This window comes from Diaphorina citri, unplaced genomic scaffold, assembly GCF_000475195.1.
Source record: "Diaphorina citri unplaced genomic scaffold, Diaci psyllid genome assembly version 1.1 scaffold464, whole genome shotgun sequence".
NCBI classification, from domain to species: Eukaryota; Metazoa; Arthropoda; class Insecta; order Hemiptera; family Psyllidae; genus Diaphorina; species Diaphorina citri.
The window spans coordinates 40,734-184,912 of record NW_007377899.1 but is presented as its reverse complement, the minus strand read 5'-3'; the positions used below and the strand labels follow the sequence as shown (position 1 = coordinate 184,912).

The 144,179-nt window shown below is 36.2% G+C and overlaps 8 protein-coding genes and 3 long non-coding RNA genes across 11 annotated transcripts; 7 read left to right on the top strand and 4 right to left on the bottom strand.

Annotated features, from left to right (window-relative positions):
- Positions 1 to 13,934: 13,934 nt before the first annotated feature.
- On the bottom strand, positions 13,935 to 14,887 carry LOC108252386 (centrosomal protein of 135 kDa). Its single transcript, XM_017444032.2, has 2 exons — positions 14,471 to 14,887; positions 13,935 to 14,322 (listed from the first exon to the last, which is right to left on the bottom strand). Exons 1-2 carry the CDS (start codon positions 14,645 to 14,647, stop codon positions 14,086 to 14,088), a joined length of 414 nt encoding a protein of 137 aa, XP_017299521.1. The 5' UTR covers positions 14,648 to 14,887; the 3' UTR covers positions 13,935 to 14,085.
- A 564-nt stretch (positions 14,888 to 15,451) lies between these two features.
- On the top strand, positions 15,452 to 26,078 carry LOC103509077 (spondin-1-like). Its single transcript, XM_008473666.2, has 8 exons — positions 15,452 to 15,576; positions 15,919 to 16,049; positions 16,388 to 16,475; positions 16,766 to 16,864; positions 22,387 to 22,490; positions 23,322 to 23,417; positions 23,919 to 23,988; positions 25,293 to 26,078. The coding sequence occupies exons 1-8, from the start codon at positions 15,507 to 15,509 to the stop codon at positions 25,463 to 25,465; spliced, it is 831 nt and encodes a 276-aa protein (XP_008471888.1). The 5' UTR covers positions 15,452 to 15,506; the 3' UTR covers positions 25,466 to 26,078.
- Positions 26,079 to 31,038: 4,960 nt separating this feature from the next.
- Positions 31,039 to 39,848, top strand: LOC103509084 (muscarinic acetylcholine receptor DM1). The gene is made up of 8 exons (XM_026823512.1): positions 31,039 to 31,137; positions 33,772 to 34,237; positions 35,068 to 35,327; positions 35,591 to 35,873; positions 36,406 to 36,496; positions 36,800 to 37,080; positions 38,746 to 39,128; positions 39,218 to 39,848. The coding sequence occupies exons 2-8, from the start codon at positions 33,819 to 33,821 to the stop codon at positions 39,394 to 39,396; spliced, it is 1,896 nt and encodes a 631-aa protein (XP_026679313.1). The 5' UTR covers positions 31,039 to 31,137; positions 33,772 to 33,818; the 3' UTR covers positions 39,397 to 39,848.
- Positions 39,849 to 39,931: 83 nt separating this feature from the next.
- Positions 39,932 to 57,331, bottom strand: LOC108252385 (sterol regulatory element-binding protein cleavage-activating protein-like). Its single transcript, XM_026823511.1, has 12 exons — positions 57,144 to 57,331; positions 54,167 to 54,311; positions 53,888 to 54,012; positions 53,501 to 53,681; positions 53,109 to 53,254; positions 52,182 to 52,386; positions 51,463 to 51,573; positions 50,852 to 50,990; positions 50,526 to 50,747; positions 43,207 to 43,299; positions 42,445 to 42,599; positions 39,932 to 42,145 (listed from the first exon to the last, which is right to left on the bottom strand). Exons 1-12 carry the CDS (start codon positions 57,287 to 57,289, stop codon positions 42,008 to 42,010), a joined length of 1,806 nt encoding a protein of 601 aa, XP_026679312.1. The 5' UTR covers positions 57,290 to 57,331; the 3' UTR covers positions 39,932 to 42,007.
- Positions 57,332 to 59,843: 2,512 nt separating this feature from the next.
- On the bottom strand, positions 59,844 to 76,775 carry LOC103509083 (sterol regulatory element-binding protein cleavage-activating protein). Its single transcript, XM_026823510.1, is given in 21 exon segments — positions 59,844 to 59,932; positions 60,163 to 60,259; positions 61,253 to 61,446; positions 62,319 to 62,415; positions 63,013 to 63,191; positions 63,726 to 63,903; positions 64,608 to 64,650; positions 65,337 to 65,575; positions 65,853 to 65,862; positions 66,314 to 66,474; positions 66,992 to 67,072; positions 67,272 to 67,430; positions 68,227 to 68,431; positions 68,434 to 68,774; positions 69,333 to 69,387; positions 70,634 to 70,661; positions 71,113 to 71,264; positions 71,939 to 72,109; positions 75,151 to 75,296; positions 75,543 to 75,694; positions 76,742 to 76,775. Coding segments are annotated over 21 exon segments (2,811 nt in total).
- LOC113467377 lies at positions 71,338 to 72,105 on the bottom strand. Its single transcript, XR_003391472.1, has 2 exons — positions 71,939 to 72,105; positions 71,338 to 71,392 (listed from the first exon to the last, which is right to left on the bottom strand). It is a non-coding gene; the product is annotated as an uncharacterized LOC113467377 (long non-coding RNA).
- Positions 74,194 to 79,823, top strand: LOC103509080 (GRB10-interacting GYF protein 1). Its single transcript, XM_026823509.1, has 8 exons — positions 74,194 to 74,314; positions 76,850 to 76,948; positions 77,268 to 77,511; positions 78,327 to 78,614; positions 78,889 to 78,985; positions 79,368 to 79,490; positions 79,532 to 79,648; positions 79,696 to 79,823. The coding sequence occupies exons 2-8, from the start codon at positions 76,917 to 76,919 to the stop codon at positions 79,821 to 79,823; spliced, it is 1,029 nt and encodes a 342-aa protein (XP_026679310.1). The 5' UTR covers positions 74,194 to 74,314; positions 76,850 to 76,916.
- A 1,716-nt stretch (positions 79,824 to 81,539) lies between these two features.
- On the top strand, positions 81,540 to 92,661 carry LOC103509081 (GRB10-interacting GYF protein 1-like). The gene is made up of 7 exons (XM_017444027.2): positions 81,540 to 81,546; positions 82,602 to 82,844; positions 90,017 to 90,087; positions 90,207 to 90,336; positions 90,891 to 91,057; positions 91,828 to 92,013; positions 92,464 to 92,661. The coding sequence occupies exons 1-7, from the start codon at positions 81,540 to 81,542 to the stop codon at positions 92,659 to 92,661; spliced, it is 1,002 nt and encodes a 333-aa protein (XP_017299516.2).
- A 10,221-nt stretch (positions 92,662 to 102,882) lies between these two features.
- LOC113467376 lies at positions 102,883 to 106,213 on the top strand. Its single transcript, XR_003391471.1, has 2 exons — positions 102,883 to 103,451; positions 104,596 to 106,213. It is a non-coding gene; the product is annotated as an uncharacterized LOC113467376 (long non-coding RNA).
- An 18,620-nt stretch (positions 106,214 to 124,833) lies between these two features.
- On the top strand, positions 124,834 to 129,898 carry LOC103509078 (toll-like receptor 7). Its single transcript, XM_026823513.1, has 3 exons — positions 124,834 to 128,496; positions 128,776 to 128,885; positions 129,053 to 129,898. Exons 1-3 carry the CDS (start codon positions 125,330 to 125,332, stop codon positions 129,793 to 129,795), a joined length of 4,020 nt encoding a protein of 1,339 aa, XP_026679314.1. The 5' UTR covers positions 124,834 to 125,329; the 3' UTR covers positions 129,796 to 129,898.
- An 8,673-nt stretch (positions 129,899 to 138,571) lies between these two features.
- LOC113467375 lies at positions 138,572 to 139,787 on the top strand. Its single transcript, XR_003391470.1, has 2 exons — positions 138,572 to 139,545; positions 139,607 to 139,787. It is a non-coding gene; the product is annotated as an uncharacterized LOC113467375 (long non-coding RNA).
- Positions 139,788 to 144,179: the final 4,392 nt, after the last annotated feature.

Below are 144,179 nucleotides of genomic sequence, written 5' to 3'. Positions count from 1 at the left end.
TTCGTGTAGCTCAATGACGATATAAGACAACATAGCTATTACCAGGTTTCCCACAGTTCCCTCCTGTCAAACCTCTTAAAAAAAAAAAAAAAAAAAAAAATCTCGTTAAACAATTTGAAGAATAGAAAAATGTCAAAGAGTTGACTTCCTGCAAAATAGAAAGTCGTCACGTTGTTGAGAGGGCTGTTTTAAATAGAGGGGTTTCCTGTGGCTTAACACCATAGAATAGTGCCTTGGCAACCAGGGGTTGCAGGTTCAAAATTCATTAACTCCCCCATGCGTAGAGGTCGATAAGTAAATACTTCAAGAGAGGACAGATTTTTGGACGCATTGGGCGCTGGCCCGTTTGGCTGCTGGTGCGGATAGCGGCATTGGGGGGAAAAACCTTGTGATTGATTTGTTAGGAAGGTCCGGGATTCAATTCCTGAGAAGTTGAATATTTCTGTCCAAAAAAAAAAAAAAAAAAAATCTCGATAAAAGAGAAAGGAGAAAAGAGAAAAGAGTGTATTTGTTTGTTGTTTGATATTTTCGCTTTATTTTCTCTAAACATACCCTTTGAAATTTCCGTAAATAAGCGAAATAAATAGAGAGAATAAAAGGTTAAATAATTATGACAAACAAAAAAAAAAAAAAAAAACCTTAATAAATATTATAGATTAATAATTTAATACAATAAATAAATAACATGATAGAAGTTTTCATCCACATGAAAGTCAAGGTTGTATTTTCCTTTGCGAAATTTTTTGGAAACGAAACCCGGTTCCCTTTGGGAATAGGAAATCCAAGATGGCGCCTGTACTAAACCATAGGAAATCCAAGATGGCGGGCCATCGGAATCGGTTCCGTTTCCAAAAGTTTCCCTGAAAGGAAAATACATCCTTGGGCTGTATTCCTGAAAGGAATTTGAAATTCATAAACAGGATTCGATTCCCGCCCTGGGTATATTTTATTCTAAACATAGGTATAAAGTTCGTTCTCGGAACGGCTGATTCTTATCCTATTCTTCTCTCTTCGATTTTGGGACCTTCGTTGTTACACTTTACTCTAGCCAGTTAGCTTGGTTGGTAGTGCGTCTGCATTGTAAGCGCTAGGCCGCGGGTTCGATTCCCGCCCGGAGCGGATTTTATCCTGAACGGATAAAATCTCGGAACGATAGGAGCTCAGTAGTTATAGTTTCCATTATTGAACCCCTTTATAAAAATGATAACACTCATCTGTTTTTTAAAATATTCGAGCCGTGTTTTTGGTCTTTCTATTTCATGATAGGTATTTCAGTTCTCTTCATCACTTTCATCATCACTATTATCAGCGTAGTTTTCATCATACATGCTTGTTGTGACGTTACTGTTGTTCTCAATCATGTACTTAAATTTGGACCGGCAGAAGTCTTCAAACCTGAAAAAAAAGGAACATTAGGTTAAAATTAACCTTTTGAACCTTTGTGTTTGCATATTATTTTTGGGTTATTTCCCTAGATTTAAGTTGTTGAAATGCTAATACATACTAAAGTCTCGAGCTTCTTGATATAGGGTTTCGTATTAGAGTGCCGGAATCCAGTCACTCGATTGGGCTTCCGGCACCCTTTTTTCTCATACGATAACGTAGGGTCTGTACCACCCTTAATCGTGGATATATTCCATACCTCGGCTGGGATTGAACCCACGCCCTCCTGTTTACCAGGCGAGCGCCTTGACCACTACACCACCGAGGATGATCAATCTTCACTTAAAACTTGAAAGTTCTTCATTAGACTCGTGTGGTCTGTGTCGTAGTATACTCATCCCATATTATGTCTCTCATCAGATGAGTTTGGTTCAACAAAGATCAATCAGCATGGAAAAAAAGTAAAACTTGGTTTTAGATATTTTTGAATAGACATAAAACGCCTGAGTGATTTTATATATGCAATGTCTTAAACATCAAAGTGTGTGCCATGAAATATACCTCAATTTTAAGCAAGGAGTTTTATGAGTAACCATATTCTCCTGTACCTCATATCATCAAAGTATGGAATATATTGAGGATAAAATTCCATACCTCGGCTGGGATTGAACCCACACCCTCCTGTTTACCAGGCGAACGCCTTGACCACTACACCACCACCTTTAGACCTGGGGATTTACAACATGAGACTGTAGACCCGGAGGTCTACAATATAGGGCGCAAAATTCCGCACAGTAATGGATCGGCGCCAATTTGACCTCGCGTGTGATTTTTTCAGGACTTCGTGTAAGAATATTTAAAGCTTTCGTTTAATATCCTTCACTCTGCTATCGACAGCAATAAACTCGCTGTGCTTTGTGTTTTGATGGCATTTTAATATTTTCGACTAGCTCTTATCGTAAAATGTTCTCACGAAACTGAGCTTTCAAAAAAACCTGCATGAGGAGTGGCACCAGCGCAGCGTTTCACCACGCTCACCGTATCTTAACTTGACGGGACAATCAAAGTCAGCACAATAATACCTCTACGAAAGATAAACATGTACAATGTGAGGCCTTAAAATGTTTTGTTTACCAGAAAGTTAATTAACATCCGTCCTGCAGGTATCGCATTGGTGACTTTTAAATAGGTAGCTATAAGAAAGAGTCAACCAGCAGCACATAGAATGAAAAGACGGTCATCCATCCAGATGCCAACAACTCACGTTGCTTAGCTTTTGTGTCCGATTATGAATCACGAGTGTGTCTGCTCCGCTAGTTGACAGGCATGTGCATGTCATGCATGCCAACCATGTAACGGTTATACATGCTCATTTACTCAGCCATGTATAACCGTTTGTGGCCGGCCTTAGGAAATGAAGTCCTATACGCAGTTATACAAAGTAGGTACCTAGATCTACAAAGTTGTCAGAAATAAAATGTTGTTAGGTTTACCTATAAACCTAATTAGCATTTAATAACTTAGTCACCTATTATACCATCCTGACGTTCATTGAGCTCTAGCCAGAACACCAATGTTAAGCTACGTCAAGAGTGACAGAAATTTAATCAAGAGTCAACAAATTTTTGACATGAAAAGGGGTCAACTTTCAACACCTTTTTGACTCTATCAATTAAATAGCAACGTGAAAGCTGGATTATAACTACCTAGCTAATTCTAAAGGTTTGTTGTAACTATACAAACTATAGGAATGTTTACATGTTTCCTATTTGTAACTTTGTTTATACAAATAAGTTCAACTGGTAAACACATTATACAGGGTTATCGACGATAGGTACTCCTGATTTTTCATTACAGGGTATCCTGGAAATTTTTTGACTTCAGAAGTTCAGAGATGTGACTAGGCGGAGGAGAAAGAGGAGGGAGGGTGAGGAGGAAGAAAAAGGGGAGGAAGAATTAGAAGAAGAAGAAGGAGAATAAGAAGAAGAAGAATAGGAGGAGGATCAGAAATAAAAAGGTAGTTGGTAAAATAATCACAACGTCGCCTCTAGGGAAAAATCCAAAATCAAAAATTGCACAAGCGTAAAATAATTTGACGCCATTTTGGACACAAACTTTATCTATTTATCAGGAAATGCAATTGAAGTGTAATGCAATGGAAGTTTGATAGTAAATGAATTGGAAGTTGAGTTTAATGAAAGTCGCAAATGAACTGCTAATTCAAGGAAATTACCAGTCATGCATGCAATGTTCGTTTTCAATTTCACATAATTATTGGTGCAGTCTGCTGAGATTTTTTTTTCAATTAAATTTGGATTCATCGTCGTCTAAGGGCGAGTTTTTTTTTTACTATCATTATCCTACGTATGTCCTTCAGGAAGGAGAGTAATGTAATCGGATGAAATTTTGGTAATTTTTTAATTCGCAAACACGTACAGCTTAAATCCAAAGTTTCAGCCACTGTTCTTTATTTAGACCTAGTAAGGATTTATAAAGAAAGTTCAGTTAGATAGATATTTCTAGTACCTAAATAGATTAGATACCTATAGGCACCCCGCAATGGTACGGATACGCACATTGAATCTTTGAGTTGGGGGGGGGGGGGGGAATGTGTTTTGAATCCAAATCAAAAGAATCCAAGGGATCCACTCGGGGACTGGATTCGATTGATTCACAGTGGTAGAATATAGGGGTACCAAAGGGAGAGTAAGCACATGGAAATTTTAAATAACAGACTGTATTTTAATTATTTTAACATTACCTAGTTTTAATTAATTTAATTAAAAATATGTAATTCAAAAAATCTTCACGTGTTTCTGCTTTCTGCACATTGCACAGCAAGGTACATCGCTATTTTTTGGGAGGATTGCCCTATTTTTTTTTTCTTTTTTTTTATCTACATGGGTATAGGTATCCTATATTATTATCTATTTTCTGTAATTTCTTTCTCATCTTTCTTTTTTAGCGCAAGAGCATACAATTTTATGAGAGGGAAATTCATGATGCATGCAGTTGCGGGAAAATTTAATGACATCTACTTCCGTTGACGTGAAGTTTGAAGATGAAAATCTCTTGAACTCAAATCAGAATGATTTAAAAGTAGATCATCACATTTTCAAAGGAAAAGATTCAGATCCAAATAATATTGTTTTATATTATACTAGCCGAAATCCTTAAAGGCATGGCCGTTCATGTCACTCACCCATTTAGTGGTCTTGCTCGGCATAGTTTAACAAAAACGAACCGGAAAATAGCCTATAACCTTCACGGGAGTGCAAGCAATAAGTTCACAAAGTTTCATAGCAATCGAATAAGCGGTTTGGCCAGGCATGAAGTTCGAACAAACACACAAACAAACAAATATTCATTTTTATATATTAGATTATTTTAACACTTGTATTTATTTAGGTGTATTCTGTATTATAATAGATAGATAAAAAAAGAGTTATTCATGCCGCGTCTAAATCAAGCATTGATGCAAAAAGGGCGTAAGTCGACTTCAGCTCCTTTTCCATCAATCCCCTCAATTTTCTAATCATTTGGAAAAGTTGACATCGATTGTCACTCAACTTTCACCTTCGCACACAAGGTTCTGTTGCTCTGTTTTGTTTGGTAATAGGTCAATAAAACCAGTTTGAAACTGTGTTACCAAGGTAAGATTGGAAAAATGTGGGAAGATCAGTCTGTCTCGGAAACTGAGGAAATGGGTGACAGGAACCTCTGTGGCCGATTACTACACCGGATATCACCGGTTCGATTTCTGGTGAAGTTGCTTTTTTTGGTTTGGTGTTTTCATTTGTGGAAACTCTCAGCCTCTGAGGATAAGCTGCTTGTGAGTGAGTAGCGACCAGGGGCGGCATTATTGACAGCCGATGACAAAATATTCAAGTAGTTGGAAGACTTGTAATGCCGTGATACCCACAAAAAACAACATCGAAAATTTTGTAAAAAAAATTGGGAAAAGGAGCTTTCTTCGCCAGTAAGAAACCATAGGCTCATAGTTATTTACATTTTTGGTCAAATTTTACAAATTATCTTCCTCTGACCCAATTTTTTATGTCGCTGCTGGAACTCGAACCGCAGTCCCCCTGTCGTGAATCCAATGCCTTAGGCACTGTGTTAGGACTGTATGGCATATTGACATAAGACTATAATTATTATATTAAAGACTCGTGGGAGGGTCGGTAACAAAATGCCAGGCGATTGATCATAAAGTGTCAAAAGACTGCCAAATGGGTTGGAAGTTGAATTCTAAAAAGAGATTCACAAAATGTCTCATATTCCTCACAGTGTTTGAATGATGCTCGTAGATTTTCACATATGGCTGGTTTCATCAATGGCCAAAGAGGAGATTTCAATAATGAGTACCTATGTAATTATTTTTTTATACCCCAATCTCCTGCGAATTGAAATTTCCAGGAATCCTGATGATTCTAATGACTAGTTTTTCGTGATTAAAAAGTACCCCATCAGTAAATTCTCCAAGTCATGGATGAAACCTGCCATTAGTATCCATAATGTTATGAATAAATTTACGCAATTACGTGTGTTCATCGTTCAAACTAACCTATTCTATTCTATTATAGCTTCGAAAGAGAATAGATACAGTTTGTTCAGGTACTTCAGTACTAGTACATTTTTAGATTCATTTAACACCTAATACATAGTTGACATATTCTAAATTGGTTTGTTACTTTCTACCTACTATCTATAACTTTTTTTTACTATCTTTACATTCTTTACAGTTCAAATGAATAGTTTGCCTGACTCTCTTTGTGTCTTTGTTTTAGAAACGCAAATCGGAATTAGCAAATACATTTAGGTATATGAATTGTACCTGCAATCTGGAATATCAGCATATGGATAGTAAGGATATTGAGAACGAATACAATAGACAGCAGATTATCTTGTCTCAAACTGGGATGGCTAAAAGCTTTGACATTTTGACAGTCTCTGTACCACGATCGCACACAAGGTTCTGTTGCTCTGTTTTGTTTGGTAATAGGTCAATAAAACCAGTTTGAAACTGTGTTACCAAGGTAAGATTGGAAAAATGTGGGAAGATCAGTCTGTCTCGGAAACTGAGGAAATGGGTGACAGGAACCTCTGTGGCCGATTACTACACCGGATATCACCGGTTCGATTTCTGGTGAAGTTGCTTTTTTTGGTTTGGTGTTTTCATTTGTGGAAACTCTCAGCCTCTGAGGATAAGCTGCTTGTGAGTGAGTAGCGACCAGGGGCGGCATTATTGACAGCCGATGACAAAATATTCAAGTAGTTGGAAGACTTGTAATGCCGTGATACCCACAAAAAACAACATCGAAAATTTTGTAAAAAAAATTGGGAAAAGGAGCTTTCTTCGCCAGTAAGAAACCATAGGCTCATAGTTATTTACATTTTTGGTCAAATTTTACAAATTATCTTCCTCTGACCCAATTTTTTATGTCGCTGCTGGAACTCGAACCGCAGTCCCCCTGTCGTGAATCCAATGCCTTAGGCACTGTGTTAGGACTGTATGGCATATTGACATAAGACTATAATTATTATATTAAAGACTCGTGGGAGGGTCGGTAACAAAATGCCAGGCGATTGATCATAAAGTGTCAAAAGACTGCCAAATGGGTTGGAAGTTGAATTCTAAAAAGAGATTCACAAAATGTCTCATATTCCTCACAGTGTTTGAATGATGCTCGTAGATTTTCACATATGGCTGGTTTCATCAATGGCCAAAGAGGAGATTTCAATAATGAGTACCTATGTAATTATTTTTTTATACCCCAATCTCCTGCGAATTGAAATTTCCAGGAATCCTGATGATTCTAATGACTAGTTTTTCGTGATTAAAAAGTACCCCATCAGTAAATTCTCCAAGTCATGGATGAAACCTGCCATTAGTATCCATAATGTTGTGAATAAATTTACGCAATTACGTGTGTTCATCGTTCAAACTAACCTATTCTATTCTATTCTATTCTAGCTTCGAAAGAGAATAGATACAGTTTGTTCAGGTACTTCAGTACTAGTACATTTTTGGATTCATTTAACACCTAATACATAGGTAGTTGACATATTCTAAATTGGTTTTTGTTACTTTCTACCTACTATCTATAACTTTTTTTTTACTATCTTTACATTCTTTACAATTCAGAACAAGATGTAGGTAAATGAATAGTTTGCCTGACTCTCTTTGTGTCTTTGTTTTAGAAACGCAAATCTGAATTAGCAAATACATTTAGGTATATGAATTGTATCTGCAATCAGGAATATCAGCATATGGATAGTAAGGATATTGAGAACGAATACAATAGACAGCAGATTATCTTGTCTCAAACTGGGATGGCTAGAAGCTTTGACATTTTGACAGTCTCTGTACCACGACTATCAATAGCTGAATATGATGTCAGTCCAACTACTCCCGTGACAGTAGAAAATATTCAAGACTTACGGAGACAAATCCGTGGATTGGTTCAAGAGATAATCAACAAGCAAATCTTGATTGATAAATTAGAGAAAAAATCTAAAGAAGATGATACATTGATAAAAAATATGATTCAAAGTATTCGTATGTTAGAAGATGAGAACAAAGTAAAAAATGTAACACTCAACGACCAACCAACTTTTGTAGATAACTCTAGTGGTAGAAAGAAAATCATAAAAATATTAGGTGACAGTCATGTTAGGAATTTGAATCATTTTATTAAAAAAGAGTTACCGCACAACTATGTTACTAAATTCTATTATAAACCTGGTGCGTGTTTTGATCAAGTGTCAAAACTTGATCCAGTTGAGGATAATTCTGATATTGTAGTTGTAATTGCAGGAACTAATGATGTATGTAATAGTTTATGGTATTCAGTAGAAAATGCAATTGTTGATCTCAGTAAGAGATATGTTGATAAACAAGTATTCATTGTGTTGACACCTTATCGTAGAGACAAAACAGTACTTAACAAATACATAAATATATTCAATAATAATGTTAAAAATCTTGTAAGAAATTTAGAAAATGTTAAGTATATTGATATTCAAAACATTTTTGCTATAAATGACTACTCTTTTGATGGAATTCATTTTAATAGAATGGGCAAAATAAAAATATGCAAGAAAATTAAAGATGCTTTAACAAGACCTCAAAAAAAGTACGAATATTCGGCTAATCATAGATCTAACTCTTACAACAATAGAAGAGATTTTAATCAAGGCATAAATATAGCTTTACAAAAGAAGCACAATCAAAATAAGAGTTTCAACACCAACTATCCAACTAATAAAACCAAATCAAACAACAGTAATTATGACATGTCGGTGCATAAAAATATTCACATTAACAGTATACACAGAAAACATAGTAGATATGAAAACTACCATAAACCGCAAAGATCATTCAACTATACACATCAAAATAAAAACATAAATTTCTACAAAACTCGATCATTTCATAACCATAAGTATCATGGATATGTTAATACCCACGCCACATATAATAGATATCAAAGACAAATTCATTCCTACAGTACTGAGAGAAAGTCGGATACTGACAACCTTCATAAAGGTAAAGTGGGCAAAGCAGCTGTGTCTGATCAAAATAATGAAATATTGAAAAATGACAGTAAACCTGACCGAAAAAAGAATTCAGATGGAAACAATAGAAACGATAAAAATTGTGAATCTATAATACTACCTTCTTTTCAACACGAACATGACAAATTAAAGAAGAAAAAATATAGTGATTTTTTCGCCAAAAATTGACGAGCACTCAGTGTGCTGAAAAACCAAAATATGACAATAACATTCCAGCATGTAGTACCTTATTAGAATCAAATGGTGAATTACAATATTTATATGAACTTCAATATGGAGCGGAATATGTTAGAAGGATTTGGGATTATATAGAGGAGGCCTGTAGTTTTGAGTATGCCCTGGAAATATATTCAAAACGCACTGATAATACGAATAAAGTAATGATTGGTAACAAACAGAATAATGATGATGATTGTGGTAATGGCAATGGTAGTGGTGATAAATTTGGTGGTAGTAATGAGGATAATGTTGACAATAGTGTTAATGGTGGTGATAGTGGCTGTAACAATAACAATGGTAAATATCTGAATAATATAAACAAGATAAATAACAAGTTAAATAACAACTATTCCATAAGTTACATTGATGAATCTAATCGAATCATTTCCGTAGACGTTTCGCTGAGTTGGGCGGTAGGGAATGAATATCATTAGTGCCTGCTTGAATAAAGATGTAATCCTTGGGACCAAAATCATTACATTGTGAGGCAATAGACTCGATGACTTGGGAGAACACAGCACCCGGCTTGACATCAGAAGTGACATGAGTGTTGGTAAGCTCAGCAGACATCAATTGAGCCACACCACGACACATGCTATCGGAAAAGATAGCCACTTTTGTAGGGAGCGATATACAAGGGGGGGAGCTAGCAGCTCTTTGGACAGCATTCCCATGTTCAAGCTGAGTTGTCAGTTCCTTGATTTTGTCAATGAGAGCGTTTCGCTCACACAGAAGTTGACTGATGGAGTATTTCTCGGATACATCTTGAGTAGAAGCAGAGGACTGGTTGTCAACGTCATGTGTCAGGTTTGATGAAGAAGTAGTTGGGGAGTCAGACACGAGACGAGAAACCGAGGGGACTGAAGAGACAGAGCTAGTTGACTTCCCCGACTTCAGAGTTCCAAAGTTAGGTGATGGTCTCGAGACAGGTAGACTAGGAGAGGCGGCAGATGTAGTCCTAGTAGCAGGTGAGGCGCGGAGAAGTGAACTGTAATTCTTCCTAGTAGGTACTGGTTGTGAAGAGCTCTGGCAGTGATTCATTCCTAGATTGTTCAACTTGGTGTTGGGTTGAGGTTTGGGAATAGAACTCAGACTTTTGTTAAGTAAACTAGGTCTTGGGTTACTGCGCATATTATATTTTGTTTTGGAAGTGTTGGAGACATTGTTAGATGTGGATTTATTCAGATTGGTCTTACTAGATTTAGCTTTAGATTTAGTTAGATTAGATTTACCACTAGGTTTCATTGTAGGAAAAGTTGGAGAAATAGTAAAAAGATTAGACGAGAGCCGCAATAAGTCATTCGTTATAAAAACACGTTAGGTAAACAGATATAGGGGTGTTAGTTACATATCACAGACAAAGGGATTGCAGAAAAAATGAGATTAGTCGCGAAATAGAGATCACTTGAAAAAATGGAAAGTATTAGCGTAAAGATCACACAAAAACACACAGATAGGTAACTTGAAACGAAAAATTCGATTAGAATTAGCACGGAAAAAGATCGAAAAACAATTAAGAAAAACACAGAGCGATGTGAATGGTATCACTTTTAGAAATAGAGAAACGAAAAATTCGATTAGAATTAGCACGGAAAAAGATCGAAAAACAATTAAGAAAAACACAGAGCGATGTGAATGGTATCACTTTTGACTAGATCCTCCCAGTATAATCTGTAATATCTTGGTTTTATTTAGTAGAAGAAATGAGAACAGAACAGATCAACTCCCTCCAGGTAAAGTCACCAGCATGGAAGTTGCATTTCCACGACAAATGGCGACGTGAATATTCTATTCATTTATTTCTTCGAAAAACCAAGTATTATATCAAATAATTTACTGCTAATTTAAATTTTATTTCAATGACAGACATTAGTTTGTCCTTATTTGGGTGAAACTTGATTGTATTCGTCTAATTAGTTATTTCTAAATAATATTTATTTCCATGTAAAGGTGTGTCCACTCATAGTCGACCGGCCGTCGATCGATGTCAAACGACGTAGATCGATGTCAAATGACGTAGATCGATGTCAAACGACGTCGACCCTCATAGATTCACAATAAAATACACATCGGTCGACGGTCGTCGACTATGTGTGGACACACCTTAATGATTTTTCTATGCATGGCGAAGTTTGATTGTGCCCATCTAATTAGTTACTTCTAGCTAAATATATTATCTATTTCAATGTAATGTTTGTCCCTAGCAGCGTGTGACGTAGGTGACTGGTCGGAATGGAGTAACTGCTCTGCTGTCTGTGGACAAGGGACAAGGACTCGACAACGGAAATACTTGAATCTCTCCTTGGCAGAAGCTCAGTCTTGCACTGTGGAACTGACGGCGCGGGACATTTGCTACGCGCCGAGATCTTGCGTTTCAGAGTTGGTTCCTCTTCAATATTTTGGGTTTTACTTTCATGGTTTTGCTCCAAAGGTTTTGTTGGTATTGGCATAAGTAGGGCCATCGCATCGGCTATAATAAACGCCCTATGTCACTGCGACCTGGGTAGAAAGATTGTGTTGCAAAGATGCAGTAATGATGGTCAGATCACTAAATTTAAGTGTATTACCACAAATCGAGGACAAGATTTGTTGTAATTAAATCCATCCAATGGCGTGACCGCGTGACATGAAAACAGAGGAAAAGCACAGTTTTCTATATCTGGTTTTTTAAAAGAGACCAAAAGAGAAACTCAAGTACCTTTGAGAATAGACTTGTGGACAATATGAAAGCATTTTGTTCATTGTTAGAAAATCCGTCGAAACTTACGTGGTATTTAAGTACTGAAGTCTCAAGATGGGAGTACGGGGGATAGACAGAAAGAAAAGTATTTGTTTAAGTTGAGCTTTTACGTCAACAAATGTTCAAGTTCAAGCTTTTACAAATGTTTAAGCTACAAATGTCAACCTCGAAGGGATTCTATTGGGATTCAAACCTTAGTTACAGTATAAAAGATTTACCAACAGGGGCTGGAAGGATTCAATGACTAACGAATGCACTTTTGGCTTTCCAGTCCGCTAAAAGTTCGCCATAACCCTCTGTGTGAGGTAACCAAATGGTCTTCCTGGACCAAATGCTCCAACAAATGTGGTCCAGGTGTGAGAATAAGAACTCGAAGATATAAACTTAGCGAACATGCAAAGTACTGTCGCGCTTACCACCCGATGATTCTTCAGGAAGAGGATGAGTGTATATTTCATGAGGAGTCCTGTATCGTAAGTGTCGCTAGCATTGGAACGTGACCGTGGGAGCATTATGAACGAAATCCCTCCGGGAATTTTTTAGCCCGTAGTTTATTCGATCGTGGTTAAGAATACCTATGTACCTACCTAATTTGTTTAATATTCAGTTTATAATTATTATTGATTTGATTTTTGATTTTACTTTCATGTAATTATTTAAAATCAAGACTAGAGCCCATTCTCCCTTTATTCCTTTTTATGTTTCCTAATAACTACCAATATAGTGTTGAAGTCACCCATCCATTTTTGACCTTGCTCGTCGTAGCTTAACTTATTCCTTTTTATGTTTCCTAATAACTACCAATATAGTGTTGAAGTCACCCATCCATTTTTGACCTTGCTCGTCGTAGCTTAACATATGTAAGTAGGTGACGCTAAAAATTTACACCACCATTTTCGTGTTCCTGATAAAAAGACCTTTAATTTGATATATAGGCCGACCAGGTTTGGATAAGATAAGTCCTTCTATGGGGACAGACGACACCGAAGCAAATACAATAGCCCATCCACTATACCTTTTTTTTATTACTATCGTAATAATAAAGGAAGGACGGGCTAAAAATCGCCGGTGGCATGTAGCTTAACATATGTAAGTAGGTGACGCTAAAAATTTACACCACCATTTTCGTGTTCCTGATAAAAAGACCTTTAATTTGATATATAGGCCGACCAGGTTTGGATAAGATAAGTCCTTCTATGGGGACAGACGACACCGAAGCAAATACAATAGCCCATCCACTATACCTTTTTTTTTTATTACTATCGTAATAATAAAGGAAGGACGGGCTAAAAATCGCCGGTGGCATTGGGGAAGCCTATTGATTTTTGCGTTGAATGAGACCAATTGGGTCCCTCCGCGGTCAAAAGTCCAGTAGCTACGATTTCCCGGTGGCATTGGGGAAGCCTATTGATTTTTGCGTTGAATGAGACCAATTGGGTCCCTCCGCGGTCAAAAGTCCAGTAGCTACGATTTTTTTCCCACGCAGTGACAAAAAATGTATGTAAATGATACCTTGTACTCATAATAATTTATTCATCTCCTGAATCGGTCAGCTGCTATAGCACATTAAATTTATCCATTTCCAATGGTTGGGGCCGTTGCTTAACTCCAGTGAACCATTGAAAATGGGTAAATTCAACATGCCATAGCAGCTGACTGATTCAGGAGATGAATAAATAATTATGACTACAAGGTATCATTTACCTACATATATTTGGTGGAATAAAAATCGTAGCTACCGGACTTTTGATCGTGGAGGGATTTTTTTTTTTTTTTTTTTTTTTTTTACCAATTTTTATGAAATGACCAGAACAGAAAGTTTAGTTAGGTTATAAATGTGGTTTTTTTTAAACTTTTTTGCTGATGATTTTCAGACGGGTTTTTGAACATAGCGGGAGTTTCGTTAGGTTTATATGAAACCCAAGGAAGCAGAAGCAGCAGCAGAAAATTATCAAAATTTGACGTTTTTCAAAGTTAAATATCTAAGGCTTAACCTGACCATTTTTTTTTTTTCTTTTAACTTGGTCTACTTTTGTGCCCCAGCACACACAGTTAATCCGTTTTCTTAAATCATTTGTAGTTTTTCCTGTACAACTACCTGAAAATGGCTACTTTCTCTGTGGCATATAATATCTCTCTCTACTAGCATGGTCAAACTTTCTTCACTTGGCGGGCGGAGTGCTACGGCGCTTCTTAATTCCCTGTATAGTTGAATCACTATCAAACAACAAAAAGCTCCAGGCATTCTCATTAATTGACATAGAACTCTTACCTTTCTGTACATCTGTATGCTGGTCTTTCTGAGCTATTAGTTTCTTGTTTAGGTGATTACATTCTTGTATAAGTCTAGCATTGTCTTGTTTGTATGGCTCAATACCAACTTCCAATTCACTGCATGTCTGTAGGGCAGAAACAGAAAATGATAGGTATAATTGTATAGCAATGAAATGGAAAAAGAAGTGAAATACCTATATTTTTTTTTTTTTTAATGTAGCTACTTACATATGTCATACATGCTGCCTTCTGCTTAGATATCCTTCAGCTTACCTCTAATGTTTTCTGAGAAAGTTCTTTGTAATGTTTCAAGCTCTGGGTTGTCTTAATCAAATCTCCTACCAAAGCTTTAACAAGGTAGAGCGAGTCAAATGAGAGGGCCTGATGATAGCCCAACTCATCTAGAGTGCTGCGAAGAGATTTGTAGATGCCTTCTGTTTCATACCCCATTCCGGGTGAAACACCAAACTTGAGGGACACTGACACTCCCCCCTAGGTCCCTAATATGACCTAGGTGACGATCCAGACACACGTAATACTCCTGACAATGAGTGCACCTTATTGTAATTGACAATTCTCAATTTCTCATGATTTTCATTTTATTTTCAAATATTTACTCATTTCTCAATATCTCAATGAGGCAGATGGGGCTCAACCACTTTTTTTTCTTCGCTGATAAAGGAAGTTCGAAACACGCTGATCTCAATAAAAATGCTTAAAATTTCATTTGAGGCTTCCTAAGAGATAAAGGAAGTTCGAAACACGCTGATCTCAATAAAAATGCTTAAAATTTCATTTGAGGCTTCCTAAGATGAGAAATCTTCGTTTGAAATTTTCGAATTTTGAAACGCACAAAATTTTCGCGGGCAGCCATTTTTTCGTGATGTAACGTCAGTTCATGCGAGGTCGGATGACGTCAGTTCAACGTTTAGATGATCGCTGATTGTAGACGGCGGGGGTGTGTTGAATTCAGAAGCAGGTCATTGTGAGTACGATTAATAGTTGATCAGGCAGCCAGGAGGCAGCCATTTTTTCGTGATGTGACGTCAGTTCATGCGAGGTCGGATGACGTCAGTTCAACGTTACAAGTCAGTGTATCTCTCCTTTTTTTTTTTTTTTTTTTTTTTTTTTTTTTTTTTTTTTTTAATGTTTTTATGAATCTTTTGAGTAGTGTTTCGAACTAATCTTAGAAGAGTTATTTCGAACTAATCTTTCTCAGATCCGCTTAGTTCCTGGTATTCTTTCTTTTCAGAGCGAAAAAATCCGCACCATAATCAAGGCTCGAGGAATAAGCTACCCGAACGTTACAATGGGAAAAACGTTCGCTGTGTTCCGAGTGGATCGGAAAAAGCATTTGATATCTCTAGTATCCATGATAGGTCTGTATATGAGCATTGTACCTATCTTATTAACATTGAATGGTATACAGAATGCCTGCGATTTCCGTTCCTTTTTCCCCTTGCAAGTCTTCCTTTCATGCACAATGATATTTCTAATCCCCGTGGGCGTATAATTACCTACTGCTTCATAACGTAGCTGTAATTATTATGAAATTACTTCTCTCTCTCTTTTTTTTTTTCATTTCAACAGATCGGCATTCATTTCGTTTACTTTCCTTTGTCCTACGGCTAGATGCTATAAACAGCACAATTTCCAACGAAGATAGAAAATGCATTTTTAATTTCGAAGAATTTATTATTATTATTTTTTTATCCCAACAGATCCCTCGCCGGATTGGATCGTAGGTGTGTCTGGACTAGAGTTGTGTCTTTCTAACTGCTCCTGGGTGACGTCGAAATCAGTTGACTTGTACCCATATGATGCAGGGACAGACAGCGGAAAAACCTACATTGTAAGTTCCATTCGATAGTTTCACAAATGCGATTTTATTTTTTACAAAATAAATTCATGCAAATCTGAAGTGTTCGAAACAATAAATCCTCGCAAAACTGAAGCGTGAATACGAAGAATACTCATAAAATCAAGCCATACCTACTAAACTAAAAGCTTATGAATTCGTTCACTCCAGCTTTCACAAATTTAATATCCACTTCAAATTGACGTTGTATGGTGTTATAGCAGTCGAACCTCAGCCCTTGAGAATACAAGTCAAACGCTTTACGCTTTACCTATGTGCTATCAGGGTTGTTCTGCAAGTTGTTGAAGTTTTAAAACTTTCCTTTGTTTTAGTCTCCAGATCAGCCAACCGTGCCTAGAGATGTCATTACCAGACTCAATAACACTTACCCTCCTGACTCACCCTTCTATGATCCCAATGGTAAGTAAGATTCTACGTCTCTACGATAATTGAGGAAAATTCAACTTTAACTCATTTTCCTTTGACGCTAAAACTTACCTACCTACCACTTGGAGGGGGAAATACATGCAAATTTTCGGGGTTGTTCGACCTCCTTTCCTAAAACAGAATTTTCTTTGATGTTTGCATTTTTCTTTTTAATAAATAAATAAATTGAGCAGAGTCACATACATTCTCACCCAATCAAGGTCGCTGAAGTGTTGGTAATATTTACTGAGTTTAAACCCAAGCAACCTTTCCCATTTCCTCAGGTCCTGAGATGAAACCTTTAGCAAGGCTGTATTTATCTCGTCAAAGGCTTTATGACAAAAGTTGCATGGAAGGCGACAACAAACATGACATGACCACAGGTATGTGTGAGACTTTGTGACCACAGGTATGTGTGATATTTGTTCACGAGGGAATTCGGAGAATAAACAGAAAGTTAGTTTCGAAATATCTAAATTACCCAGGATGTTTTCTCGACTACCTACACTTACAGAATTTCGTAAGAGAAATTTACTCGGAAATGTGGCCCTTTATAAACCTTGTACCGTTACTTTTTTTTTTTACGACGCGACGCTTGTACTGTTACAAACATTATTCCGATATTATGAACAATTCTGTAGAGGACATGTAGTTCCAATGCGAATTTCGTTTCGTTATGAACCTTATCCCGTTGTAAACCCTGCTCCAATCAGTTGCACCAACACCGGACTTTTTTCAACTAAAGTCCTGAACTAAAATCCTACGCCACGAGGAACTTACAGGAAGCTTTTAAATAAGTCTGAACTTTGTTTGAGGAAGTACCTACGTGCATTATTTTTGTGAAATGAGAAGTTCCTAGTATCCACTTTTAAATGGAAATTCATTTTCAAGTTCTTGTTGGCATTTTCTTTGCCAATTTCTTTTCTTACTATTTCCTACGATTTAAAATAAAGGAATACCTACGGGGGAAAACAGAATTATCTACCTACTGCACAAAAAGTTTCATCTTTCTACATGAATTACATTTTTTCATTCCTTTATAAACTTCTCACGTAGATCTTAATTCTTTCAGAGTTCTTCACTTTTTCTCCTTTGGTCTGTCTCTCCTTCTACATTCCATTTCTCCCCTTGCAAATTTATTTCTCATTTAGCTCTCATTCCTTTCCATGTCCATAGTTACATTCTTAGATATCTCTATAGAATTATGATATTTATGATTAACCATACTGAATATACCTTTTGAACTTTGGACTACCTAAAAGTAGGTAAGACTAAACACTAAACTTTATTTTAATCAATTTTGGGACGTTTTTCGGCCAATGTGCCAAATTTATAGGTAAGACTATACACCCGAAGGTAAGTAATGGATTTGACAGGGTAAAGTTTGATTGTTTCATAATACATTACTTTACTTTTTGTGTCTGGACTACCTACCAAACGCCATGTAGATGCTATTCTCCCAGTATAATCTGTAATTTTTTTTTTTTTTTTTTTTTTTTTTTTTTTTTTTTTTTTTTGCACGTCGCACCTGAGCTCATGGAAATGAAGTTTTGTGGTTTGATAATACATGCAGACACTTTTGATTGTGTAGGAAAAGATAACCGTTTTCCAAACAGCATCTTTACCAGACGAAGTGTTTACTCATATTTCTGTGAGTGGGTGTGAATTGAACAGACCGTGTTCTGAATGTGGAATAGCACTACACTCACACAAAAAAACTAAAAACTTCTTCGTGTGATGTTGATAGTCTATCGTCTTTTTCAATTTTTGGGTCTTGCATTTGATCACCAGTTGTTTGCTGTCAAATTGGAAACCTACATATTTTAATTCGAGTCACGAAGCGGAGTCCCCGTAAAGAATAATATGATATCATGGACCTAGTCTATAAATAGAGTCAGGATAGGGTATGTAGGTACGTACATAATAAGGCAATCAGTACTTTACAGGATTTTTTCCCATAATTATATTCATATTCAAGCAGAGAGTTCTTGTTTCATTCGCATTCGTAGTGGGCGAGCAAAATTAAATGATCCACTCCAAGTGCATTAGAAATATGAATTTAAAAATTGAAGTTCAAAAGGGAAGCTGCATAAAAAATTGTTCTGGGAATTAACCTGGAATGATCTGATTTAATTTTTTCCTTCTTTATTTTTTAGTCCGTCCTTCCTTTATTAAATTACAATAGTAATAATAAAAGGTATAGTGGACGGACTATTGTATTCACTTCGGTGTTGTCTGTCACTCTGTCTATCCCCATAGACATAGAAGGACTTATCCAAATCTGGTCGACCTATTATATTAAATTAAAGGTCTTTTTACCAGGAACACGAAATTGGTGGTGCAAATTTTGTCCAGAAAACCATAAAGCCAAAAAATCAAAAACAAAACTGGTTTTTGGGGGATTTTTTTCACATTTTTTAAATGGATGGGTGACTTAAAGTTAATTGAGTAATTGTGGGATTTTTTTTTTTCACATTTTCTCACACAAATGAGCTCTGATCTTGAAATTTGTCGCGACGACCTATGAACTCAAAGCGAGAAAGTTTTAGATAACACTTCAGTCGTTAATTTAAGACCGGTTTTAGCGTTACCTATGTTAAGCTACGCTGAGGAAGGCTAATAAATGGATGGGTGACTTAAACATTATATTGGGAATAAAGGGAGAACGGGCTGATTTTAAATCATTACATGAAAGTAAAATCAAAAAATCAAATCAAGAATGATAATAAACTGAATATTAAACAAATTATCATTACATGAAAGTAAAATCAAAAAATCAAATCAAGAATAATAATAAACTGAATATTAAACAAATTAGGTAGGTATACTTACATTAAAGTAAAATCAAAAAATCAAATCAAGAATGATAATAAACTGAATATTAAACAAATTAGGTAGGTACATAGGTACTGATTTTCTCCAATCACGATCGAATAAACTACGGACTAAAAAATTTCCGGAGGGACGGGCCCAGCTTGTTTAATACGCATTTTACCTATTTCTTGAAATATTGCGTACATATGTGTATTAAGTGCGCAATATTCATATATTATGTCTTTTTCATATCTTTTTTTAGGGGGCAGAATTGAATGCATGGGAAATAGGAAATGCATTCCCTTATCAGCAATGTGTTTTCATCGTGCATTTATTCGTATTAGAGAGTCAGAGATCTGAAACTTCGCATGATTTTTTTTTTTTTTTTTTTTTGGACGATGTTATTTTTCTCTTTTGAAGTTTGATATCAAAAGTATCTATTGAGAGAGATGGAAAAAGATTAGTGATTAATTACTTGATTAGGTGCCTGGAAAACATATATTATATCTGCATAATTACTATGAATTTTTCGATGTGTTTGATGGATTTCTTTTAGCATGGTCTCCAGTATTAATTAGAAGGATTGTTACTTTTGGTACCCACATTTTTGAGCGGCATTGGAATATTAATAAATTTATTAAGATGACAAAAAAAAATTGACTCTTGCATTCAAAACCTTGCATCGCAAATTGACATCGTATAGTGAGTGTACCTATAACAAACTCAATTGCTTTTGTTTTTAGTACAGAAAGACAGAAATCGTGCAAACTGTAACGCCGGACCCTAAAAAATGTAAATTTAGTGACTGGTCAAATTATTCACCCTGCTCACTGATCAATAATCAAAATTCTAGATACCGTCATCGATTATTATTACAAGGGAATTACGCAGATTGTGGTCCTAGTAAAATAGAAGAGTTCATACCGTGTGATACGTTAGACCCTGTTAGAACCACTTCGACAACTCCAAGAGGTAAACCTAGATCTATTTTGTTCAACTTCTGTGTGCATAATTATATTAATATAGCAAAAATCAAGAGTAATAATCCCTAGGAATTAGGTGCATTATAAATATTATTAAGAGACATACATAATGGTAATGTTTAATTTACAAGCAGGGAGAAAATATCATTTTGATAAAGAAGAAATTATAAAGTACATAGACTGTAAATTTATGTATTACTTCATCTTCCTTTGAAAATTCCAATTCATATATTTTAGCTTTCTTTTCATACCGAATGGCAGACACGCGTTAGGTATATTATTCTGGGTATTTGCATAACTTACACGTGTAGTGTTATGTTTTCCATGTGCGTTTTATTAGCTGAGATTTCTAAACAAACGAGGTATAATATGTACCACCCTTCAGACTGCCTTACCTGATCCTGCTGGGTACTCACACCATTTTTCTTACCAGAAAATCCGTACGTGTGGACGTAAAATTGTGTGAGATATCCGTACCGAGGAAAACTGTGCGATTTATCCTGTGATCTCATCGTGTAAAAATCCTTGACTTTCTGTAGTTGATACACAAATTTCCAGAGCATTTAACAGACTTAAACTACCTAGGATTAATCCCGATTTTACTCCACAGCAACACCAGACACTGCATCCTTTAGGTATACTTTATAGAAAGTCCTGGAGGAATAGCTTCGGCCCACCTACTACAAACACCTATGAAGTTTTCAACCCATTCGCTGAACTACAGTGTTTTCGTATTTTAGAATTAATCTCCCAATAATTTGCTTATATTTATTTTCTAATATTTTGTACTTTATCAAAATTAACTGACATTTCAGCCGTAGGTAAAGTGTAAACTGCAAAATAAATACCTCCCAGCGAGGGAGGGTTAGGTTTACTAATGGTAACTTGGGTACTAGTAAATTTACTATGTAAATAGAATTTAGGTACACATTATTTAGTAAACACTATTTACAAATTATTCACTATGTAAACATTCACTCTTAAGTAAACTTCTGAAGCTATAATTTCTTTTTCATGTCTGCTAAATATTCAAAGAATTACTAAGAAGGAAAAGAGGTAGGTAGAAGGAAATATTTCTATACCTACTTATAAGATGATGGAAGTTTCCCATTGAGATGATCTAGCTGAATTAAAGAAGCAATTTTTGAACAAGATTGAGTCGCTTACTTCAACTCTTCTTTGATATTGAATCTTTAGATTCAAAACAGAGTGGATAGAGCTTTTTGCTCTCAGTTCTATGAGGTTACAAATTTCCAGAGCATTTAACAGACTTAAACTACCTAGGATTAATCCCGATTTTACTCCACAGCAACACCAGACACTGCATCCTTTAGGTATACTTTATAGAAAGTCCTGGAGGAATAGCTTCGGCCCACCTACTACAAACACCTATGAAGTTTTCAACCCATTCGCTGAACTACAGTGTTTTCGTATTTTAGAATTAATCTCCCAATAATTTGCTTATATTTATTTTCTAATATTTTGTACTTTATCAAAATTAACTGACATTTCAGCCGTAGGTAAAGTGTAACCTGTAATGGTATGAAGGAGGTATGAATTTTCAACTTCAACACCCTGACTACCAAAGCATATTCGATGGTGTCTACCCACAAAAACCATCTCTCTCTCTTTATTTTCTTTTTCTTCTTCTTCTTCTTCTTCTTCTTCTTCTTCTTCTTCTTCTTCTCTCGGAAAAAGTAACTTTAAAAGGTCGAAAATTCAATTTTTAATTGCCGTTCTAATGAAAAAGTTCGAGGAGTTGTGATGTCAGATTTCACGTCAAAATGCGCAGAAACGCTTGGGTAAAGTGTAACCTGTAATGGTATGAAGGAGGTATGAATTTTCAACTTCAACACCCTGACTACCAAAGCATATTCGATGGTGTCTACCCACAAAAACCATCTCTCTCTCTTTATTTTCTTTTTCTTCTTCTTCTTCTTCTTCTTCTTCTTCTTCTTCTTCTTCTTCTTCTTCTTCTTCTTCTTCTCTTCTTCTCTCTCTCTCTCTCTCTCTCTCTCTCTATAATGTGGACGTTTCCCTTGGTGAGCTTAATTATTTTTAGTTTTTAGTTTTTTTCTGGTTGATAAACCTCTTAATGTTGGTTTCAGCAACTCCGACCACCGATGTGCCTGGTGAGACCACAACCATTGTGCCAACCAATGGAGATCCATCCAAGGTACTGACTTCTCAATCGTTGGTTAACGAGAGTGCCGTAAGTAACTTTTATTCTGAAGTTAATTAATTAATAGTTAATAAAGAAAAATGGACCAAGTGCGTCAGCCAGTTATCAGCGTGGATAAAGACCAAAGTTGAAATAGCAATAATACGGGCAGTGTCCCTGAGGCTGCGAGGGAGCCGTTACAAGACCAGAAGCTTAAACTTGGAAGATGGGGCAGGGGTTCCTTAATGTGTTGATGTTGTTTTCTGGTGATGTTTTTTTTATGCTTAGATGGTTTAAAAAAATAGTTAATAAATAAGAGAAAAATGATTTATATTATTTATTTATATTTTGGTGATAGTGATGGATATAATAATACCTAGTGATTATATTCGATAATGGGACTAAAGAGTGTCTCAAGTTACCCTGATAGTAGGCTGGTCCTTATTTATTAGATATTATTGTGTTCAAGTTCTCAACTAAAAAGTACTGATGACAAAATGCCATACCGTGGCTGGGATTGAACCCGCGCCCTCTTTTTGTTTCTTCGCATAAAAGAACTCAGCAAGTCCCACAAAGCCAAGATTTAAGTCGTCCTTAAGTCATTAGGAAAGCTCTTGAGGCCAGAAAAGCTGTCGTTCTATGCTTTCAGCGCCTTTCACCCTTTCTTCCTGTTCAGGTACTTTAATAATTTATGTTCTCCGCTCATTCTTCACTTAATTCTTTACTTTTTATCCAGACGTGCTTCATTTGAAGGTTGTTTCCGAGTCTTAATTTATGAAATTCCCGTGTTCACGTGTTGAGAGTAATATGAGTTGGTTGGCCTAGTTATCTAGTTAATACTAGAGAGGAAAATACAACTGATTTCTTCTCATTTATTTTCAGCCTATTGACTGCGTCGTGGGATCCTGGAGCAATTGGTCCCCCTGCCCTTCCACCTGTGTCCCCAATGCGAAGAAAATGAGAACTCGTCCTGTTCTGGTAAAAAAACAATAATTAATTAATAAGTACCTACCACTTGTATGTTTTTAGTTTCTCGAGAAAAAGGGAAACTTTAAAGCTCCGTTTGCCATTTGATCACAGATTGGAAAAACTTTCGACTAAGAATAAATGTATGGTGAAGATTTATTTTTAGTTCAAACATTGAAGCAATCATTTTCCAAGTATCTGCCCTGTAGAGATGTGAATATGAAAATGAATGTTCGTCGTGAAACGAACAGATATAAAATGAGAGGACTATGTATCTATAAAAAGAAAGCTGTGAATATTTATTTTTTTCTGATCAACCCTGGGGCCTGTGGGTGGTACTGGTACCTATCAGATTCAACCTTCCAAAAGTGGTAGGGTTAGGGCCGGGAATCGAAGCCTAAGGTAAGCTAAAATCAATTATACCAAAAGAAGATAAAAAGAAACTTTAGCATTAAACCAATTAAAACTTTTATTGTACTTCTACCTCATAAAACCTTTTTTTTTTTATTCCAGACGGAACCAAGGAATGGAGGAAAGCCCTGTCCTAGAATTCGCAAAGAAAAACCTTGCATGAAAAACTGCGGTAAGAATGAATAAATGTCGCGTAATTAGATAATTAGCTATCTTAATTAGGCGTTACACTCTTTTTTAATCCGATCATAAAATTGTCAAAGAAAAAGGGAAAAAATGTCGCATGAGATAGGCAGTAAAAATTCACAATAATTTTCTTCTTCCGTCCTTTTGTCTGTATGATTATTATTTTGCTTCGCTTTTATATTTCAAAAGAACTAATTATTTATTCAAAGGAACGTTCCATTCGAAAATATTTCAAACAAATTAAACTTTTTTTTTTACCTCATTTTTTTGCGAAATGGCAGATATACCTACCTTTACTAGTAAGATAAGTTTCAAAGTGATGACGTCACCGAATCTTTTGTGTAAATTTCCTATTCCGTAACTAGGGCCTTGTGTGGCGTGACGTCATTAAAATGAGTAGGTAGTGTAAACAAATACCACTGTTGTTAATAAATTTATAATGATAATAACAGAAAGTAAATAAAAATTCATTAATATTAGTAAGTAATAGGTGTCTATGTAAAAATAAAAGAATAAAAATAATTGAGATGAATAAATAGGTAAATAAATTGAAAAATGATACGACCGAAGTGAATTCTAAGTTTTAGCTCGACCATTGTTTCTTCAGTTTATCTTGGTAAAATAATTTAATAAAACCCAGCTAAAGTTACCTCTGAAGCCTGAGGGACATTGACAATCTACAAAATACAGTCACGTGAATTATCTCAAATTCAAAACAAAAGTCCTGCAAAATCTTTCGAGACTGTAAATTAAAACGTTTTATACCGAGGCTCACATTACAAAGCCCCCGGCACTCAATAATAATCACAGCGCTTGAAAGAAGCAAAATTTACAAAGCTCAAATTTAAAGGTCTTTGAATAAAATATTTTAAGGTTTCTTGAATAGAGGCGGGTTTTTGTTTTCATCGCTTTGACCTATGATTTCACTGCCCTCCTGTTGCAAAAGACGTTAGGCGAAAATTTTACTTTTTATTACTACTTTTTATTAACTTTTTATTATGTCTCTCCTCTATTCTCCTAATAATTTCAATAGTTGTCTGATTAGCCTCGTGGTAGCCAGCCGAGGTGAATGTCTGAATCTTGGAGCTTTATTTATAGTGTGGTCAAAATATAAAAAAAGGAAAATTTTGGTCAGAAAATTTCTGCCCCGGCCAGGATCCGAATCCAATATTTGCGGACTGAGAGTTAGTGCTCGTAATTCGTAACTACTCAGCCACAGAGGTTGGCCACAATGGGTTATTATTTCTGCCAATAAATTTAATTGATTAATATTTTCTTCTCCAATATCAGATTGCGTCTATTCAAAATGGTCTGCCTGGACTGCCTGTACTTCCAAATGTGGCCCGAACTCCATCAAGCAAAGGACGAGAACCGTTCTGAGAACGAATGGAAATGCATCTTGTAACGATAGGCTGGAAACTGCCCCTTGTTCTCTTCTCCCTTGTGAGGATGAAAATAAATGAAATTCTCCTCCCTACAAACCCTTCGTTAAACATTTCACCAAAATAATTATTAACAACACACAAAAAAGAGATTAAAAAGATACCTAATCCCCCAATGGGTCAGTTGTATAAAAATCTACATTTCTTTGAATGAATACAGAAGTATCGTTCCTTCCGTTTAGGAATTCAGAAGGATTCATACTCAGAAATAATACGATGTATGATGTATGAATAATATTAAAAAAAAAAAAAAAAATGGACCGATTGCAATACTTTCATTACTAGTATAGCTCCGCTATACTCTAGTAATAGAAAGTAATATGCTGAAATACCTCGATATTTGGGGACTGACATAGGACATAGCTAATTGGAATTCCAAGTTGCATGCGCCCATAGTTAGGAGAGAATCAGTTTTTACAGGGAACAAAATCGGTTTGTCTTGAATCGGGTTTCATATCCGGGAACCTTTTTGTCTAAAAATAGTCATGATCTCATTGATTTCTTTCCACGAATATTTTCATAATCATACCACCAACTTGCACTTGTATGGAAGTCATGCCATTTTCAATCCCAAATGGCTACAATTTTAGAAGAGTTTTGCTAGTTGTGTTAATTTACAAGATATTTAGACTGCGGTTATGAAACTACTCGCGTAAGCAATCAAGGCTATTAATGTCATTTCTTCTTTACTCGCGTATGTTAGCGCGCGTGTTGGTATAAGCCACCATTGCTACCGTGGGAAAATGACATGAGTTTTTAAGTTTTGAACGCATTCCACGAACGTTTTGATAAAAAATCTCAAGAGCACCAGTACAAGAAGAAGCAGAAAAAGTAGCGGATGTAGAAGCAGAAGAAGAAGAAGAAGAAGAAGAGGCAGGAACAGCAGCGGACGAACATTAACATTGGTTTTCCATTTAGAACAGGCACATGAATGAGTCATTGTCATCCTTCTTCTTCGTCGTCGTCCTTTTCCTCCTCTTTCGTCTTCTTCTTCCTCTTTTCCTCTTTCTTCTTCTTCCTCTCTTCTTTCTTCGTCCTCCTTCTCTCTCGTCTTCTTCTTCTTCTTCTTCTTCTCTCTCGTCTTCTTCTTCTTCTCCTCCTCCTTCTTCTTCTCCTCCTTCTCCTCCTCCTTCTCTTTCCCCCTTCTTTCCTCTTCTTCTTTGTAAGAAGAGACACTTGTATGTCAATTTAGGTTGACCTTTATGGCATGGTCAAATACATTTGGACGAACATGCCTACCTATATCAAGATTTAGAACCAAGAACAGGATCCTAATTATGGACCAACTACCTATATTCTTCTTCTTATGGTACCCCTGGGGTGTCTACTCGTTCCGAGTTAACTGCCGCTCTGAACAGCTCGCTGGTGGTTTTTCCAAGCCTCTAAGCCTTTTTTAAGCCACGGAATAAACTAGGCATAAACTATGTAGGCATTTCAGTATTTGTAAACATTAAATACCGAAAGCGGAAAAAAACAGATAAACAAATAGGTAGGCATAAATTTCTCTTTCCCATTGAGAACTTTTAAATGCCACTACGGAACTACCGTTCCTGGTGCAAATTTTTTTTATAGATAACAGAAACTGCATAAATTTGTTTCGGATACGATTACTAACGTCATTTGAAATGTATAAATTTGCTTTCCCGCAAATTCCTGCTTGACTTCTGTGAAGCTTTTTTTTTCCAACGGAAAAATTATAAAAGTAGTGGCGTCGAATGTGGCCTATAAAGGAATTTTAATTGTGTTAAGCATAAATGCTTGTCACAAATGTCGTTCCCCGCTTAATGCACTACGCAAATTTTTTTGACTTGACTTGGACTCGAACCACCAACCTCCAGATCCAAAGTCCACCACGCTAACCACTGCACCACTGAGGTTGGTAATGTGGCCTATAAAAAGGGAGGATTGGATAGAAAATGTAATCATAATTACGTAGCTACATAATAATTTTAGAAATTTTGGTGCTCTTGACACATCCACCATCCTAGTTTGTTTGTTTGTATTTGTATACTTGACCTGTACTTAACAGCTCTGTGTTGAAAAGCACCAAATAACTAAAAATTACAATTACAATTTAGTCTTTCTATCTCTCTCTCCTTCGGGTTCCTCCCTGTTTTCCTACATTGATTGATTGATTGATTGATCGATTGATTAACAAATCAACGGGTAAAACCCATGTATATATATGTAAATATATGTATATACATTGGAAAATTTGGTAATTTTGGCACATCCACTAGTAAATCCTTCTTTTTCATCTTCTATAGATAAATAATCCAGATACTATATAATACACTTGTCTTTTTGAACGCTTGAACTTATGGTAAAACTACCAATAAGAGCCCATCTTTGGGAAGATTCAACTGAGCATAGCGCATCGAGCAGGCAGAATGCCTGCTCGGTGCGGAGCGAGAATGCGAGCAGGTAGAATGCTATTGCCACTTGGCGAAAGCTAAAGCCGCTAAAACAACAACAACAACAACAACAACAACAACAACAACAACAACAACAGCAGGTAGAAGGAAGCGACGAATTCAGACCGCATAAACCTCAATCAAAAGTTTTGGTTCTAATTATTATTTTTACTTAGCATAACACCAAACTTGTTTTAGCTGCACCTACTTTCTAGCTCGATCTTCATTTGGTTCCGTTTAGAATTTTAATAACCGTTCATAATATTGTGAGAATAAAACACAGCTATTGCCATTAATAGAAAGAAGCGATTTCATAAATGATTGTTTTTAATTCCATTTATTTACTACCATTATTATTGTTTTAAATTTAAGTCTTTTTTCGCTGAGCGAATTTCAGAAACTACCTATTCAAGGTTGAAAATAAAGCTGAGTACCCTATTACCCTATTAATTTGTTATTATTTTGTGTTTTGGATTTCAATTTTTATAGTCCGTGGTTTCATGAGATAATAAATTGTTCTTTGTTCATCAGGCTCAAATTTAATTTAATGTACGTAGAGATTCTACTTATTTAAAAGCTGGTATGAAATCGCTTCTTTCTATTAATGGCAATAGCTGTGTTTTATTCTCACAATATTATGAACGGTTATTAAAATTCTAAACGGAACCACAAAATTACTTTACTACCTATCTACCTAAGTAAGTACTTCAAGTATTCATATTAACATAAATCAGAAATAGGACCAGATGAGAAATAATTGTTTGAAAAAACTGAATTTCAATCGGATAAGGGTACATTTACCCAGACATAAAGATGAATTAAACGGAACCACAAAATTACTTTACTACCTATCTACCTAAGTAAGTACTTCAAGTATTCATATTAACATAAATCAGAAATATTTTTTTCTATTACTTTTTTCTCTATTGTGTGATCACTACATAAACGATGTTTAAAATTAGTACTGCGAATACGGATATTTTTATACTAACGTGGAAAACTCGTATATCTTTTTCTCTTCTTTTTTTTTCGAAGAAATGAAAAACTGAAAATGTTATTTGTATTGTACCTACTACCTACTTAATAGTAGAAAATGTGTCACATTGTGTACCTACCCTCTGTACCGTACGCTCAAAAATGTGGAAGTTTTCTCTACATTTTCTCTTCTCTCTGAGGAAAAAGTTTACATTTTTGATGTTCAAATAGCTTTCTTGAACCAAGCGATGTAGAATATTTCAAAGCAAAATGAAATATGTCAGAAAAGTTTAGAAAGACCTGTGTCTGATGGCGTTTGATGTGTATAACTTTGGAAGCTTCACAAGATTAGATGCAGAATCTTTTAGTCGGGGAATATGTTGATGTCTCGAGTATTTATGTCGCCGCGGGACACCCTGTATAGAGTATACAGATATAACATACAGGGTGGGATAAAAATAGTATTTTTATTTTCTTCTCTTGAAGTGTGGTTGGACGGTGAATAAAAAAGGTGTTTTATGAAAGTTCATCTATATGCTTTCTTATAACTGCAATTCCAATTTTCCATCGAACAATAAAGATAAGCAAAGTCGAGTGAGGTTGTCGTCTGGAGAAAGTAACCAACTGTAAATCGAGGTGAATTTAGCTTCTTGAGGACGACTTTGTATGTTCATTTTGATCCCAAATAGAGAATCATGAATTTTTTTTTGTCATGTTGACGATTTACCGGTATTTTTTAAATCGATTTATCTCGGTATCTAGAAGTCGTAGAAGAAAAAGAAAAAATCCGTTGGTCCTCATTTTCCTGCTCTATGACTTTGAAACATCAGCCAAGTAAGCTCAACTGATCTATTCGTCGCTTCCCTCTATCGTCCGTCGCTTTCCTTTACGTGCTCTCAGCACTATCCACTATGCTCTCTACTCTACTCTGTTTTTAGCCTAAGATATGGACTTTTTAAAGGTAAATCTTCGAGAACTTAGAACTCTTTTTATTCGTTCAAGTACACCTCACACCCTAATAGTATGACTTCAATCGGAGACCAGTATCTAATTACGAATTTCATTTTACTATCCTCAGTTCATGGATATCGTATTCAAGTTCCTGATACTATATCAATGATTGTATGTTTCTCATCAATGAACGACTGAATGGAACACGACAAGAGAAAATCTGAACTTCAGGGAAATGCACTCGTAATAACGCTGTTATTCGCTGAATTTTATCATCCGCATTCCAACACACCCGAATGTTTATTGACACTTTGGAGTATTTTCTTAGTGGTCTTGTTACTATAATTTTTTACGCAATATACCTTGTTTATCCTGCCCGAATAGGACTGAAAAGTCCCTTTACCCCAGCAGTCTAAACAAGGTCTCGTATATTTGATGGGTCAGACTTTCAATTGGGTCTGACTGGTAGGGACAACAGATGGGACAGACTGGTAGAGGAATTCTGTCAGACTTTCAAAGCCTTTTTTTTTCAGCAAGGATATGAAATTTCCAATGGTTTTGGTAAGGAGATAACCAGAAAATTTTGAAATCTCAATCTTCTGCGACCATTTACCAAAATGTCCCAGGACTAATGAGTCTTCCTATAGATTCTCTTTAGTTTAATATTTTAACTTTTGTGCTTCGTAAACATGGTACTGGTTGACATAAAAGGGTCAAAATAAAAGCTAATCTTTATCTCCTATGCAAGATTTTATACGTCGAGATGAATATGCAAGAGAATTTCGTCAATGTTAAATTTGAAAGGGTTACATATTTCATATCAAAAAATACTTACTCTCTTTTTCATCATTGTATCATACTCCTATAGTCTGCTCTATTTCTTTCTTTCCTTTTTTTGTATTCTTTACTATCTCTCTTTTTTTTTATGCATATCGTAAACATAAAAGCATAACGAAGGCTCGTGCTCTTCACAGAACCTAATGTGTAAGCTTTTCATTTTCCCACGCCATTCTGTCTTCCTCAGAAAGTTCTCCTCTGCTCTCTAATTTTTTTTAGTGAAATAATGTGCTGAAAAATAAGAATAGTTAAATATTTTACACTTTGAATCTTGAAAAACAACAACATGACCCCTTCACCCAGTGAATTGCAAAAGATGTGAAAATCAATGGACCAGAGTGAGATGGAAAACTAGTTGCGCCAGCGCGGCACGCCCTGTGATACGAGTGTGAGAGAGATGGAGATATGAGAAGCATCTCTTGAATGGTAACGTTGTTCAAAAGCTTAAATTATCGCGGTAAGGTGAGACCTTTGCCCAAATGTTAATTGTGCATCGCGAAATCTGTTACCTCGCTGGTGAGTTATTTAATAATTTTATTTTAAAAATTTCCAATTTCAGCCTGCATGCTTGCATCAAAAAATAAAAAAAAGTAATAAAATTAAAATTTAGAAAAAATAAAGTTAGCAAAATCCGGAATTTAATATTCATCTGTTTGCAGCTTCCCTAATCTGGAGCTCTCAGTTTCATCTCAATATTCCAAGGTAGGACCCTGGTTCAGGGCCTAAATGTAACGTGCTATACATTTGCTTTAACCTGCTTCAATTTTGCATAGTTTATGGCTTTCAATTTCTATTAGTAAAATTAAGCATCTTCTTTCCTAAAATTCAGATTTTCTCGTATTAAACAATAAAATTAAGTGAAAATAATTATCTCGAAAGATTAAAATTCCCCTGGATGGAAATATTGATAACACGTACGCAAAGCGAGTATAGCTAACCTGGTAATTTTATTTTTAAAAACAAAAAACCCAATTTTAAAATGCGGGTAGATTTTGGTATATTTTTTGTGGAGTACATTTTTTTTTATTCATCTTTATGTCTGGGTAAATGTACCCTTATCCGATTGAAATTCAGTTTTTTCAAACAATTATTTCTCATCTGGTCCATTCATGATAGTGGAATATGGGAATATAACAGGGAACAAGGTTAAATTTCATTTCCCCTGATTAATATTATATCGTCTAATTGAAACTTACGAGTAATTATTTCGTACGGGGTGTGAAAGTTCATTCCATACAATTTTAGTCTCTAATGAAATTAGTTTCAAACTTTCGTGTGATGAAAATACGAAATTATTTTCGTATTGAACTTTATTGGAAATACATATTGGAATACGATCAAAGGGCGAGGTTAATGCCTAAGGGATTTTCCACCGTCTTTCATTGACAAGGGCTTTGCAATCATATTTCCTAGGCAATTTTTATAGGTAACTTTTATTTGCCTGCTTGTAGGTATACCACCTATGTATATTTTACATTTGGGATATGAAAATGGGCATCCTATTGTCAGACATTTACCGTATGATACCTACTTTTATCCTACTAATAATTACCTAATTCGATCAAAAGTTTTGGTTCTAATTATTATTTTTACTTAGCATAACACCAAACTTGTTTTAGCTGCACCTACTTTCTAGCTCGATCTTCATCCCCCTACCGCCTACCAATTCGTTTAAATATAAACTAGCTCCCTAATCGTCAGGCCAAGTGCCCGGGAATTAGCTGGTAACACTCAATGCACCTTTTCCTGCCCGGTCGATGTTCATTAACATTGGTTTTCCATTTAGAACAGGCACATGAATGAGTCATTGTCATCCTTCTTCTTCGTCGTCGTCCTTTTCCTCCTCTTTCTTCTTCTTCCTCTCTTCTTTCTTCGTCCTCCTTCTCTCTCGTCTTCTTCTTCTTCTCCTCCTCCTTCTCCTCCTCCTCCTTCTCTTTCTCCCTTCTTTCCTCTTCTTCTTGGTAAGAAGAGACACTTGTATGTCAATTTAGGTTGACCTTTATGGCATGGTCAAATACAAATACATTTGGACGAACATACCTACCTATATCAAGATTTAGAACCAAGAACAGGATCCTAATTATGGACCAACTACCAATATTCTTCTTCTTATGGTACCTGTGTACCTAAATTCTATTTACATAGTAAATTTACTAGTACCCAAGTTACCATTAGTAAACCTAACCCTCCCTCGCTGGGAGGTATTTACTATTTATTTTGCAGTTCAGCAAAACAAGTAGTAGGGGGAAAAAATATAAAATTCAGCGACTATTAAAAATCAAAGTTTAGTCACGTAGATTTCAATGGTTAAAATTAGCTACCGTTAATACCTTGAATGCCAACGATATTTCAGCGGTGAATATGAAGGCAACTGCTGAGTAAAAAGGTGAAAATACCGGATCAAAAAATCAAAATTTAGGACACAGGTCCAAATTAGCTGCCGTTAAAGTTTAGGGCAGACAGGAAGTTGAAAATTAACTGCCTAGTAATTATTAGTAAAAAGTTAAAGTTTATAGGCAACTTGGGACTGAGAGCATGAGAGCTTCGATCGAAATTCTAAAAAAACTGGTCCATATAACATCCAACCATTAATCATCCAATATTCTCTTAACTTCCAGCCAGGCTTTACCTAATTAACCAAATTCCAGGCAATCACACTGCGAAAAACGCTCAAAGTTCTAGAAAAATTTTCTATAATTAGGCATTACATTTTATCCCGGAATATTATAAACCGCATTTTGAACTTCCTTTCATAAACATTCACTGAAATGGCGGAGGCGTTTTCCCCGTAGGTGGTTAAATTTTCGCCAGACTTCAATGAACATACGAGTATTCCCTTTTATTAGGAACTCTTTTCGGTGAAATGTTAAAAATAGCAGCTAGGGTCTTTGTGAAGTTGAACATTTATGTTGAACAAGTCGGCGTGGTGTGTATCTAAACGGGTGACTATGTCAACAAGTCATATGCTTCTTGCTAAAATAAAATAACCTCTTTATGATAAATCTAGCTTGCTGGAGAAACGGTCTCATGTTTTCATTTTTCTTCACGATCTTGTTTGATTACTATTTTGAATATGATGTCAATATACCATAAATAGACATCGTTTTCTTTTCCTCCTCCACTATTTCACAAACACTTCTATTATTTCAGGCGACAGCAATGATCATTGAGACCAAAATCATTCCACATCCACCACAATGACGCAACTAGACAACAAGCCACTGGATAATGGAAACAAACTAAGGAGAGTAATACAAAAGTTTCTCAACACCTCAGCTATCAACAACCTTCCACCGACCACTACAGCAACCACCACAGTATTTACACACTTTGTAGCCAGCAGTGTTGACACTCAGACAACATGGGGAAGCAACTACACCACAGTGCTGTTCAATGTGACCACACCATCGCCGGAATTCTTCTCAAATCTGACTACTATGGTCACTCCTACCTCGCCTTACTTCCTCGACAAGGAGCCTCGGTTCACAACAACTCAAGTCATCATCATCGCCACATTCGCTGCTTTCCTCAGCATAGTCACAGTCCTTGGAAATATTCTCGTCATGGTCTCATTCAAGATTGACAAAACTCTCCAAACGATAAGCAATTACTTCCTGTTCAGTTTGGCAGTCGCCGACTTTGCAATCACACTAGAATCCTTTTTTGACACCCAAAAATTTGTTAGCGCACACAGTATCTAGTCTGATTTAGCAGTAGGTAAAAATAGATAAATATTAATTTATGAAAAGTGGATAAAATTTATTAAATAAAAATGAGTTTCACTTTTTTTTTATTGAGAGAAACTGAACAAAGTTTCAGAAGATATGTACGTAAAAGGTGCTCAAAACTACAAAATTTTACTTCTACTTTTGTTGTTTTTGTTTCAAAATTTAAGTCTAAGAGACGGGTTTTATAATGTTGTTTTACATTATTTTACAAATGTATACTAATGTTATGATTTGTTGGTAAAAGAAAAGTTAAGAGTACCTACCTAGGCGTGGGTACGAGCTAGTACGTATGTAGATCTATGATTAAATGATACAAGAAATCATTTGAAATTACCTACGAAGGAGCATTTCACCAAATTAATAAGAAAACAATTGACATTTTTTTTATATTTATGCAAGAAATATAAATCCTAAAAAGTAGGTATGGAGAAAAAACCCAAGTTAAATCCAGTATTACTAATGAGATTCCCAAATTCAATTTTTGCCCAATTTCGAGTAGGTATTTCTTTTTTGACACAACTTGATGATTACCTTATTTATTAGTTGACACTTCTTTGTTTCTAACTGCCCCTAAGTAGACGTAGCTATAGATGATTTCTATCACAATAGAACAACTCCTATGAAAAAAATATTTCTGATACCTCAGCATAGTCACAGTCCTTGGAAATATTCTCGTCATGGTCTCATTCAAGATTGACAAAACTCTCCAAACGATAAGCAATTACTTCTTGTTCAGTTTGGCAGTCGCCGACTTTGCAATAGGGGCAATATCCATGCCACTATTCACGGTGTACACAATCCTGGGATACTGGCCTCTGGGACCTATGGTTTGTGATACTTGGTTAGCGTTAGATTATTTAGCCTCCAATGCTTCCGTTCTCAATCTTCTCATCATCAGCTTTGATCGATACTTCTCGGTGACAAGACCTCTGACGTACCGAGCGAAGCGGACCACCAAGAGAGCAGCCTGTATGATAGGTAAGAAATTTAAGTCCATACTCTTGAAAGTTTTATTAAATAAGATCTGGTCAGTAAGCTGCTAGCTCAAATTTTCACATTTATTTTGCACATTGCATAACTAAAACAGTTACCAGGCGGCCATACAAAAATTAATACAAAATAAAGGACATTTATTTTATTATATTGCGGGCTTGAAGGGTCTCTGGAGGCCCTCTTTAGGGCTCTAAATTTGACTGGACCACTGGTATGTCAGTAATAAAACACTCCCGTTATTGTTTCAGTTACTGCCTGGGGTGTGTCAATGATTCTCTGGCCGCCTTGGATTTTCGCCTGGCCTTACATAGAAGGAGAGCGTCGGGTGCCATACTACGAGTGCTACATCCAGTTTATAGAAACCAATCACTACATCACGTTTCTGACGGCGATAGCAGCCTTCTACATCCCGGTCAGCGTTATGATCTTCCTGTATTTGAGGATTTACAAGGAGACTGAGAAGAGGAAGAAGGAGTTCTCCAACTTGCAGGCAGCCGGAAAGAAGGATAGCAGTAAAAGATCCACGTCCAGGTAAAAAAAAAAAATATTCAGAGACCACGACAGTCAAAAAGAAAGATCTTTCTATCTATCCTTTTTATTGTGTTTAACCTAACACTAAAGTACTGGTCACTGCTCATTTGTGACAGCTCCTTTGTGCAGCAATTTTCCATTGACGTGACTTCTGAACAAGTACTAAGTAATAATAATAAAAACGGCAGTGAAACACTCATCTTAAAAAAAAATATATGTATAATATAATAAAATAAAATAATTCCTGTGATACGATTTACTACTGCTGTAGGGTTAAAGTTTTTCATGTACGAGATTATTTTCAAAATGCCTGATTTTCTTTTGTACAATATTGTCAGAAAACATCAGCAAAATATCTCGATTTGAAAATGTTGAAAAAAAATCTTGTCTCTTTTAGGTAGAAACATTTTGTTATGCGGGTTCAGAAAAAATACAAGGCATTCCCAGGGGTAAGGGTGACTGTTTACTGGTGAGTATCCCTGTATCCCCCATCCTTTTTTGCTTCAAATTTTTCGTTCTATCTCATTTTCAGTGATGAACAAACTGCAGTGACCTTAGATCCAGATAGTTGGAGAAAAGGAGACGATGACTCAGAACTGGGAGGTCCAGATAACAGAAAACCCGTGAGTATGGTTGATGGTTGATATTATTCAACGGTAGAGTGTAATAATTATTCCTAGCTTATCCTGTTCAAAAAGGACAAAGGATAAAATAACAAAAATGATAAACAATAAAAGGAAAGAATCAGAGCGAAAACAATACTTTCCTAAATGTACTATAAAGTCTATAAATTGACAAGGAGTGGGAAAGTTGTCACATCCACTATTAAAATCTGGGAAAGTCGATACATCCACCAACTAATCTTATTCTGGCAGAATAAACAGGGTATATTCTATTCTATCCTAATTCCTTATTTGTATTTCCAGAAGCCAAGACCATTCAGTAGGAAGTTTATCCAGGAATGGTGCATAGCCTGGTGGCACTCTGGTCGGGAAGAGGATCCTGATTGCGACCTGGACGATACACCAAGTGATATAGGTGGCTACGCCACCCCAGTGTCCGTAGAGACCCCAGTCACTTCCTGCGTCTCCAGATGTACCTCACTAAACGTCATTAAGGACTCAACCAAACAGCAAACCCCACCAACACGGATACACCATGTACATTATGACTCTCAATATTCTCCGGACAGTTTGAGCCACATCAAGTTAGTCTGGCCGATAATGGTGTAACTATGATGAGCGATTAATAAAATCAAATTTGCGTACGGTAGATGGCTGTAGCGTACGGAAATTTGACAAAGGTATGAAAGAAAGACCATTTTTTCAATAGGAAATAGTTTAGTCTAGTTAACATAAAGGGACATCGTGGTTTAAGCTGACAGTCAAAATAAGGCACTACTTATAGGAAATGGCCTTTCTTTCATAGAACTCCTCAAATAATTATGGAGTGACCGAAGTTACATCGTTGCGTTGTAGCTGCTGGAGTAAAGGGACTTTTCAGTCCTATGCGAGCAGTATAAATAAGCACTATTATTATTAAACCTGAGAGCAAAAAGCTCTATGTTCTTTGTACTCTCAGCTCCACTCTATTTCTGGCATTCGAAAGATCATTCCCCCGTATTCGGGCAACTGGATTGATTTTATTCCTCGAATCCGAAAATACGTTTTCTTTTCTTTGAATACCTACGAAAGAAATATTGCGAGGATTTCAGCGTAAAAAATTACAGTAACAAAGACCACTAAGAAAATACTCCAAAGTGTCAATAAACATTCGGGTGTGTTGGAATGCGGATAATAAAATTCAGCGAATAACAGCGTTATTACGAGTGCATTTCCCTGAAGTTCAGATTTTCTCTTGTCAAAGTAACCCCAAAAAAAAAAAAAAAAAAAAAAAACCTAGGTATATAGGTACAATAATAGAATACCTACTTACCCCAGGTCTACACAATAGTACCCAAATTCTAATAAAAAACACTCAGATCTGACTAAATATGAAGGATGATTACCTAGTGAACCTAGTCAGTAAAAATCCACGGTCGTACTTGCTTAACCTCAGAGTCCTATAGGGAATTCAACAGACTATTCCAAGTTGGAAAACTCAAAGACTTGAATTTTAGGATATCAACACACCTGTTATAAGTGAACACAAAATAGCGATCGTTCAGAAATTAAGGCTTGAAGATTTCACTTGAATTTTAATAAAGGATTTAAAAACTAATGAAAATATAAGACTTGGGTACATGGACTTGAATTTTAGGATATCAACACACCTGTTTTAAGTGAACACAAAATAGCGATCGTTCAGAAATTAAGGCTTGAAGATTTCACTTGACTTTTAATAAAGGATTTAAAAACTAATGAAAATACAAGACTTGGGTACATGCTTACATGATAATAAAATGGGGAACGGGGAGGGAGGGGGGGAGGGGGAGGAGGAGGAGGAGGAGGAGGAGGTAATTAGTAACGTATTCTTTAAGAAAATAAAACAAAAGAATAAACGAGAACTAAGATGACAGAGTGAAGAGAGCAATGTTGCAACACTTAACGAGGAACGACGAGGATTTAATTAAAATGTTGACATTCAACGAGCAAGGAGTACTCTTGTGCATTGTTAAAACTTAATTCTTCAGTCTTCACCCAGTATGATGTGAGATAAAGAAGAACAAGAGAGTAGGCTCCGTTATTTACCCATTTGTGAGTTGTAGCCAAAATATGATACCAAGTTTACCTACATTTTACGAGATTTAACTTTTTTTCGGGGTCGAAAATGCAAAAATGTCGACCTGAGATATCTAAAATTAGTAAAAAACCAAACAAATCTAAATTATGGCTGTTTCTTGTTTTTGCACACTGAATATGACTTCAATGTTTCAGGTTTACACAATATTGATTCGACTGCCATTAGAAACAGATGGATCAGGCGACCAGCCAAGCATCAAAATGATACCTGACGAAAACCTGCCAAGATTGGGGAAGCACCCAGACTTTCCTGCTCAGAACGCTGCTGCCCTCAACCGAAGACCTAGCCATATATCTGATATCAGAATACCTCTCAATGCCAAAATGATGAACAAGAACGCCAAACTTCTAGGTAAGCAAGTAGCACTGGGGAAGAAAAAGAAGAAAAGTCAAGAGAAAAAGGCTGAAAGAAAAGCAGCAAAAACACTGTCAGCAATTTTGTTAACTTTTATAATAACGTGGCTTCCATACAGTATTTTAGTTCTTCTTAAGCCAATCACCAAGCAGCAAAAACACTGTCAGCAATTTTGTTAACTTTTATAATAACGTGGCTTCCATACAGTATTTTAGTTCTTCTTAAGCCAATCACTACTTGCTCTGAATGCATTCCGAATGGGCTGTGGGATTTCTTCTACTATCTGTGTTACATCAATAGTACCATCAACCCCGTCTGTTATGCTTTGTGTAATGATGCGTTCAGGGCCACTTACATTCGCATTTTGACTTGTAAGTGGAACAAGAATAATAGGGCATTAATGAATAGAGCGATGCACTTCAACTGAAAACGGTAGGCACTTGAATAGGTACTTTGGTCGAAAAGTAGATATTTACGTGATAAATATAAATTCGATTGCCGTTAATTTACTTATACTACTAGCTTTTTACAGATTGAAATTCGTTCCGTGTTGTTGAGTCCCAGAAATTTCGTAATTAATGTAAACATAATGTTAGGTGCATAATATGTTGGTAATACAAATTTACGAGTACCTAATTAGGTATATGAAAACAATCGAAATTTCATTTCAAAATATGGAGCTATATGGTCCAATGAATATGTAAGAGTATTCAGTATTCATATTCACCTATAAAATTTCTCGTCTATTATAGCCTAATTTTGCACTCATTTATATACCGCTTCGGTTTCCCCACAATCCACTGTAAATTTCCTCTCCTGTAAAATTCAAAAGACCTATTATTATTATTTTTGAATTTATATTTATTACGAATTACGGGTATAAACTATTTTCACTGAAGTTTTGAGCTCTCATGGTTCTCGATTTTCCCTAACAAGACAAGCCCGAGTAATAATTTTGACAATCTCAAACTCAATAAGTAATACTTCCTAACCATTGGGTCTTTCAATATTCACCGGACAGTTTGAGCCACATCAAGTTAGTCTGGCCGATAATGGTGTAACTATGATGAGCGATTAATAAAATCAAATTTGCGTACGGTAGATGGCTGTAGCGTACGGAAATTTGACAAAGGTATGAAAGAAAGGCCATTTTTTCAATAGGAAATAGTTTAGTCTAGTTAACATAAAGGGATATCTTGGTTTAAGCTGACAGTCAAAATAAGGCACTACTTATAGGAAATGGCCTTTCTTTCATAGAACTCCTCAAATAATTATGGAGTGACCGAAGTTACATCGTTGCGTTGTAGAAAACGAATTACTTGATATGTCCCAAACAGTCGGTTGCATTTCCTCGGATTTGTTGTACCAGCTCAATGTGAAACGCTGAAATGAGTTTGCCAAACGTTTTATTTTTATACATTTTGTTATTGGTCCTAAGTTTTTCTTTTTAGGAATAGCAGTCCGTAGGTAGCAGAAACTCAATATGACTGAACAAGAGGAAAATAATCCCACTCAACAGAGGCTCTGCTTCCTGTTGTTTGGAGTTTTTATTTATTATTTAATATGATTTATTATTCCTTTTAAAAAATGTTGTTTTAAAAATTAATCTTAAGTTTCGTATTAAAAAAAAACCGTGTACAGTTTTGCAAGAATTTTAGTAAACATTTTGAAATATTATTGTTATTACCTCTTTATTTCACGTATAGGTACATTTGTAAAGTATACTAGGTTCACAACTATGTAGAAAAAAAGACAGTTATTTCGGTAGGAACTATATGTTTAGGGTGCGTCTATGTTGTTGATTCGCAAGTCCACTGTTGAAGTGTGCGTAGCAAAAATTGTTTTGGGTTTGAAATTTGGGGAATTTGGACACAAGGTTTGTGATATCTCCCTAGCAATGTCTAATTCTTGACATTCACAATATTACTTTATTACAACATTACTGTCCACAGTGGAAATGAAGGTTAATGGGCATCTAGTCGCAGGACGACTTTCGCCGAAAGTGACGAAAATAAAGTCGCGCTCAACCTTCATTTCTACCACAAAGTAATGTTAGTGAAATAAATGTTCTATGTGAATTGACAGAAAAGACAAAAAAAGCAAATGGATTAACAAGAATAGTAATCATACAAATTATTTCTATATTTTAAAACAAAACGTTTGAAATATCTGATTATAATAATAAAATTAAATCTTTCTTATGATTATGATTTAACCTCCTCAGTCTCTAAAGAGAAAAAGTCTGACATTTTCAAATATGACTTTATCAACTATTCCATTGAACACGGAAAGACTTAAAAACTAAAGAAAATTAAATAAATATGATGGGAAAATTTTTGCGTTTGAAGATCATAAGAGCGATTGAAATTTTATCATGTACCTGAGCTAATAAAAGTAATTCTTAATTACGTTGTAAAAAGATAAAAGTATATACTTATTAAATATAACTGTAAAACATCATCCTTATTAAATTTATTATTTGATAATTCGTATATTTTTAAATATAGTAAAACCCACGTACATATTATAATATGTTCTATGACACAGGAATATTTATATTTATTATTTACCTGTAGGTATTCAAATTTTTTCACAGCACAAAAGACTGCTCTTGAACTGTTCAAGATTCGACTAATCTGTGTTATCCCCAGGGGCCCTAAATTGAGACTGAAATCAACTAAACCTCATTTCCGAAATTTGATCAACTCTGGGTTTACTTGTAGGTACCGAACTCTAAACCCAAGTATGAAAATCTTAAATTTAAAGAGATGCAAAGTTGCATAGTATTATTTTCTAAAATCATTGGTATGGTAAGTACCTATTACTCTCAACCGAGGGAAGTTATTAGCTAAATCCCCTTTGGGGATGATTTTTTCCCTTTCAAACAAGAGGTAAAAATGTTTCAGATTTAACAGATTTTTCATGAATTTTTACAGAGGTACAAGATTTTCATTCTGATATCAAAACCAGCATAGATAAATTATTTTTGTCTCTTAAGGAAGAATCAGGACTTACATATTCTGGACAGTTGTGGAAAGCTACTCAGCTGGTATTTCGTTTCCTTCACTCGGCATCTCTTCTTCCTGGCCTTCATTGGACATGAGAGGTTTCCTAGCTTTCGCTGCTTCTACCCGTTCTGCTTCTTGTTTCGCTGAGAGAATTCTTTGGTTCAAGATCTGGAAAGAAAGCAACAAATTTATTTATATTAGATTTTTTAGAATTGGAATTAGAGAACAAACAATCAAAGATATAGGTACATAGCAACAAAATGACAAATTACCTCCCTTTCAAGTATTGATGATCGGAGCAATGCTATACAAGACATCCGCCGATCAGGTCTACCTGATACCTGATGAGCACACCTAATATTAGGTAGACCTGACAGGCGGACCTGATCAGGTGTACCTGTCAGGTCTACCTGATAGTGAGTGGCTGGCCTTAGAAAATTTGCTGTCATTTATCCAGGTTTACTCACCTGCAATCTTCTAGCTTCGGCCTCTGCCAATTTCTCTACAATAGTCTGATGGGTTATAGGTGAAGTAGGTTGCTCCTCCAGCCTTTGCAATCTTTTGGGAGGGTGCTTCTTGACCAAACTATCTGCATCGTCCAGAGAAACTTCAAATGCAACAGCTGAAATAGAATAGTAATAAAATTAAGTCAGGTGGCTCAGGGTTCAAATCTTAGTCTAGGCATGAAGTTTTGTGCTCGCCTTTGCAATCTTTTGGGAGGGTGCTTCTTGACCAAACTATCTGCATCGTCCAGAGAAACTTCAAATGCAACAGCTGAAATAGAATAACATTGAGTCAGAAGACTCAGGGTTCAAATCTTAGCCTAGGCATGAAGTTTTGTGCTTAACTATTCGAGAGTTCGACCTCAATAACGATCACAAAGCTTCCTGCTGAGATAACTTACTAACTCGAAAGGTTACTCTCTTTGTTACTTTATTTTTAAAAGATTTAGCAATCTCTGTGGTGTATTGGTTAGCACGATGGACTTCAGCTCAGGAGGTTGGTGGTTTCAGAATAAAAAGTAACTATCGTGGTGTAATTATTAATCCTAGCGGGTTCGATTCCCGCCCCGGGCGGATTTTATCTTGAACGCATGGTGTTCGTTCTCGGAACGGCTGGCTTTCTCCTATCCTGTCTTTCTTCTCTCTTCGATTATGGGACGATAAGACCTTAGCAGATACAGTCCCCTTTATCAAACCTCTTAAAAAAGAAAAAAAAATCAAACTTACGTGACTGTGGAATCGGTGGCATTTTACCATTTGCTTTGAAATGATCTGGAGCGGGAGTCACCGCTGTTGATCCTCCACAGCCCATTCCGAGGTCTCTGGGAAAAAAAAATGGGGTTAGGTAGCATACAGAAAAGGATAATCACAGAAAAAAGAGCAACTTTTAAACATCCCTTTACTGAAAGTCCAAGGTCCAAATTAACGTAATGAAAATATATAATAGTAAGTAGAAATAACATCCTTTGGTACCGTACGCAAATTTGATTTTATTAATCGCTCATCATAGTTACACCATTATCGGCCAGACTAACTTGATGTGGCTCAAACTGTCCGGTGAATATTGAAAGACCCAATGGTTAGGAAGTATTATTGAGTTTGAGATTGTCAAAATTATTACTCGGGCTTGTCTTGTTAGGGAAAATCGAGAACCATGAGAGCTCAAAACTTCAGTGAAAAGAAATGAAGCTGGGAATTTCCCTTTACTTTGTAAAAAGTTGAAACAGTTTGAGATGTCGGATATCCCATTTTGTATTATGTTGTGGTTAGATGTACATTTTTTGTGTTCAGTACAGACACGGAAGTTAAGCACAGTCGGGCTTGACTGATATTTGGACATGTAGCCGTCTGGGCACGGGAATTTCTTTACACTTCTTTTTTCAACCGTTATTTCTCTAATCTTCTGAAACATAAATATATACTACCTACGTCAAAAGGTATCAATGACCCTAATTTCTTACAAATAGGTCTTGTACTTGAATGTTGATGGACTATCAGACTACTACAAAAACTTGCTTTGTAAAATACCTATTGTGAATTAAGAATATATTTACATCTGTTGGGATTGAGGGTAGTGCATGCGTAAAAAGCAACGTCTACGTTATTGCCGATTGGCGATCGACAACACCAGAAAAACGTCCACTATACTCATTCCACCAAAATCCTGTCAAATACCTACTTTATAATATGGATTCTAGGCAATGTCGATCGACGGTCGACTCTAGTGTAGACGCACTTAATATGTGAAAGTCACTACTCTTCTCAAGATTTTATCACAGTTATAAAATAGTAATGCTATCATCATTAGGCTCACAACCAAAATATTGGCTCGACACCCAACGATTGTATATTTACTTCTAGGAAGATAGGTAATTCAAAGGTTCTCTGGGAAGATATTTTCCCACGAGAGGTTCGCCACCTTTTGAAATTGCCAAGGGAAGAAAACGAAGTTGAAAGGGTGTAGGAAGTTATAGATTTTCTTACTATGCAATAGAATAATGAAACAGGATTTGATAAAAGAGAACATTAATTTCATGTACACAATAAAATATAATTAACTTAAGAGTGTAAATAATTGATAATGGAATCACTTGAAATCTTTTGGACGTAAGTTATGAGGTCGGACTGAAAAGTCCCTTTACTCCAGCAGTAGGCTACTACTATTATTGTGGTCAAATTCTCAAATTATATTGAGGATAAAATTCCATACCTCAGCTGGGATTGAACCCACGCCCTCCTGTTTACCAGGCGAGCGCCTTGACCACTACACCACCGAGGTAGACCTGACAGGTACACCTGATCAGGTCCGCCTGTCAGGTCTACCTCATAATAGGTGTGCTCATCAGGTATCAGGTAGACCTGATAGTCTTGTATAGTTATTGCTCCGATCATCAACACTTGAAAGGGAGGTAATTTGTCATTTTGTTGGTATGTACCTATATCTTTGATTGTTTGTTCTCTAATTCCAATTCTAAAAAATCTAATATAAATAAATTTGTTGCTTTCTTTCCAGATCTTGAACCAAAGAATTCTCTCAGCGAAACAAGAAGCAGAACGGGTAGAAGCAGCGAAAGCTAGGAAACCTCTCATGTCCAATGAAGGCCAGGAAGAAGAGATGCCGAGTGAAGGAAACGAAATACCAGCTGAGTAGCTTTCCACAACTGTCCAGAATATGTAAGTCCTGATTCTTCCTTAAGAGACAAAAATAATTTATCTATGCTGGTTTTGATATCAGAATGAAAATCTTGTACCTCTGTAAAAATTCATGAAAAATCTGTTAAATCTGAAACATTTTTACCTCTTGTTTGAAAGGGAAAAAATCATCCCCAAAGGGGATTTAGCTAATAACTTCCCTCGGTTGAGAGTAATAGGTACTTACCATACCAATGATTTTAGAAAATAATACTATGCAACTTTGCATCTCTTTAAATTTAAGATTTTCATACTTGGGTTTAGAGTTCGGTACCTACAAGTAAACCCAGAGTTGATCAAATTTCGGAAATGAGGTTTAGTTGATTTCAGTCTCAATTTAGGGCCCCTGGGGATAACACAGATTAGTCGAATCTTGAACAGTTCAAGAGCAGTCTTTTGTGCTGTGAAAAAATTTGAATACCTACAGGTAAATAATAAATATAAATATTCCTGTGTCATAGAACATATTATAATATGTACGTGGGTTTTACTATATTTAAAAATATACGAATTATCAAATAATAAATTTAATAAGGATGATGTTTTACAGTTATATTTAATAAGTATATACTTTTATCTTTTTACAACGTAATTAAGAATTACTTTTATTAGCTCAGGTACATGATAAAATTTCAATCGCTCTTATGATCTTCAAACGCAAAAATTTTCCCATCATATTTATTTAATTTTCTTTAGTTTTTAAGTCTTTCCGTGTTCAATGGAATAGTTGATAAAGTCATATTTGAAAATGTCAGACTTTTTCTCTTTAGAGACTGAGGAGGTTAAATCATAATCATAAGAAAGATTTAATTTTATTATTATAATCAGATATTTCAAACGTTTTGTTTTAAAATATATATTTTCAAATAGATTTGAGATCGAGAATTTGGGAATTTATCGTACAACTAAACACAATATGGGGTAAATAATATTAGGAAGGTACCTTCAAATTTAAATCTAACAGATTTTGAGATTTAGTTCACAAAATAAATATTAATAAGGTAGGTAACCATTATATTTTTTAAGCAAACGCAATAAACGAATCAATGGTATTCGAAGAAAAAGAACCTCTAAAAAATAGGAAGTTAAAAAAATAGGAAATGAATAAATTTTATTAATAGGAAGTACTTACGTGATCAGACAAAATGTCTAGCTACTTTTTTTCCGAATTGATAACTTTGAAAAGAAGTTTATCTGTAACGGACTTCAGAGGTGAGAAATTCCACGCATGTTATGTTAACGTCAGGGGTAGATGAACTGCACGTGCTAGCCCTACAAGATAGTCAACCTAATGGAGGTGGAAATAGTAATAGGGGATAATGGAGAAAAGTGAATCAATGATATTCGAAGAATAAGAACTGCTTGACAAAAGGTCCAACAGGAGAGTGCAGTTTTTTTTCTTTTTTTTTGTGGCCAATAACAGCCCAAAAATCACTCTTTAGTTTTTCTTTTCTATGAATAGGTACCTACCAAGTTTCCAAAATTTAAATATAGGTCAGTAGGACCGATTTAAAAATATTGTCAGTGACCTCTACCAGTATGTTTGAAACCGTAGGATTGAAGAGGTAACTCGCTAGATAGCCAGAGATACCCACTGGTTCTTTCTGCTATGACTTGTCTTGGATTTGAACCACCAACTTCCGGATCCGAAGTCCACCAAGCTAATCTACTGAAATTGGTTAGTATTATGAAAGTAAACATTTACGCACCTCGAAAAAGTACTATCGAATGGCATCATACCCTTACAAAAAATATCATTATCACAGGCTATTCATGGTTTTGTTATTTATTCCACATACAAATGCCTCGTCTATTCAATAACCTTCGGAAGGTAGGTGGGTACACAAAGTTATTAATTTCATGCCTTTCATTGAAAAGCCATTGTACCTGAAAACTACTGTCAAAATGCTTCACTGACAGATATCAAAGTTTGGAAAAAGAAAGCAAGAGGATTTCCCAATGTTGAATAAAGATTTTTATCGCGCCTACTTAACTTTGAACTTAAGACAACATCTCAATATTACATTGGGTTTGTTTGAATAAGACGCTATTATATCTGATCAAATGAAGTGTAAAAGAAATGAATAAAGGAAATAAAAAAAAGTTGATACCAACTCCTGTGAATGGTCAAGTGCCCCGAGTCAAATCCCACCCAAGCCGCATATTTTCTGAGCCAAAATTTTTGTTTCCAGATAAGCAAGGATGTAAAGGACTGTGCCCTGAATTAATACGAAAGTAGTTCTATAATTTGTTTTACTGTGACTTGGAATATGCCTGGGTAATTTAAAAACGATGAGGATTTTACTAGGGGATGGGCATGTTACGACACAGACCACACGAATCAATTGTTTGACTACGAAATAAAAAAGGCGATACAAATCAAGTTTCATGTTTTGTTTATTAGAGCAAGGTACCATGCCAGTCATTTGGATTCAATTAATGGAAAAAAATGTATTTAAAAAAATAATTCTATTTTTTTTTTTTATAATTACAATATTAAACCAAAATACATACGAAGCATTAAAATGGTTGAACAACGTAAACAAATAAATAACTAGATTAAAATTTAAATTCGAAAATAAATCAAACAATAATCTATTTCAGTTCTAAAATCACTGAATATAAAAATAGAGTAAAGTTGAGTTTTCTCAGCTGCAATATTATAATAATTTATGTTAATATAGGTAATAGGTGCCCAAAATATTGGGTAGTAAAAAGTCCGGAATTATACAATAGCGACTTTTTGCAAACAAAATCAGCGTTCTGTTAAAGAGTTAAGTTACGGGACGCTGATTTTGGTTGCAAAAACTAGCCTAGACTCCAGAAGAATGTAATCAGGAGGCAAGATATAAGTTCATATCCCAGTACAGGCAAAAAAATTATCCTAGCCCTTGGGTCTACAGGCTAATGTTGAAATGAATTTTCGCCCTTGTTCAGTCAGACTGAACAAGGGCGAAAATTCATCAACAATCATTTCTAAATGAGCTTGTAGAACCGAGAGAAAGTTAGTTAAGATTTGACCATAATTACATCGATCTAAAAAATTGTAGGAACATTCTAAATTGAAGCTCAGAAAACAATCCATTTAAATAATTTAATTTACCAGTCTATAATTTGAACAAATTGATACGAAAAATATACAGGGATTTACAGGGTACGGAATAAATTTTGTGTTTCCACTTGACTTTTGGTCAACCAGAAAAGAGTGTTAAGTAATTCATAATAGAACAGCGATAGCGGAGTTAATAGTTATCGCTTGATTACTCACACGTAAAGGTCGTAAAGTGACATCTACGAACTCCATAAAAAGTTTTAGTGCAGTTAGAAAGAATAAAAATATCTAGAGTAATCTAGAGCATTAGTTTAAGATTTGCAATGGCATTTACAAGTTCAAGACGCTTATTATGATGCAAAAATTACTGCAATGAAAAATATTGTTTTTGTAATGAAGCCATAATATGAAAAAATTGTGGGCAAGATGGGACTTTTATTTCATATTTGAGAATACCTCTATAAGGTAAAAAATAAGTTAAAATCAATAAATATTAATAATACCTGAAAAATATTAGTGAGAAAGGGCGTAAAATAATGATGGATTCCAAATAGTTATGAAAAATTATGTAATGTCCCTATTCCAAATAGGGATTATTCTAGTGTTCCTATTTCAAATCAGTAGTGCCTCCTCTATATTATTTAGCCTAGTAACATGTAACATACTTCCTAGCTTGGCTAAACTAGATCTGTTTTCTCTGATGTGGATTAAAGTTAAAGTTATCTAATGCTCAGTCCTGATGTTAGTAAAAACTAACGAATTAATGAAATGGGGAAATATTAACTACTCGCACTTCGTTTCCTAAAATCAACAGAAATGAGACACGTAAAACGTTCATTTGTTGATTTCGGCAAACAAAATCACAATAATAAAGGTGGCCCAGAAGTAAGGACCTTATGTGAATCCTGAATAACTTAGAAACGAAAAGATAGAAATTAATAAAATGAGTTTCAAATGAGAGTATATTTCTTGGAGATTTTGAAATAATTTTATTTGTTTTTAGGGTCATGTTCAAAAGTTACTTAGGATTTACACAGGGTCATTACTTTTGGGCAAGCCTGTATAATAAAGATACCCTATGTAATAAAATTATAGATACAAAAATCAAACATTTGACATTCCATAACAACGTCAAGGAAAACAAGGAACAAAACAGGGGGAGCAACAAACATGAAAAGTCTATGATAAACCATGATTTAAATAAAATTTATTCAAAAACAACAAAATAAACTAACAATTAAAACTAGAAAATCACACTGATTCACAGTTCCTTGCAAGGTACACAAAGTAGTCCTAAGATCATTCTGTCGTAAGATCAACCTCCCTTGGTGATGTAGTGGTCACAACGTGCACCTGGTAATCAGGAAGTCGTGGGTTCGATTCCGGCTAAGGTATGGAAATTTGTTTTCATTATTATTTGAGAATTTGACGCAATAATAACTGTAACCTACTGCTGGGATAAAGAGACTCTTTGGTCTTATTCAGGGAGTATAAAAAAGCACCATTGCATACAGTGTGTACCTAGCAAGGGACCATAAACCAGTGTATACTAAGCCTGGACGTAATGTTTGGCTCAGGTCACTCTATTTAAATAAGAGCTCAGTTACTACAGATGTTTTACAACAGTTTTAACGAATGAAACTCCCGACAACCCCTAGGTAGGGTGGAGGAGTGGTATGGTTCTAAAAAAAAAAAAAAAGCTATACAGGGTGTCCAAAAGATAACGTGTCAAACTGAAAATGTGTTAACAATCACCCTAACGTTGCAGTAGGAAGAGAAGATAGGAGAAAGCCAGCCGTTCCGAGAACGAACCTTAGGATAAAATCCGCCCCGGTTAGGAATTGAACCCAAGGCCTGGCACTTACAAAGACGCTCTACTCTCCAAGCTAAGATAGATTGTAATTTACTTATTTGCACCAAGTATACATTATAATATTGAAAGGGCCGAGGTTTTTTTCGGCTCTGTGCTTGGAGTTCGGGGTGCACTCAACCTCGTGAGGACAATTGAGTAGCTACTTTAATCGAGCAGCGACCAGTGGCGGCATTACAAGTCGAAGAGTCGAGCGATAATAAATATTATGATGATTGAGTAAATGAAAAACTTGTAATACTGTGATACCCACAAAGTTGTGAAAAAGCTCTCTGCTTTACCACAAAGATTCATGATTTGATTTTTTTTATTTTTATTTTTATTGTTATAAATTTTAAGTAGGTCAGTATTGGGGTTTTTAAATATTTTTAATATTTTCTTGGGGCACAGAATTGAGGGGCACAGATATTTAAAAACTTACTTTTAATTTACACGAAGATATCTCCCACAGTTCAATATGACCGCTGGAACATCCTAGAGCAATCACATTATTCCTACAGTCCAAGCACCATACGACACCTCGAGATTTACTAGTATCCGATCCGATATCGGAATCGGAATGGGGAGTGGAGGTGTTTGGATCTTCCGATGGACCATAGTCGTCCTCGTCATTGTCGGAAGTGTCGTCTACACTGGTAGTTTTGTATGTATCACCTGAGATGTGGGGGAAGAAGAAGACAAACTAAATCATTAAAGTAATGCGAAAGCGGTTCGAAGAGGAAAGATTTGGTACTTGTTCAGAACTCACGGAAAATTGCTCGTAATTGACCAGCCTTCCTTGCTGAGGCCTTGAGCGATCCGAATTTTAGAATCGAGATGAGAGGGGATGGAAATGATTGACTTGGTTAACACGAGGATGTTTTCTAAGCCTACGATTATGATGAAATATGGCAGCACCTAGAAACAATCAAGAAAGAAACATTTATTTATTAAAACAAATGCGGCCAGATAGACTACCAATAAGAAATCTAAAAACATCCGATTCAGCACAAACGCTCGTTAAAACAGTCTGCCAGTACGTACTCTTTTCACGGGACGAATCCTATTTACTAGAAAATAGAACAATAATGTTAGAGATCGTAAGGATTTTTTTCCTTTTATTAAACACATTTTACCAATAAAAATGGAGACCAATTGAAATTTTATAGTATACCTAATCAATAAGGTATAGCAGATACAATAGCATGTATAATGTATAGCTGTATAGCAGTGTATAGCAGATACAAAAAGACATCTTTTCTTTATTCTGCTATCGCCATTCGGCGAAAGCTAAAGCCGCTACAACAACAACAACAACAACAATAAGGACACACATAGCCTTGTTGCTTAGCGTATAAATAAACAAATAAAATAAGAAGGTGAACTTTACCTCTTTTCCTCTACCATTTCTATCAAGTTCCAATTGGAAGCAGTAACAAATACCCATCGTCATGAAGAAAGCTGTCATCACCACTACAACAGCACTCAATGCGATACTGACCTGAAATGAGAAAAATTATCCAAGTGAGTTTTCAGTTTTAATTCTAGGATTTTGCCTTTAGTGTGTTTGTTTACTCCACTTTGCTGCCTGGAAGAGACTGACAAGAAACGATGACCCTATTTAAATAGGAGAAGGCTAGGAAAAAGAAAAGTTTACTCCACAAAAACTTTCAAATGGTTTGTTCGATTTTGATCTTGAGCAAACATTTTGAACGTCTAAAATGATGTTGAGAAGTTTAGTGAAAAAAGGGCGATTTTCTTAAATATTTTCTTTTTAAAAAAAGTCCTTTTTCTTAGATCTCATTTACTGATAACTCTGGCAAATGATTCTAAACTTCCTGCGGGTGACCAATCAGAGGTATGGGAACTGCCTCCAGGACCACCTTAAACATTAAGGACAAAGGATAAGACAACTAAGCTAAAAAAAAGAAGTCTCAGAGGGAACTGTAACTACTAAGGTCTCATCGTCCCGAAAGCGAGGAGACAAAAGGAAGACAGGAGAAAGCCAGCTGTTCCGAGAACGAACTTTATCCGTTCAGGCTAAAATTCGTCCCGGACGGAAATCGAACCCGCGGTCTATAGTCTATATTTTTAATGATTCTAACTTACTTTGGACTTGATCAGTTCCATTTTACCAACGGAGAAGTAAATGTAGAAGAAGATACTCAAGTAGGTGAAAGCCAATGGAACGACAGCATGGTAGTTCAACTCCCCGGGATAGTAGATATGCAGTAGGGTGAGGTTCTTCTGCTCCTGAGGTTCTTGATGCAAGGGGTACAGTTTTGTGAGATGCTCTGTCAAGCCATCGATATAACTGAAAATAAGGGTAAATAATAGTAAAAGCCTTCCTGTAAATAAAAATAATAATAATAAAATCTTACACATTTTTGAGAGTTCATTGCAACGGTCGTTACAGTAATTAGACTTACTCTCTTCTGGGCTTTCAACTTAACCTCTTCTTGACTTTCAACATAGCAACGAGTGTCCATGATAAAGTAAGTGTAATTAATAACAATAATAGAACTGCGCGAATAGGACTAAAGAGTTCTTTATTCCAGCTCCGTGGCCGAGTGGATATCACACTAGGCTTGCACGCAGGAGGTCCGGGTTCGATTCCCGGCGGTGCCGAGGTTTTTTTCGGCTCTGTGCTTGGAGTTCGGGGTGCACTCAGCCTCGTGAGGACAATTGAGTAGCTACTTTAATCGAGTAGCGACCAGTGGCGGCATTACAAGTCGAAGAGACGAGCGATAATAAATATGATTGAGTAAATGAAAGACTTGTAATGCTGTGATACCCACATAGTTGTGAGAAAGCTCTCTGCATTACCACAAAGATACCATGATTTGATTTGATTGAGTTCTTTATTCCAGCTATAATGTGCCACTATGTACGGTAGTCAAATTCTCAAACAATGTTGAGGATAAAATTCTATACCTCTGCTAGGATTGAACCTACGCTCTGCTGATCACCAAGCAAACGTCAAGATCTACAATTTGTTAAAATTTGATTAGACATGATGTAGTTTTGGATTCTTACCCCTTGTCGTATTTAGTCATAAACAGTGTGACACTAAACTGGATTATTCTTTGCTTATTCCTCAAAGAGTACCTTCTGATACCCGTGTCCTTAATGTTGATACCGAATAATATTTCTGACAAAGTTACTTTGGCTTTATTTAAATCCTGCAAAAGAAAAAAACGTTTGAAATGAGTGATACAAATAGGAGGCTTTGGCGTACGAATACTGTAAAAAATGTAGTCAATGATTTTTGTATGTTAGTTAGACTTCTAAAAATAATGTCCTTTCAGTATGAATGAGGCTGCTGGGGCCTACAATCTGATGTAGTGTGTTTGTTGACCTCGGAAAATATTTAGAGAATGCACATGAACACTCTCTGAGTATCCTTAGAAGTTAAAAATCATACTCACATGATGATTGAAAATGGTTGAGATGAGTTGTGAGTCTTTTTGAAACATATTGATATCCTGCTGCCAAAGGTTAGCCGGTGAGAGAACTAGACAGCTGTACTCGGGCAGTACGCCTACCATCTTTTTTGTTCTCTTTTTCAATTGCTCCACATGTAGACAAAGGTCGTTTAGAACCAGGGAACTGAAAAAAAAGGAGAAATACATAATAGGTAGGTACATATAAATATACAACATTACAAAAACACTTAAAAAGAACTGATAATAATGGTAGAGATAACTCTTTGTTGTGGATTTTTACTTTCTATTTCATTAGGTTTTGTTATTTGCTGTGGCATGGTATGATATCATACTACAAAATTACGTGTATGAAGCCTAATAAGTACCTACCTGTTTTTATCTTGATAGTTGCTAATGAGTTCTACCAATTTAAATGACTCAGCCATTGGAGCCCGGATAGCATCAGTCAGTATCAAATCTTTGGTCCAAGGAGATACAGTCCCTCTGAGAATAATCTGATAGAAACAAAGAACGAAATAATTATATTGGTTAAGGAAGAAATAGAGACAACCAAAATAGTTACATTGGATGGCATTTTTTTTGCTAGTAGTTATAACTTGGAGGGTTCATGGGCCGATAGATTAGGAAATAAAGAATCAAACCACTCACCTGTTGAATATAACAGAATGTTGTGTCTGAGGTGAACCATCGGGGAGGTTCTTCATATTCACTACTGTTCAATGGAGTCAAATATGTAGCTTGCATGAAATACTGAGGAATGTTACTTTGGAATTGAACATGAAGGAGTGGGTAGCTGGAATAAAATAAAATGGAAAATTAGAAGGAATAATAATAATAAATATAGTGATAAATACCTACCTAGAGGTTCATGAATATTTAGCCTACAAATTTACTTCAGATTATGGTAATTATGCAGAAGTCACGTCCATGGAAAAGAAGGGTCCTTTTTGTAGTTTTTTTTTTTTTAGTAGGACGTCTAAAGTGACCATACCTGGAGTCCCGTGTTAATCATATTATTCTCCTCGTCGTTCGACGTCCAGCTACTCCGCCACTCTGCATAGTTCTTCGTACAGACACAGCGATAGATAACGTAAACTCCGTATGCCACCACGATCACGCTTATAATGCAGAGAAGAGAGGTGAGGAAGAGCTCCATGGGAGATGAGGGAATAAACGGAGTCGCTAGGCCAGGGGGAGATTCTGATTTCATGTTCAGTTCTGCAACACAGAAGAGAAAAGTATTATTGAGATTAGGGGTTATTTAGGAAAGCTCAAAAGGATCAAAAGTCTCCGCGGGCCGGGTCTCGAGAAATGTACGTATTGTACATTTATCCTTTGATCCTTAACATCTTCTTGCACCGAGGCATCATATAATGCCAGATATTTAGAGCGATGCTGTGTTATCAGGATTAACTGTTTGAGAAGTTATCCTATCATGCACACCGGCGCCATATGATGCCAGTAAAAAAATGTCATCCGAGGGGGTCGAAGTAGGTATTTTTGGAAAGCTCTCGTCAAGCTGATTCCAAAAATGTACAATACATCAAGAAAAAAAAATTGTCTATAAAAAAAATCGTGCAATAAGAGGTGAAGGAAAAAAGTCAACCAAAGTTGCTCAAACTTAAAGGCCCATTCCCACTTGTCTCACCTGAAAAATCCAGCGGATCCAAAGCCGTTGCCAGCGATTGCCACTTAAACTGGAACGCCTTTTCGTGCGGATTTCTCATCACGATTGCTCTCTCCGGGGAAACCACATGGGAGAGATAAATTGGAGGAAGCATTGTGACTGAGAATCTAGACAGGGATATGTTGTAGAGAGCCATCACTGCCAGCCAATGCTGAGGGTGCAGGTGCTTCCATGGCTGGTACGAGTTTAACTTGAGACGAGATAGATCGTCAACTGTTGAGTTGTCCTGTGGGAATATTGAGAAGGGTCGGGGTTTGTAGACTTTTCAATTTAGCTGGGAAAGTATATTCGCCACTGCACCAGATCCGCCTTGCACGCGGGAGACCCGGATTCGATTCCCGGCGGGGTCAAAAGATTTGTATCATGCAAATGCTTCATTCCGTGACTGGCTGTTGCTAGGCCCACTCAGCCTCGTGAGGAAAATGAGTAGCTATGTAATATAAATGCGCATAGCGACTGGTGCCAGCATGGTAGGTAAACATTGGGAGCTGGATTATTGAGATATTTGGAAAATTGGAAAATCCTACAATGCCAGAGCACCAAATTTGTGACACAAAGAAATGGCATTTATTTATTTAAATGAACTATTACTACAATTGCTCCACATGTAGACAAAGGTCGTTTAGAACCAGGGAACTGAAAAAAAAGGAGAAATACATAATAGGTAGGTACATATAAATACACAACATTACAAAAACACTTAAAACGAACTGATAATAATGGTAGAGATAACTCTTTGTTGTGGATTTTTACTTTCTATTTCATTAGGTTTTACGACCGCGATAGGCGCGAGAGAGGCTTGGATTGGATTTTCGAATGGAACGAGTTCTGGTATTGGAACAGTGTGCGTGGAGTGTCCGTGGAGAGGAGAGGATCGAAGGACTGGATGTCCAAGGACAGGACTGTCACGAAGAACACCATTTGAAGGAACAGGTCGCACACGATGGCGATCACGCCGAAGATACAGATTTCCTGGAATTGGGAAACGAAATTGAAATGAGTGTTTCTCCCGCTGTTTTTATATTGTTGCAATAAAACACCTTAAAAAAAAAGAAAAAAAAAGAGAGGCTATACATTGCCAAGCCAAAGCGTGGTATTACTTCAAGACATAATGAAACATCTGCAACATTAAACTCATGTGGTCTGTATGGTAGCATGCCCAATACCCATTCCACGATATGTCCCTCATAGGTTGGGCGACAAGGGACCGAAAACTTCCCATTTAAGTGCTGGTTCAACAGGAGAACATCAGAAAGCAACCCTTTGAAATATTTGCAATGGAACTACAAGCACATACATTTTTACTTTCTATTACTAACGTATAGCGGAGCTATGCTACGAGTATTAATCAGAAAGCATTGCAATCGGTTAATTTTTTTTTCTTTTTTGGATCGGGGATCGAACCCGGGTTTCTGAATGGCAATCAAAAACCACTGGTCTAAAAGTCCCCTCAAAAGACATTTACCCTATGACTTACCTGAATAACTGGGAAAAACGTCAAATACGGTACAGGATAATTTGTACGGTATTTCATACGATCTGTGCGGTATTTCGCATTCTTCGCAAATTTGAGAATAAATTCTTTTTTTTAAGAGGTTTGACAGAGGGAACTGTAACTGCTTAGGTCTTATTGTCCGGAAAGCGAAGTGAGAAGAAGGACATGTTCACTGCTCATTTGTGCCAGTTCCTTTGGTAGCAATATTCCATGGATGTGACTTCTGCACAAGTACCCAGATTATAACTGTTGACATTACATCAAAGTTTTCCTTCTTAATCAATTTTATGAAGGATTTTTGCTGTATGTGAACCCTGAAATGCTTTGTGGCATACCAGCCAGGCCCAAATTTATTGATCATAAAAGTGTAGGTTGAAAAACTATTACGATAAAAATGCATAAGTATTTGTTTTTATTAGAAGTACAAAGTACATGAAACCTACCAACAAAACAGAACAATGAAGAATACAATAGAAAATATACAATATGGGTGACTTGAGCAGAAGAGTCCATGTGCATAGTATATTTGAGCCACTCTGTCAGGAAGGTACTTGGGTACACTGGTCTCGGCCCAGCGAGGGTTTGCCATTGTTCAAATTATGTCCAACAACATTTTGACAGTGTTCAAAGTAACCTGAAAAATACAATATTGAAGAAGAAATATAAATAATCAATTTCTTGATATGCATATAAGAAATGGTTTTTAATATTCAAGTAAGTAAAGGTCTCTTGCTTGTGTAACCTTTGCATCAGAAAAGAGTGGAGGGGGAGTAATCACAACTTTTTGGTACACAATAAGATGGAATTCAACATGGTTATTTCACAGATAGTATGTAAGCTTCAAGATTTATCTAGTAATCAAGCAAAAGATCTCAAATAGATGATAAACATTTAAATCTAAATAAAATCAACAAAAAAACTTTAAAAAAAAAAAAAAAAAAAAAAATGAGAGGCTATACATTGCCAAGCCAAAGCGTGGCATTACTTCAAGACACAATGAAACATCTGCAACATTAAACTCATGTGGTCTGTATCGTAGCATGCCCAATGCCCATTCCACAATATGTCCCTCATAGGTTGGGCGATAAGGGACCGAAAACTTCCCATTGAAGTGCTGGTTCAACAGGAGAACATCAGAAAGCAACCCTTTGAAATATTTGCAATGGAACTACAAGCACACACATTTTTACTTTCTATTACTAACGTATAGCGGAGCTATGCTACGAGTAAGTATTAATCAGAAAGCATTGCAATCGGTTGATTTTTTTTTTCGATCGGGGATCGAACCCAGGTTTCTGAATGGCAATCAAGAACCACTGGGCTAAAAGTCCCCTCAAAAGACATTTACCCCTATGACTTACCTGAATAACTGGGAAAAACGTCAACAGTCCGGCAGTCAGGACGGTTAGCTCAAGAAAGAAATTCTTCGTAATTGACCAGCCTTCCTTGCTGAGGCCTTGAGCGATCCGAATTTTAGAATCGAGATGAGAGGGGATGGAAATGATTGACTTGGTTAAAACGAGGATGTTTTCTAAGCCTACGATTATGATGAAATATGGCAGCACCTAGAAAGAATCAAGAAAGAAACATTTATTTATTAAAACAATTAATTGACCAGCCTTCCTTGCTGAGGCCTTGAGCGATCCGAATTTTAGAATCGAGATGAGAGGGGATGGAAATGATTGACTTGGTTAACACGAGGATGTTTTCTAAGCCTACGATTATGATGAAATATGGCAGCACCTAGAAACAATCAAGAAAGAAACATTTATTTATTAAAACAAATGCGGCCAGATAGACTACCAATAAGAAATCTAAAAACATCCGATTCAGCACAAACGCTCGTTAAAACAGTCTGCCAGTACGTACTCTTTTCACGGGACGAATCCTATTTACTAGAAAATAGAACAATAATGTTAGAGATCGTAAGGATTTTTTTCCTTTTATTAAACACATTTTACCAATAAAAATGGAGACCAATTGAAATTTTATAGTATACCTAATCAATAAGGTATAGCAGATACAATAGCATGTATAATGTATAGCTGTATAGTCCGATGGACCATAGTCGTCCTCGTCATTGTCGGAAGTGTCGTCTACACTGGTAGTTTTGTATGTATCACCTGAGATGTGGGGGAAGAGAAGACAAACTAAATCATTAGAGCAATGTGAAAGCGGTTCGAAGAGGAAAGATTTGGTACTTGTTCAGAGGTCACGTCACTGGAAAACTGCGACAAAAGGAGCTGTCACAAATGAGCTATGACCAGTGTTATTATAGGGTTAGGTTAAACACAAGAAGGAGCTTTCTTTTTCATTGTGTGGCTTCTGAATAATTACCAAAGTATTTTTTTGTCAATGTTGTGCAGTAGGTTTTGTAACAGCTTCATACCTCATTCTGATGATTGGCCCCAAATCTTCAAAGTATTTTACAAGGGAATTGAAAGACAAGGAGGTTAAGGGTATAAAATCCTGATTGGGGAAAAGTTATTGTTGTTCTACAATATCTTTGCTAGCTTCCGTGATGGGAAAATTAGATAAGCAACTTCCCAATGAACATACATAATATTTAACTCCACACACAAAAAGCCCACTCTGAGGATTAAGTGTAGGGGCAACTGCCTCAAAAGATGGGTTAAGCTTATACGAATCTACGAATCCCATAATTTGACTTACAGTTATTTAGATCAAGAGGTTCCTCATGAATATTTGTCGTGTTCCCAGGAGCCTTCTCGTTACTTTGCTCTCGTTGGAAACTATGATAAATATTTTTCACCTTCTCCCCGAAATCAAAACCATCGTTCTTGTACAGCTTCGTTTCGGACCGAGGGTGGTTGGACTGACTGAATTTCGTACTAATTACGGACTGTAGATCGGGAAACAGCTTGGTCTTTGGGTGAACTTGTCGGTTTTTGGACAGCCATGCGAGTTTTTCTCGTTTACGTTCTCTGGTGCTGGACGCAGCTTTGCTCCAGATACAAAAAGACATCTTTTCTTTATTCTGCTATCGCCATTCGGCGAAAGCTAAAGCCGCTACAACAACAACAACAACAACAATAAGGACACACATAGCCTTGTTGCTTAGCGTATAAATAAACAAATAAAATAAGAAGGTGAACTTTACCTCTTTTCCTCTACCATTTCTATCAAGTTCCAATTGGAAGCAGTAACAAATACCCATCGTCATGAAGAAAGCTGTCATCACCACTACAACAGCACTCAATGCGATACTGACCTGAAATGAGAAAAATTATCCAAGTGAGTTTTCAGCTTTAAATTCAAAGGTTTTGCTAATAGTTTGTTTACTACGCAAGAACTCTTAATGGTTGGTTCCATTCTGATCTTGAGCAAAAGTTTTCAAGGTCTAAAATGATGTTGAGAAGTTTAGTGAAAAAAGGGCCATTTTCTGTACTATTTTCCTTAAAAAAAAGTCCTTTTTTATAAATCTCCTCATTTATTATTTACTAATAAGTTGATAAATCTGATGATCCATTAGTTTTCTGACCCCATTGGGCTTGCGGAACTGCGTAAGCATCGCCATTGTACTGCAGAAGTTTTGAACCTGAAACCACAAAACGTGTAGAATAGAATGGAGCAGTTGCAAATGGGTAAACATTATTAATAAATGGTCGATTCCTACGTAAAAACTAGTGAAAAAACCAAATCTGCGGTCAAATGGGTAAAAATTATAAATAAATGGTCGATTCCTATGTAAAAATTTGGGAAAAATCCAAATCTGAGGTCAAAACTCCATAACTGTAAAAGGTCGAAAATTCAATTTTCATTTTCCGTTCTAATGAAAGAGTTCAAAGATGTGTGACGTCAGACTTCAGGCAGTTGCCTCGCTAGGTAGCGCTAGTATGCAAGCACGCTTGCGGAGGAGCAGAAAGAAATGCGCACAAACACATTAATGTGTTGCCTGCGAGGGAGCTTTACCCGGGACATTTGATGTGACGTCATCGCCTACGCGAGCGTATGCCGTGATTGCCGTGACGTCAAAGTTCACGATTTACCGGTATTTTTTAAATCGATTTATCTCGGGATCTAGAAGTCGTAGGAGAAAAAGAAAAATTCCTTTGGTCTTCATGTTTCCTGCTCTATGACTTTGAAACATCACCCAAGTAAGCGCATATACCTTGAATATACCTTGTTTATCCTGCTGGGATAGGAATGAAGACGTGTTGATGTAGTGTTGAAATCTCTGAATGAGAAATTGTAAATCAACGGAGGACTTTGTTTCAAGAAGAGAAAATTGTTGGAACTGCCCTAGTGACGTAGTGGTCAAGAAGCCCGCCTGGTAAACAGGAGGGCGCGGATTCAATTCCAGGCGAAGTATGGAATTTTATCGTCTTTTTTTTTTTGAGAATTTGGGGATTTTATCATTATATTTAATCCAAACGTCTGGCATGGTACCTTAACCTTGCTATAATAAGCAAAACATTAAATTTATTTTTTATCACCGTTTTTATTTTCAAGAGTCTATTTTTTTTTTTATTTTTTTTTTATTATAATTCAAATACCTATGTATTTAATTTTGCGTCCAACATCAACTTACCAGCTGTATAGTGCTTAACAAATGTCCCTGGAACCGGTCCCACACACACAGTCTCTCATCTTGGCCCAAACTGATCACATAACTGTCCGAATAGGTTAACGCATGAATACAGCCATCATGCGCTTGTATACTGTACATACAGGCCCCTGTGACTGTATCCCATACACAGAGCAGACCATCTTGACTGCCAGACCCTGTGATTATAATGAATTTATGACATATCTGTACGAAAATCCTTTGGTTAACACAGGATGAAAAGGAACACAGTATTATTTTGGTGCAATAAAACTTTTCTTAGCTTTCATAGGAATATGTTTTGAGTTGGAAAAATACCTTTGTAGGTATATATCTGTTTTTCATCAAATAAATACATAGAAATAATGAATGAATTTAATTGAAATATCAAGCGGTATATTTAAAAAGATCCATTTTGGGGACTCTAAATCCACATTGACACTCTACGTTCAAAATTCAGCACTGTTTTCGTATCCGGATATAACTGTAAAACATCTGGCCGTAACCAGAAATGTATCATTTTCCGAAGCGTATCCATACACAGAGCAGACCATCTTGACTGCCAGACCCTGTGATTATAATGAATTTATGACATATCTGTACGAAAATCCTTTGGTTAACAGTTCTGGTGGTTAACACAGGATGAAAAGGAACACAGGATTATTTTGGTGCAGTAAAACTTTTCTTAGCTTTCATAGGAATATGTTTTGAGTTGGAAAAATACCTTTGTATGTATCTGTTTTTCATCAAATAAATACATAGAAATTAATGAATTTAATTGAAATATCAAGCAGTATATTTAAAAAGATCCATTTTGGGGACTCTAAATCCAAATTGACACTCTGCGTTCAAAATTCAGCACTGTTTTCGTATCCGGATACCTATAACTATAAAACATCTGGCCGTAACCAGAAATGTATCATTTTCCGAAGCGTAGAGTATTGTAGGTATTGTGATTTACTATGTATTATGTTTTACAATACATACTATGTATTGCATTCCATTTGTTAGTTGGTAACCCTGGACACGTTAAGTATTATGTTTTAGATACCTGACATCATACTGACTCCATCAATGAAGAGAGTAGTGATGGGACCACAATGTCCATGCAGTGTGAATAGAAGCTGCTGATCTTCCAATTTGTACACCTGATGAGAAACAATAAATACATGTTAATAAATTATTTATCTTTAACGAATTGAGAAATCAGCCCTAATTAGGGTGATTGCTTTGGACTGACATTTGGTTTTGGCTACAAATTTTACGGGAAATTCAGACGTATACTTCCTGTAAGTCTTAGCCGACAGTATAAATATAAAAAAAAGTCCCCCAGCCAGAAAAGAGAAAAAGCATATATATTTACCCTCCATTTTTTTTTCCTAGAAATTTACCACTGTCGTAAAGGGGGGACTTATTAGTTGAGTATAACTATTATTATTTCATAGGCCTCCAGAATCGAGATATAGTCTCTTCTCACCATCTGATGAGAGGCATACTACGTGATGGGCATGCTACGGCAAAGACCACACGAGTCTAATATAGCAGATGTTATTTTAAACTTACTTTGAGCGTATGGTCTTGACTGCCAGTAATAACTCTATTGCTGACACACTCCAGCACTGTGATTGGCTGATGAATTGAGATATAGTCTCTTCTCACCATCTGATGAGAGGCATACTACGTGATGGGCATGCTACGGCAAAGACCACACGAGTCTAATATAGAAGATGTTATTTTAAACTTACTTTGAGCGTATGGTCCTGACTGCCAGTAATAACTCTATTGCTGACACACTCCAGCACTGTGATTGGCTGATGGTGAGCTCTGGTAGATTCTACTTTACAGCACGTCAGAGTCATTTCTTCTTCTACTTGCATCTTTTTAAAATCTAATAGAGATCCAGCACTCCCCGTCCTGAGATGAACTGGAAACGGGAAGAATGAATGAGTGGTTATATCCCTCATTATGGTCCTGAAAATCACTTCCCAATTCCTCTCATCCGATGTATTCAGGGTTGAATGGTAGGGATTGTTTTGGGGCAATAATTTCACCCTGTGTTTCTAATATCTTGTACTTATTTGTGTACATAGCCGAGGAAAACGAAACTTGGGGAGAGATAAAGTCGATGGCACAAAATCGAATCCGGTGGCGTTCCTATGTTGAGACCCTACGTCCCCCTCGGGATTATAGGACATAAGTCAAATCAAAGTAAGTCAAGTCATTTGTGTACATTGAATAATAAACCAATAAATAATCTAAATAATAAACAAATTTATGAAAATGTTCTGCTTGTAAATGGTATGATAAATAAATTACAAAACACCTTATTTATACAGAATTGTGTAGAACTCATAGTCCTTTTCATAATGTAACAAATATGTAATTTCACCCATTAAAAAAAGTGAAGTAGTATTCGTTTTTAGTAGTACCTAAGCGAACTAGGCGGCTACAAACTTACTTCTATGAACAGATTTGTTCATTTTCAATTGACTAGTAGTTTCATTTTGATCTGAAGCGTTGTTGAGAAAGGTGAGTTTGATAAAGTCCAAAATACCACTCAGCCTAGCTGCCACTACAAATGTGTCTATGATCTTTAATGACGTCACACCAACTGCGTTCTTCTCTTTGTAAACATACTGAAACAAGAACCAAACACGTTATTCTTATGCTAGGGTTTACCAACTCGGGATTGAGATGAAGCGAGGATACCCCTATCCTTAATAGCCAGGTCAACCTCGGATTGAACTCAATCCTGAGACAATCCACGGTGTTAACACTCGACCTTAGGTAGAACAGTAGAAGGTATGTTTTCTGCAGTAGGAAGAGAAGATAGGAGAAAGCCAGCCGTTCCGAGAACGAACCTTAGGATAAAATCCGCCCCGGTTAGGAATTGAACCCAAGGCCTGGCACTTACAAAGACGCTCTACTCTCCAAGCTAAGATAGATTGTAATTTACTTATTTGCACCAAGTATACATTATAATATTGAAAGGGCCGAGGTTTTTTTCGGCTCTGTGCTTGGAGTTCGGGGTGCACTCAACCTCGTGAGGACAATTGAGTAGCTACTTTAATCGAGCAGCGACCAGTGGCGGCATTACAAGTCGAAGAGTCGAGCGATAATAAATATTATGATGATTGAGTAAATGAAAAACTTGTAATACTGTGATACCCACAAAGTTGTGAAAAAGCTCTCTGCTTTACCACAAAGATTCATGATTTGATTTTTTTTATTTTTATTTTTATTGTTATAAATTTTAAGTAGGTCAGTATTGGGGTTTTTAAATATTTTTAATATTTTCTTGGGGCACAGAATTGAGGGGCACAGATATTTAAAAACTTACTTTTAATTTACACGAAGATATCTCCCACAGTTCAATATGACCGCTGGAAAAATTTGAACTTTAGTTGATTTCATTGAAAAAAAAAAAAAAAAATTAAATTTTTTGAAAAAAAAAAAAAAAAAAAAAAAAAAAAAAATACAGTCTCAGTTGGAGTCAAATAATCAAGCCCTTTAAGTTCAATATGTACCAACTTCAGTGGTGTAGTGATTAACGCGTTGGCTTTGGATCTGGAGGATGGCGGTTTGAGTCCAAGTCATAAGATTTATCTAGGTGTATTAACTGAGGAACGATATTTGTGACAAGTATTTAACATGATCCGTCTATTTGTCAAGTGAAAACATGGTATCTATCACTTCACTATCTTATTTGTGTATATAACATTATAATTCAATGTTGGCACACTCTCATAAATATCAATAAAAAAAAAACTATCTTATTTTTTAACAATGGTCAACATAATTAAAATTCCTTTAAGTTCAGTACATGAATTTCATGACATGACTTGGACTCGAACCACCAACCTCCAGATCCAAAGTCCAACGCGTTAACAACTGCACCACTGAGGTTGGTTTATTTGTGTATATAACATTATAATTCAATGTTGGCACACTCTAATAAATATCAATTAAAAAAAAAAACTATCTTATTTTTTAACAATGGTCAACATAATTAAAATTCCTTTAAGTTCAGTACATTAACTTTGGACTCCTGTATAAACTTACAAGCTACTGAGTCTTATCTTTGACAATGGGGAACCGCACTATCCTCAGTTGATTGTTATAGTCACACACAATTCCGTCAGAGAGCGGTGTAATCTGATGAATAAACACACAGTTGTCCGCGTTGCCTAGCTTGATTACTCGCACCGTTTCGGCAGTCCTTACGTTGATGATGACCAGGGAACCTCGACGAGACGTGATGAGAAGATCATGCGTAAGCATCGCCATTGTACTGCAGAAGTTTTGAACCTGAAACCACAAAACGTGTAGAATAGAATGGAGCAGTTGCAAATGGGTAAAACATTATTAATAAATGGTCGATTCCTACGTTAAAAGTAGTGAAAAATCCAAATCTGAGGTCAAAACTTCGAAAAAATAACTGTAAAAGGTCAAGTCGATGGCACAAAATCGAATCCGGTGGCGTTCCTTTGTTGAGGCCCTACGTCCCCCTCGGGATTATAGGACATAAGTCAAGTCATTTGTGTACATTGAATAATAAACCAATAAATAAAGAGTCTAAATAAGCTTTGCTCTTCCTGAAAACAAATGGAGATCTCCTGTAATTTAAATACAATGTAGATCAAAAAAATCCTGGGGCCCTGTTTCCAGAAGGTACGATTCGTACGGATGTACAACTATTATAAAACTACAATGTTAAAAATAAAAAGCCATTGTTACAAATTACAAATTATAGAGAAAAAGCTCAAAAGGAACTAGCGCTTCTCACAACTTTACCTTCAGTCACAGGTCACTCAAATTTTGCAGAGAGCTTCGATATTTTACGACGATCAAAATTTGTACTTAGCTGATGAAATATGAAAAACTACATACTTGGTTCGATGAATAATATCAATCTGCTCCCCGACTAGCGCTTCTCACAACTTTACCTTCAGTCACAGGTCACTCAAATTTTGCAGAGAGCTTCGATATTTTACGACGATCAAAATTTGTAGGTACTTAGCTGATGAAATATGAAAAACTACATACTTGGTTCGATGAATAATATCAATCTGCTCCCCAGTGTACGCATCCCAGGATCTGATCTCTCCCGAGAGACAGGAGCTGATGACTATGTTCCCATCGGTGGCAATACATTCAACTTCCTGCGGGTGACCAATCAGAGGTATGGGAACTGCCTCCAGGACCACCTTAAACATTAAGGACAAAGGATAAGACAACTAAGCTTAAAAAAAGAGGTCTCAGAGGGAACTGTAACTACTAAGGTCTCATCGTCCCGAAAGCGAAGAGACAAAAGGAAGACAGGAGAAAGCCAGCCGTTCCGAGAACGAACTTTATCCGTTCAGGCTTTTCAATTTAGCTGGGAAAGTATATTCGCCACTGCACCAGATCCGCCTTGCACGCGGGAGACCCGGATTCGATTCCCGGCGGGGTCGAAAGATTTGTATCATGCAAATGCTTCATTCCGTGACTGGCTGTTGCCTCGTGAGGAAAATGAGTAGCTATGTAATATAAATGCGCATAGCGACCGGTGCCAGCATGGTAGGTAAACATTGGGAGCTGGATTATTGAGATATTTGGAAAATTGGAAAATCCTACAATGCTACAATGCCAGAGCACCAAATTTGTGACACAAAGAAATGGCATTTATTTATTCAACTGAACTATTACTGGTATTATGTTTTAGATACCTGACATCATACTGACTCCATCAATGAAGAGAGTAGTGATGGGACCACAATGTCCATGCAGTGTGAATAGGAGCTGCTGATCTTCCAATTTGTACACCTGATGAGAAACAATAAATACATGTTAATAAATTATTTATCTTTAACGGAATTGTGAAATCAGCCCTAACTAGGGTGATTGCTTTGGGCTGACATTTGGTTTTGGCTACAAATTTTACGAGAAATTCAGACGTATACTTCCTGTTTAAAGACTATTACTGAGATTTGTAAGAAGGTATATTCTATTTTATTCTACAAACCTGACGGGTGCCCGAATTTTTCTGCACCAGTTTTTCGGCCGCTTGGAGTCTCGCTTCCATTTCCAAGATGGCTGCTCTTCTCTCCCCATCCCAGGCCAAGGGGGCTTGAAACTTCTGCTTGGATTTGTTATTCTGAGTGTTTGGATTCACTTCTGAGCTCTGCAAACCGTGAAAGATTCGAGATAAGTACGATGAGTGGTAAAAATAACTTCAATAGGAGTATAACAGTGGCTGTGCTCCTTCTGATAAGGAATTTTTTAAACAAAATAACCAAGGTTGGTTTAAATACTTAAAGACATTTAAATAAATCTCCCTTTGTCTCTAACCTGATTCACTTCTGAGCTCTGCAAACCGTGAAAGATTCGAGATAAGTACGATGAGTGGTAAAAATAACTTCAATAGGAGTATAACAGTGGATGTGCTCCTTCTGATAAGGATTTTTTTTTTAACACAAAATATCCATGGTTGGTTTAGTTTAGACACTTAAAGACATTTAAATGAATCTCCCTTTGTCTCTAACCTTTTTCCACCTGAAACTTTTGCATCTATGGAAATTATTGTAAACGTTATTGATGTTTAAGAACAATAAAAGAAGTACCCGGCTTACAGTGAAGATGTCAATAAGAAAGGGCTTATTCATTTGTAAAAACAGCTAAAACTATTTGATTCAGCACCATGTAAAAATAAATTAGGATAAGTAAAGAAGCACAGTACCTGAGCAAAGTGCACCATGCCAATACTGTAACTCTAACCTTTTTTCCACCTGAAACTTTTGCATCTATGGAAATTATTGTAAACGTTATTGATGTTTAAGAACAATAAAAGAAGTACCCAGCTTACAGTGAAGATGTCAATAAGAAAGGGCTTATTCATTTGTTTCCGCTGTTTAACAGCTAAAACTATTTAATTCAGCACCATGTAAAAATAAATTAGGATAAGTAAAGAAGCACAGTACCTGAGCAAAGTGCACCATGCCAATACTATAGATAATACCGCCAATCCACATCACCATACAGAACATCAGCATTCTCTGCACAATCCTCGTTCTCGCCCACAAATGAATAACTTTCACTCTCTTCGGCATCGGATCTTGCTGACTGCCTTTCTGATTCGAAATCACGCTCGAGGCGACGATTTTCGACAGCGATTTCGACCGCGATTCACCATACAGAACATCAGCATTCTCTGCACAATCCTCGTTCTCGCCCACAAATGAATAACTTTCACTCTCTTCGGCATCGGATCTTGTTGACTGCCTTTCTGATTCGAAATCACGCTCGAGGCGACGATTTTCGACAGCGATTTCGACCGCGAAAGGCGCGAGAGAGGCTTGGATTGGATTTTCGAATGGAACGAGTTCTGGTATTGGAACAGTGTGCGTGGAGTGTCCGTGGAGAGGAGAGGATCGAAGGACTGGATGTCCAAGGACAGGACTGTCACGAAGAACACCATTTGAAGGAACAGGTCGCACACGATGGCGATCACGCCGAAGATACAGATTTCCTGGAATTGGGAAACGAAATTGAAATGAGTGTTTCTGACTGCAGCTGTTTCTTTCCGCTGTTACTTTATCTTTGTTACTAGCGAGCAGAAACCACGTTTAAAGCACACCACACAAAAAAAAAAAAAAAAAAATGAGAGGCCTATACATTGACACAGAAGCGTGCTTACTTCAAGAACACATGAAACATTCTGAACATTAACTCATGTCGGTCTGTATCGTAGCAGCCCAATGCCCATTCCGACAATATGTCCCTCATAGTTGGCGCGCATAAGTGGACCGAAAAACTTCCCATTGAAGGTGCGGTTCAACAGGAGAACATCAGAAAGCAACCCTTTGAAATATTTGCAATGGAACTACAAGCACACACAGTTTTTACTTTCTAATTACTAACGTATAGCGGAGCTATGCTACGAGTAAGTAATTGAAATCAGAAAGCATTGCAAAATCCGGTTGATTTTTTTTTCGATCGGGGATCGAACCCAGGCTTTCTGAATGGCAATCAAGAAGCCACTGGGCTAAAAGGTCCCCCTCAAAAACATTTACCGCCTAATGACTACCTGAATAACTGGGAAAAACGTCAACAGTCCGGCATTCAGGACGGTTGACCCAACGCTAAAGAGTAATTCTTCGTATACTTAGACACTCAGGCCTTACTTGCTGAGGACTTGAGCGATCCCAATTTTACGAATGGAGATGCACGACCAGGACAGATGGAACGTCCAATGATTGACAGTTGGTTTATTGTGAGAAAAAAAAAAAGGGGGGGGAAACCCTATTTTTAAAAAAAAAAAAAAAAAAAAAAAAAAAAAAATGAGGACAACATCCCAAATCAATCAAGGATTTAGTGGTTGCTTTGTGCGGCCAGATAGACTACCAATTAGAAATCTAAAAACATCCGATTCAGCACAAACGTTCGTTAAAACAGTCTGCCAGTACGTACTCTTTTCACGGGACGAATCCTATTTACTAGAAACTAGAACAATAATATTGTTAGAGATAGTAAGGATTTTTTTTTTCTTTTATTAAACACATTTTACCAATAAAAATGGAGACCAATTGAAATTTTACAGTATACCTAATCAATAAGGACACACATAGCCTTGTTGCTTAGCGTGTAAACAAATAAATAAAAAAAGAAGGAGAACCTTACCTCTTTTCCTCTACCATTTCTATCAAGTTCCAATTGGAAGCAGTAACAAATACCCATCGTCATGAAGAAAGCTGTAATGTGCCACTATGTACGGTAGTCAAATTCTCAAACAATGTTGAGGATAAAATTCTATACCTCTGCTAGGATTGAACCCACGCTCTGCCGATCACCAAGCAAACGTCAAGATCTACAATTTGTTAAAATTTGATGAGACATGATGTAGTTTTGGATTCTTACCCTTTGTCACTCAAGAAATGACATGAAATTGGCAACATTGTTCGTCTTAAGTTAAACTTAAGTTTATCTTTAGATTTCATACATACGGGGGTTAGTCATTCTGTTCTATGGAAGAGATCATAGTGTGGGAATCCTGTCATTCCTCCCATAAGAAAGTGACAAAAATAACTGACTATCAATGAGATGTATGATACATTGTTTTTAGTATTATTGAGCAGATAAAAATGTGACAGTGGGCCCTAACCATGTAATGGAATATTAGGGATTCACTATCAAACATAATGGAGTGAAAACTTGGCATTGTCCCATCTATCTACCTCACAACATACAAAATAAAATTAATTCACCATTCTGAACAAGGTGAAAAAAGTGTGTCTGCCTTGTGTCTAAGAGCTAGAGGGAACTCCAGTCTGTTTACCCCTACTTTTATATTATTTTGAACTTCTTGATTAGGAATGACCTATTACTTACCATGGTATTGATGCTCCAGTTTTAGTTCCTGCATTTGCAAAATTCCTCAAAAATTCAATTTAATTATTATAATTATTTAACTTTGTTCTTCTCTGGTTTTTGTTTCAGTGAACACAGTAATTCCAGTTGTAAAGAACTACAACTTTAACTTAATTTATAAAGAAACTTTTTCTTTCTAATATAAGTTCTGTGGGTCAACTTGATAAGGAGAACCAAAAAGGCAGATATATTTTGCAGAACTTCAAAGAATTATTACCTCTCCTCTCCTCTAGTCTCCTCTCCTCTAGTCTTCTGTGTTCAGTGTACCTCGTTTAGTGTTTCCTGTAGCCCTGATGATGGAGGGAGTGCCTCCGAAACATGTCGGCTTTTAATAAATAAACTGTAATAATTCTTTGAAGTTCTGCAAAATATATCTGCCTTTTTGGTTCTCCTTATCAAGGATTAAAAATTATTAGAAACTAGAAAGAAAGATGGCCTACCTCCGCTTTGTGAAGCATAATATCTATTCTCGTTCATTCCGGGGTCTTTGCTCTTCCTAGGATTGTCATTCTCGTCATCAGAGTACACTCCATGGTATGCTCCATTACTGTCAAACGTACCACCACGGGTTTCCGATAGGTTTTCCGTGGCCCTGAAAACAACGCTTAACATTAACATCGATTTTTTTCGACAAAGTCACAAGTTTGAGTCGAGGCTGTATGGTATGCTCCATTACTGTCAAACGTACCACCACGGGTTTCCGATAGGTTTTCCGTGGCCCTGAAAACAACGCTTAACATTAACATCAATTTTTTTTCGATAAAGTCACAACTTTGAGTCGAGGCTGTTTTTTTTATAGTTAGGAAAAAAAGTGCTTTCGGAAACGCTTCCGCATTACTTCAAGGAATTTCTTCTTCCAAGAATAATAATCGAGAACGGAAAAGGTTGAGTCAGTACTTTGTGGCTTAGTAAAAGGAAAGGCATTATTTTGTTAAAGCGAAACGTTTACTCATTTGTTTAAGTTAAACGTTTAAAATGTCCATCTCGAAAAGACACTACTAAATTTTCATGTCGCTCCCAGGACTCAAACTCTGAATCTTCTGAATCTTAATCCTGTAGCCTATTCCACAAAATTATTAAATTGTAAAACTTACAAGAGTAGGCCCAAGAATATAAACAACGGGACTAATCTATCTGTTCGTTTACATAGATAGCGCTCTACACTTGTAACTTTTACAATTCCGTACTTTCGTGGAACAGGTTACTGTTCCGCGTGGAACAGGTACGGTCATAAGGAGAAAGGTTCAAGACCAACTTGATTCTCACCACTCGGGCAGATTATCCTCATTGAAGGAATACCTTCGCAACCGGTTCACCCCATTGTTACTGTTACTATTCGTGTTGTTGCTGTTGGAAGAATACTGGTTCTGGTTTTTGCTATCGTCCCACTTGGAGCCTCCCCTCTCTTTCTCCCACTTGTCGTCATCTCTCTCTGAACTGAAATGACACCAAATATTCGATTCAAAATGGTAAGTGGTAAGTAGATAAATTGGTACAAAAAATATCACAAAAATCTCCTATGAACTGACAATATGGCGTGCGTGCATGACAGAGAGAGGGAGAGGGAGAGAAGAGAGAAGAAAGAATGCAACGTTGCCAAAATGTTAAAACCCCCAGAGTACGATATTTTGGAACGGCTGGCTTTCTCCTATCCTGTCTTCCTTCTCTCTTCGATTTCGGGACGATAAGACCATAGCAGTTACAGTACCTACCAAAGAAAACACTCGGTCAGCTACGGTCCCGAATTACCTATTCCCCCAGAGTACGATATTTTGAAAAAGATCAGGTAGGTACCTAGTTAATAATAGGTAGTTAGATACCTACCTACTTGAAAAATAATAATAATTAAAAAAGCTAATATTATGTGTCTACCTAAGTACCTAACTAATAAATTTAATAATTATTAATGATAAAACAACAAATGTCCCATTACAATCTGAAGAGGTGATGAGCGTTCCGAGCTTAACCTAAATAATCGTACGCTTCGTCAGCAAAGAGCATACTATTATAGAGTCCCCAGAGTACGATATTTTGAAAAAGATCAGGTAGGTACCTAGTTAATAATAGGTAGTTAGATACCTACCTACTTGAAAAATAATAATTAAAAAAGGTAATATTATTATGTATCTACCTAAGTACCTAACTAATAAATTTAATAATCTTACGCTTCGTACCTAGTGTAATGTAAAGACAGAGTGGAGAGGTCAGCAAAGAGCATAGAGCTTTTTCCACTCTCAGTCCTATGCGGTTTGAACTCGCCACTTATTTTCAAAGCGCTAGGCTGCGGGTTCGATTACCGCTTGGGGCGGATTTTATCCTGATGGGATAATGTTCGTTCTCGGAACGGCTGGCTTTCTCATATCCTGTCCTTCTTCTCTCTTCGCTTTCCGGACGATAAGACCTAAGAAGTTACAGTTCCCTCTGTCAAACCTCTTAAAAAAAAAAGAATTTATTCTCAAATTTGCGAAGAATGCGAAATACCGCACAGATCGTATGAAATACCGTACAAATTATCCTGTACCGTACAACAGGCAACATTGCATATTGTTCGTCGATTTGTGAACGGACCCTAAACTTTGCTCGTTGCTGAAAAAATATAAACACTTTGACGGAGGGAAAATTCAAATCTACTACCTTTAAATTTTGTACATGTTCAATGCAGGGCATCTGAAATATTTTAATATTTAATTAAAGAAGTAGAGTGTTTTTAAATCAATTACTGAGCTAGTTCAAATAGCACTTTTTAGTTAAATAGTTCATAGCTTTAACCATGAATACCATGTGATATGATAGTGCTTACTTTTTGCCATTGATAAGGAATTTCTTGAGGTACAAATGAACCATATCCATGCAATATTCTTGCTTATGAAGTGATGCTTGAGAAAAGCATATTTATCATAGTTACAATGCACACAACCCACAGGTATTTTTACTATTTAAATTCTATGTGGAAGCTATGGTATGAAACTCTTGTAGGTGTTTCTTATTCTTCGCAAATTTGAGAATAAATTCTTTTTTTTAAGAGGTTTGACAGAGGGAACTGTAACTGCTTAGGTCTTATTGTCCGGAAAGCGAAGTGAGAAGAAGGACATGTTATGAGAAAGCCAGCCGTTCCGAGAACGAACATTATCCCATCAGGATAAAATCCGCCCCAAGCGGTAATCGAACCCGCAGCCTAGCGCTTTGAAAATAAGTGGCGAGTTCAAACCGCATAGGACTGAGAGTGGAAAAAGCTCTATGCTCTTTGCTGACCTCTCCACTCTGTCTTTACATTACACTAGGTACGAAGCGTAAGATTATTAAATTTATTAGTTAGGTACTTAGGTAGATACATAATAATATTACCTTTTTTAATTATTATTTTTCAAGTAGGTAGGTATCTAACTACCTATTATTAACTAGGTACCTACCTGATCTTTTTCAAAATATCGTACTCTGGGGGTTTTAACATTTTGGCAACGTTGCATTCTTTCTTCTCTCTTCTCTCCCTCTCCCTCTCTCTGTCATGCACGCACGCCATATTGTCAGTTCATAGGAGATTTTTGTGATATTTTTTGTACCAATTTATCTACTTACCACTTACCATTTTGAATCGAATATTTGGTGTCATTTTTGCCACTTGACATATTAATTTAATATCTGGTAAGTAAAGGTGTTGAAAGAACTTACTATGAATTCAATGATAACAATCCTAATCCTCTCAAAAAATCATTTTTTCTCGTACGATCCTCTAAACGTGTCAATGAGATTTTCGAAATTTTTTATGTGCGAGCAGAAAAAATTGCCAATAGGGCTAACGTAACAATGTTTCTGAATCCCCTCATTATGTCTAAAAGATGTTGGAAAGAGGAAGAAATTTGATAACATTTTTCTTGCACTCAGCCTCATCATATTCAGTTGTACAAAATTCTTGAATTTGATATCTTATTGATAGGTGTAGAGATACTGATAAACAACTTTACCTGTAGGCAATAGATCTGTCAAAAATTGGTTTTGAAATATTTAGATATTCAGAGGAATATGCCAACTCTACTAGTTAATATGTCAAAGAATGTTTGAAGTGAACTTTACAAAGAACCTCTCAACAAAGTTGTGTGTTCTAATCTTTTCTCCTCGCATGTCTCTTCATTATTTTATTGAAATAAAGTTTTTGCCTGGTATGTTTGACTGTGCCAATACATCAAAGCCTAACTTCCCCTATTGTCTCATTCTGTGGCATGTGCTTTTTATATTTTAACTAACAAATTACTCTTTTCTTATTGTTCAGTATTTCTGGTGTCACCTTTGTCTTTTTGGATTTTTACTTTTTTTCTTTCTAATACATTTTGTTCGCCAATAATTCCTTTGTATAATATGTCTTTGCTGTACAATTTCCATTTTACGGCTTCCAACCACTCTTCTATTTTTCACTTTCTTCAGTTATTGGTTCCTTATTCTTAATGTCATTTAACCCCCGTATGTATGAAATCTAAAGATACCCCTTGTCGTATTTAGTCATAAACAGTGTGACACTAAACTGGATTATTCTTTGCTTATTCCTCAAAGAGTACCTTCTGATACCCGTGTCCTTAATGTTGATACCGAATAATATTTCTGACAAAGTTACTTTGGCTTTATTTAAATCCTGCAAAAGAAAAAAACGTTTGAAATGAGTGATACAAATAGGAGGCTTTGGCGTACGAATACTGTAAAAAATGTAGTCAATGATTTTTGTATGTTAGTTAGACTTCTAAAAATAATGTCCTTTCAGTATGAATGAGGCTGCTGGGGCCTACAATCTGATGTAGTGTGTTTGTTAACCTCGGAAAATATTTAGAGAATGCACATGAACACTCTCTGAGTATCCTTAGAAGTTAAAAATCATACTCACATGATGATTGAAAATGGTTGAGATGAGTTGTGAGTCTTTTTGAAACATATTGATATCCTGCTGCCAAAGGTTAGCCGGTGAGAGAACTAGACAGCTGTACTCGGGCAGTACGCCTACCATCTTTTTTGTTCTCTTTTTCAATTGCTCCCATTCTGTGGCATGTGCTTTTTATATTTTAACTAACAAATTACTCTTTTCTTATTGTTCAGTATTTCTGGTGTCACCTTTGTCTTTTTTGGTTTTTTTCTTTCTAATACATTTTGTTCGCCAATAATTCCTTTGTATAATATGTCTTTGCTGTACAATTTCCATTTTACTGCTTCCAACCACTCTTCTATTTTTCACTCTCTTCAGTTATTGGTTCCTTATTCTTAATGTCATTTAAGTCATTCTGTTCTATGGAAGAGATCATAGTGTGGGAATCCTGTCATTCCTCCCATAAGAAAGCGACAAAAAATAACTGACTATCAATGAGTTGTATGATACATTGTTTTTAGTATTATTGAGCAGATAAAAATGTGACAGTGGGCCCTAACCATGTAATGGAACGGGGTGCACTCAGCCTCGTGAGGACAATTGAGTAGCTACTTTAATCGAGTAGCGACCAGTGGCGGCATTACAAGTCCAAGAGACGAGCGATAATAAATATGATTGAGTAAATGAAAGACTTGTAATACTGTGATACCCATGTGATACCCACAACTTTAATCGAGTAGCGACCAGTGGCGGCATTACAAGTCGAAGAGACGAGCGATAATAAATATGATTGAGTAAATGAAAGACTTGTAATGCTGTGATACCCACATAGTTGTGAGAAAGCTCTCTGCATTACCACAAAGATACCATGATTTGATTTGATTGAGTTCTTTATTCCAGCTATTGTAATGGAATATTAGGGATTCACTATCAAACATAATGGAGTGAAAACTTGGCATTGTCCCATCTATCTACCTCACAACATACAAAATTAATTTTGTAATGGAATATTAGGGATTCACTATCAAACATAATGGAGTGAAAACTTGGCATTGTCCCATCTATCTACCTCACAACATACAAAATAAAATTAATTCACCATTCTGAACAAGGTGAAAAAAGTGTGTCTGCCTTGTGTCTAAGAGCTAGAGGGAACTCCAGTCTGTTTACCCCTACTTTTATATTATTTTGAACTTCTTGATTAGGAATGACCTATTACTTACCATGGTATTGATGCTCCAGTTTTAGTTCCTGCATTTGCAAAATTCCTCAAAAATTCAATTTAATTATTATAATTATTTAACTTTGTTCTTCTCTGGTTTTTGTTTCAGTGAACACAGTAATTCCAGTTGTAAAGAACTACAACTTTAACTTAATTTATAAAGAAACTTAAAAAAAATGGCAGATTCAATGAAGTTTGGTCCTGAATGGTATGTACAGTTCAACAGCATCTGCTATTTTTTGTTGGGTTTTCCATGCATGTTGTTTGTATCTCTTCTTTTGATATTGTTGTTGAAAATCAATTGTTTCAACTGTCACTTTTCAATTCCTACTTCTCTAAAAAATTTCAAAATTTTAATCCATAAATATTGAACTTAATAGCAGCTTAAGTACATTGCAATCTAAATCATCCCTTTCAGGGTTCCCCCCCCCAATTAATAATAATTAATAAGTCTTTTTTTGAAATCCAGCCTTGCTTGGATTCCAATTCTTATTTCATATGCTAAACCTAGTTTTTTAAATTTCCAGGCTGCGTAACATGTCCCAAGATGGGAATCCTTCAGGTGGACCTGCTCCACCCATAACATCCTCTGGCCCCAAGTATCAGCTAGCAGACTATCGATATGGGCGGGAAGAAATGTTAGCTCTGTACGATGAGCAAGCAGTGATTAGTTCACCAACTACACTAGCTTTAGCAAATTTAGACCCTGTGTTGTACTCTGAAGTAGTCCAGACCCCGGTGTCATTCATACCAATGACTGAGGAGGAGACGGTAAGATAATATTCCTGTGTGATGTAGCACACAGCCATTTGGTTTGGTTATTAATCTTTGTTGTGTGCATCCTGAAAAAAAAAAAAGAAAAAAAAATCATCAAATTAAACAGTAAAAACAATTTTCATTAGTTCTCTTTTCTCCATAAAGGGATTTATAATAGAAGCAATGAGGAGCCCTATATTTGTTCAGTTGATGATTGTTTTTCCAATTTGTGCAATAATATGTTTTCTCTTAGGCCTCATCAGTGAAATCTAATAAGTTCAGAACGAACAGAGAATTTATTAGTGGCTTCTAAGAACGTCTGAAATAATATGTCTTTTTTTTTTTCAGAGAATTTATTAGTGGCTTCCAGCGAAAACCTTCCATAATAAAATGTCTCTTTTTCTTTCTCTTCCAGAGGATTTACAACAGAGGCTTCCATAATAAAATGTCTCTTTTTCTTGTGTGCATCCTTTAAAAAAAAAAAAAAAAAATCAAATTAAACAGTAAAAACAATTTTCATTAGTTACTTCTCTTTTCTCCATAAAGGGATTTTTAATAAAAGCAATGGGGAGCCCCTATATTTGTTCAGTTGATTATTGTTTTTCCAATTTGTGCAATAATATGTTTTCTCTTAGGCCTCATCAGTGAAATTTAATAAGTTCAGAACGAAAATGTCTTTTTCTCTGTTCTTTCTTTTTCCACAGAATTTATTAGTGGCTTCTAAGCACATCTGAAATAATATGTCTTTTTTTTTCAGAGAATTTATTAGTGGCTTCCAGTGAAAACCGAGAACTTCCATAATAAAATGTCTCCTTTTTTTTCTCTTCCAGAGGATTTACAACAGAGGCTTCAACAGTCGCGGGTTTTCGAACCCGTCGCTGGGCAGCGATCCGTCCAGTGGCGGTGGGAAGCCATTCAGCAAAATGAACACGTCGCCACTCTTAGGCGCGACGCCCCAGGCGACCAACAATTCGTTTCGGTCGCGAAATCAGGCGGGGATCGAACGGGGTCGCGGTCGCGGGGTTCCAGGCAGTTCGTATCACACGCGCCCTGGAATCAAGGACGGATCCGACCTGTATAACAACACGATGAATCGGAACCGATTCGGCGTCAATTCGGTAGGTTACATGGAATAGAATCTTGTTTTTATAAAGGTTTCATTTACATATTTTAAACTTTACCTATGAAATATATAAGACCTTGTTTAGACTGCGGGAGTAAAGGGATTCTAATAGGCTGTTAGGATTCTAATAGGCTGTTACGAGCTGAAAAGAAGGTTGGTGACACCCATCCTTAGTTATTTAGCCCAAGAGATTCTTCATGGAGTCATGAAATATAGACATAACGAAAAATATCGTTTGTTTTAAGACCCACCATGTTTATTATTTTTAGGATTTGCAATCCAATAGAGGCTGGGGGGATCGGAACGGGATTTTAGACCCTGATTCCAAGAAAGAAGGCCAGGGTCTTCACAACAGGCAGCATAATGGTAAGTGAACATATCCATTAAGGTCGAGGCGAGTTCGTGAAAAAAAAAGCAATGAAAAATAGCTGTCAGATAAGTAAAAGTAGTGCTTTATTTTGACTGTCAGTTTAGAAGACTGTCTCATTATGCTGATGGTTTAATTAAGCAACTCTTTATTGATATAATTGGACAGCACTAAGAAAAAAAAAAATCCAAAAGGGAAATTGCCTCATGGATGGTTCTTTTCTACTTAATGCAGTCCAATTTTGTTTACCCATTAGGTTTAAGATGGGTTAAAACAACTCATTTATAGTTATGGTACTTGAGCAGGATTTAATTTCATTCTTCTTTCCCTTTCAGCCTTAGGTGGGTATTTAAATCTCTTCTGTTTTTCTTTTCCTTTCAGCCTCAGGTGGGTCTGTCTCGGATAGCAACTGGAGGCGGTTCCGAGAAGATGATGAACCTTGGAGGCCTAACTTCAATCGGACTAACTCCACCGGGAATAACACGGAGAAATGGGGAGGTAAGAGCTAGATCATTAAATCTCTTCTGTTTTTCTTTTCCTTTCAGCCTCAGGTGGGTCTGTCTCGGATAGCAACTGGAGGCGGTTCCGAGAAGATGATGAACCTTGGAGGCCTAACTTCAATCGGACTAACTCCACCGGGAATAACACGGAGAAATGGGGAGGTAAGAGCTAGATCATTAAATCTCTTCTGTTTTTCTTTTCCTTTCAGCCTCAGGTGGGTCTGTCTCGGATAGCAACTGGAGGCGGTTCCGAGAAGATGATGAACCTTGGAGGCCTAACTTCAATCGGACTAACTCCACCGGGAATAACACGGAGAAATGGGGAGGTAAGAGCTAGATCATTAAATCTCTTCTGTTTTTCTTTTCCTTTCAGCCTCAGGTGGGTCTGTCTCGGATAGCAACTGGAGGCGGTTCCGAGAAGATGATGAACCTTGGAGGCCTAACTTCAATCGGACTAACTCCACCGGGAATAACACGGAGAAATGGGGAGGTAAGAGCTAGATCATTAAATCTCTTCTGTTTTTCTTTTCCTTTCAGCCTCAGGTGGGTAAGAAGTCTATCATTAGAGGTAAGAAGTCTATCATTAGCTGATCTGTTCGTATTTTTCTTTCGGAATTTGAATCGATTCCCCCTTTTCCAAAGAAAATTTTGAAAACGAAAACTAGGGGGGATTTTCATTTTGTTGGACATAAATGCTTGTCACAAATGTCGTTCCCTGCTGAATATACTACGCTAAATTTTATGACATGACATGGACTCGAACCACCAACCTCCAGATTCAAAGTCCACCGTGCTAACCACTACACCACTGAGGTTGGTTCAAAACGAAACCTATGTTGGGTGTATCGCTAGAGATACACGAGGCAGAGTACAGTAAATTAATGGTGTATCGCTAGAGATACACGAGGCAGAGAACTGTAAAATCATGGTGTATCGCTAGAGATACACGAGGCAGAGAACTGTAAAATCATGGTGTATCGCTAGAGATACACGCGGCAGCCAACAGTGTTAGATAGTGTTTCGTCAGGGTGTATTCCTGCGTGTTAGGGAAGGTGTTAAAGGAAAATACTAAATCTAGTTTAACCAATTTTAAGTGACGTGCTAGCGCTTGTACTTAAACCATTGGAAATATATTTTATTAGTCGACTTATCTATGTTATTAGTCGTTTTTGCGTCTATTTTATTAGTCGTTTCTGCGTCAAACCCCTCAATGTTTCCCGTTTCTCCCCCCTCAGGGCGAGGTAGTTGGAGGCAACAGGCAGAACAGAACGCTCGCAGTTCAGAGAGAGATGACGACAAGTGGGAGAAAGAGAGGGGAGGCTCCAAGTGGGACGATAGCAAAAACCAGAACCAGTATTCTTCCAACAGCAACAACACGAATAGTAACAGTAACAATGGGGTGAACCGGTTGCGAAGGTATTCCTTCAATGAGGATAATCTGCCCGAGTGGTGAGAATCAAGTTGGTCTTGAACCTTTCTCCTTATGACCGTACCTGTTCCACGCGGAACAGTAACCTGTTCCACGAAAGTACGGAATTGTAAAAGTTGCAAGTGTAGAGCGCTATCTATGTAAACGAACAGATAGATTAGTCCCATTAGTTTATATTCTTGGGCCTACTCTTGTAAGTTTTACAATTTAATAATTTTTGTGGAATAGGCTACAGGATTAAGATTCAGAGTTTGAGTCCTGGGAGCGACAGGAAAATTTAGTAGTGTCTTTTCGAGATGGACATTTTAAACGTTTAACATAAACAAATGAGTAAACGTTTCGCTTTAACAAAACAATGCCTTTCCTTTTACTAAGCCACAAGAAACGAACATAATCCCATCAGGATAAAATCCGCCCCGGGCGGGAATTGAACCCGCGGCCTAGCGCTTACAAGGTAGACGCACTACCAACTAAGCTAACTAGGCTGGCTTCTCCATAAAGAAAATTCATAACAATCAAAGAAATATTCGTAAAATAGGTAGGCGACCATTTACCATCTGGACAATGGCGTGCCGCAGCCCCCCTCAGGCTGGGAAAGATTAATGTGAGTAAGCTTGTTGACGAATGGAAGGTAAAATACCCGCCACTAAAAACTGTAGCAGTTATTCAAACAAAAGAGGTACGTAAAAAATAGTAATAAAGTATGTCATGCTAAATCACAACCATAATTGTATGTTGCCAACCAAGCTAATGTCTTGTAAGCACTAGGCCGCGGGTTCCATTACCGCCCGGGGCGGATTTTATCTGATGGGATAATGTTCATTCTCGGAACTTTATGCCTGGCCAAACCGCTCGCTCATCCGATTGCTATGAAACTTTGTCAACTTATTGCTTGCACTCCCGTGAAGGGAGTAGGCTATTTACGGTTCGTTTTTGTTAAGCTACGCCGAGCTAGACCACTAAATGGATGAGTATGAACGGCCATGCCTTAGGGATTTACTAGCAGAAATCCGGAGCGAAGCGACGGGTTTCGGCTGGTGTGAAAGTTGAAAATGATTTGAAATATATTGGGCTGGCCATTCACTATCAGGTAGAACCTGATCGTGTACGGCCAACCTAAGAGGAAGAAAATGTAAATATAAAAACCAGGTCAAGTTAGTTAAAAATTATTCTCATACGTATTTTATTTAATTTCACTCAGACACAGATTATGGTAAAATTTGCATAGTATATTAGGTATATGCAAAATATATCTGCCTTTTTGGTTCTCCTTATCAAGTTGACCCACAGAACTTATATATAATGACTGCTGAAACCCTCCAAGAGAATTTTTAATCCCTCACTTTTAATCATTTTGGTGACTTTTTTCACATTTGCAGACTTACAACTACATTTAGAACACCCCTAAAGTGCATAACTAAAGCAAGTATTTGCCCTTATGGCGGTCACTCAAGCTCAGACCGTCTGCGTCTGTCAGACAGTCGGAAGTCTGTGGCGGAAAAAGCTTCCAACCTAGGTCTGTCGGACCGTCTGAAAGACGTCTGAACCTTTTCCACACACACGTTTTGAAGGTCTGTCAAACCGTCAATATAGATTTTTTTTTAGTTGAGAAGGAACTAATCTCCATATTTACAGGTGTCATTTCATCATTTCAAGTAGGTAATTTTGAATTTTGATTCCTTCCAGACAACACTCCAAATCCTTGCTACGAGGATTCCATTTCGCCACCCGGTCCCTATGGCACTGACTCGCCCAGCAAGCAGCATTTCGAAAACATTTCCCCCACTCGGCACCTGGATGGCACTAGCTCCCCGATGAAACCTCCAGCCATGAAACCCAACGAGGTGGGCGGATACAAGGACTCCCCCCAGGCGGATAAAGGCGAGATGCACCATCAGAAAACTTCCTCACCCTCTCACAAAAATTCAGGTGAGTTTTTTACCTTTTTTTTAGCTATTTTTTTTCTTGATTTTCTGAAATCAAAGTTGTTTTGGTTCATTTCCCTTGCCAAAGAAATAGCAAAGGTTGAGTGCGAAGGGCATCCACTCGGAAAATTTTTATAGCCAAAACCAAATGTCAGCCCAAAGCAACCGCCTTAGGGTGGATTGAGAGGCTGACAAAAAACGCTGACCCAGTCAGAACAAGGGGAAAGACCTTTGTTTTGGCCGGGGCTCAGATGTAGGGGTAACAGTCCCAAAAGATGGGTTATGCTTGTACGAATCTACAAACTTCATTCTTGAGTTTATTTATCGTATGGACGTTTTATTTTTTCAAAGGATATACATAGAATACAGAACAAAGGAACATTTAACAAAATCAAAAGAAATAATAACACTTCTATCTACTTATAGAGGTAAACTCTGTAGCCAGGCAACAGCTTCTGGACTTGAGTAGGATATTTCTTATGAAAACTAAGTACATACGAGTAGTAGAAAGCGTAAACTATGTTTGTTTTCCATTGTTCTTCCCATCACGGTATTTTGCTAACGCTATCTAGTGTACTAATGTAAACCCATGTTTGTGGTGTACTACTAACATTTTTCTGTATTCGTAACACCTTCCCGTGTCATTCGTTATCTTCCCTGTCCAGTAGAAGTTGCTATGGTCTCCCTTCAGGTCATATCAAGGTCATCTATCTCTTATCTCAAGATGGAAGTAATGGTATCCCTCTCTCTCAATAATATCGACTGATATTGATCCACTATTGTTGGGTCTCTCGACGCAATGTCATTATTAGTCGTATTCGATATGTATATGTGACTTTTATAGTCAAACACAGCTGAACCGATGAGATTGTGAGATTTTGCTTTGTGGAGCAAGTGTGGACGTCTAAAGCGGACTCTCAATGGTTCAGCCATGTTGACTATAAAAAGTCACATAATGGAATACGAGTTTGTTGGGTCTATTAAAAAAATATATCAATATCCAATAAACAAGACTTCATTAAAACTGCTGGCAAAAGGGACTCTTCAGTCCTACGTTGGCAGTCGAAAGGATTTGTAAATGTAAACTGTAGTATTAATTTTTCCTTTTTCCCTTTTTTTTCAATTAAGCAAGGAAGGTCTTCTACTGTTAACATTTTGGGTCATATGCAAAAGGGACTCTTCAGTCCTACGTTGGCAGTCGAAAGGATTTGTAAATGTAAACTGTAGTATTAATTTTTCCTTTTTCCCTTTTTTTCAATTAAGCAAGGAAGGTCTTCTACTGTTAACATTTTGGGTCATATGTTATGTTTATGTTATTAAACTCATAAAATACATGAGGCCTTGTTTAGACTGCTGGGGTAAAGGAGCTTCTTAGTCTCATTCGAGCAGGAAAAACAGGGTATATTCTTTTTATCACAACGACGAATACTGGACAAGAGAAGACGTGAGGCTTGTGATTCCCGTGTGTGTTGTGTTCGTAGGCCTGTCCGAGCCTCCACTCCCGCCTGGTCAGCTCTACTATAGACAGATCGGGGCCCCTCCCCCGCCTCCCCTAGATCTTAACGGCGACTTCCCCTTTCCCCCCTTCCCTTCGTTCCACCGCGAATTCCTTTCCCCTCTGCCGCCGAATCTGTTCGCGGAGTTGCCTCTCCCTCCCCTCTATATCCCTCCGGCGATGCGGGAAGTCGAGGCCGAGAATCTCGCTCATATTCGCCAGGAGGTGAGCAAGATAGTCAAGGTCATGTTCCCCGATTCGACCCCCGTGTCCGGCCCTGGTTAGTCCTCTGAACAATATGTTATGCTCTCTCCTCCAGCCCGGCCCTGCCCTCGTACCTTTTAGTTTTCAGTTCAGATGATTTAAGTTCATTTCGTTGTCGTTTTTAGTTCAGATATTTTGGTTGTTTTAGCCCTGCTCTGCCTTTTAGTTTTCAGTTTAGATGTTTTATGTTAGTTTATTTCGTTTCCTCCAGCCCGGCCCTGCCCTCGTACCTTTTAGTTTTCAGTTCAGATGATTTAAGTTCATTTCGTTGTCGTTTTTAGTTCAGATATTTAGGTTATTTTAGCCTTGCTCTGCGTTTTAGTTTTCAGTTTAGATGTTTTATGTTAGTTCATTTCGTTTTCCTTTTTTATTTTTAAATAGCCAAAACCAAATGTCAGCCCAAAGCAACCGCCTTAGGGTGGATTGAGAGGCTGACAAAAAACGCTGACCCAGTCAGAACAAGGGAAGACCTTTGTTTTGGTCGGGGCTTAGATGTAGGGTAACAGTCCAAAAAGATGGGTTATGCTTGTACGAATCTACAAACTTCATCCTTGAGTAGGATATTTCTTATGAAAACTAAGTACATGCGAGTAGTAGATGTTGTTGTTGTTGTTGTTGTTTTCAAATGTCGGGAACTTGGCCATTAGGTCATTCTCCCACGAGCATCCCAATATTTTTCCACGATGAACTCCAGCCACCTAAATTTCTGTCCTGCACTAAAGTCCAGCAACAACATCCATTACACGTATTTTTTTTTTCCATGATTATTGCAGGATTGCTATGTGATGAGAGCCATTTTCCGTACTTTTTCTATTGCAAATTGGCTCTTACGTAATTATTTTAATTCTCCAGGATGCGGACAGATTAGAAAGCCGACCCTAGTTAAGCATGAAAAGAAGAAGGTGAAAAAGAACCTAGTTTATTAGGTTTGGCAGACGCGCTACCAACCAAGCTATCTAGGCTGGCTGGACGATTTTTATTTATTCTTTTTAACCTATGAAAATAAATCGAGACTTGATACCGAGATTAATGCCCCTGCGTTGAATTGTTTCAGAGTCACGTGTGGGGTGCCCCTGGAGAGAAAGACTTTATGCGTTTAGATTCTAACAATTACTATCCTCAGCCTCCTATGGGAGGTCCTGAGCCTCCCAATGTACACGTAAGTAGTTTATTATTATCATTTTTTTATTCTTTGGTCATTTCATCACAAGCACAATGTATTTAGAGCTGAATCATCCTCGTCTAAAATTTGAGAAAAATAGCTGAATTGCAACAGCCCCCACACTCCCCCCATCAGAGTTTGCAAGGGGTAAGTTGTACCAAGAATATACCTTATTTTATACTGCTAGGATAAGACTAGAAAGTCAATCTATACCCATACTCTAAATAAGCTCTTATACGATACACTTGATAGGTAAAATAGAATTACCATGGGTTTGATAGAGGGAATCGTAACAACGAGGTCTTATCCTACCGACATCGAAGAGCAAAGAAGGACAGGATAGGAGAAAGCCAGGAGGGGGGGGGGGGGGGGGGGTAGCCAGCCGTTCCGAGAACGAACCTTATCTGTTGAGGACAAATATAACTATTGTACCCGCAAACTAGCGCTTGCAAGGAAACTGCTACTCTCTACTTTCCAAGCTAACTAGGCTGGCTGAGTAAAGTTAAGACCTACTAACGTGGATATTTTTACGTGGTATATGAAGTCTAGAGACCAGTGTTTTTTTTTTTGGCAGATATTAATAAAAAATCCTTTGGTACTTACTTCTATCTATCCATCCGGTTTTCCATTTCAGAACCAAACTCAGTTGGATCAGTTTCTCCGTATGGTGATGGGTAAGGACATGGAGAACAAGGACCCCTCACTAATTCGACCCCAGGAGGAGAAGAAACCTGAAGCCGCTCCGGTTAGCGGTCCGGAGCGGTCGAAACCGGACGAGGTAAAACAGACGGGAGAGGAAAAGAAGAGAAAGAAACAGCAGGAGGAGAAAGAGCAGATGGAGGCGGAGGCGAGAAAACAGCGAGAGAGAGAACCGTTTGGAGTTCGGAAAAATCCCAAAACACGTATTTCTTTATTTTCAGGGGGAACCTGTTTTAAGGGGATTTCAATTTTTCGACAATATCAGGGGCGGCCCCAGGGGGGGTCAACTTTAAAATTTTAAATGGGAACCCCCTACTTGTGATACATCGTATCAAACGTCTTAAAAAACGTAGTACTTTGGTACAAGTTTGATCTCGATCCGACAACCAGGGCCGGAGCTATGGCCTATTCAAATTTTCATTTTTCCATGTTCTCTGGACAATAGGGGGAGCACCAAAAATGGGAAATTCACATTGATTGGTGATTTGTGCTTCAAATAGGTCCCACTAATGGGTCATATTGAAATTCAGACCCAAAAATGAAATCTAGACTTTCGGCCCTGATTGGTTCCGGGGCTCAAAATGGATGTTTCGAAATTTTATTTTTTGGGACTGAATTTCAATATGAATCATTAGTGGCACCTATTTGAAGCATAAATCATTGATCAAAATTAATTTCCGATTTTTGGTGATTCCCCTATTGGCGAGAGGTTAAATGAAAATTTGAATAGGCCATAGCTCTGGCCCTGGTTGTCGGATCGAGATCAAACTTGTACCAAAGTACTACGTTTTTTAAGACCTTTGATACGATGTAAGTAGGGGGTTCCCATTTAAGATTTTAAAGTTGACCCCCCTGGGGCCGCCCCTGATATTGCCGAAAAATTGAAATCCCCTTAAAATAGGTTCCCCCTCAACCCCCCCTTTTTTTTTTTTTTTTTTTTTTTTTTTTTTTTTTTTTTTTTAACTGACATGTGTACCTACATTTTATTAAGACCGCGTTTTACGAAGTCGAAGTTGGCTTCAATTCTGGATTGAACTGGGAATGTATTTAAGTAAAGCTCAATCCTATGTATATCGGTCTCAATTCTGATTTGGTAAACCCCGCTCCAAGTCTGTCTTGGAGACTTTAAACAGGGAGGAGACCGGCTATGAGACTGCTACCAAGGAATTTCATTTTTCCATTTTACTCCTGTTTAATTTCAGCCCACACCACATGCGCCCAATGTCGGCTCTCACATGCCCATGTCGGGGGCAGCCCCTCCCCAACACCGCCCCACACAGGACCCCATCCCGACACCATCGCCCCATCACGAGTCCCCACACCTCAACCACAGTCCCCACCCTGAGCCCAACAAACCCCACGTCCAAATGGACCACTCCCAACCCGCGGGACCTCCTCATATCCCAATAGATCATTCGCAGTCCCAACAGAACAACTCGGTTCACATGTTCTTGCGACAGGTGTTGGCGGCCCAACAGTCGATGCCCAACCCACCCAGCATGTCGCAGATGTTGGGCCAACAGCCCCCACACTCCCCCCATCAGAGTTTGCAAGGGGTAAGTTGTACCAAGAATATACCTTATTTTATACTGCTAGGATAAGACTGGAAAGTCAATCTATACCCGTACTCTAAATTAAGCTCTTAGGTATACGATACACTTGATAGGTAAAATAGAATTACCATGGGTTTGATAGAGGGAACCGTAACAACGAGGTCTTATCCTACCGACATCGAAGAGAGATGATAATGGTTTATTTAATGTAACTTAAAAACATCTTTCTTTTGTTCCTAAGTACCCACCCATTGGTACTTTTCAGGAACGGTTTTCATTAAAATTCTTTTTGCTTCCGTATTGATTGTACTAATTATTGCCTTTGTCCCTTCTCCCTACTTTCCAGCTATTATTTCCAATCCATCCAGTGGTTTTTGGGACGAACCCGTCAAAATCCTCACCAATCCCGCCACGGCTAGTAAAAACTCGAAGAGTATCAGTAATAGTAAAAGTACCAATAGTTTAGGCAGCTCTTCCGCTCTGAGTAGCAGCAATAGCAAGGCGAAGAAGGAAGAAATCAAAATCAAAGAAATATTCACCACAAGTGCACTTAAGGAGACATCAAGCTCGGAATTCTACAACTGGTGTAAAAATTCGTTAGCTAGTATGAAAATCAACGAGTTAGATGGTAAGTATACAAATGAAATTGTCCAACAAGGTACTCAGAAAAGAAAATCTAAAATCAATATTGGATTAAAGTAAAATGGTAGCTTGTTTTTGTTTTCCATTGAAAGATAGTTATTTTACACACTTGTTATGTGCGTCACTAATTTTCCATATACATATTGTGCTGACTTTAGGGTTTAGGGACTTGTTGGTTATGATTTTCGTGTCCAGGCATTTTGACCTCGGATCATAATAAGAGAAACCGCGAAAATGGTGAAGAATAGCGACATAAAAACTGAACTTAACAAGATAGTTATTTTACACACTTGTTATGTGCGTCACTAATTTTCCATATACATATTGTGCTGACTTTAGGGTTTAGGGACTTGTTGGTAGTGATTTTCGTGTCCAGGCATTTTTTACCTCGGGTCATAATAAGAATAACCGCGAAAATGGTGTATAATAGCGGCATAAAAACTGAACTTAAATTCCCCAAGAATATAAGACAAATCACGTGAGAAACACTCTGCAGTGGCGAAATATGAGTACCTACTTTTGAGCCTAATGAAATACTGAAGCATGTAAAGTAATAAAAAGTAATGGGTAACCCCATATTCGTAATACGCATTTCAACTAATTATAGGGTTGCCTTTGTTCGTTATTAGAAACAATAACTTTACCTATGAAATAAAAGAGTGAAAATGTTTTTACTTTTACTCACTCCCCTTATTAGAAGTTTATGTTTTGTTTGACCGTGTAAAAAGTACGAACATGTAAATGTATCTTTTATAGTATAAAATTGTAAACCAAAAGATAAGTCAATGAAACCTCAAAACTGTAAACAGTAGGGGGTCCCGGGAAGAGACAATTTCGCAAAATCTCCTGCCTTATGATCTTGTAAAGCACCATTTTTTAAACTCTTCAAAAGATGCCTATGTCCTTGAAATGGATGGAAGTGTGTTCTCAACTTTATATTTGTCTAGTAATCAAACTTAACGGTGAGAACACATTTTTTTCTTTTTGTGATATCACTCTAAAAATGTGTTCTCACTCTGAAATGCATTTACCATCGAAATTCAGTAGGTGTTTCACCCATTACCTCTTTTGCATGATCCCTTTGAGATTTTCTGTAGATATTTTTCCATCACTTAATCTGTTGCTCTTTTTTGTTTTTGTTTTCATTATTATTTTGTTACCCTTAGAAACTGTCACTGTATGTACCAGCTCTTTTACCCTATGCCTACTTAAAATATTAGGTACCATTTAAAAAATAAATTTAAAAAAAAAAAAAATCATAGCAATCCTTTATTTTATTTCTCAAAAATTCCGACTGGGTCAATTTTTTCGGTACACAAAATACGTCCATTATCTCTACGGTCGATTTCTTCTTCCCTCAGCAATGGAGCCTAACAACCGACTGGACTCTAACGAGCTTATGAATCAACGACTGAGTAAGGTGGTGGACGACATTGATAGACTGATCACTGAGGAAGACTCCAAGGAGCCCCCCCAACATCAATGGAGCCTAACAACCGACTGGACTCTAACGAGCTTATGAATCAACGACTGAGTAAGGTGGTGGACGACATTGATAGACTGATCACCGAGGAAGACTCCAAGGAGCCCCCCCAACACATGGAGTCACCTACGTCGAACGGCATAGACGCCAATATCAAAGACAAGTGGCTGTACAAAGATCCTCAGGGCTCCGTGCAGGGTAAGTTGGAATAGTTACAGTCTAAAAAAACTTATACCGCCAGCCTAGTTAGCTTGGTTGGTCGCGCGTCTGCCTTGTAAGAATAGAATAGAATATACCTTGTTCATCCTGCTGGGATAGGACTGAAAAGTCCCTTTACCCCCGCAGTCTTACCAAGGTCTTATATATTTTGACATATTATCGGGAGTAAATTTTGTAAGCGCTTGGCCACGGGTTAGATTCCCGCCAGGTGCGGATTTTGTCCTGAACGGATAATATTCGTTCTCGGAACGGCTGGCTTTCTCCTATCCTGTCTTTTCCTCTCTTCGATTTCGGGACGATAAGACCTTAGCCGTTACGGTTCCTTCTATACCTCTTGCAGGAGATTTCGCGCGTCTATGTGTAGTCTGAGACAGGCCTTAGTCCAAAGTCCAGTATGACATGTCGCCAAACCTGTTTTTTCGGCAGATCGTTGCGTGTGAACGCGATATTTGCGCAAATTTCAAGTTGCGAGACAGGACGTTGTGTATACAGGGATTTCCTTATTGATTTTTTTTATTACAATTTGTTTGCAGGTCCATTCACGAGTGCTGAGATGGCAGAGTGGTACAGGTCCGGCTATTTCAGGTCCAATCTCCTGGTGAGACGATTGTGTGACGAGCAGTTCTCACCCCTGGGAGATTTGTTCCATTTCTACGGGAACATTCCCTTCCTGGCAGACAATTCTTTCCCTGCAATCAAGGTAAGTGTACTTTTATTTAGCGTGCCCTGTAAATGAAAATAGTGCTGATTTATACTGCTTGAATAGGACTGAAAAGTCCGTTTAGGCAGTTCTCACCCCTGGGAGATTTGTTCCATTTCTACGGGAACATTCCCTTCCTGGCAGACAATTCTTTCCCTGCAATCAAGGTAAGTTTTTTTCCTGCATATATTTGTCCCTGCAATTCCCTGCAAATATTTTTATATCAGTATTTTTTATATCAGTTAGCGTGCCCTGTAAATGAAAATAGTGCTGATTTATACTGCTTGAGTAGGACTGAAAAGTCCGTTTACTCCAGCACGAAGCTACTACTTTTATTGTGCTCAAATTCTCGAATAATGTTGAAGATCAAAGTCCATACCTCGGCTGGGATTTACACCAGTCCCTTCTGATTACCAGGTAGATTTTTTTTACAAATTTCCTTTTAGGTAATTTCCTTTAGTACCTATAATTATACATACTCGTAAGAAAAGCCAGTTTTGTTTACGATGTTTCCCAAGAGCACGGAAACTACACTTTTTAAACTTCAAGTTTTAAATAAATTAAATACAGCTAGTAGAGTCGATTCGTAGAAGCTTTGATCACTGAAAAAAAAAACACACACACACACACACACAGCCAGTAACTCCGCACACAGCTGTAAACACAACAAACACAGAATTAAAAACAGTTTTTGTTCTTCTAATTGCTAAAATAAAAATCGAACAATTAAAAAAACTAAATTTTCCGGACACTTTTCTTCTTGTCCCCAGGCTAGTGATCACATTGCTTCCCAAACGACAAACCCTCGGGACGAAGCTCTCCTTATTCAGCAATTCCGGGACGTCCAATACAAGCGTGCTGTTCTGTCCCAACAGCAACAACTCGTCAACACCGTCGTGAAGAACTTGCAACAGCATGACAACTGGAATAACCTGAGTATTCTCGAACAGCAAAGCGTAAGTGTACACGTATAGAATTAAAAAAAAAAAAAAAAAATATTTTATACATTAGCTTTGATTTCCGTATCCTTGAGATAGTAATGGCACCTGTGAGATAGTTATGGCACACCTGTCTCACGGTGTTGAAAAGAAATATTGGGCTTTGTTGCAACTCAGGAATCTGTTACACGTATTTTTTTACATGATTATTGCAGGAGTTCTACGTGATGAGAGCCATTTTCCGTACTTTTTTATTGCAAATTGGCTCTTACGTAATTATTTTAATTCCCCAGGATGCGGACAGATTAGAAAGCCGACCCTGGTTAAGCAGAAAAGGCTATGAAAAAGAAGGTACCTAGTTTATTGGGTTTAATAGCAAAAATTTCTGATGGCAATAATCCCGCCTTCTGGAAAGTGTAAATTTTAGCAAGAGTTTGTTGTTATAAAGCTGTTTATTTTCTTCTTCAGCTCATCTCTCAACACATGAACCGTATTCTTCATACGACCAACATCGGCGCCATTTTGTTTAATCAACCCACTCCCGCCCCCATCAACATTCCTCCTAATAATCCCATCATGCAGCTAGTAGCTGAGATGACTCGCCAGGAAGCAGCAGAAAGCTCAACAGCAACAAGGTGGGGAAAATCAGAAGAGCAAGAAGAGTGATAAGAAGAATGAAGCCAACATGAAGCTTGGATGGAATAGCGCCAAGCCTGTCCCGGTCAAGATTCAATCCTTGGCCGAGATACAGGCCGAGCAAACTGAACAACTGGCCAAGGTGAGATAGTTTTTTTTTTTTGTCTTTAAGGCAGGATTTTCATTTAGTGAGCTCCTCTTCCACCCACGGAAGAGAGAAAAACAAAGGAGCAAGAAAAAGGATTAGAAAAATAGAATACTATGGAGTCCCGAAACCCAATTTTTGTAGGTACTTTTACGTTTTACAATGGTCTAGACCCGTAAATATACGTTATCTTCTTATTTTTCTTTGTCTCTTCCCGTGTTCAGACGGGGTCGGCGCGGCGTTTTTCGTCAGCCTCTCAATCAGTCCTGGGGTGATTGCTTTGGGCCGACATTTGTTTTTGGCTACACAAATTTTACGAGTGGATGCCCTTCGAACTGAACATTTGCTGTTTCTTTAGCAAGGGAAATTTCAGGCCGGTATACTCCCTGTTTAAAGTCCTCCAGCAAGACTAGACCTTGTACTAATTTTTATTATGAACCTTGTAATGATTTTTTATTTTAAACCTTGTAATGATTTTTTTCTTTACAGCAACTAGAAAAGGAAAAACAGGAGAGGTTAGCCAACCCTAGAGCCCAAATTGAACTTGCTCGTAGTAAAACCCAAATCTGGGGTGGCAGCAGTTCTGTCCCGACAAACTATGCTCAAGCCTCAGCCAAGGCAGTCCCTAGTAAAATAAACCATGTGAAACAACCACAATCTAGCGGTAAGTTTCTTAGAACAGCATGTACTTACCTATAGTGTTAATATGTTTAATATCTACCATGAACTTAGCCCTAGTCAAACTAACCATACTGTATAGTGTATACTCCTTGTCAGTTTGACCACGTCTAAGTTTATTAGTTAACTAGCAGCGAACTGTAGACCTCCAAGTGTGCTTACAGGACAAACATTTTGACAGAAAACTGTAGACCGGGCCTTATTAATATGTCCCTTAGTTGACCGTTTCATTTCTATGTACATACATTGTATAATGTACATGTTAAGGTGTGTCCAAACATAGTCGACCGTTCGTCGATCGACGAGGAAAATCTATGTTGTCGAGGCAGTGTGGACGTGTCTGTCGACATCGATCGACGGCCGGTCGACTATGTGTGGACACACCTTTACACTAACGGTGGCCAATTAAAAAGGACTGTTGTTGTTTTTAACGTTTCCGACATCAGCATAACAATCCTGTTTCTAGATCTAGGAACTTTGCCACCGCCACGGAATCAGTCCAGAGGGAGGTTAGATTCAGGGTTGTGGGTTTGGATGGATAGCATCCAAGTGCCTAAAAATAAAATTGTGTTTGTTATATTTCATAATAATAATGATAATGGTTTATTTAATGTAACTTAAAAACATCTTTCTTTTGTTCCTAAGTACCCACCCATTGGTACTTTTCAGGAACGGTTTTCTTCTGTAAGATTTACGTAAGTATTTGCAATAGTTATATTTGTCGTAAGTATTTGCAATAGTTATATTTGTCGTAAGTATTTGCAATAGTTATATTTGTCGTAAGTATTTGCAATAGTTATATTTGTCGTAAGTATTTGCAATAGTTATATTTGTCGTAAGTATTTGCAATAGTTATATTTGTCGTAAGTATTTGCAATAGTTATATTTGTCGTAAGTATTTGCAATAGTTATATTTGTCGTAAGTATTTGCAATAGTTATATTTGTCGTAAGTATTTGCAATAGTTATATTTGTCGTAAGTATTTGCAATAGTTATATTTGTCGTAAGTATTTGCAATAGTTATATTTGTCGTAAGTATTTGCAATAGTTATATTTGTCGTAAGTATTTGCAATAGTTATATTTGTCGTAAGTATTTGCAATAGTTATATTTGTCGTAAGTATTTGCAATAGTTATATTTGTCGTAAGTATTTGCAATAGTTATATTTGTCGTAAGTATTTGCAATAGTTATATTTGTCGTAAGTATTTGCAATAGTTATATTTGTCGTGCAATAGTTATATTTGTCCTCAACAGAAAAGGTTGAACGTTTCATGTGCGAATGTGGTGTAGCCTCTCACAAACGACTGCTGTACTTCTCAAGGATGATCACAACACCTAAAGAAGTCAAAGAAATCAGTCCTAAAGGAACGCTTCGTAAGAAGTCTTGGGCTCTTCTAGAGAACTAAAGGGAAAGTCACAAAAGATCGAACCAGGTCGCAGTGACATAGGGCGTATATTAAACCCGATGGCCCTACTTATACCAATACTGATAGGTATTTGAACTCCACTCAGAGTTTTGATAGAGGGAACTGTAGCTGCTAAGGTCTTATCGTCCCGAAAGCGAAGAGAGAAGGAGACAGTATGGGAGAAAGCTAGACGTTCCGCGAACCTTATCTCTTCAGGATAAAATCCACTCCGGGCGGGAATCGAACCCACGACCTAGCACTTACAAGGCAGACGCGCTACCTTGTGCTAACTAGACTGGCAATCTTGTTCTTTTCCAGGCCCTTCAAAAACAACAGGAAGAAGAAAAACAAAAGAGGAAAGAAGAGGAGAAACGTAGAAAGGCAGAGGAGCAGAAGAAAAAGAAAGAAGAAAAGGAAAAGGAGAAGCTGAAAAAGCAAGAGGAAGAAAAACGGAAAAAAGCGGAAGAGGAAATGAGGATGTACGAGGAATTGAAGAAAAAGTAAGTACCTAAAGGAAATAGTTTTTTTTTCAAAAGGCTAGAGGCAAATCAAATTATATAGAATTTGTCCCAGGTGACTAAATAAAGTGGTGCAATATTAAACTGTTGAGATAAAGGGACTTGTACTGATTCGACAGTCTCTGCACTGGAAGCCTACACAACACCTTACATCTCTTCAATTGCCCCTCTAAGCCAACACAAATGACACCAGTAGATATGTGGCTCAAACCAACTTGCCTATTATTACCTTCATTTCATTTTATTATTACTTAAGTTTTATTTATAGTTATGATTATTGAAATACTTACGTTGATGTAGGTCGTCTACACCTAACACAGTGTTGAATCATCATCAAATCTTAAGTCGTTCCAAGAATGGGTCGACTGTGAACAAAGCCTCTCCACCATGTTCTATCTTTAAACTTATCTTTGTTCTATCTTTAACAGTGTTGAATGAAATGGATAAAAAGGGAATTACAGAGTTCTTTTTGGAATACCGCCCAGGTGTATGGTGTAAAGGTGTGTCCGTCGATCGATGTCGATTCACGTCGATCGATGTCGATTCACGTCGATCGACGGCCGTCGACAATGTGTGGACACACCTTAATATTTCTCCAAAGACAACTTATTCTTATTCTGTTTGACCTTTTTTTGTTTCAGTCCCTACATTTATTGGTTTTCTAAAAGACGTCGAGTCACCAAAAGAAGTAAAAGATTATGTCAAATTATACATCGGCGAAGGAAAGCAAGCGATGAACTTTGCCAATCAATATTTGGAAAAGCGACAAGCTTGCAACGATAATATCAATAATTTTACCAATAGTGCAATCAAAGCCAATAACCGAGAGCAATCTAAGTCAAAATCCATTAGTAACGTACTGAATGCTAGCAAGAAAACCGAGTTTGTTGAAGTTAAGGTGAGTTTTTTGTGTTCTTTTTACTTTCTACGAGCATGTAAAAAGATCATAGGTACTTATTTTTTAAATGTGCTTTTTTGCACTGCTCAAATGAATCGCTTAGAGGCAGAGTGGACTAACTCCAAAAAAAGCTTTTCGAGATAAATGGAGTCAAAGTTTAGGACTAGGTAGTCAAAGTTTAAATGGAGATAGCCATTTTGTTTTTGCTCTCATTTCAATACAACACTAAAGTGAAGTTCGCGACCAATATAAAAAGTAGATCTTTTCACGCTCTTTCCAATGATATAGATAACTCAAAGTCAATTTTTGGAGTTAGTCCACTCTGTCTCTAAACCATTCAAATATGACTAAAGAGTCGATTTACTAAAGATTGTGTGAAGACTGCTTTGAACTACAGTTTCTGTGTAATTCAGGTTCAGGACGAGCCAATTAAACATGGCTAAAGACCATCAACCCGGTGTATGGCAAGTGAAAAGAAAAAAGTTTTCCTTTCTTTATCCTGCCATCATCATTCGGCTACAGCTGAAGCCGCTACAACAACAAAAACACAGTTTCTAATTTTGTTTTATCTGGCCAAATTTCAGGGTAAAAACAAGAAGAACAAGAAAGGCAAGATGCGCGCGGTCGACACAACTCTGTTAGGATTCAGCGTGACTGCTGATCCCGACAGATTTAACGTGGGGGAACGCGAGTTGCCTGACGTCTGATAAGCACGAGAGTCATGTATGTAGTAACACAGTACAGCCCCCTTCTAACTCAGACCTATCCCGACTGACTGATGAACGTCGAAGGCACCTTACACGATTTATCGGTCGGATACTTGGAATTTTCTGCCTAGGTGGAAATTTTGGATGTTTTCCAGCTGTCCATTTTAAAGATCTGCGAGTTTTCCCCAGATGAATGTCACAGGCACCTTACAGGATATACAGGACGAAAATCGGTCGAATACTTGGAATTTTCTGCCTAGGTGTTTGGAAATTTTCCACCAGTCCATTTTAAAGATCTGCGAAATTTCCCTTCACCCCTGTTGAAATCTGGAAACTTTCTGACCATTGGAAGTTTCTCTCCAGACGAATACTTGGAATTTTCTGCCTAGGTGTTTGGAAATTTTCCACCAGTCCATTTTAAAGATCTGCGAAATTTCCCTTCACCCCTGTTGGAATCTGGAAACTTTCTGACCATTGGAAGTTTCTCTCCAGCGGAGTTTATAGTATTTGATAGTGATCATGTGAGGTGTCTATTGGGAATTTTATAAATTGAGAAACATTTTATCATTAATTTTATAGTTTATGATATATCGATTGTTTTTATCAATAGGATATTTTTTTTTACGAGAGAACCTTGGAACGGCTCTCGTCTTTTTTTTTTTCGTTTTTGGTAGCGAGTTAGGGCTTGCAATCCCACAGGAGCCCGGGAATTTATAAGACAGTTTTGCTCGGGCTGTGTTAGAATCCCGAAATTCCAACACTTTATTTCAGTATAATCATGGTAATTGAAAATATAAACTCACTGAAACGCGTTATTGATTCATTCGATTAGAAAGATCGAAAGAACTCCTCAGTCACATTGAAGATTGCGTTAGTATTTCAGAAGGTAAAAGAATAAATCTCGGGCTGTGTTAGAATCCCGAAATTCCAACACTTTATTTCAGTATAATCATGGTAATTGAAAATATAAACTCACTGAAACGCGTTACTGATTCGTTCGATTAGAAAGATCGAAAGAACTCCTCAGTCACATTGAAGATTGCGTTAGTATTTCAGAAGGTAAAAGAATAAACCAACTGAAGTGGCTGAACACCTGGGCCTACCAGTAACAGATGGGGATGGAAGTACCTGATGGGACTTTGGCTACTACAACAACAACATTCGACAGTCTAATTTAAGCACTAAAAGATACTAAGTGACCATGATCCTGTTTTGATTCTATGATCGGCTTTGCATGTCCATTGTCGTTCCACAAAAGATGCAAATAAGTTTGCTGTGGATTAAAATCAGAGTTAATGCTATCATTCACCTAGATTTTGATCAATTCACTCCTGGAATTTTTCTTGAAGATTGTCTCCTAGCGTAAAAACAAAATCTCTGAAATTCAGGTTTTTCCTTAAAATAATAGTAATAATAAATAGATGCATTCAAAGTGGACTTTTTGAGATCATGTGGGATTGCGACTCCTTGTCTTCACTTTACTAGCATATCTATATAACGTGTATCTAAAACATGGGCACTAATGGGTTAAAGGAGCATTCCCTATTCATCAATATACGGCCTATTATCGATGTTACGGGGTATTGAAACCAAAGTTCAAGTACACAAAAAAAAGTTCATATCATGAATATGTAACTTTTTGCTCGCTTACAGAGCTTCCTTGAGAAGGATTTCACGGCGTTCCTTTAGTAAGGAAAATAGTTTTGGTCCACCCCTGAGTGTTTTCCCAGATTCCAGCAATGAAAAATATCCAACATGAAAAACATGATTTTATTTTAGATGCACAAGTTAATGCTGAGTTGTTTTCAACACTTTGCATATTTCTTTTTACAGAGAAAAGGAAGAGAAACGAAAGTTAGAACAGCAAAGACAAGAAGAGGCGTTGAGAAAACTAGAAGAGCAACAGCAGAGGGAAAAATCGTCGAATAAAACATGGACCACCAGTACTGCCCAGGCAATTTCTCAACCTACCCTAGCTGATATTCAGAAAATCGAGAAAGAGCAGAAGCAGGTAAAACTAATATTTATTATTACTTTCTAATTTTTATTTAAATATGAGTCGTCGTAGCATGCCCATCCTGTAGTATGCCCTTCATCAGAAGGGCGATAAGAGATACAATACTTCCCGTTCAGTTGCTTAAACATAGAATATCAAAGAACATTGATGGAAAAACGGCACAAATAAAGTGATTGAACGAACTTTAAAAACCTTTGATAACATTGGTCGATTGGTCCATTTGGCTATTCATTAGAATTTTTGAAATTATCGTGGTATTCTGGAACTAGCATTATAATGATTCAAATATGCACTGTAAAATGTTGATTGGCGCACAAATAAAGTGATTGAACGAACTTTAAAAACCTTTGATAACATTGGTCCATTTGGCTATTCATTAGAATTTTTGAAATTATCGTGATATTCTGGAACTAGCATTATAATAATGATTCAAATATGCACTGTAAAATGTTGATTGGCGGTAACATACAGAGTGGTACACGTACAAACGTACATATCTAATTCATTATAATGCTAATACTGTCAGGAATTCAAGCCTTTCATCCATTTCCATGTGGGATAAAGTTGGTTCAACCAAACAATCAAAGACTTTTTAAAAACCAATGACACTATTATACGTAAAATAAACATGATAATAAACATAGAATATCAAAGAACATTGATGGAAAAACGGCACAAATAAAGTGATTGAACGAACTTTAAAAACCTTTGATAACATTGGTCGATTGGTCCATTTGGCTATTCATTAGAATTTTTGAAATTATCGTGGTATTCTGGAACTAGCATTATAATGATTCAAATATGCACTGTAAAATGTTGATTGGCGGTACTCTCAGGTGTTTTAAGTACCTATGGATGTATGTACATTATTTCCAGGTTCCAGGCCTAAACACGATAAGAGCCTCCGAACTGATAAAGAATCAACAAGGATGGCGTAGAGTGCTAAATATTTTATCATTCACCTAGATTTTGATCAATTCACTCCTGGAATTTTTCTTGAAGATTGTCTCCTAGCGTAAAAACAAAATCTCTGAAATTCAGAAGGGATGGAACTAGCGTGATTTTTCCTTAAAATAATAGTAATAATAAATAGATGCATTCAAAGTGGACTTTTTGAGATTAGTGGGATTGCGACTCCTTGTCTTCACTTTACTAGCATATCTAGATAACATGTATCTAAAACATGGGCACTAATGGGTTAAAGGAGCATTCCCTATTCATCAATATACGGCCTATAATCGATGTACGGGGTACTGAAACCAAAGTTCAAGTACACAAAAAAAAGTTCATATCATGAATATGTAACTTTTTGCTGGCTTACAGAGCTTCCTTGAGAAGGATTTCACGGCGTTCCTTTAGTAAGGAAAATAGTTTTGGTCCACCCCTGAGTGTTTTCCCAGATTCCAGCAATGAAAAATATCCAACATGAAAAACATGATTTTAGATGCACCATCAAGATACAATCTGGAATGGGGAGAAAAAGAGGGTCATCGACGAAAAAGACTAATAAATAAGCAAAGTACAAGAAATGAATGTTGGCAAGTCACACAGAGAGGATGATAAAATCCAGTTTTTTTTCCAAATTGTATCTTGATATTTTCTACATTTTTTCGTAAGGGACACTGACCCTGTATTGATTTCTAACTCGAAAAGCTTAACATTCTCGATAATGTGACAGAGATATTTTATTTCTTACCCTTAGAATACTCATTTTATTTTCGGAAAATAGTTTTGGTCCACCCCTGAGTGTTTTCCCAGATTCCAGCAATGAAAAATATCCAACATGAAAAACATGATTTTAGATGCACAATCGAGATACAATCTGGAATGGGGAGAAAAAGAGGGTCATCGACGAAAAAGACTAATAAATAAGCAAAGTACAAGAAATGAATGTTGGCAAGTCACACAGAGAGGATGATAAAATCCAGTTTTTTTCCAAATTGTATCTTGATATTTTCTACATTTTTCGTAAGGGACACTGACCCTTTATTGATTTCTAACTCGAAAAGCTTAACATTCTCGATAATGTGACAGAGATATTTCATTTCTTACCCTTAGAATACTCATTTTATTTTTATCAACCATTTTACCGTCATTCTGTAGCTGCGTTTTGCTCGGGACTGTAACGATGATCTTTCAACAAAAATCATTGATCGATAATGAATTATAACCAAGGTGCCTGAATGAGACTAAAAGGTCCCTTAACTCCCGATGTTAAAACAAAGTGTTACCTACGTATTTGGAACAAACAGTTTCCAAACATAGTCGACCGTTCGTCGATCGACGAGGAAAATCTATGTTGTCGAGGCAGTGTGGACGTGTCTGTCGACATCGATCGACGGGCCGGTCGACTATGTGACACACCTTTACACTAACGGTGGTCAACTAAAAAGGGCTGTTGTTGTTTTTAACGTTTCCGACATCAGCATAACAATCCTGTTTCTAGATCTAGGAACTTCGCCACCGCCACGGAATCAGTCCAGAGGGAGGTTAGATCCAGGGTTGTGGGTTTGGATGGATAGCATCCAAGTGCCTAAAACATTTCAGGACACGGATCAACCATTTTACCGTCATTCTGTAGCTGCGTTTTGCTCGGGACTGTAACGATGATCTTTCAACAAAAATCATTGATCGATAATGAATAATACGATAATGAATTATATACATGGTGCCTGAATGAGACTAAAAGGTCCCTTAACTCCCGATGCTAAAACAAAGTGGTACCTACGTATTTGGAACAAACAGTTTTATCAATTGCATTTTACAAATAACTTTGCTCAAGTTAAGTATAAAGTAGTGATAAAATGTGGAACAGGTAGTTGGGTTGGTAATAATTGTGCACTATGTATTTCCAATGCCAATACAGATGGTTAAGCATTATTGCTATGTATTTCCTCGAATCCTTTTTGCTTCAACGATTTTTGTTGAACGATTATCGTTGCAGTCGTCCCGAGCAGTATGTAGCTATTATACTTCAAACTGATTTCCTTCACTAAGAATGTAGAGATTAACTCTATTAGCTATTGAGATTTACCCTTCTAGCATCAATCGAAAAGAACGTATGCAAAATGTACAGTATGAAAATACAGAAAGCTACCGATATAATAAATTGATTATTATTCAAACCTCAGTCCAAAAGTAACTTGGCTGTCAAAGAGGCATTGAACCTTTAGGAGCTCCAAACATAAACCTGTTCCGGTAATATTGCTGCATATGAAATCACCTTTGAAAATTTAAATATTTTGTTATCTGTTGCACTTATTTGTGGATTTATGACTTTATTTTTCGTCATTAGGTGTTATTGTTTGATAAATATTTATTTTATTCAGGACTCTTATTTTATGTTTCATGATTCTTGTACACACATTATTCTAATCACAGTAAAGACAATCTCACCGTAATTTCTAATACTCTATCATGGTCCCATTTGTACGATATTCTTGTGTTTATAAAATGATAGTAATAAGTTCATGAGTAAATAACTGTTTGTTGTGTTCTATCTATTACTATGTTATCAACTCATTGCTTGTGTTTTCTTTCAGTTATCCAATCGAACATGTGATTCATGTTCCTAATCACACACAGGTAGGAAAAAAAATCAAAAGCACTAAATTTGTGGAAAATTATACAAAATTTTAAAATTAAATATAGGAAGGCTAACCAAGGTCAATTTACCAAAATGATAAAGTAAGCAGCTCTGCAATCACATGTACTGCAGTGCTTGATAGAACACGAGAGTTAAGCTACGTTGAGCGCGACATGTAAGTAAGTGGATAGATAACCTGTACATTGTTTAGCTATTTGCAAATATTCAATAGATGATAGACAATATCGTCTAACCAATTTAAGTAGAATTTCTATTCTGATTAATATTAAAGCGGCTCTGCAATCACATGTACTGCAGTGCTTGATAGAACACGAGAGTTAAGCTACGTTGAGCGCGACATGTAAGTAAGTGGATAGGTAACCTGTACATTGTTTAGCTATTTGCAAATATTCAATGGATGATAGACAATATCGTCTATTCAATTTAAGTAGAATTTCTATTCTGATTAATATTAGTTCTCGCTGGTAGTGCGGTTAATATTTTGTCCTCACTTACAGAAGTTCAAAGTTCGATGCCTGGTGATTGCGAAGTACTGACGTTGTTACAACTGTTGAAATGAACTCTAGCCGGGGCGGCAGCATACAGTAATATAAATAAGAATTATATTATAAACAAGAGCTGTGTTAATCCAAGTTATTACAATTGTGTTCGTACCAGTATCATGTAAATATGCCTGTAATTTAATTTTTGTTGTTTTTCTTGAATTAACCTTTTTTTTTAATTTTATTTTTTAGAAGTAAAAAATTGTGTACCAAACCTTTTGTTTCTATGTCTTTCCTCAGTAGCTCTATTTTTGTTCTGAGATGTGTTTTTAAATTGTTTCAATGCCAAACTACATCAACAGTAAGTTACTAGAACTAAAGGGAAAGTCACAAAAGATCGAACCAGGTCGCAGTGACATAGGGCGTTTATTAAAGCCGATGGCCCTACTTATACCAATATTGATAGGTATTTGCTGAACTCCACTCGGAGTTTTGATAGAAGGAACTATAGTGATCATAGGTACTTATTTTTTAAATGTGCTTTTTTGCACTGCTCAAATGAATCGCTTAGAGGCAGAGTGGACTAACTCCAAAAAAAGCGTTTCGAGATAAATAGAGTCAAAGTTTAGGACTAGTCAAAGTTTAAATGGAGATAGCCATTTTGTTTTTGCTCTCATTTCAATACAACACTAAAGTTAAGTTCGCGACCAATATAAAAAGTAGATCTTTTCAGGCCCTTTCCAATGATATAGATAACTCAAAGTCAATTTTTGGAGTTAGACCACTCTGCCTCTAAGCCATTCAAATATGACTAAAGAGTCGATTTACTAAAGATTGTGTGAAGACTGCTTTGAACTACAGTTTCTGTGTAATTCAGGTTCAGGACGAGCCAATTAAACATGGCTAAAGACCATCAACCCGGTGTATGGCAAGTGAAAAGAAAAAAGTTTTCCTTTCTTTATCCTGCCATCATCATTCGGCTACAGCTGAAGCCGCTACAACAACAAAAACACAGTTTCTAATTTTGTTTTATCTGGCCAAATTTCAGGGTAAAAACAAGAAGAACAAGAAAGGCAAGATGCGCGCGGTCGACACAACTCTGTTAGGATTCAGCGTGACTGCTGATCCCGACAGATTTAACGTGGGGGAACGCGAGTTGCCTGACGTCTGATAAGCACGAGAGTCATGTATGTAGTAACACAGTACAGCCCCCTTCTAACTCAGACCTATCCCGACTGACTGATGAACGTCGAAGGCACCTTACACGATTTATCGGTCGGATACTTGGCATTTTCTGCCTAGGTGGAAATTTTGGATGTTTTCCAGCTGTCCATTTTAAAGATCTGCGAGTTTTCCCCAGATGAATGTCACAGGCACCTTACAGGATATACAGGACGAAAATCGGTCGAATACTTGGTAAGTTACTATATGGCGGGAAAAGTCGGGAGGGTTACGAGAAAGAATCGTCTGCTTACAGAGCGTTTCAAATAAAAGTGTGCAAAAAGGTAAGTTACTATATGGCGGGAAAAGTCGGGAGGGTTACGAGAAAGAATCGTCTGCACACAGAGCGTTTCAAATAAAAGTGTGCAAAAACAGACGTTTTATGGACCATTTTAGTTCGGATTCGGAATGCCGAAAAATATATCGGGTGATTTGAGAATTCTCACGGACTGTTCCCTCAATGTAGCGAACTATAAATTTTAATGTAGGCATTGAAACAATTCAAAAACAGACCTCTATAACAGACGGTATTTTTTATTCTAACTTTTCTTCTAAGGAAATTTTTGAGCTCGTAATTTGAAAATTAAATTCAACCGAGCTCAACTTTTGATGTAATAGTTGTAATAGCTACCTACACATTGAAAGATCTGTTTTGAGGTCAGTCTTCTGTCACCCCTCGTATCTCCACTTGAAAGTCAAAGCTACCTCATCTTGGTAATTTAATTTGAAACTTTTTATCAATCTACTGGTTCTTTTATAAAGAATATTTGTGTTTATTTTTATACCTCCTAAGTCTGTACCAATTCTATTGAACATTACGCTTGTGTTAATAATGTTAGCCAGGAAGGGGGAACTACTAGTGAGTAGTGCATGTTTTTCTAGCAATTTTTCTCTTTTCGCAGTGAAATGTATTTATCACGTCAAACAAAAAGTCTCGTTTTACAAAATAGTTCCGACTTGATTAATCAAAATCCAATTTTTAGATTTCTCTTTCAAGGAATAATAATATTAAACTTGTTTGAGAAACGAGACCCTGCTATTTTCCTGACTTTCCTTTTGTACTGTATATTCATAGCGTATTAGAAACTGTCTTTACTTCGCAAAAGCTGTGACTGCTATGATTATTGTCAAGGAAAATAGAGCGCAGATGAAAGGGAGTCACTTTTCAAAATGAGATTAATTCGACAAAAAGCTATAGAAAAGCGAAATTCAATAAGACGCATTAGATTCTGACTTGTAACTACATTCTTATTAACTGGGATTGGTTCAATTTTTGCATGCATATTACTTTTCTATTACAGCAGATAATAAGAAAGGTAATATTTTTTTCACTTCATAATCATAATCATTTCGGCACAATCATTGTTGTTTTTGATCTGATGATCTACATCTGAACGTTTTCCCGAACATCTGAATCTATACTCAAAACAATTGCAAATCAGGATCTAAACTATTAAACTACAACCTGTGAAAAATAACTTGTAGGTACATTCTTGGCCTCTATTTCCGTCACTGTTGGCCAATTTTTAAGCTGACAAAAGTGACCGGCCTTTTTATAAGTATAAATTTGAAACTCTGAATATTTACCTTACAATTGTTTTCATAAAATAATTATATTATTCATTTTCGTGTCTCTGATATTAGCCCTAAATTGACTTTTTTTTAATCGGTGAAATTTTATCTTGAGTAGGAAGTCTTTAAATTAATATTTTTTTTAATTTAATGAAAGTTGAGTCATGATTATCGTTTTGGCGATTTTAATTTAATGTTTATATTTTTATTATTTTAACTTTATTTATGAAGATGTCTATTTCAGAAGAGAGAAGAAAGGAAAAAATCGAAAATTATTGAAATTTTTTTAAAATAAAAGTTTGCTACGTATAAGTAAGTTATTGAAATGTACTTAAATGTTGTTTTTATTCTTATAGTCCAGATAGTGTAATTTGACTTGAAAGGGGTCTTGTATTAAACGACTAATAATCAGACCTGATCTGCATTGTAGCCATTGCCAGTAGTTCAGTTAACTGTAGACCTCTCTCTGAAAATACGCCCCTTCTAGCCCTCTGAAGATTCAGGCCCTAAGCAACCACACCACCCTAAATTGAACTCGTATTTATCATGAGATTGTAGTCCCAAGCCTAAATTTCCTCTAACCGTTGGGTAGCAACCACACCACCCTAAATTGAACTCGTATTTATCATGAGATTGTAGTCCCAAGCCTAAATTTCCTCTAACCGTTGGGTTGTTATATAGGTATTATGATAAGTGGTTCAAGTACAAAGTACTAAGGAAGAAAAATACATCAATGAAAAGAAAAAGAGTACCTTCTAAACGACTAAGCTCAATAAAATGCTGAAATAATACCTACTTAAAAGCTGTACAATACAAAGGTAAGAACCATTCCTTAAAAAAAGCAACAATAAACATGCAATACTCATGTTCATGCCTTCTAAGTATCATGTACTGTAAACTGTTTTATTTATAATTCAAACTGCTCTTTTCTTCTTTTGACCACTGTTCAATGTACTTGGGACTGTACTTAAAACTTGAGGGGTGAGTATCGTATAATGTACAGGGTAGAAATGTAACCTTGGGGTTCCTCGCTCGCGTCAGAACTTGGCAAAAAAGATGTCATCTCAAAAGGGCAACAGCTCGAGCATCCTGAACCTGTTACCCTCTGGAAAAACCTCAGAGATGTTTTATTTGTAACAATAAGAACTAACGTTTCTAAAAGGACCTTGCGAGCAGCAAGCATATTGTAGTCTATTGAAATAAATTGTAACCAGGTGTTCTATTTTAAGGCCAAACGGAAATTCATCCACACATCGGTCTCACAGGTTGACAATATACCTACACAAATCGGGGAGTGAAGTTAAGGGTACCTACTAGATTTTGTCTGGTTTACACTAGGTACTCTCCCTCTTCCCTCTCTCTCTCGAGGAGGAGGAAGAAGAAAAAACCATTGTGTTAGTGGGTATTAGAAAGTCAGAGGATACTGTATTTAAAACTGATGAAACTTTGATGACACCATCCGAATATTGTTGACAAGCTCTCCAAGTTTAATTTTGCAGTTTTATTTGTTCAAAATTACCCGTTGACTAAGAAAAGAACGTAATCTACTTTCCGCGTACCTATCCGTTTTCATTTTATCTACCTAGGTATCTCTAAGCGAGGACTTTTTACAACTTTGAGGGGGTGTTCTCTTTTTCCGCTTCATGAGGTTGTGATAAATAAAACGAGTAATTTTCTTTGTCTAGAAACGAAATTTCCCTGCGTTTTCATGTATGTTTTATTTTCTCATCAAACGTTTGAAAGTGGGTTTGAATTAAGCCAAAAGTATTAACTGTCCGTGAGGTAAACTATCGGTTTATGAGCCAGGAATCATCCTTTTCATCTTTAAAATAGCTCAGAGAGCTGAAATTTCGCCCAGAAGCCCAAAGTGCAGTTTAACATGAGACTATTATAGACCTGAGGTGAAATACGTGAAGTAGGTAACGCCCAGCGAGGTGTCTCGTTAGACTGGGGAAGTCATTATTTTATTCCGTCAGAATCGGGTACACTCAGTCCCACGAGAACAATTTAAGGTCGGGCTAGTTTTATTATTGGGCTAGTTTTAATTAGTGTAAATTCCAGGGCTTCTCTTAGTACCATCCCATTTGTAAAGGTAGGTACTCGTAAATGTAATCCCTTTCTAAATGTACTAAGAGCAAGCTGTCTTCAACCTTAATAAAATATTAGTACTTTCTGTATTTATTCTTGTGAATAAAAGAAAAAGTAGGAGGAGAAAAGATGACAAGATCTTAAGACTACGAAGTTCCTTTCAATCTATAGTTTCCATGCCAGGGTGGGGAAGTGAAAATAAAACACAAAAAAATCAAATGTTGATGCTCACATCAGTTACATCAGAATAAAAAACAGGCCTATCGAAGGTCGTTTGTTAGCCTCAGTTGAGTCGCCTTCCATGTGGTATTTTTCCCTCGTGAGAGGGACCTTTTCAGACTCGAATTTCCCGCGTTTCGCGGGATATTTTTACCAATGCGTTATTATTATTTTTTAAGTCTTATGAGATTTTACTTTTCTATCCTATGATTCTATCAGACTATGATATATGAAAACTTCAAAATTAGCTAACTTTTGTGTTCCCTGAGGAAGAATCAGTGCAACTTTGTTTTGTAATCAATCAGCCTGTTTTCAGTCATTTTCAAAATTCCCAAAATTTTAAGCTTTCAAAAAATTTCCTTGTCTGTTAAGTACCTCACCTTATTCCATGGTGAAATACAATGTCCATTTTGAAAGGCCTTCTGCTTTCTGTCCATCACCTATGTACCTACCCTTTACCCTACTGAACCATTGTTCATCCTTGTGATGGGTAGTTTTCATCAAAATTTACCAAATGAGCTGGAATTAGGTAATGTAACCAACGAAAATGAAATGAAGAATAATCAAATAAGTTACCAGTTACCACAGTGTCATTCAAGGTGTAGAGTAAATTTTTGGTTTACTTCAATAACTTATTGGTTACACTCAGTTCGTGATTCCTTGTTTCAAAGACATTTAACTAACACTTTAATGTGAGAAAAATAGAAAATTGTCGAAACAAGATTAATGGTGAATAAAATCCACGGTTTATGATGAAAAACTCTGCCTTACATTTTCACAAAAGCAAAAGCCAAAAATAGTTTTCATCAAAATTTACCAAATGAGCTGGAATTAGGTAATGTAACCAACGAAAATGAAATGAAGAATAATCAAATAAGTTACCAGTCACCACAGTGTCATTCAAGGTGTAGAGTAAATTTTTGGTTTACTTCAATAACTTTTATTGGTTCGTTGCCTTTAGTGTTACACTCAGTTCCGTGATTCCTTGTTTCAAAGTCATTTAACTAACACTTTAATGTGAGAAAAATAGAAAATTGTCGAAACAAGAGTAATGGTGAATAAAATACACGGTTTATGATGAAAAACTCTGCCTTACATTTACATTTTCACAAAAGCAAAATGCCAAAATATCGAAAAATCAAATTAATAAAAAATATTTTTTAAAAATTTCGCGGGCAAAAATGTTTCAAAATGTGTAGGCTCCGTTTACAACTTTTCATTTTCCATGCGCATTCGAGCGTGTTTCCCGCCAAGCGGCCATCATTTTTTTCAAGCGGCCATGTTTGTTTGCGTTCTGTGGGAGAGAACTAGCGATAGTGTGCGAGAGAGATAGTGATAGCGTGCGTACGATGTTTAGGAATGTCAAGGTCAAAAATACTACGGCATTTTACTACCAGGCAGCGTAATCTATGAAGGTCGTTTGTGGCCATCATTTTTTTCAAGCGGCCATGTTTGTTTGCGTTCTGTGGGAGAGAACTAGCGATAGTGTGCGAGAGAGATAGTGATAGCGTGTGTACGATGTTTAGGAATGTCAAGGTCAAAAATACTACGGCATTTTACTACCAGGCAGCGGTTTGAAAGTGGGTTTGAATTAAGCCAAAAGTATTAACTGTCCGTGAGGTAAACTATCGGTTTATGAGCCAGGAATCATCCTTTTCATATTTAAAATAGCTCAGAGAGCTGAAATTTTGCCCCGAAGCCCAATGTGCAGTTTAACATGGGACTATTATAGACCTGAGGTGAAATACGTGAAGTAGGTAACGCCCAGCGAAGTGTCTCGTTAGACTGGGGAAGTCATTATTTTATTCCGTCAGAATCGGGTACACTCAGTCCCACGAGAATAATTATTGGGCTAGTTTTAATTAGTGTAAATTCCAGGGCTTTTCTTAGTACCATCCCATTTGTAAAGGTACTCGTAAATGTAATCCCTTTCTAAATGTACTAAGAGCAAGCTGTCTTCAACCTCAATAAAATATTAGTACTTTCTGTATTTATTCTTGTGACTAAAAGAAAAAGTAGGGTACATCCGGAGAAAAGATGACAAGATCTTAAGACTACGAAGTTCCTTTCAATCTATAGTTTCACGTTACCTCAACTCCCACTGAACTTTTTACAAAATTACATTCGTTTGTAGGTATTACTAATAATTAAAATTAATAATTCAGCATCTTAAAATAAGAGCAGGAAAGGAGACTAATCAAGCAAAATGGTTGTTCTGCCTTGCCAAGGAGAGAAAAAGTTTAAAGAGGCATCTCAAATTTCAAATCCCAAGATGGGTAAATATTTTTCTTTCTTCTTTACACTTCTCTGTACCTAATTATTGTGACCTCAATGTTTTCTGCCCATTAAATCCATTGTGGTTACAATTTTTTTGATCACCTCCTTATTAGCTTCCACTAGGAGGTGATCTAGAAAAAAAATCTGGTGTAGTCACATCTCACATCACAATACTCTATTTATTATTATTATTTTTTAAGTCTTATGAGATTTTACTTTTCTATCCTATGATTCTATCAGACTATGATATATGAAAACTTCAAAATTAGCTAACTTTTGTGTTCCCTGAGGAAGAATCAGTGCAACTTTGTTTTGTAATCAATCAGCCTGTTTTCAGTCATTTTCAAAATTCCCAAAATTTTAAGTTTTCAAAAAATTTCCTTGTCTGTTAGGTAGCTCACCTTATTCCATGGTGAAATACAATGTCCATTTTGAAAGGCCTTCTGCTTTCTGTCTATCACCTATGTACCTACCCTTTACCCTACTGAACCATTGTTCATCCTTGTGATGGGTAGTTTTCATCAAAATTTACCAAATGAGCTGGAATTAGGTAATGTAACCAACGAAAATGAAATGAAGAATAATCAAATAAGTTACCAGTCACCACAGTGTCATTCAAGGTGTAGAGTAAATTTTTGGTTTACTTCAATAACTTTTATTGGTTCGTTGCCTTTAGTGTTACACTCAGTTCCGTGATTCCTTGTTTCAAAGTCATTTAACTAACACTTTAATGTGAGAAAAATAGAAAATTGTCGAAACAAGAGTAATGGTGAATAAAATACACGGTTTATGATGAAAAACTCTGCCTTACATTTACATTTTCACAAAAGCAAAATGCCAAAATATCGAAAAATCAAATTAATAAAAAATATTTTTTAAAAATTTCGCGGGCAAAAATGTTTCAAAATGTGTAGGCTCCGTTTACAACTTTTCTTTCACATAATAAAATACACCTACAGAAGATACATGCAATGTTGCCACTATTATCGATACCTCATCAGTCGCCCAAGGTAAAAAAAAAAACATTTTTTTCCGTTGTTCTATTGCATGTGTTTTGAAGTTTTCCCTCCCAGAAAGTGATTTTTTTACGATATCATAGAATCTTCAAAAAGTCGTACTTTTGGCGTACGACAGGACCTCTCAGTCGTACGTCGTACAATAGGGTGAAAAAGTCGTACAAATACGACTATAATCGTACGCGTAACATCACTGGTCCGGAGTCACATCAGTCTACATCAGTTAGCATTTGAGGGGAAGCAAATGTTATTGTAGGGGAACATGATGCCAGGGTGGGGAAGTGAAAATAAAACACAAAAAAATCAAATGTTGATGCTCACATCAGTTACATCAGAATAAAAAACAGGCCTATCGAAGGTCGTTTGTTAGCCTCAGTTGAGTCGCCTTCCATGTGGTATTTTTCCCTCGTGAGAGGGACCTTTTCAGACTCGAATTTCCCGCGTTTCGCGGGATATTTTTACCAATGCGGGATTTTTTGCGTTGATTATTTTTTTTTCTGCAGTTTAAACTTTTCTGTTATTTTTTATGCTGTTTGCTTATGCTTATTATTATTATTATTATTATTTATAATTTATTTCGAGTTGAATAGTAGGTACAAGTATAGTATTGGTTTCAATCAGATGGACAAAAAAAAAAAAAAATGGAGTATCTACCTACCTACATATTTTCCATTTATTTGAATTTTACTGACATTTTCTTTAACTTCCATTATTTTTATTATAATTTTATTTCAATGAAAATTTTTTTATCGTGGATCTATCGATGAGTAGGTAGGTAGGTAAATTCTTTTGTAAATGAAAATTTTTTTTTCGGGGATTTTTCGATGAGTAGGTGGGTAGGTAAATTTTTTTGTAAAAAAAAAAAAAAAAAAGGAAAAATCCCAATGGAGCAGTTGCAAATGGGTAAAAATTATAAATAAATGGTCGATTCTTATGTAAAAAGTTGGGAAAGATCTTGAAGCTAGTTTTTCACGCAACATAAAACTTGCTGGTATAAAACATGTCTTACCTATACCTACTAGTAATTACTTGCGATTTTATTTAATTTTTCATTAGAGTTTTTTTTTCTGAAAATGAAAAAAAAAAAAATTGTCTGGAAATGACTCTCTCCGTATTCAGACCAACTTTTTAATTTCATTGTTCTACTTTTTTTTGCCTATCAGAATAAGTACCTATCGTGCTTTTTTCGTGGCGCTCATTAGGGAACAAAGTGGTTTTTGAAGGTTGTACAATACACACGTAGGTATGTGCTCCTCTTGGCCCGTTGATTAATCCATAAAAAATGCATGAAAGAAAATGAAACATCGGTGCAAGGGTTCGTTTTCCTCGCCCGAATTATCACAAGCTGAAGTCGCTGAATAATAAAAATCGCTAAGAACGTTTACATCGGCTACGACTGTTTTTTCTATTTCTTTTTCCAAAGTTGCGATTATTGTCATAGTCATAGGAGACAAATATTACAGCACAACACAGCACAGCAAGGTGTCCACCAATAAGACTCAACTACCAGAGTAATACCATAAGAATAGGTGGCAAGGGTTCGTTTTCCTCGCCCGAATTATCACAAGCTGAAGTCGCTGAATAATAAAAATCGCTAAGAACGTTTACATCGGCTACGACAGTTTTTTCTATTTCTTTTTCCAAAGTTGCGATTATTGTCATAGTCATAGGAGACAAATATTACAGCACAACACAGCAAGGTGTCCACCAATAAGACTCAACTACCAGAGTGATACCAAGAATAGGTAAAACTATGTAGTGGGATATATGAGAGGAGAGCAATGTCCCACTGAAATTTTCGAAGCTTGTACTAGCTAAAATGCCATTTGTAACATTTCCCTCTTTATTTGATATTGATTTTTTGGTTGAAATTTTCAAAAGAATAGGTGAAACTATGTAGTGGGATATATGAGAGGAGAGCAATGTCCCACTGAAATTTTCGAAGCTTGTACTAGCTAAAATGCCATTTGTAACATTTCCCTCTTTATTTGATATTGATTTTTTGGTTGAAATTTTCAAACCCCCATAAAATTTGTGGTCTAAATCCTTCTAATACCCCGGAGGGTACAGAACTGATATTAAACCATAATAATATTCCCCTGGGCCAGCTTATGTTTATGGACTTCCAATTTGTTTTGCTTTCGCTTTCTGTAAGAGTTGGAAGTTGGAAGGGTATTATTAAGCCAGGAGCCCGTCACACGACTCTTCATGGAAGTCATTAAAGCGAATTTAATTTTCCAAACAACCTGTATGAAATTTTAATTCTGAAATTATGTTGTGTAGCCTTTTAGATTAGAATACTGAATCTATTTTCTAACAAGACAATATTGCGCTGTATTTACACCAACCTTTTATATATCTAACGTGAAAATTTGTTCGTGTTATGCTAGAACAAGTTGGAATAGTCGGTCACAGTATTATTACTCATGGTAATTTCTTTTTATTACATTTCCTTACCGTACTTAACAAAACCCGAAAAACCCCTTTGCTATCATTTTGTCACAGTTGCTATCCTCACATGAGTAGACTATTATTACACTAGCACGAAGTCAAAAATTGAAATGATACGTTTTTTCTTCTCCTTCCTTTTTCTGTACGTTGAACGTGTATTTTTTACTGCAAGGTTAATGCTTCCATCATAATGCTTACATTTTTATGTGAGTCTCTTTCCATTGAGGTTTTGTTTGAGCATTGAATATATCATTATCTAAACACCTTGCGGTTAGACGCCCTAATAATAATACAGTATCATAATAACGCGTTTATCCGGTATCAAATCATTTGATACCGGATTTGTTTTATTATTTATATGCCTGCCCCGCACTTGGAATTGAATGGACCTTCTGTACGAGACTGCAATCTTTGCCAACTCTTTGTTGTTAGAAGTTACCTCGTTGCTTGTTGGATGTGTGTTTCCTATTTTAGTCCTTAGTCTGTTTCCTTTTGTAAAAAAAAAACTTTTGTAAGGATCTTATCGAGTTCAATCCATAGACACCCCATTCGTTAGGGGTTTTGAATTAATTTAAAATTTAGGCTCCTCTCAATCTAAAATCGGGTTCCAATACATATAAACGCCCCCTATTTAATTAAACTACCGTATTTAGTACCTTCTCACTCAGATCTTTCCTTAGATAAACCTCTCGAGTCCAAATGCTAAGGTGATTCCTAGACCAGATGTTTCTTATCTTAACCAAAATTATCATATGAAGAGATCATCTATTCTTACATTGAAGGAATGTGCTGCTTGGGCACACAGTGCGACCTATTACCTACCTATTACATGGTGTAGCGTGTAGACTACTGTAGAAGGAATGTTTCCTTACATCTTCTTTCTTCAATGATTCTTATTTACTGATACCTACATATTTTTTTATTCTTTATTTTTCGAAATTAAGTTAATATTGATCTTATCATTTTCTTGGGATATAGTATTATGTGTGCGTACCAGTATACTGTGTAAAGATGTGCTCAATACCTTCTTTGTGGCTTGGGCTTTAATTTATTCCTGAGCGTTCTTTTTAAAATTCAAGAAACAAATTCGATACCTCCTGAGTAGAATGCAGCTTTACTGAAACCCTATTTAACATTTACCCAAATTAAATTAAAAACTTTTCCTAAGACACGATTTTTCTTTAATTGGAAAATGTCGAATTTCCTATTGATGTCCCAAAAATCGACCTCTTCAGTTTAAAAACAAATTATCATTAATGAACCTCGGTATGTGGAAGAAGTAAGGAAATAAGGGACAATCTGTGTGGTTGAAAATGAATTGATGGTCAACAGTCACCGCCATTAATTTCAGGAGTTCCTATAGGTAAATACTTATACGAGTACATAAACTGTGGCGTAACTTTCGGAGAGCCAAAGCTGAGTTTAATAAAAATTGTTGTAACCTCTCAAAATTGAATAAGAAAAGAATTTCTTGGCGTTTGTACACGACGTTTTTGTGGGAAATATTAAAATACCTGAATAATAACATCTATTAATATTTCCCTTTTACATGAGTTTGTACGATATTTGGATATTTTGTGATTGTTAATTTATTGTCAACATACAAAGAACACCCCACATATTCCTAACCTTTTGAAATTTCCAAATTGACCACCTGAATGGATAGGACCCTTTTAAAATATTTATTGTATTTATAGAAATATAATTTATTATGTTTGTACCGTCACGAGAGTCCTTTCAGTCTTGAAATTTCCAAATGGCGGTGACATTATTACCAATAATAACGTCAGGTAATGTCAGGGTAAACATTGCCGTCATTTCGATGTGTTTTCCAGCTCCTATATAATAATGGGCTCTAACTTTGAGGCAATCTTTCCAGCTTAACCAGTCTCCGAGTAAACTTAGACCATTTTTTCTACTGTTAGTATTCAAGCTACATCGCAAGCAATCGATATTGACGAATCTAGCCTTTCATTTCTGGGAGATTTTAGATAAAAATCTATAATGACCTAAACCAGCCAATAAAAAGCTGCGATTCTTGTTATTCTTGTTCTAATTCAAATGTCACTCTATGCCCATTCAGTCTAACTTGGGGCGCAAGTGACCTTTTTGTTGAAGGGGTCAACTCACCTGTTTTGAGGGACGCAACTGTTCACGAGTGTCCAGGAGAAGTGAAAAGATAAAATGAGAATAAATGAGAGAGGCATCCTGCAAGCTGTATCCCAACAAACGTAACGCAACAAAGATAAGTTTTATTGTTATCTTCCGATGTGTGCTGTCTATTTCTATTTTATTATCTTACCTACATCTGAGATAAATATATACAGGGTGACATAGTCATAGGAGGAGACTTTTGTATTTACTGTGTTCTTCGTAAAAAGAAAATACGTTAAATTTTACATTTGAAATATGGACTTCAAACGTAGATATTTATTACTTGATTAACTAAATTTTACAAAGGGTAAAACTGCAGATTTTTCTCATCAACGTGCAGCGCAGGCCCAATAAAAACAAATTTAAATACTTACCCATTATTATCATCATTCATTTTTCATTACTTTTACTCAACTTATTTAGGTACTATGTATAGGTACTTGACCATCAAACTGCCCCTTACACACCCAACAATATTGTCTTTAACACCACAGCGATCGCCATAGAGGTTTTATTGACAAGCATCGGACATTGACAAGAACATCAGGTAATAGAAAGTCAAGTATTAAATTTCACAATGTTCTATTTGTGCCAGAATTTATTTCGCTTCGATCTGTTTGAAACTCTCGTTGGGCGATCCTGTAATCGTGATAAAATATATTACCTACCGCAACAATGAATGTTTCTAATCCGTGCAGAATTTCCAACCATACGTCGTTCTCCAGTTCTCTACCCACTTCTCACCCTCGAATAGAATAGATTTTCAAGTCTTGAATCTGTTTTCTCAGTTCAATATATTTTTATTGTTATTATGTGATTTTTTTTTATGTTTTGATTCTTTGAGGACAGATATGGTTTGGAGTCTTCAAAACGAGCGGAGGCTTCAAAAGGCGGTGACATTAAATGACCTGAAAGAGTGCTGATGTTATAAACTTACAAACAATCTGCCCGAGCTTCGGTTAGAAAAAAATGCTGATTAAAAGTGAAAATTCTTCACACTTTACCAGAACAGAACCCATATGTGATGGGTCTGTAAAGAATCTCTTCTTTCCTTTATACCCTAAGCGGTTTCTCATTGTTAGGCTAGTACCTACAGAGTTTTGTGGACTCGACTGGTACTAAACTTTTTGATGTAAAACTCTCGACGGAAAACAAATTGAAATTGGAAAAGCTTGAAAAAGTTGGATTTTTCAAATAATTAAAACCATGTGTATTGAATTGGATTACCTACTCGAATGTCGAACGAAATTATTGTGATAAACTAGAAAACAATTGCCGACATGCTCGAATGAAGACATTGTTTTGAATTTTACCTACAAACCTACATACATCGTTTCTAATTTTCAATTTCCTGCTGCAAAGTGACTCATGAAGGTCCCATGAGAGCACATTTTTGTATAAAATAACTCCTAAATTACTCAATTTATTTCGAGTTGAAAAGAAATTATTGCGGTTGCACTGTATTAAAAAATATGCGTTTCGTTCATCAGGCTGTGACCTACATATCGAAATAGCATCTGAAATTTAACTTAAACAGAGTGCCTACTGTTTTCTTTAGTTATTCAATCAAAAAGAAAGAAAGAAATTATTGCGGTTGCACTGTATTAAAAAATATGCGTTTCGTTCATCAGGCTGTGACCTACATATCGAAATAGCATCTGAAATTCAACCTAAATAGAGTGCCTACTGTTTTCTTTAGTTATTCAATCAAAAAGAAATTTTTATTGTTATTATGTGATTTTTTTTTATGTTTTGATTCTTTGAGGACAGATATGGTTTGGAGTCTTCAAAACGAGCGGAGGCTTCAAAAGGCGGTGACATTAAATGACCTGAAAGAGTGCTGATGTTATAAACTTACAAACAATCTGCCCGAGCTTCGGTTAGAAAAAAATGCTGATTAAAAGTGAAAATTCTTCACACTTTACCAGAACAGAACCCATATGTGATGGGTCTGTAAAGAATCTCTTCTTTCCTTTATACCCTAAGCGGTTTCTCATTGTTAGGCTAGTACCTACAGAGTTTTGTGGACTCGACTGGTACTAAACTTTTTGATGTAAAACTCTCGACGGAAAACAAATTGAAATTGGAAAAGCTTGAAAAAGTTGGATTTTTCAAATAATTAAAACCATGTGTATTGAATTGGATTACCTACTCGAATGTCGAACGAAATTATTGTGATAAACTAGAAAACAATTGCCGACATGCTCGAATGAAGACATTGTTTTGAATTTTACCTACAAACCTACATACATCGTTTCTAATTTTCAATTTCCTGCTGCAAAGTGACTCATGAAGGTCCCATGAGAGCACATTTTTGTATAAAATAACTCCTAAATTACTCAATTTATTTCGAGTTGAATATTGGTTATATTGGACACGTACAATCTTTTGGTTTCAATCGTAAATCTCTTTTTGTAGTCTGTCCTATTAGGCCCTAAAGTAACATAGTCGAGTTTGGAGTTATTTTTTATCTCATGGCCTGTACAATTTACATGACGTCCTATGATAATTTAGAAAACAAGAAAATTTTACATAAGGTAACCTTCTCGTTTTTATGAACAGCACGTGACTAAAAATTTCATAACATTTAAATAGAGCCGAGCGAGGTCTATTGATTTCAAGTAGATCAAACTGACAGCAGCCTAAGGCTTTTTTTCCTTCTGAAAATTTGTATATTTTATGGGAAACTCCAAGATTTTTTTTTTTTCATTGATAGTAAAGCTAAAACAAGATTCTTACGGAAACAGCGTAAGGTGCTGCACTCTACGGTGTTCATGTTGCAATAACTAGTTTGAAAGAAACAGCACCTCCGTATGTCCTCTATCCTGCATTCCATTCCATTGAATCCTTCTCTTCTCTCATTCTCATTCTGGTTTAGGTTTAGTTCATTTCAGTTTGCGCCGATGGCTGCTTGGGCACACAGTGCGACCTATTACCTACCTATTACATGGTGTAGCGTGTAGACTACTGTAGAAGGAATGTTTCCTTACATCTTTCTTCAAGGAGGTAAAATAGACGGTAAAAGGTCTTGTCATGTTTTTATACCGGATAACGTTTAAAATTTGTTTTATTCGTGTCAAACAAGCATCTTAAATGCTGAAAGTAAATTTCACTTGAACTAGATACGTTTAAACTGTTTATTTATTTCATTCTGTATTCTGCAAAGTGATCTCATTTCGTTTGAAGAACACTTTGACTCCACAGGATATTAAACATTCTAGTAAATGTCAAAATCAATCCATTAGAAAGCGTTCGGTGTAGAAATAACTACCAACTCCCGTGTAATTATCCCCTAAAGTGTAAAAAATCTATTATGCACTTGATCACTATAAAAACAGAATCGTCCTCTTGGCGAATAACACCTTTCTTCTCTACAAAAAATCTTGTCCTAAATGACGAGGGACGAAGCATACGTATAGTATAGGATCTAGAAAGACGCATAGCATATGGCATATAGGTAATAGGCAGGCATCTTGTCCTAGAGGCATATATATAGGAACACTTCTTGTAAATTTCATAACTTGTGACAAAGCGATGAGGTACTTTTAAGCCTCCAGGCAGGTTTCTCCCAACAAGAATATCTGACTCCTGAGTCGCCAGTCATTTAATTTTCAAAAACGTGTTCTGAACATGATTTTGTCTAGCTCTCGCAAAGAACATGCATTCCAAGCTTTAACATTCTAAGTCAGTCATTTAATTTTCAAAAACGTGTTCTGAACATGATTTTGTCTAGCTCTCGCAAAGAACATGCATTCCAAGCTTTAACATTCTAAGATTATAAGAGACGAAGATAGGAAGGAAACCACTTTGACCTTAACAGTGAACTTAGCAATGACCACTGAGCAAATTTTTCATCTAGATTACTTGTGGGAACTCAAAGGAACAAAATCCTGAAAATTTTGTAACCACAATCTAAAATTCTAAAAGCGCTCGAGACACGAATGACGAGTCCTTTTAGTTTGATTTTTAAGTTTTGCGGTGTTCATAAAATTCTGTGGTTGGCATAGAATGTGAAAACAAAAAAGATAATCTTATCTAAGTAATCTAAGTTATCTATATTTTGCGAGACAAATGTGATTTCAAATTACCTGCATCTTATAAACCATGTTTAAGTACTGTTACTAGGTATAATCATAGGTTTACAATTTATACTAGCTATCTAAAGATTGATTTGATAAGCAATGATTGTAAACAGTGTTTCTAGAATCTAAAGAGACTCTTCAGGAGTTCTCATGGCAAGAATCTATCCCACGCTGTCTTTCCAGAAGAGGTTTGCCACCTCTGAAGTTGACACGAGAAGAAAAGTAAGAAATTGGCAGGAATCTAGGAAATAAGAAAGGTTACACTCAAGGTTTTTATTCTTGGCGTTGCCACACGACTATTTTGCATGCTACGTTTTCACCCTACACATTATTCAATCTTTTCTTCCTGCTCACTCGCTCAGGTATATATCTCTGTTCCATCTGCTATCTCAGTCACATATTCTCTCGCTTTTCTCTAGCTCTTGCGGTTTTCTGTTTTGACAAATATGTGGTTTGAGAGTTAAAGGCATCGAGAATAATTTATTATCGGAGCTTGTCGTGTGACCAAAAAGTACGTCAGACCTTGGCAAATGTTAGAAAGGGAGAGAGGAGAGGGCGAGAGAGACTATCTGATTGCATTTCATACCTTATTACATTCAACATTTACTCGAGATCAATACAATAGTAGGTTACTGGGTAAAACTTTACAAAACTGTTTGCAATAAACTCCCTTCATCGCATCGTATCAATTATCCCCGGTTTTTCCTACTTTCCAAGCAATCTGCATGACTTCTGGCTTTATCTTAAAAAACTGTCTTATCTATTTTATATTAAAATAAGTTTTCACTTTGCGTGATGCTCACTACTCACTAGAAACTTATATACCTCAGAGTAACCCTCCTCCTCCTCTTCTTCTTGATATTTAATTATAAGTAATGTTTATTCTTAAGTTAGTGTTTCCTCGTTTCTTTAGACAGAAACAAAGAGGCGAATTGATTTACACTTACGGAGGAAATTTGTTCAGCCAATAAGTATAGGGTGAAGCTTATCAGTTAGTATTTAGTGAAGACAATGCTTCTTGTTATTTTATCTGATAACCGTCTGCATGCTATATATTTTAATGCCCACGGTTTCGACTTTTCATGTGAAGACGATTCAAATCATCTCTTGGCTCCAGAAATGCAAGCCCAATTGTGACTTTTGTTGTAGGTAGGTACCTCTATTTGAAATCGTATTCAGAAAAATCATCCCATTTTTATAATATTCATGTAGAACCCGTTCTTATGAAAACGAACTTTAAGGCATAATAGACGAAGGGCGTTGGGGAAAACAATTGATTTATGAACTCATTTTCAGCAAAGATCAAAAAAGGTGATATTTTTCTTCGTGTGCCCGGTGCTTTCACAACGAAGCTACAGATTTACGTACTTTTTTAGGGCGATTAACACTATTTCCTTCACTTACTCAAGTGATGTGTGTACACATTTTACATTTGATCGATTACAAGAACCTTTTCAGTTTTTATTGAACAAAGTCACGGCACGCCACTGATGGTAAAGCATAATATCACTTGGAGTTGGGAGCGCATATTTCGTCTAGGCGGGGTGTAGAGCTACCGCGCTCCTTAATTAATTATTCTTCTAATTAAATAAAAGTTTATCTGATAAACAAAACATTTTCAGGAAATATCAGTTACCTCCGATACAGCACATTACTTCTTAGAAAACCGAACAACATTGGTTTCATGTTTCACTTCTCACAATTATGTAAACAAGAGAACTGATTAAATAGCTGATTTAACTCATTTTGTAACAATATCAACCTATGAAGTTTTATTATATTTTCCATCTATTCTAGAATTAGGTGTTTGGTTTAAAACCACACATGTAGGCAATACCTGATGCAGCAGATTCACACTGTTCACTGCACATCATAACAATCATGTAGAATCACACTAGAACTAGATACCTACTCGTAATTTGTAATATGATAACTAATATTCACACTATACCTACCTACTAAGGAATGAGATCTTTACATATATTGTGGCCTAATAGCATAACTTTACAGCGCTTACATGTAGAAAAAATCTACATACTTAAAAACCATCCAAAATTTACGGGTTCTTGATCTTCAAAAATCAAAAAGTCCAAGTTTTTGCCTCTAACTTTCTAACTAGATCTCATTGAAATGTTTCTGGGTCGTGCGGTTCCAGAATCTGGAAAGGTTTTGCGCCTTGAAATGAAAAATGAAATCCTCTTTCTTTCCATCCTCGAATCTGGAATCCCCCTAGACCTATCCCTCGAGAAAATCCTAATAATGTTGTTTCGAACAAAAAATTCTCGTCTCAAATCCACGAGAAAATAGAAGCTATAAAAACGGACTTTCTTTTACGCTCGGAAGTTAACACCTACCTAGCGTACATTGCGAGGAAATTTAATATCACAAGTCACCGCCGCTATGTAGAATAAATGTATAATGTGTTTACCTACCTGTCTTTCTCACTCTTGCCTTTAAGTTTTCACGAAGTTATTTTCTTGTGTGGGCATGAGAGAGAGAGTGTGGGAAAATTGGGAAAAGCCCCAAAAATACAATTAAGGATTAATTAAACCGGAAATGACAGCGAACTTTTGGAAAATGATCACGAAAATAAACTTATCTCCCCTAATGTTACTTTCGCTTTTTTGCCCATTTATTGCAATTTTTATGTACACCTTACATCCGGTTGTATTGTACTGATTGTAAAGAAATTATTGCGGTTGCACTGTATTAAAAAATATGCGTTTCGTTCATCAGGCTGTGACCTACATATCGAAATAGCATCTGAAATTCAACCTAAATAGAGTGCCTACTGTTTTCTTTAGTTATTCAATCAAAAAGAAATATTTTTAAGCTATTTTAACAGACCAGTTATGAAACTTTATTAACATTGAAAGTGCATTCTCTGTAAGGGACCTTTAATACATATATTTTTCCGCGCAAGTAGTAAGTATCGTGGTATAACAAAAGTCCGTGTGACAATGTTTAATACCTACCACTGACACATCGTAGTACTTATTGAAAAGATGAAGGTAAAACCCCTATTGTATACGTAAGATCTACTTATTTTGAACTTACTTAGAAGTTGTACAGGATCAGATAGGTATTCCATTTAACGCTCCAATTGGAGCACTAAAGTAACCTTTGGCGATTTGTCATGAGATGCTTGGAGTTTTTATTTGTTCTAAGAAAAAATAAAAACAGGTTCGAATCCCTTGGAACCCACGTTGTACAAACAATATAAAGCTCTACTGAGCTTAGTTAGTGTCGAAATGGAACTTAGTTAGTTTCTTTTCCTTTCGTTCACGAAATGTTCATGGTATTGTTCAGATTGTTTAACAGACCAGTTATGAAACTTTATTAACATTGAAAGTGCATTCTCTGTAAGGGACCTTTAATACATATATTTTTCCGCGCAAGTAGTAAGTATCGTGGTATAACAAAAGTCCGTGTGACAATGTTTAATACCTACCACTGACACATCGTAGTACTTATTGAAAAGATGAAGGTAAAACCCCTATTGTATACGTAAGATCTACTTATTTTGAACTTACTTAGAAGTTGTACAGGATCAGATAGGTATTCCATTTAACGCTCCAATTGGAGATTGGAGCACTAAAGTAACCTTTGGCGATTTGTCATGAGATGCTTGGAGTTTTTATTGTATTGTATACGTAAGATCTACTTATTTTGAACTTACTTAGAAGTTGTACAGGATCAGATAGGTATTCCATTTAACGCTCCAATTGGAGCACTAAAGTAACCTTTGGCGATTTGTCATGAGATGCTTGGAGTTTTTATTTGTTCTAAGAAAAAATAAAAACAGGTTCGAATCCCTTGGAACCCACGTTGTACAAACAATATAAAGCTCTACTGAGCTTAGTTAGTGTCGAAATGGAGCTTAGTTAGCTTCTTTTCCTTTCGTTCACGAAATGTTCATGGTATTGTTCAGATTAATGTTTTCGCCGAGGATTTTGGGTACCTATCTAAGTATTGAGTGTGAAAGTTTCCATACACTCAACTTTGCAAGAACAAAGAATTGTCCATATCAGATTAATATTACACATACCATGTTTTTCCACATTTCTGTTCAGATTGATGTTTTCGCCGAGGATTTTGGGTATCTAAGTATTGAGTGTGAAAGTTTCCATGCACTCAACTTTGCATCATCTCTCAAATCGCACAAGAACAAAGAATTGTCCATATCAGATTAATATTACACATACCATGTTTTTACACATTTCTTGCATTAAATTTGCAAATGATCTAACTTGAACTTGTTAGTTATTACCCCATGATTCAGCCCTAATTGAAGGATATAAATTTTCTAGATACCTAAAGCCTAATAATATGCATTCAACTGATTTTGTAGAAACCCACAAAATCTTTCCGTCCGGTGATTGCAGATTGTAGGCAAAGATGAAATTCTAGTTCTGTGACAACATTGTTCCTACCATTGTAAAACGTATACACAGGTATCTGGGTGCATCTAAAATACCTATTCTAAAAGTAGAAAGAAGGTCGTACGACGTTCACAGTTCACCAGATTCTTACGGAAACAGCGTAAGGTGCTGCACTCTACGGTGTTCATGTTGCAATAACTAGTTTGAAAGAAACAGCACCTCCGTATGTATGTCCTCTATCCTGCATTCCATTCCATTGAATCCTTCTCTTCTCTCATTCTGGTTTAGCTTTAGTTCATTTCAGTTTGCGCCGATGATCGTTTCGTATGTAAAAGTGTGAAAGTTTCCTACAGTTTTCGAATTTTATTATTTTTTTGCCATTTTATAAACACATTTATTCTTTATTTTAAATAAATATTTCCTCTAACTATACCTCAATTAAATTTAATTAATTGTATAATAATATAACTTATTATTTTTATTTAATATACCTATAACTTGGATTTTTTAACCTTTGCGTTTCGTGATCGCGTGTGGTCATATGGGATGTGCTTAGAAGTGGATTTGTGTATAACTTTATTTACTTTTGTAATATATATGCTCTATTAAAATGAATAAATGATCCTTTGTTAATAAAAATATTAACTAGAAATAAAAATATAAATTGTGAATAATGTTTCTGAAACACATTTTAACTTCAAATTTATATCACTGTGAATTATAGTGTTTAATATAAAATGATACCTAACTTATAGTAGTGAAATCACGGGAGATAAAATGATTCTTTCGTTTCTAACTTTAGGCATTCTATGCCATCTCATGCCGGTTATAACGATGTTCGAAGTTCCCGAGAATTGTTCCTGGAAGATGGAAAATGAATCCATGAATAGGATATCAGTGACATGCAATTTGAATTATTTGGGCAAAGGCGGCGGATCAAACCTGAGCTTTGTTCCAACTGATTTAATTACTAAACTGAACATAGACTGTGATGCAACAGTTCTCCTGGATAGCTCAATTACTACCAAGTCGTTCCAGAATATTTATTCTCTGGAAGAACTCAAGATTTCTAACTGCAAACTAGTGGAACTCCCCGTAGATGTGTTCAGTGGACTTAGAAATTTGAAAAGACTGACTATAAATACAAGGAATTTACAATGGGACAAGTCGAAAAAACTGGATCTTGTTCCTGGAAGTCTTGATGGACTAAGAGAGCTTCAAGTTTTGAATATTTCGTCGAGTAACATAAAATCAATTTCTGACGATGTGTTTTGTTCATTGGCGAATATTCAAACACTTAATTTATCGCGTAATAGTATTCGTGATATCGACACATTAGGATTTGCAGTGCGGCGTGCAAGTGCAGAATCCAACTCTGGAGAGAAAATCGAGTGCAGCGGAGGAATGGATTTGAGGATTCTCGATCTGTCACACAACAAACTGCGAACATTAGGTGACTACTCTGGAATAACCAAGTTTCGGAGACTACAGAATTTACATCTGGAAAACAATGAGATTTCTCAAATTGCTCCAAATGCGTTCGTCGCTTTATCTTCATTGAGGATTTTGAATATTTCTAGTAATCACCTAGTATCCCTACCAGAAGGTCTATTCTCGAGTTGCCGAGATATTAGTGAAATTTATGCTCAGAAGAATTCGCTGGTTGAACTCTCAAGAGGACTGTTTCATAAACTAGAACAATTACTCGTTTTAGATCTATCGAGCAATCATTTATCTAGCAACCACATCGATGAAACTACTTTTATTGGCCTCATTCGTTTAATAATTTTAAATCTGTCAAACAATGAACTAACTCGGATTGATGCCAAAACCTTCAAGGACCTCGTTTTTCTGCAAAGACTTGATCTGCGCAACAATTCCATAGGGTATATTGAAGACAATGCATTTCTTTCACTTTACAACCTTCACACTATCTACTTATCTGAGAATCGTATCCATCATATTACAGCTCATTTATTCAACGGCTTGTATGTTCTCAGTAAATTAACTCTGAGTAACAACCTTCTCGTGAATATTGATTCCAAAGCTTTCAAAAATTGTTCTGCTCTCAAAGAACTGGATCTAAGTTCCAACGCTATCGTGGAAATCCCTTCAGCACTGTCCGAGTTGCCATTCTTGAAGACGTTGGATTTAGGAGAAAATCAAATCAGTAAAATTGAAAATGGTTCCTTCAAGAATTTACAACAACTTACGGATTTACGATTGGTAGATAATAACATCGGAAATTTAAGCAGTGGAATGTTATATGAACTTCCCAGTTTGGAAGTTCTAAATTTATCAAAGAACAAAATTCATCAGATTGAAATAGGAACTTTCGAAAAGAATAAAAGGTTGGCCGCTATTCGATTGGATTCAAATTTTCTCACCGATATAAATGGGGTATTTACATACCTTGCTCAATTATTATGGTTGAATTTGTCAGAAAATCATTTAGTCTGGTTTGACTATGCCATGGTTCCTGGAAATTTAAAGTGGTTAGATATACATGGTAACTACATCAGCAGCTTGAATAACTACTACGAAATCAAAGATGGACTAAGCATTAAAAATCTGGATGCTAGCCACAACCGAATTCTTGAAATATCCGAGCTTTCTATTCCCAACAGCGTAGAAGTTTTATTTATTAATAATAATCTAATAAAATCTGTGAAACCACACACATTTTTTGATAAATCTAATTTGGCACGAGTGGATATTTATGCCAATGACATCACGAAATTGGACTTGACTGCTCTGAGATTAAAACCAGTGCCCCAAAACAAAACTCTGCCAGAATTTTATTTGGGTGGAAATCCTTTCGATTGCGATTGCTCTATGGATTGGTTACCTATCATCAACAATAATACATCGCCCTCCATGGAAAGGCAGTACCCTAAGATTATGGATTTGGATAATGTTGTGTGTAAAATGACTTATTCCCGAGGTTCAACACACTTGCCTGCCTCTGAAGCTGCTCCAAGTCAATATCTATGCCCCTATGATATCCATTGCTTTGCTCTTTGTCATTGTTGCGAATTCGATGCCTGTGATTGCGAAATGACATGTCCGAAGAATTGTTCCTGTTTTCATGACCAAAATTGGAACACTAACGTAGTTGATTGTTCCGAGCAGCAAATTTCCACTGTCCCTCCTAGAATCCCTATGGACGCTACTCATGTTTATCTGGATGGGAATACTTTTAAAACCATTCCTAATCATGTTTTCATTGGAAGGAAAAACATGCTTTCCTTGTATGTGAACAACAGTCAAATAGAAGTAATTCTAAACCAAACTTTTAATGGTTTGAGTTCTCTTCAAGTATTGCATCTAGAAAACAATTTAATTACTCATTTCTATGGTTACGAGTTTGACAATTTAGAAAAACTTTCCGAGCTTTATCTGCAAGAAAATCGCATAGAATACATTGCTAACGGCACATTCAATGCTCTTATATCATTACAAGTGTTGCAACTCGATGGAAATCGCCTGAAAAGTTTTCGAGCTTTTGATCTGAATACGAATTCTATGTTGCGGAAAGTTTACCTTGGAAATAATCCATTTAGCTGCTCTTGTGCTACTTTACAAGAATTACAAACTTGGATCATAGATAATTCCAACAAAGTGAAGGACGGACTGGACATATCTTGTGTGATAGACGAATCAAGTCCACCTATACGTAAAGAAATAGACTTGAACAGTACAACTTGTACTGAATATTATGCCACCAGTTCTGTCATTGCCAGTATCATGGTGTCAGACTACCTTCCCTTCATGATTATTACATTTCTTATGTTTCTCGTCTTCCTTATTCTGATCATATTCATGTTTGTCTTCAAAGATCCATTTCGGGTTTGGTTGTACACCAAGTATGGGATAAGATTGTTCAATTTCAAAGCAACATCTTCCAAACATTTCGGAGAAGACAGAGAAAAGCTGTACGACGGTTGTACACCAAGTATGGGATAAGATTGTTCAATTTCAAAGCAACATCTTCCAAACATTTCGGAGAAGACAGAGAAAAGCTGTACGATTTTAACAGACCAGTTATGAAACTTTATTAACATTGAAAGTGCATTCTCTGTAAGGGACCTTTAATACATATATTTTTCCGCGCAAGTATAGTAAGTATCGTGGTACCTATAACAAAAGTCCGTGTGACAATGTATAATACCTACCACTGACACATCGTAGTACTTATTGAAAAGATGAATGCTGTACGACGGCTATGTGGTGTATAGTCCTAAAGATGAAGAGTTTGTCCTGCAGTCTATTGTAGCTGAGTTGGAACATGGAAATCCTTCCTATCAGTTGTGCTTACATTACCGAGATCTTCCTCACCATTCTCCATATCTTCAACAACATACAACATCCCCTGTAGTTATAGAAGCTGCTGAAGCTAGTCGCCGAGTTATTTTGGTCCTAACTAAAAATTTTCTTCAAACAGAATGGTCACGCTCAGATTTCCGTTCTGCAATTCATGAAGCACTAACTACTAAAACTCATCATATCTTCAACAACATACAACATCCCCTGTAGTTATAGAAGCTGCTGAAGCTAGTCGCCGAGTTATTTTGGTCCTAACTAAAAATTTCCTTCAAACAGAATGGTCACGCTCAGATTTCCGTTCTGCAATTCATGAAGCACTAACTACTAAAACTCACAAACTAGTTTTAGTCGAAGAAAACATAGTGCCCGAAGCTGAGAGTGATATAGAACTTAAACCTTATCTGAAATCTTGTATGAAAATCAGATGGGGTGAAAAAAGATTTTGGGAAAGACTGAGGTACGCGATGCCCACTTGTGATAATTCTAAGAAGAGCTGTAACTATAGGCGAAATATTAACAACTATACAATAGACTCTGGGACAGGAAGGAGATCCATAGAGGCACATCATACACATCCCTATTCTTCCCAACACATCAGTAGTCATCCACTCTTCAAAGCATCCACTGTGATTTCTAAAAACCACAACCAGGAGGACCTGGCTTATTCCTCAGCCACAACAGCAACTCCATCTCCTAAACCTCATAGGTTACACTGCTATACCAATGCTAGTGATAAACCTGTGTCGGATCACATTTACTCCAGTATTGACACCCCGGAATATCAGGAGTATGCTTCCAGAACTGACAGGAACAGTACCAGACGCATGAATGGGAAAGTTCCGGTACATCAGCAGACATGGAGTCCTGCAGGAGTTACAATGATGGATTCTAATGGAGTCCAGGCATACCTTGTGTAGAATTATATTGTTTACATCTTTGTTAAACCAAAGGTAAGCACCACGTTTCCCTTTTGTCTATCATACAGGGAAATATTATGTCAACTAGAAGATACAGGATTAGATAGTTTGTTAAACCAAAGGTAAGCACCACGTTTCCCTTTTGTCTATCATACAGGGAAATATTATGTCAACTAGAAGATACAGGATTAGATAGATTAGGTACCTATTGTCTTTCATTACATTTCAATAATGATGATAGATGATTTGCTGTGACATCTTGTACGACTTGTAACATTATTGGACATGCTTTGCCTTTGTATTTGAAATATTCCAATTTAGTCTTCTACATTAGAGCTGTCTTACTGAAATTCTTGTTGGTTTCATTGAAACGTCAAATCTTTTGAAGGGTTGCAGATAAAATGTTAAATTTCATTGTCAGATAGAAAGTCAAAGATTTTTAAATTTAAAGACTTTTTCGTTCATTCTTTCCTTTTTGAAAACTGAACTGGATTTGAAAATCATATTCAATGTGACAAATTCTTTCTACATGTAATAATATTGAGGGACAGCTATTAACTAGTGTAGGTAGTACTCATAGCACCACTTATGAGTATTGTAAGAACTTCATGTTGGACAGCTTTGGTGTATGTTGCAATGAAAACTTAAATCTGACATCTTGTACAAGTTGTAAGATAAATTGAACAATTTGAACATGTTTTGCCTTTTGTATCTGAATTCTTTCAATTTAGTCTAATTCTATATTGTAATGAAAACTAAATCTTGCACGATTTTTCTACATGCATTACTTATAATATGCTTACTATTATCATTATTACCCACTTACTTACTACTAGTAAATGTTATGATTATGAGTACACCCATAACGACGAAAATTACGATTTATATACCAATAAAAATCAAATTTAGGTACCTATAAACCTACATAAAGATATCATCAGGTCTATATAAAATAGTTTTGTGTTTAAAAAATTTCGTTTTAAGTTTTAATAAAAGTGTCACCACTTCATTATTGATAAAACAATACTACTGAGGATGAGGACTGAGGGTTGAACAATGTTTTAAGCATCTGCTATGATGCTATATCGGGTTACCAAGTTACTGATGTAAATATTTTCATTTCATGGGGTCTCTATAGAGCTTGCTTTGCGCTTGTCTTGTGTTGTACTGCTCACCGCTTACTGGTCAATTGATCTTCTGATTACTTTGTTGGGATTTCTAAAATTAAATGAGATGACAAATTGGCCCGTAGTTCAGGACTTGAGAAACAGGCATCCTGTGCCTATTGAAACTCAGTGTGTGAGTAGTGTAAGTAAAACCATTAGTATGTCTCGTCTCATATTAAGAACTTGACGCTAAGAATCAGTGGATTCAAATTGAACTAATGAATCATATCCATCCAGAAGACGAACAAAAGAATCCATTGTTTCCATGTTCTCGCTTTTTAGTGGATTCAAATTGAACTAATGAATCATATCCATCCAGAAGACGAACAAAAGAATCCATTGTTTCCATGTTCTCGCTTTTTAAAAAAACAAACAACAAATACGTACCCACTACTAAATAATATTTTATTTGTTTTATCTTTAAAAAACCAAAGAACAACAATTACAGTCCTTTATTTTACAATCCAGCCTATTTTGATTCATAATTGCTCGACATCCTAATCTCACACTGAGATAATATAAGACATAGACGCCTTTATCTATCCCCAAGTCGTCATCACATGAAGATTTTATTTCAAACAGAAGGGAGTGATATTTTTTATTATTATTTAACAATTATAAAATATTATAATATACCCTCCTTCAAAAAAGGAAAGAACAGCTCTTGAAAACTCTTGTAAAAAAATTGAATGTTTTACTACGCCAAGAAAAAAGAAAGAAGAGAGAAAATATAATGAGCGTGCTACGTATGATATCAGTAAACATATTTTTTAGCTATACGTACATAAAATAATATATTTTCAATGTAACTTTTGACCCTTTTAAAGTGAACATTTTTTACAAAATTTTGTTTGCATAATCGTGTTTGTCTCGCAAAATAGATAAAGATAAGCTTTGTTTGACCCTTTCAGGGCAAGTTTTTTTTTTTGACATGATAGGTGTGCCAAGAGAACGAATCGAATTTTGAAATTTATCTCGAGATGGGGTTTTATATTAATCAGGTGCATAAAAGAAGCTGAGGGCTTAGGGGTATCCTTTCCTTTGAGGGTTGTCTTCATTTGTACAGGAAGTGCTTATTTAGGGGATCAACAACATCTAGTGGGATTTTTTTGTGGCGTTCATGGGGACATAAACTGTTTTTTCTTCTTTTTTGAGGGATGTCAAATGTGCTCGGGTAAAAAAATCCTGAAAACAAAATCTCTGTTTTGTATCTCAGCTTTTTTTTTTATTATTTTGAGCTACTTTATATTTCGTATCATAAAATCGAAATTGTTACATTGATGTCTTGTGGAAATATTCTTCCTTCACCGCATGAAATAGTAAAAATTCGAAATAAAGGGAAAAAACACAGGCGAGTAAAATTCCAAATAAAGAAATGGAGATACCGTACCGTAATAAAATATTTAAAAAAACGTATGAAAATTGTATGAAAGGTCATAAGATATCGGAAGGGTGAAATGTAAATGTAAGAATGTCTCTTTTTGTTTCAACTAGTACAACGAGTGACCAGGACAGCATTTTTACAACCATTTTTTTCCCTTCTTTTGACATGAATACGTTTAGTTTTTCACTCCAGTGACATTTGAAAAATCTTGATGTAACATATGTGCCGGGTCATGTGAAACCATTTGTCTCCGAAACTACAGAAAAGTCCGCAGAGGGTGACTTTGTACCTTTTTTTTTTTTATTTCAATTTCAATAAAACATTATCATACTTTTTTTTTATTTTAAGGAAAAGAAATTGGGTAGGCACATAAAAGAAAATAAATAGATACAAAAAAGGTAGATACCTACACTATAGGTATGTACAGTACGGGTTATGATCTCAACAAAATAGCCTATATTGCTAACGGCACAATAAAAAATCTCCATGACCCCATTTCAAACTTACGTTAAGAAACGTATGTGAATAATATGAAAATACATGAAAGTAAAGGGACTTTTCAGTCTTGTCCTGGCAGTATAAGCAAGGAAGAAGATACGTTCATTTTGCGCTTTGGTGTTCCCCGCATTACACACGTACGCACATCAGCACACTCCACTCATCTCCTCCACACTCTAACTTGAAAGGATTTAGGAAAAGGCAAGGATAATAACCCTTGGATGGGTAGAGAAGGTCGTTAGGGTGAGTCATGTAGTGAACAACCCTTCGCTAAAAAGAGAATTACAGGGTTTTTCGACTGCCTGACAAAGCCTGATGTTCTGGGTCTGTGACTAATTCTTAACTAAAAATACATCTCCTCTTTTATTATTACATTTTTTAACGTTGAATTATGAGATTTTTTGTGAGTAGGTAGGTACGCATCATGTGGTGCGTGAATATTTTGCCTTCTAGTACTAGATTCACAGTAAGACACAATAAATAGCCTCCTCTTCTAACTACACGTGTTTCACCTCCTCAGCACTTTAGTAAATATTTAGGCCTTTTAAAGAATTTAACATCAACCTATGTATATCCTTGAGGTTAAAGAATTCAAATACATATAGGTAAATGAACTCTTGCCTTTAAGTACACACGTAAACGAAATCCTTTCTGGTGTTCAGCTGTTTGAACCACCCTGGACAAATCATGTTTGCTCAGATAGGTACTTGAAAATATCACCTCTCTTCGATAATTAGAGGAAAAAGGAGTTACGAACTCCAAATTTTCCGTTTTAATCAAACTTGATGGCCCCACAATGCAAGTTTCTATAATGAATTCCTCACTCCACAGTCTATACTTACTGAACCTAGTCTATGAAGTTAAAGATAATAAAAAAAGATATCTACGAATATTGGTGGGTTCGAAATGGATTAAATTCTATTGAAGAGAAAACAAAGGAGGCAAAGTAATCTGAAAAGTGTTTGTATCCGGGGAGATTAAAAGGGGAGTTCGGGTTGCCCCCATCCCTAATTTATTTTTTTACTTAAAGGAATAAAAATGCTACGTTTTGAGGCCCTTTGGATAACTTTGAAATCATCTTCCAAGTAAAAGTGCATTAAACTTTTTCTGAATGTTCTTAAATTGTGTACAAAAAGAGCATTGTTTGTTTACTTTACTGGAATGTGGGTTTAGTGCAACCCACAGTTTGAAAAGCGCTGTTTTACTTTATAGCTGTTGATAAGTTTTAACATGTTTTACCACTTAGATTAACATGTTTTACCACTTACGCCTATAGCTGAGGCAGCGTTGCCAAACGTTATACCCATAGGTGAACTAAGAATTGGCTGATATCTTAATTCAGCAGACACAAAGATTGAGTGGTGATGTACGTTTGTTTGTAGATTTATTAGATTCGGAATGCTATTAAAGAAGTCAAATGCAGATTCACTATCATGTCTGAGACGGCTTAGTTTGATCTCAAGACTCTTATCTAAATCTATTATCCTTGGGGCCGTTGCTATAATATGCATCTGCTTTACTTGACTTGAGCAACAATTTCTATAGCAGGATAGTAGAGGACGTTGGAAATTTATTTTTGGCAAGAAGCTCGTACAGGTGTTAACAAACCCAAGTCAAGGTAATGGTTGAATTTCTACTGTTATTACACTTGGAGTATTAGTTTCCTATCATTGTTGTGGTTAGATCTTGAATATTTTAGGATACATATTTTCTCCGAGACTTGAAATCCGGTACCCCCCGGGTTACCAAGTTGGTTAGAAACTCGCTTTGTTATACGTGTAGGATGTATTGAATATATTGAATCTGGAAGTTGGATTGATTTTCAAAGTTTGGGCACAGACTGCAGAGTGTAGGTTACGATGATTAAATTATTTCACATAAAATCACATTTATCAAAGACAAGTTCATTAAAATCAGGTAAATAAAAAATATTTAATTTGTGTTTCACGTGAAGGATTATTTTATTATTTTAGCCTGATGAGAACTATAAAAACCAAAAGTAAGTTTTTTTCCGAGAACAATGTTCTTTATTGGGTTCATTAATTTAAATGCTAAAATCTCAAAAAATATTTAATTTGTGTTTCACGTGAAGGATTATTTTATTATTTTAGCCTGATGAGAACTATAAAAACCAAAAGTAAGTTTTTTTTCCGAGAACAATGTTTTTTATTGTGTTCATTAATTTAAATGCTAAAATCTTGAGTGTAATAATCGAAATAATTTTAGCTTTAGGAGGTTCCGAGAAATATTATTATGTCTGTAACCTTCTCTTACGAATGCCAGAAATGAGTCAAATGAGTTTTCAAGTCCATTTGAATTGCAAAGTATTAAATGGTTCTCGAAACTTACACCTTACGTCCTTAAAGTTGGTAAAACTTTGAAATAAAATTGTTCTTCTCTGAATTTTTGTTTTTACATGAGTTCACATTGGTCAATCGTTATCTTATAATACTCATGTTTAGTGTTATTTAATCACGCTCTTTTGTTTCTTTTGCACCACTGGTAAAATTACCGTTTCTAGGTACCGAGTTTTATCTCTCTCATTTTATGTCTTTACTCTTTTTATACCAATCAAAGATACATCATGCATATAAGAACAGTGAGGATCTTCCTTCATGCGGACAAAGGAACTTCTTAGGCTCATATTCTAGCAGAATACATTAATGTTTTATTCTGCTCTACACATTCTTGAAATACGCGCTTACTTCAAAAAAAAAGTCTGGCTTTCATCGCTTCGGCTATTTGACATAAAATAATTGTTGCATCAAATAACTCAAAGTGATTGGGTTGTCAAGCATGATAAATGCACGTTTGAACTGAGTAGTTTTTTTTTCAACTCTAAGATCGAGTATTAAACTCTTCATATATAAAAAATATTCTCTCTTGGTTCAATCTTGCTATGATGACCACTAATGATGCTGAGTGGAAACATAATACATGGCATAGCTTCGACAGTTACATTTCAAATTTAACTACACTTTGTTACATGGTATGAACTTTCATCTGTACGGTTTCAGCTGATGAGAAAAGAACAACGTCTTGAGCTCAATTTCATCATGAATTAAAATGTACGGGATCTTCTGTATACGATCATCAGAAATACCAAGATGTTTAGTAGTAGTCTTACACCAGATTTTTTTTTTTCTTTTTAACTTAAAAAAGGAAATAATAAAAAATAAAATAAGTGTGAGCAAAGACACTGATGCATAATGAGATCCTTGAGACAAGAATGAGATAGTTCTTTGAACTTTCATATTAATTTTATTACACATATAGGATCAGGTTTTTTTAATATAATTCTCTCTCTCTTTTTATGCTCTTAAGATCTTCCAGTCAGTCGTTTTATGGTGTTTTTGTTTTCTTTAACCTTGACTCGTATATAAAACGTTGATTTGAATTTTAGTTGAGTATAAGGTAGCCTCATCGGACATCTTATCTTTCTGGTAATATAATAATATCAATAATGCATTCATAAGAAATAAATCATTAGTTAGAAGTAGCAGTCGTCGTAATGTTTTCTGATCACAAAGAACAAGCATTATCTTCACATTGATCAACGTCAAGAGAGATACACAGAGAAATGGGTAGAATTAAATAAAATAAACTATCCGAGTATTTAGATCAATCAAGAGTAGAAACGAGTTTGCCTTTAAGTGGAAGGGGAGTGTATGTCTGGGAGATTGAAGACCGCAGATACAAGAAGGAAAACGTTCAAGAGTAGAAACGAGTTTGCCTTTAAGTGGAAGGGGAGTGTATGTCTGGGAGATTGAAGACCGCAGATACAAGAAGGAAAACGTTAGGTACTAAAGAGTCCTTCGTGGGGCCTCTCTTAGGGCGTTATATTTTTGTGTAAAAGCCGATGAGCTTTAGGTATTCCAGCACGGCCTTCCATTAAATGTTTATTAAACTACATTAGAATGTTTTTAACTAATGGGCGAGGTATGTTAGAAAATATTTTTTTTATTGCTGTACTTTAGCCATCACAGAACATATTGTAGAGACTAAAACCGTAGATTTACTAGCAAAACATTTCCTAGCAAATGAAATTCCAGAATGTAAGTTTGTCCGCACCGGTAAAATAACGGGGAATATGGCACATCCACCACTATTAGTGGAGACGCCAGTACAACGCTTGCCCATATTACCTTTCTGCAATGATTTGAAGTCGTGGGTAACCTATTTTCACCAGGTGTCTTCCACAATTTTACCTCTGACCTCTGAATTGGGGTTTTTTGAGAGGATAATCCTTGATTTTTTCTTTTTTTTTTACTTGAGCAAGTTTCTCGGAAATGGTGAGAAAAAGAAACTCATAAACCAGCGCGTCAATACCCCCGCCTTCAATTTTTCTCTTTTCTCTCCTTTTCCTTTTCAATTTATTATTTCCCAATTTGGCCTTTTCCTGCCATTTCTCAGAAGGCTAGAGATAAACTCCTTATTCATATGATTTTCCTCTGCTTTTTTTGTACTTTCCTTACTTATTTAACTTCAGAACTTCTATAATTTTACTTTTTATTCGAGAAGAATAAAATCCTTTAGCCTTAGTTGTACAAAAAAAGTCCCAATGACTCGGTGAGACAATGCAAAAAGGGAGAGATTGACTTGGTATTTTCACCTCACTTTTCCCCTACAACGTGTTCGATATATCCACAACATTAGTGGATATGCCAAATTTACAAGTGGGCATTACGGTTTTAGGTAAACGATACACGTAAAATTTTAATTCTTATAGGGAGAGATTGACTTGGTATTTTCACCTCACTTTTCCCCTACAACGTGTTCGATATATCCACAACATTAGTGGATATGCCAAATTTACGAGTGGGCATTACGGTTTTGGGTAAACGATACACGTAAAATTTTAATTCTTATGAAAGAGCTTACGTATAATGGAAAAATATTGTTCCTTTCAATTTATTATTTTTCACCTGGACTTTTTCTTGTTATTTCGCAGTAAGCTAAAGATAAATTCAGAAGATAACCAGAACTCTTACTGTGCAAGAGAACTTCTTTAAAGTAACATTAGATGTGGAAAGTTTAAATATTGTTCCTTTCAATTTATTATTTTTCACCTGGACTTTTTCTTGTTATTTCGCAGTAAGCTAAAGATAAATTCAGAAGATAACCAGGACGGTGCAAGAGAACTTCTTTAAAGTAACATTAGATGTGGAAAGTTTTAGATAAAACAATACTACTGAGGATGAGGACTGAGGGTTGAACAATGTTTTAAGCATCTGCTATGATGCTATATCGGGTTACCAAGTTACTTGATGTAAATATTTTCATTTCATGGGGTCTCTATAGAGCTTGCTTTAACCTTCGCTAAAAAGAGAATTACAGGGTTTTTCGACTGCCTGACAAAGCCTGATGTTCTGGGTCTGTGACTAATTCTTAACTAAAAATATATCTCCTCTTTTATTATTACATTTTTAACGTTGAATTATGAGATTTTTTTTTGAGTAGGTAGGTACGCATCATGTGGTGCGTGAATATTTTGCCTTCTAGTACTAGATTCACAGTATGACACAATAGATAGCCTGCTCTTCTAACTACACGTGTTTCACCTCCTCAGCATTTTGGTAAATATTTAGGCCTTTTAAAGAATTTAACATCAATCTATGTATATCCTTGAGGGTAAAGAATTCAAATACATATAGGTAAATGAACTCTTGCCTTTAAGTACACACGTAGACGAAATCCTAAAAAAAAAAAAAAAAAAAAAAAAAAAAAAAAAAAATGCTTACAAAAATGTTGTCAATAACATGGTACCCTATCACTCCTATCAGTTTCATCAAAATATTTTCCACAGCAATTAAAGAGCATGGGACAAAAAAGAGGTCTGGAAAATTGAATTTACATGTAATTAATTATTTATTATACGAACCTACGTGTAATTTATTTATTGATTTATTATTATATTAACGTTGAATGGCAAATACTATTTTAGAATTTTACATGGACATGACTTTTAATACCTCATATATTGGTAATAATAGACTGTTGGAAGATAACCAATGGGCGAGGTTAACGCCTAAGGCTCTTGCTACCTTCTACCTTCTAACCCTAGTGCCATTATTCTTATGGTCATATCTCAAATATAATGATTATGGAGATAAATTTTCTGCTTCAGTTGGTACTTTACTCCGGGATTCTATATTATGAGCCTCATTTTCATTTGTTGAATAAGTTTTCAACATTAGTTCCATTTATAATTCGCGCCATCGCCACCCTGAACATTGCTATGAGCAGGCTGCATATCTCATCTGGAAATGTTTCATTTTATGTTGTGTAACTTGTGTATCATATTTTTAGTTTTACATGGAGGAAAACTTGGAATTCAACTACAGTAACATTATTTTGAATAAGAAAATTTCCTTGGTATGTTATAAATTCAGGAAAATTTTCTTGAAATAAAACATAAAATTTAGCTCTGAAAAAGTCGTAACATTTTCCCCCTTATTTTTCTGGATTCGATCTCATACAACACACAACACACTATCCTAAAGACAATATACTAAAATGTAATGCTGCACCAGACATTGCACCATATGCTTACTCATGTTTCTAGTTCTAAACATGAAACAACTACTTATGAATTAATTAAGATATATGAAATTCCTTCCTTACATGAAATCAAGGCATAAGAAATTCTTTAGATCCTTCAGAATTAACTACTAAATGGAATGCCCATTTTTATAGTTTTAGGTTCAAAATTTCGAAATATCATTTAAACGATGCTACTATGGACAACTTCTTTATTGGTTAGGTTCAAAATTTCGAAATATCATTTAAACGATGCTACTATGGACAACTTCTTTATTGAAAGGAATTTCCTAGTCTCTCTAGATATGTCAATAACATGTTAACATCTAACAAAGTAGGTATGCTAAAAATCTGTATTGTAGTCGAAGTGGACTTATTATTAAGACCCAGAGGAGGGGAGAACATGTATTGTGACCCCTAGTTTATAATATTTATCGCGTTTGTGTCCTACTTGAACAACAGGGAGTTGTGGTTATAACGTTATAATACAAGTATCAACTATGTACTTTAATTAGAATCACTTTCTATAACATTCAATTACTACTTATATTAGCCGGGCATGCCTGTAATAAGCAACAAGGGAATGGTTCTGTACTGTACAAAGTTCTTTCTAACTGTATCTAACTTTTTGTGAAGAGCAAATTTATGATTTGATCACAGTAGCGTCGTGCCGTTGATTATAAAATAACCAACATTCAAAACAAATGAAACATATTTCTTACAAACTGCGGTGTCACTGAAGGAAACTGTTTCACCAGCAGACTAATAATATCTGAGGACTCCTGGAACCCCCCATTGTCATGCTCGCTCATGTATTAATTCAAACATTAGCCTCCTGATCACTTTTTGACTCAGTTTAAAGACAATAAAAGATCGATACCCTTTGAATTGCCTGCTAGAATGCTAGCCAGGTCTCTGAGTGAATTTCCTGGAACCCCCCATTGTCATGCTCGCTCATGTATTAATTCAAACATTAGCCTCCTGATCACTTTTTGACTCAGTTTAAAGACAATAAGAGATCGATACCCTTTGAATTGCCTGCTAAATTCCTAGCCAGGTCCCTGAGTGAATTCGCTACTCCTCCTTCATTTAGATCCCAACTTTGGACAGGCTATGGCGGTTCTAAATTTATGATTAAACTTATGATTTATCCTGGATAAAAGCGCAGATACCATCTCAAATACCTATTAGTTACAGATATCTTAAAACTTTCCCTCTATATCATAATATTTTAAGATAAGAAAAGCGTAGGAATGATTTTCCACCTTATTTCTGTCTCAAGAAGGTAAAAGAGACAGCAAACATAATAAGTCATAATAATTTTTATCAACTCATAAAATTCTTTTGTTAATACCTTGGGACCGTAAAAAAAAATCTGGTGTAAGACTACTACTAAACATCTTGGTATTTCTGATGATCGTATACAGAAGATCCCGTACATTTTAATTCATGATGAAATTGAGCTCAAGACGTTGTTCTTTTCTCATCAGCTGAAACCGTACAGATGAAAGTTCATACCATGTAACAAAGTGTAGTTAAATTTGAAATGTAACTGTCGAAGCTATGCCATGTATTATGTTTCCACTCAGCATCATTAGTGGTCATCATAGCAAGATTGAACCAAGAGAGAATATTTTTTATATATGAAGAGTTTAATACTCGATCTTAGAGTTGTAGTGGTCATCATAGCAAGATTGAACCAAGAGAGAATATTTTTTATATATGAAGAGTTTAATACTCGATCTTAGAGTTGAAAAAAAAAACAACAAAAAACACGCACACATAATATCTGAGGCTGAGGCACACCTGATATAAATCTAATAACCGTTTGATCACAAACCGAACGAGTTTTGTAGGTAGGTAGTCATTTGCTTACTCTCTGCTCTGATGTTTATAAAGCCTTACTTGGCTTCAACTTATGTTATACGTAGCGAGACCAAGCTGGAAACAGTTTCTAAAGTTGAGTCCATGATACATAAATTATGTATAATTGTATACGTAAAGTATGTACTGGGTGGCGTGTAAAACGAGATACTTTTGTTTTCTCAACTTCTAGCTAATGAATGAACACACGAGATTTCGAATAACCCTCCTAAGTACTATACTTTCATTGTCCACCTTAAACACATTGTTTCCTCAAATAAATGGAAGTGTTTTAAGCCGATCATGAAGGATTGGTTGTTGATAAATCAATGGTCCAGGTAGTTTAGATCCCAAAAGAATTTCTTCTCGTGTAACTTAACAATCTTCTGGGAGGCTTCTTCTCACACCCATTTGAATATAAAATTAAAATTGTAGCGATATCTGTATTTTATCAAAGGCAAGTTTCGAATTCAAGTCCTTTAAATTTTATACGAAAAAAGCTACTTTGCGTCCCATGTAACTTCTGAATAGCAAAATGTTTTAAACGCAAACATTTATAATATTAATTAAAATAAAATTTAATCTAATATATAAAAATGAATAAATAATAAATAAAAGTTTGAATCTAAATAAAATTTGTATAACAGCTTACATACCTACACGAGGAATTTGGACTTGAAAAAATACCAAAGGCACGCTGTTATTATATTTCATTAGTTGCTATTAGTAGTACAGTTTTGGTACTCGTATAATTTTTATAAGTACTCAATAATGAAAGTACGGGGCGTTTTGAATAAATATATGATATAATTAATCATTCAATCTTACTTTGGCTTGTGACTTGTGCCGTTGCGAAGTCACTTAAAAACCTTTACATAATTAATCATGTTTTTCTCCTACGAACTTTCGATGCATCGACAGTTTTCGACATTGATGTACTATCATGCTGTAACGTACTAACGTACTGTCATAATGTAACGTACATGATTATATGAGTGCATAGTGACAGTGACAGGTAACTACTTCATTACTGTGTACTGATGATAACCTGAGTTAATTTGGTTTTTATTCTATCATAGCTTTATGTAGAAACACAAAACTATTTTCAGACCTTGATGATTTTCTCATTGTTCGTGTGGCTGAAATTGAAACCGTTTTATTCTCACTAAAAACCACAGTACATAATATTTGCAATGCTAACACGAACCCTTTCTACAATAAAGATTTTATTTCTCTTTAGTAAATAATTTCAATAGACCTATAATGAACAAATGATGTTTATCCTCGAGGAAAGGAAATACAAACTATTTCTTGTTGTTCGATTTAGAAATCCGAAATGAATAATTACTTGAAAAAATTGCAAAATATAATAATAAAATACGTGGAACTCGCATAATATGAAGAGCAGAGGGTTGTTGGAATCATGTTCTTTGCCTCCAGGCATCCTGCGACTTTCTAGAGCTCTTCTTTCTACCATGACCAACAGCGGAACTAAAATTCTAACGGTTTAAGTCCGATGAAATGAAAGCAAGAACGCATGTATTAGTGATGTTGCAATGTTCCGTGCATAAACCTTCTCATTCCTGAGGATGGCTCGAATATTTTCATATTGATAATTATAGTTCTTTCCGTCCGGCTGCCTCATTAGTTATTTATTGCTTGGTTATGTTGAAAATTAAATGGAACGTTTAAAATTCGCAGAAATCCACTAATTGCTTTTATGTCACAGGTTTTGTCCCCTGTTTGGTCGTATATTAATTGTAATCTGGTTACATTAATGGTGGTAATAATGATAATAGTAAGCATACTAATTATAAACTAAATTTTAATTCGTATTACATTTTCAAATTGTAATCTGGTTACATTAATGGTGGTAATAATGATAATAGTAAGCATACTAATTATAAACTAAATTTTAATTCGTATTACATTTTTCAAAATGTGAGTGGTGCTTATGAAGTCCCAACCAGGGTTAAAATCAGGGTGCTGGTTATGTAACTTGACAGGCAGATAGGTCACATATACATAGACTTCTCTCAGATAACCACAGCCCTCAATCACACTTTTCTCTCTGGATTTTCGTATAAGAAGGCGTCCCTCTCTTTAGACTGAGTCCCTATAAAGGGACTTGTCAGTCTCATCCTGGCAGTATAAACAGGATAGTCCATTCCTTAGTCCTGAGGTCTCGGGGGCCTTCAATACGACTATCTGTCTTCCATGTTTATGTTATTTATATTTATTATTTCCAAACAAAGGTCTGTGGTTGAACAAAGTCTAGTGATAGTGGCTTGTCTATTACGTTACATAATCAGGGACCCAGGATAAAATAATTGAGTTGTAACTCATGTAAGAGTTTTAACAGGATATGCAGGTACATTATACAGGGATTTTTAGCTTTACATGATCACTTCCTATAAAATGTGGATAGAATTCAGGTATAACAACTTTATCAACTTCAAGTTATTTGACCTTGTGCTAAATTATTTTTCTTTTTCTTTTTTTTTTTCTTTTTCAATGGGTAGTACCTACATTATTTTTCATCAAGCCCATCAATATTGAATATTGGTATTACCTATTCTTGGCCCAATAAAGTATTCAAAAATTTTTTCAAGAGGATTTTCTTTTCTCATTTCAGTTAAGATGAAAAATTCAAAATAAATGTAAACACCTTCCCTGAATAAATTTAAAGAAAGTCTGTAGGTACGTAAACATCGCCCACTCATAATTATGTTTTACCCTGTACTGCGGTACTTCTTTGAGGGTTACGTATTATCTTTACATTTCCTTGTTTTACCCCGTTTGTGGGTTATAAATTTTACCATGGCCGAAAGGAACAAGACATTGACTCTTAGATACAAGACCTATCCTTTATTTATTTATTTTTTCATTGTATTTAGTGACAATACGTCTTTATACAAGATTTGATGACCCCT

What these genes read in the sequence shown, in the direction of transcription:
- LOC103509081 (XM_017444027.2), top strand. An exon ending in TGAGTAAGGTGGTGGACGAC is followed by an intron (nt 90,088 to 90,206) that starts ATTGATAGACTG and finishes GTGGTGGACGAC; the next exon opens with ATTGATAGACTGATCACCGA. An exon ending in ATTCTTTCCCTGCAATCAAG is followed by an intron (nt 91,058 to 91,827) that starts GTAAGTGTACTT and finishes TCTTGTCCCCAG; the next exon opens with GCTAGTGATCACATTGCTTC.
- LOC108252386 (XM_017444032.2), bottom strand. Translation starts at nt 14,647, where the DNA reads ATGGGGTATGAAACAGAAGGCATCTACAAATCTCTTCGCAGCACTCTA. An exon ending in TTTCTCAGAAAACATTAGAG is followed by an intron (nt 14,323 to 14,470) that starts GTAAGCTGAAGG and finishes TCTGCCCTACAG; the next exon opens with ACATGCAGTGAATTGGAAGT.
- LOC108252385 (XM_026823511.1), bottom strand. Translation starts at nt 57,289, where the DNA reads ATGGCAAACCCTCGCTGGGCCGAGACCAGTGTACCCAAGTACCTTCCT. An exon ending in GAAATGGTAGAGGAAAAGAG is followed by an intron (nt 50,991 to 51,462) that starts GTAAAGTTCACC and finishes GATTGTTTCTAG; the next exon opens with GTGCTGCCATATTTCATCAT. An exon ending in GGAAGGCTGGTCAATTACGA is followed by an intron (nt 50,748 to 50,851) that starts GCAATTTTCCGT and finishes CCCACATCTCAG; the next exon opens with GTGATACATACAAAACTACC.
- LOC103509077 (XM_008473666.2), top strand. Translation starts at nt 15,507, where the DNA reads ATGGGAAAAACGTTCGCTGTGTTCCGAGTGGATCGGAAAAAGCATTTG. An exon ending in TGAGAACTCGTCCTGTTCTG is followed by an intron (nt 23,418 to 23,918) that starts GTAAAAAAACAA and finishes TTTTTATTCCAG; the next exon opens with ACGGAACCAAGGAATGGAGG. An exon ending in ACCTTGCATGAAAAACTGCG is followed by an intron (nt 23,989 to 25,292) that starts GTAAGAATGAAT and finishes CTCCAATATCAG; the next exon opens with ATTGCGTCTATTCAAAATGG.
- LOC103509084 (XM_026823512.1), top strand. Translation starts at nt 33,819, where the DNA reads ATGACGCAACTAGACAACAAGCCACTGGATAATGGAAACAAACTAAGG. An exon ending in GTCCAGATAACAGAAAACCC is followed by an intron (nt 36,497 to 36,799) that starts GTGAGTATGGTT and finishes TTGTATTTCCAG; the next exon opens with AAGCCAAGACCATTCAGTAG. An exon ending in GACAGTTTGAGCCACATCAA is followed by an intron (nt 37,081 to 38,745) that starts GTTAGTCTGGCC and finishes GACTTCAATGTT; the next exon opens with TCAGGTTTACACAATATTGA.
- LOC103509078 (XM_026823513.1), top strand. Translation starts at nt 125,330, where the DNA reads ATGATTCTTTCGTTTCTAACTTTAGGCATTCTATGCCATCTCATGCCG. An exon ending in AGAGAAAAGCTGTACGACGG is followed by an intron (nt 128,497 to 128,775) that starts TTGTACACCAAG and finishes GCTGTACGACGG; the next exon opens with CTATGTGGTGTATAGTCCTA. An exon ending in CTTACATTACCGAGATCTTC is followed by an intron (nt 128,886 to 129,052) that starts CTCACCATTCTC and finishes ACTACTAAAACT; the next exon opens with CATCATATCTTCAACAACAT.
- LOC103509080 (XM_026823509.1), top strand. Translation starts at nt 76,917, where the DNA reads ATGGCAGATTCAATGAAGTTTGGTCCTGAATG. An exon ending in ACCGATTCGGCGTCAATTCG is followed by an intron (nt 78,615 to 78,888) that starts GTAGGTTACATG and finishes TATTATTTTTAG; the next exon opens with GATTTGCAATCCAATAGAGG. An exon ending in GGAGAAATGGGGAGGTAAGA is followed by an intron (nt 79,491 to 79,531) that starts GCTAGATCATTA and finishes TTTTCCTTTCAG; the next exon opens with CCTCAGGTGGGTCTGTCTCG.